Below are 124,746 nucleotides of genomic sequence, written 5' to 3' on the forward strand. Positions count from 1 at the left end.
CCACGGTTAACAAGTAACTGTCGCCGAAAATCCAATTTTTGGCCACGATTATAGAGAAACCGTCGCCGAATCCATTTTCCCAGTCACACCCAAAAAACCATCGCGGATTTTCCGCGACGTAGGTATAGCCGACGTCAGCGGCGACGGTAGGAAATCGTCACCCAATATTTTTGGCGACGGTAGGAAATCGTCGCCCAATATTTTTGGCGACGGTTTATGAGTTTTTGGCGACGGCAAAAATGCCTTTTTTTGTAGTGATGCTCACAGATGACAGATGTTTTCACCAACTTTCATAGGATTAGTTTAGAGCGGGTGAGCATATGTACAATTATAAAGTTGCACTCAAATAATGCATGCACGTCCTCCAGTGAATTTTGGTGCCCTTTCTATGAAGTTACCTTCTTCACCAATTCATTGAATCCCCAATACTTATTAAATGAAATTGAAAACCCAAATGGAAAAACAAAAATGAAATTCAAGGCAAAAATGAATCTATTGATATAGAGATTGACCTTGAAAACAGTTGAAGAGATGGACATCCTTGTACAATGGTTCAGTCGTATACAGTTGGAGAAGGAAAGGTATAAAGACATACATTTAAAGTTTTAAACATCATCATAAATTAAAGGGTTTTGCTTGATTGATAAAAAGGGTATTGAGGTCATCTACAGTCCCTTAAATGGTAGCTATGGAATTTTACAAAAATGAAGGCATAATATAAAACTCATATGAGTTAAACACTACTAAATGATCAAGTGTTTGATTATTTTACCAAGACTTTGATTCCATTTAATTTCACTTCCTTCACTTCTCTGCACACTCGCTGCAATGCCAATAACAAAACATGGACTCTAGATTTATAGCCAATGGCAAGTTGGCTATAAATGAAAAGAGATCCAAGAGGTTGACATTAGCCAGGTGCATGAATGAGACCCTAATTAAATTGAGTATTCGTCGGACCTCTTATCTTCAATTATAGGATCATGCAACATTGGACCCAGTACATCAAGTTGTTGGTGGTGGTGGTTTGTTTAATTTGGTACTCTCATAAAGTTTTGGTTTTGCCATGTTTTATATTATGTAGTTACAATTACATAAAATTATATATTACCCTTAACAGGAGAAAAAAAATTAATCCAAATTAAATAAGAAAAAAATTGTCATCTCAATAGCGCTCAACCCAATAATAAATGGTTGTTCAAAATGATTCAGGTTGAATCTACTCACAGAATCAGGGTAACCAAACAGTTTTTCAAACATATTCACTTTTAGAATCAGGGTAACTAAATAGTTTTTCAGACAGATTCACTTTCAGAATCAGGGTAACCAAATGGTTTTTCAGACAAATACACTTTCTAGAATCAGGGTAACCAAATAGGTTTTTTTACAAATATGATTTTACCAGAACCTAATTCCACATACTCATAATTCCCTACAGAAGTGGATTACAGGGAATTGTGAAACAAACGCCTCCTTATGTATTTATAAATAAACATAGCTGTTATACAAGATTCGTTTACAATATTCAAATTTAAATTCAAAATAAAAAAGTTGAATTAAAAAATTAAACTCAAAAACTTGAATTCAAAAATTAAATTCAAAAACTTGAATTCAAATTTTGAATTCAAAAATCAAATTCAAACCATAATAGCATTTGTGAACTATAGAACTTCCGCACCTTGGGGAGACTGATCTGGGGAATTATGTGATGAACCCATATTGAAGCAGTCGATAAGATTGAATTCTTGGAAATCCAGCTCCAGCGAATATGGAGAAATCATAAATTGATGGAGAAAAGAAAAGATTTGATGAGAAAATTAAATGCCGATACTTTAGAAGAGTTACTCTCTCACCGCCGGCAAAAATCAACCGTACCATTTAAATAGCAACCCGTGATGGAAGGTTAACATAATTAATTAATTAGAGGAAAATTAGAAACTTTTTTGACGATCACATAACAATTCGACGGTTACACACCTAAGACGCAAAAAAATATTGATGATTTCATTAATATGTAACAACTTACAAAATCAAGATTTAAGATTCAAACAAACCAACATGACAGTTATTGTTCTAGTCACAAGTAACTAAAACTTACAAGGTACTTACAACTCAAAAAAAAAAAAATACAGAGGTACGGCCATATAGAACAGATCCTGTTCAAGTAAGGTCGTTACAAGGTACTGCTTAGACCATAAGAAATCAAGATTCAGATTGTGTTGGCATTGTAAAACGACATAATGGGCATGAATTCTTGTACTCCAACCACTTGATGATGCATTGGCTGTGAAAAAAATGTGAACATTCCAACTTTATGATGTCAGGTCCTCCCACGTAATCATCCATGCAAATCATACACAAGTCTTCAGAAGAGGTATCCTGTAATTTCTTGATCTCCAAAGCCTCAATCGAAGATTTTGAAGCAGGAAGAAGCTAAAACCTTCATCTCCATTCAAATTGGCTTCAAATTCTCTAAGTTCTTGCCAAAAATCTATATATTCTACCAAACATACGTCAATAATTATGACGATATTCAACTCTCCATTATCTTTGTCGGTTTTGTGGAACTCTGCCTCTTCAGAAGCATATGTAGATATCTCATCCTTCAATCTCTCAACAGAAACAGTAGGGATCTCAAGTTCTGTAAGCATAGTGTGGATATGACACTTACTAACTTGAGGGATAAACAGGCTATCAAACTCAAAGTCCAAATGTTTCACCGGTGACAGATTAGTTGTCTGCTCAAGAATAATTGAATAGCCATCATCGTCTGGGAATGTTGCCCTAACATCCTTACGTTCAACCACGAAATAGAAGTTGACTCCTATTTTAGGTTCAGCACTGACTCCGACAGTGTTCTCTCTCTCTTGAAATTGAAATCGGGAACTGAGAGATGAAATTATTGCCCGAGGCCTTTGACGCAGAAAGTGAAGCATGATTGAGTGATCCGAGAATTTCAAAACTAAGAAAAAAGAAAAGGAAAAATGGCAAGATATGATAGTAAGAGAAGCAGCTCCCCGTTACATATAAGACTAGATAAGACTCCTAGTCCTAGTGGTATTTAGTAATCGTATTAATGATAGAAGTACACTCTGTCGGGTGAGTGATAGATACTTCAGTTTCCTTGTATAATAAGGAATATTCTATTATAGATTTTAAAGGAAAAAACAATAAAGAGTTATCTTCAAATTGGTTTTCTCACTTTAGGTTACGTTTATTTGCAAAGGTGGTGTGAACAAAAAAAGAAAAAAAAAAAAAAAAAAAAAAAAAAGAAAAAAAAGTGGGTCCCATGTATATTGGGGTGAGAAAGAAAGAAAGAAATAAAAGAAAAAGATTTTATAGAAAAATGATAATAGTTGGTACCACTTTTTACTTTTCCAAATTTTTTCACAAAGTCTCACTAAATATGTAGAGTTTTAAAATGGCATTGGTGAGAAAGTTAGGTTGCCACATCACCAAATACGTTTCCTTGATTCAAAGAAACTTGTATTTTATTTTCCACTCCAAGCAACCAAACAATTTACCATTTTAGAATTTAAGAGAAAAGTAAGAAATTTATACTTTTTTTTAAGAATTTTTCCACCCTACCTTCATTCCATTCCAGCAAACAAACGCAACCTTAGAGTATAACTAGGATTAGGGAGTCCAGGAGTCCCTGAATTTATAAAATAGAGGTGTTCTTCTCGTTGGTCTTCATAGTTTGCATCTTTTTATTTATTTATTTTTGGAATGAGGTTCATCCGGGCCAACTTGCGCGCACCATGACTACATCCTTAAAGCGTTTTTTTATATAATTAATATGGGCGGGGCTTCGCCCCTGGCCCCGAGGGGATTCAAAATCTGACCTCCTATGTGGAAGCGTTGCGCTTTGCCAACTGAGCCACCCCTCGGGGTTATCTCTTCCTTCAACTTGGTGTCTCGCTGCTGGTGGAGGAATATGTGTTTCTAATCATCTATCAGATCAATGTGATCCCTCTCTTGGTTGAGTTACCATGCTTTTAGGACCGGTTTAGTTACATGAGTCTGGAGATTTCAAATATCTAGAGATTTCAAATTTATAAATTTCAAATCTATAGAGTCATAATTTATAAAATTAAATGTTTGGTTGTAGAATGAAATCTGTGGATTCATCCTAAACAACTATTTGATCTACGTGATTTTTGTGAATATGCAAATGTATAACTTTTTTGAAATCTCTGGATTTCACCCTTTACCCATAAACCTACAGATTCGCGTTTTTAGCGTAAAAATGTGAATCTCTAGATTTCATGAATCTAGAGATTTTTACAACCAAACGGGTATAATTCTCAGATTCATGAATCCAAGATTTGAAATCTCTGGATTCATGTAACCAAACAGGTCCTTTAAGGGTCTATTTGGTTATATGAGTTTGGAGATTTCAAATCTATGGAGCCATAATTCATAAAATTAAGTGTTTGGTTAACTTGAATTTGTGAAAATTTTGCTATGAAAAATTGTTTGGTCGACTTGATTTTTGTGAATGCACAAATTTTTAGTACTTTAATAGAAGGGTGAATGTCCATAAATCTACATAGTCACGTTTTTAGTGTAAAAAGATGAATCTCTAGATTTCATAAATTTAGGAATTTTCACAATCAAACGGGTATAAGGCTCGCATTCATGAATCCAGAGATTGAAATCTCTGGATTTTATTTGGCCAAAAAAAGAAATCTTTGGATTCATGTAACCAAATAGGCCCTTAGGTATGTACACTACTAAAGTACTAATTAACAAAAATTTAGCAATAGAATTGCGTACAAATCAACAAATTTGAAAAATAAGAACTGAACAATATAGCATAGAAAATATATATATATTTTATAAAATAAAGAGAAAATATATTAGATACAAAGAAGAAAGACAATATGAGTTCAATTAGAACTAATTCATTCAGTTGAGTGCATTACATATTTATAGTAGAAGGAGCATCTACTCTGATATGGAAATACAATATATGATTCTTACACACAATAAGATATTCTTGATATGGAAAGATAGATTGCCGCCCAAGATAGAAGGTGCATAGAATGGAAATATTGACTGCCAATATTGTGTAATGAGATGGTTGTGATCTTCACCAATATTGCATCATGAGGTAATTGAGATCTTCAATTGGAAGTACAATCTCTTTGGAGTAATGGACATCCATAATAAATATTATTTATAACACTCCCCCTTGGATGTCCATCAATAGATAATGTACCTCGTTAAAACCTTACTAAGAAAAACCCTGTGGGAAAAAAATCTTAGTGAAGGAAAAAGAGTATACATATCTAAATAATACGTATTGGTAGCTGCCTCATTAAAAACCTTACCAGGAAAACCCAGTGGGACAAAACATTGGTTAAGGGAAAAAGAGTGCAGCACGTATTTTACTCCCCCTGATGATAACATCATTGAGTATCTTTGAATACGTACATTCCATTATCATATACCAACTTCTCAACATTTGAAGTAGGCAACGCGTCAATAAATAAACATGTCAAGTTATCACTTGAACGAATTCAATGAACATATATTTCACCATTTCATTGAAGATCAAGAGTGAAGAAGAATTTAGGTGAAATATGCTTCGTTCTATCTTCTTTGATGTATCATCCCTTCAATTGAGCTTTGCATGCAGCATAATCTTCATATAATATTGTCGAAATTCCTTCTTCTAGTAAAAGACTACATGCTTCATGAATGTATTGTATCATTGATCTTAACCAAATATAAAATAGCTAACATTCACTTGAAAATAAATAGCATATTTAAGATCTAGTTTTATGTAGATCAGATAAATATCCTGCATCTGCAAAACTAGTAAGTTGATATCCACATTCATAAAATTAATATCATGTCAATAATTTCTCGAATATCTTGAAATATATGTTTTATAACATTTCGGTGTCTTCGTATTGAAGAATAAATAAATCTTGTTAATACACTTATAGAAAATGCTACATCCGATTGTGTATTATCAGCAAGATACATTAATGCCCCAATAGCACTAAGATATGGTACTTCAGGACCAAGAAATTCTTCACTGTTTTCTTGGGGTCGAAATGAATCTTTCTTTATATTGAGCGATCTCACAACCATTGGGGTACTCAATGGATGTATTTTATCTAGATAAAATCTCTTCAAAATATTCTCTATATAAGTTGATTGATGAACGAATATTTCATTCGTCAAATGCTCAATTTATAAATCAAGACAAAACATTGTCTTTTCAAGATTTTCATTTCAACTTTCTTAAAATAATCTACTACTTTTGGAAACTCTTCGAGGAGTTTCGATGATATTTAAATCATCATCATATATACTTACTAAAATTAGATCCATATCCTTTAATAAAAGCACAATAATAAATTGGATCATTTTTATGCTTTTCATTTAGTAAATATCCACTAAGGAGATTACCATATATGCCTTGATAATCTTTAAAGCATTATTGAACAAACTTCCTAGGAATTTTTATATGCTTCAGTCATTTTGAATCCTTCGGGGATTTTCATATATATTTCACACTCGAGTGAGCCATATAAATAGGCTGTAATAATATCCATTAGACGCATGTCAAAATTTTCATATCTTGCCCGGTTATAAGATATCCGAAGGTGATTGCATCCACCACAAGAGAACATGTTTCCATATAATCAATGCCAGGCATCTACAAAAATTCTTGTGCCATAATTCATGCTTTATATATCACGATTTCATTCATTTTCTCATTTCATTTTTCGCAGAAAACTCAATTGTACCCCACTGGCTTTATACCTTCAGATGTTGGACTACGGTCCAAAAACTTTAATTTTCAAGCGAATTCAATTCAGCTTGAATTGTGTCTCTACATTTTGGCCAATCATTTCTTGATTTATATTCATCAACAAATTTATATTCAAGATCCTCGTCTTGATGTATTATTTCAACAATAACATAATATGCAAAAATGTTGTCGACAACTTTATCTTTTCGGTTCCATCTTTTTTCTGCAATGACATAACTAATCGAGATCTCTTCATTATTTTCAGTACACAGAACCTCTTACGGGGTTTTATAGAAAGTTATGTCTTCAGGATCTTCATAATCAATTGTCTCCATATTATGACCATCTTGATCATTTGCTCCTTTCCTTTTCTAGGATTTTATCCTTGGAACCGATTGATCTTCCACGTTTTAAACGTGGTTTAATTTCATTTGCCTTTGATAGATTGTCCTGTTTGGGACATCAATTCTAATTGGAGCATTTACAAGCTGGAATATGAGATTTAGTAACTCTTAGCGAGTCAACAAATGCGCGGTTGATTTATAATATTTATTGCATTATCCTTTGAACTTCAAGTTCACAGTGCTCAGCGAGGATCTAATGAGATAATGATAATGCATACAATCAATCTCTTTTTCCAACTGTTTATTCTCTCCCCCTCATGTTGGAAAAACTAATTCATCAAAATAATACTCAGCAAGTATTGCATTAAATAAATCTCCTATCCTTAGCAATATATTGAATTATATAAGGAGATTTATATCCAACATATATTCCCAACTTTATTTTGGGACTCATCTTTGTTCTTGTGGTGGAGCAATTGGAACGTAAGCCGTACATCCAAAAATTTTAAGATAAGAAATATTTGGCTTCTGACCATAAGCCAATTGTAATAGGGAGAATTTATGACAACATTTTGGCCTGATGCGTACAAATGATGCTTTGTTCTCATAAACAATGGTTTAGCAATTAATTGGAGACAATTAATAAATAATTTTACCAAACCATTTTGGATATAAACATGAGTAACGAGGGCTATTCAACTGTGATCTCGGTTGTTATACAATAATCATAAAGCCTGAGATGTAAATTCACCAAGACATTATCAAGATAAAGCTGTCTTTATCTTATAATTCATAAATTATGCTCTTAATCTCATTATTTGAGCAGGACAATCTATAAAACATCAAATTGCGAGTTCATAATGAACATACATGTGACCACTTTATAGATGCATCTATTAAAATCATATATTATTTGAATGATCCACATGATGGGTGAATGGGCCCATACATTTCACCCTCTATACGTTTAAAAAACGTAGAATGTTCAATCTCAACTTTAGCTGGTGAATATTTAATAATAAATATTTCTTGAGAACAAACAATACAAGAAAATTCATTTAATTGAAGAATCTTACGGGTTCTTCAATGGATGACAATTGAATTTTCAATAATTTTTTGCATCATACTTGATCCGGTATGGTCCAACCGGTCATACCAAATAATAAAATTATTGGAATCAATGTTCATTTGATTTACCCAAGCATGTGTTTCAACCATGCGATATTCGTGTAGTACAAATTGGGAGAAATATCTAATAACTTTTTATAGATATTTACTTATATCATTATTTGTAGTCTCAATCTGATAATAATTTTGGCAAATAGCTTTGAAACTTAATAAGTTTCTTTGAGACTTACTACAAAATAATGAATTATTTATAACCAATTTTATCTCCCAGATAATAATAGATTAGCTCTTCCGGAGCTTCCAATCAATGTTGTACTACCGATTTTATATGAACATTGGCTTCCGTATCATCAAATAAGAGAAATATGTATATTTTTCTCTCAGTATAATATGCGTCACAGCATATAAGAGAATATTCACATTCTTCATCAAAATGAAACAAAATATATTAAAAGATATATAGAAAGTCAATAAAAAAAAATTTATAGAAGAAAAAGATTAAATTTAAGATAAACTAACATATGAGATGAGATTTGAAGAGAAAATAATTACATAATCAAATCTTCAACTATTATCTTCAAAGAAGTTTGCAGCATCTAAATATGTAGTACATGTGAGGCCATCAAAATCATTCCTTTTGTAGGCAAAAATTGCTCAAGTATCATGATTTTGGAAAATCTAATTTATCTCCACATTATTTTTATTTCTTTAATTAAGGCTTGACAAATCTTAATTAAATATTGTGGAGTATGATAGATACATGTCTAATAGCTTTCATACCAAATCGGTAAAAAATATTATCTTCACTTCTTGAATTGTTATATTGAGAATCCTTATTATTCTCTTATTTACTTCCATAATAATGACGGTAATTATTCCGTCTTTTGCCTCATCCTCTTCTACAGTCATGATCATAATTTTAATTTTTCCTTCTTTCAGGCATATTATGAATTGCTGCATTCACTTCAGGGAATGGAGTAAAACTAATAAAATGAGCTTCATGACTTTTCATTAATAGTCCATTATTTTACTCAGCCACAAATAGGCATGATATCATTCAGAGTATTTCTTAAAACTCCTTTTACAATATTACTATTGTAACAACAAATCTGAAACTTGAAAATTTGTTTCGGATATTTTCATGAATAATATTTTCTCCTTATAATTTTAAAAGAGAATTAATTTCAAATACTACAGAACTGTATTTATTTACAGTTTCAAATCTTGCAGTTTCAAATCTTGCAACTTCATGTGCATCTGCAGAATTGTATTTATTCTGATTTCAAATCTTGCAACTTCATGTGCATCTCAGAACTCGTATTCATTTACGATTTCAAATCTTTTAACTTCATGTGCATCTGTAGAACTATATTCATTTACAATTTCAAATCTTGGAACTTCAGATGCATTTAACAATCTTTGTGGTGCAAAGCTAGCAGCCACTATATACAATAAATAAAACCACAATCATTAAAGCAACATAATATCTTATTATTTGATTGATTCTTATATTCAATAAAACACATACCTTTTATCATGATGCACTTACATTTCAAGATGGACAAGGTAAACTCCATTATTTACAAAAACGTGCGAGGAGGTCGATCATTCTTTTCACTTTGGAATAGAAAACATAATGATACATAGTCTGCTGTCTTTCTTCTCAAAACGCAATACTTCGAGCGGATTCGTTCTTTGAGCGGAATCGTGCTGATAACGTTTTATAAAATAAAGAGAAAATATATTAGATACAAAGAAGAAAGACAAGATGAGTTCAATTAGAACTAATTCATTCAGTTGAGTGCATTACATATTTATAGTAGAAGGAGCATCTACTCTGATATGGAAATACAATATATGATTCTTACACACAATAAGATATTCTTGATATGGAAAGATAGATTGCCGCCCAAGATAGAAGGTGCATAGAATGGAAATATTGACTGCCAATATTGTGTAATGAGATGGTTGTGATCTTCACCAATATTGCATCATGAGGTAATTGAGATCTTCAATTGGAAGTACAATCTCTTTGGAGTAATGGACATCCATAATAAATATTATTTATAACAATATATATATATATATATATATATATATTGTTGTGGGGAACTAAGGTCCCGAGTCCCCCCCCCCTCGGGAGAGATGCACCTCCCTCGGGCTGGTGCATCTCTTCCCTCGTAAAGGGTCCCGAGCGCCTCACTCGGGACAGATGCACCCCTCTTGGTTGTCTGATTTCTTCCTTGAAGAAGGTCCCGAGGGCCTCATTCGGGAGAGACACCTCCCATGTGGGATGGCTCACCTCATCCTTGAAGAAGGTCCCGAGGGCCTCATTCGGGAGAGACACCTCCCTCTTGGGCAGGTTCATTTATTCGTTGGAGAAGTGCCACACTTGGGAAAAATGTATATCTATATCCAACTCTAGCATTTCTCAGAAGACTTTCTTGACTATGTCAAGAAGAGTTAAACACTCAGCATATCTATTCCGAGAATTGGGGAGGTGAGTCAACATAACGGCATTATCAGGTGCGACAAAGAAGGAGCCGTTATTCCACTACTCCACTCACTCCTCAACTATCGATCTGAAACTTAAGGAATCGCCGCCTCCAGGTAACTTATATATAAACCTACCTCCTATATGGAGAAAGGTAACTTCTATATAAACCTACCTCCTATATGGAGAAAGGTAACGAGAACTTTCATCTGAGTACTTACTCATTACGTTCTTGAGAACTCTCTCAAGAACCATTATTGTTGCCTAGGCTGACTTGAGCGTCGGAGGCGGTTCCCCGGCCAAAACTAGGCCGGACCGTTCTTGCTTTCTTTGTGTGTGAAGGCATCCCAGTTATTCCAACTTGGTTGGAGAGCTCTTAAGGTGATCATCTCAATATCCGGCTTCTTAAAGAAGTTCTATATATATATATATAGCATAGAAAAGGCTCTGATGCCAAATAATGTTAAACCTAAAACACAGAATATGGAAACTGGATCATACACTTTCAGCCATAATTGTTTAAGTGATTGACAAAATGCTTCCGCAGATAGTAATTAATAAACTAAATTTATTAAAGGAGAAAAAAAATCTTAAACAAAGAAAGAGATTTTCTAGTCTAGATTAAACAACTTATGCCACATCTCAATGGAGAAGATTATATATTTATAGTTAGGATAGAGACCAATAGAAACGCCTAATTGAATAAATATTTATTTACTTCTTCCAATAAAAAGTAACAGTATGAAAGTAAAGTTTTTTTTTTTTTTTAAATTTAATCACCTGGAAGTTTTATATTTTAATTTAATCACCTTTTATTTTATTTATTTATTTTAATTGCGACATGTGAGCCGCTTTAATTACATTCTAATTTCTAACAATATATTAGAAACATCCTTTTTTAAATTGAATATTTAATATATTTTTCTACCAAAAAAAGAATATTTAATATAGTTTATTTTGAATTGGAACAGAAATTGGATTTTGAATTGGAACAGAAAGGATGTATGGAAATTAAAAGGAATTCAAATGCGTAAATAAATAAATTATGTTCTAATTTTTTCAAAAATGAAAAAAGAAAAAAGAAAATAACAGTAACCAAATCTACTGTGGGATTGTTCAACGAATATTTCGTAACAGATATGAAAAAAGAGAATATTTCGTAACAGATACGAAAAAAGCGAATATTTCCCACAGATACGGCATGAGAAATGGCGTGTAATAACTGACACGTGGTTCTACGCGGAGAAAACGGGAAAAAACAAACAAACTGATAAGTGGTTAAGTGATTAAGTCCTAAGCTGTGGCGGAGCATCGTTTCAAACATCATATAAAACACGATTCAGATCCAACGGTTCATATTATTGGAACCCACGTGAACAAATTTATAATTCAAAGTTGTCCGTTTGTCTTCACTCTCACTCTTCACACTTGTTAGTTATATACTGACACTCTCCTCCTTGGACTCTAATCACCAAATTCCGATCTCAAGTGTCTCTCCATCCCCGGGGATTGAGTGAATTTTCTCCTTTTAGCCGGAGGTTCTACTTTTCAGGTAACGTTTCATTGACAATTGGCTTCTGCTTCTAATTTAGCTTAAAAGACAATTTGAACAACGTAGAATAAGAGATGAATTCATTAGAAACTAGAAAGCACTTGGATTTCAGTTCAATGATAAGAATTCTGAGTTGGGTATTTCATTTTTCTCCTCTCTTCTATCAAATACAAACTTGAAAAGAATTGGGGAAAAAAGAGAAAGAAAAGCTTGATTGATTGATTGATCCAAGTGTTTATGATGGTTCTGGGGTTTTCCTCATAAGTTGCGGATCAGAAATGGAATACCTTGAAAGTCTAAGCGGTTGAAATAATAATGAGATTCTCCTTAAAAGAAAAAAAGAAAGAAAGAAAAGTCGTGTTACACTCTAAGGAGCCTTGTTTACTTGTTCTTGTTATTGCTTTTGTTTTCTTATTTCTAACCAGTCCTGATTTCTTGGGCTACCTTTAGTTACACAAAGTTAGTTGCTGAATTGTTTGTCTTCGATCTGTTCTGTCTTTGCAGATTATCTGGAAGCCAGTGAAGAATTGATTTTATCATGATTATCTTGGATGCATTTCCTAGCTTGGTTCAGAAAAATCCCTTTATGAAACTTAACAGATGCATATTGGGTCAACATGATTCAAGTAGTTGGCGTGTCTTATATAATCGTTGCAGGCACAATGGGCTTGCATTTGGGATTCAGGCAGTTCATAATAGTGACTTTCAGTCAACTGTCAATTGTCGTCTCTCTGAAGAGGTATTATTTTTTTTCTCGTATGGGCTTATTATGGTACATATGTATGTTGATCTATGATTACCACAGTGTGTTTATCATTAGGATTCACTTGCAAGGCTTTTCAGCTGAGAAGCAGCTGGAACCTTTGGATTGGATATTGATGTAACCCCCAAATTGGGGGATCAGCTTACAGATTCAATCAATTGAATTCAGTAGTAAGAGTTAGGGTTCCTGAAACCCTGCACTTATGGTGTAGGGGCTGATTAGGGTTGTTAGGGCTTGTAGAGAAGAGAAAATAGATTCAGGTAGGGTTTAGAGGCTAGGATTTATTGAAACACATACTCAAACTTTGCTGATTATGGTCCAAGGGTTTGGTTGGTCTGATAGGGCTGAAATAGGGAAGGAAGATCACTAGGGTTGGGGGATGAGGTTGTCAAAGTTTAGGACAGATCTTATGGTTAGGTTGGTGAAGATCTAACCTTGAATTTTGGGTCTGTAGGGAAATCTGAAAATTTCAGAAAATTAAAAGAAGGTGGTATGGGAATTAAGGTTATAATTTTTAGGCTTTTGTGAAAATGATGAAGTGCCATAGGGATGGGGGAGGAGTTTTAGATAAGATGCAACAGAGGGAGAAGAAATCTAGAAACTAGGGTTAAGGATTTGGGGTAGGGAGATATGGATGCCACAAGCAAGAGAGAGAGGGTGCAAGTTAGGGTTGCAATGGGGAAAGAAGGGGGAAGGGTAGGGGCAGGGGTGGGAAACATTACTTGTTGAAGATGAGAGAGTCGAAAATTGCAGAAAAATTAGAATGCTCAAGGCTGCTGCAGGTTTCCTCCCTTGGAAACCTACGACTCCACTTGATATCTCCTTCAATCAAGTTTATTAATCATCAAAACTGATTTGTTTACAAGTGTGGGGCTATATTTATAGCCTTACATTGAAGGACTCAGCAAGGACTCTTAATTATACAAATTGCAAATGTAAAAGGACTTCTTACTTGGGACTCCTACTCCACTAAGACTCTCTCGTCTCATCCTGGAATGATATGAATTACACAAGAACAGTAGGACTAGTCTCCCAGTAGAATTTGGATTACAACTACAAGAATCTTTCTCTAAGTAGGACTCCTAACTAGGCTAGGACTCTTTAATAACTTAGCAGGAACTAATTCAATAACAAAATGAAATTAAGAACAGAGCCTAATAAAATTCTGGTTTACATAGGTCAAATTGGGTTGGGCTAGGGGTACCAAAATGATCAAAATGCTGCTATGCTGGCTGAAAATTCCTGGGCTGCTGGCATGGCCACAGGGTGCTGGCCAACTTCCCTGGTCTGGTTCACTTCAGCTCTTTTTACAAACAATAACACAACTTTTACAACTACATTATTCCTTCTTTTTTTTTTCCTTTGAATAAGTGATTTTTGTATTAGACATGGATAAGGTACAGAAGGAAGTCTCTTGAGAAACCCAACTGAAGAAAGAGACTCTTGCAAAGAGAGAACCCCCTCCCCCTAAAATCTGAGAAAGAGCCTCTAATATACTTCACATACTTTTGGGTAAGCTTCTTTAATTCTCTAGTTATTTCTATAGGTTCCCACTTCAATTGGGCATGCCCAGCTGAATATTTGTCATGTAGTCTGCTAGTTGGTTGTGTTCCCTCCACATTTGCACAAATTACTTATCATGAAGGAAGGCTGCAAGCTTCTGAATTTCCCCTCTTAGAGATTTTACTTTCCAAGACCCCTCGGTTCTCCCATTGATTATGTCAATTGCTAACTTTGAGTCTAATCTTATAGAGATGTCTAAAGATCCTTCTGACAACAGATCTGTAGTCCTTTATGAATCGCTTGCGTCTCAATTACTAGCACTGATAGTTCTTCTTCCTTTCCTGCAAAAGCCACTACTGGTGCTGCTGTTTCCCTTCTTGTCAATCCTTCATAAGTTGCTGCTGAATTTACTAAAGCCCCATCAGAATGCTATGCAACCATATCTGCAGAGGTCTAAACCAGGAGCAAGCTTGTCATTTTGTCTTCCATTCAATTGTATGCTCCATTTCTCAGTTTTGTAAGAGGCCTTAGGGTTTCCTCACTAGTAATGGGATAGCTTAAAACTTTGTCTTGTCATCAGCTATCATTCTGCAATAATCTGCTTTTTTGACCTTGACTTGTTTCTAAAAATTCTGAAATTTCTCTTATTCCAAAGGTGCTGAATGGTTGAACAAATAACCAGTTTAGCTATAAGACCTATTGTCTCCTCTGCATATGTATACGTTCACCCATAATGCAGTGGCTATGTCACCAATCCTTTTCCTCCCTCATTGTAGAGCATCTTATGGATGCTACCCCGTACCAATGAAGTGAGAAAGAACAGGTGGTCTATACTCTCTCTTCCTGCCCAACAAAGGCAACATTGTCATTGCACTGAGATATTTCTTCTAGCCAAGCTTTTCCATTTTGGTTAGACATCTGTAGAATATTTCCAAGCTGTGAATGACTGCCTTGGAATGTTATTTGTGAACCAAACCACCTTCCACGTGCCAACCTCTTGAGTTCTTGTGATGGATTCCCAAACTGATTTGGTAGTGAACTGGCCTGTAGCATTTCTTTTCCAGACCATCTTTACTCTGGTGTCAACCTCTCTCCACTTGTGGTAGCTCTTTCCATACATCTAGCAAGCATGGTGTTCGGGCTGTGCAAGTCTTGCACCCTTCGCTTCTAAGAAATTTGTCTGCCATCTTCATATATTCTTCCAGTTTGATCACTTTAATTAGTCAGCAGAAGCAATTCTATTTCTGTGCTTAACACTTTTATTTTAGATAGTAAGATCATCCAGCCATACTCTTTAACAATGTAACTTGAGCTAGATGCATCCAGCTGATCAAGCATTCTACGTGATACATATTCACAAGTTGTCTCTGTGAGGCATTGAATGATACAATATATATGATGGTAAGCAAGCATATATTCAGAATTGATTCTGCTAGGTAATTTCCTGGGGATTAACTAGTTCAGAGAAATGCGGAGTATTGGGAAGATGAGGATAATACTTCCGTAAAGAACATGACTAAGAGAACAGAGCCAGTATAGAGTGTGAACCCGGTGCTGAAGGCTTCCACACAATCAGTGTCTGAGGGGGAGGGCAATTTCCTTATGCAGTCGTACGATTCGTACCCCAGCAGTTTTTGCTAAGAGAATAGAGCCAATGTAACTAGATAATATTCTTTGCACTTGCCTAACTTGTCCTTCATGATTCACTTTTTAGTTGGTAGTGTTTCTCTGACTCTAACTACGTTCTTCATGAGAAGGACAAGAATGTATTGCTGAAAACTTAGTATGGTGTTAAGTTCCTTGTCTTCTTATGTGCTTTTGCAGGTGAGGCTGGAGAAAAAAGCAGCTTCTTGTGGCCCCATACCTGAAGGATTTAGTTGGCCTTCTCCAAATGATGAGATTCCTTTCTGGAAGAAGGACTTCCCTTCATGGGATGTAAGCAAAGAAAATACAGTTGACATAGAAAAAGATTCTGATCTCATGCACATTATTCATGTGACTGCTGAAATGGCTCCAATAGCAAAAGTTGGTGGCCTTGGAGATGTTGTAACTGGGCTTGCGCGTGCCTGCTTATCACGTGGACATAGAGTGGATATAATGCTCCCTTTCTATGAGTGCATCGATAAACAGCAGATTAATGAATTGACACTAATCACTACATACAATTCATATCATGATGGGAATTGGGTCCCTACAAATGCATACCAGGGGATAGTATCAGACATCCCTGTATTATTAATTGAGCCAAGTAATCATTTTTTTAAGGGAAAATCTGTATATGGAGGTTCCTACAATGAGCTTGAGGCGTATCTCTTTTTCAGCCGTGCTTGCCTTGAATGGATGCAGGTCTGTTGGCAAAACCTTGATTTCTTGTTTTTCTTATTTCTTAGCAACTATATTCTTTGGAATGTCAAATACAACATTTGCCAAGTTTATCTAAATAATTTTCATTCAATTTTAATAATACTCCAAAAGGGAAAGGTTCCTTTAATTACTTGTAAAGGAAAAGGAAGGGCATACCCAATATAATATTTTTCCAAGATACAGATACAAAATTCCTTACATTATGTATATTCCTCTGATTTAACCAAGATACTTAACTGAAGTCTTTTATGAAGGTTCTAACTGATCTTTAAACTTTCGTTAAAAGATCCTAGTCAATCAAATGGTCACCAATACCTGCATAAATTCTATGATTCTGCGGTGGGCTTTAATTTAATTGCCCTCCTTCCACAAAACCAGTCCGGAGCCATCTGTCACAATGTACAGCCTTTTATATTAGGACTTCTTGATCAATGTATTAATAGATCTTTAGGGCTCTAAAGCACAGAAACACTGGCCCCGATAGCGCTAGGAAGTGTATCATCATCCTTAGGGAAGATACATGCTCACAGATGACAGATGTTTTCACCAGCTTTCATAGGATTGGTTTAGAGCGGGTGAGCATCTGTACAATTATAAAGTTGCACTATTACAACCTGTTGGTTGCAGATTCAGAACTTGGAAAATGGCTTTCCTGTGAAGCAGGGGAAAAGGCCATCTACATTTATCTCTCAAAACTACACCTACTTTCCTGTTTTTTAAGGGAAAGGTATATCAATGATATGGCAATGGAAACAATTGACGCATAGATGAAAAATGAGTTTCTTTAGTAGATTTTTTTTGGATGTACTATATTTATTGGCGATAACCTTTGGAGAATTGGTGAGAAACAATATGCATAGTATAGGCCTTGCATCTAGGCTGGCCTCAATCAGAGCTAATTGAAGCTTTGAAAGGCAAGGATCCATGTAGCCAACCCCATTTGGTTGGGAAAATTCTTGTTGTCGTTGTATAAGATTGATTGGTGACTGTTTGAGATTTTTTTTTTAACTTCTGATTTACCCTATTTATCCTTGAGGGAGAGGTTGTTTGTGTTCTAGTTAGCTTCCCTTAGAACTATAACCTGGCCTCTTTTTTTTTCCTTAAAAATAACTACAACAAGGATATAATGTTGCATCAGGTGACTGGGACTCAGCCAGATATTATTAATGTTCACGAGTGGCAGACTGGTGCCTTACCTCTACTATATTGGGATATGTATCATTCTCTCTCAATCAAGGTAGATACATTATTGGTTCCAATGTCAGATTTTGGCTGCTTTCAGTTGCTTAAATAATTGCTAGGCACCTAGGCCATTTATGCATAGAGGAATCTCATATTCTTTGTATCACTTAAATTTTCACCTATTTATGCAGAAACCAAGACTACTATTAACTATCCACAACATGGAGCATCATGGTGAGTGCAGGTAAAATTTATTCTCTGCCTTGGCTCATTGCAATCATGTTTCTTCAATGTTCTTGTCATCTGGTATGGCCATATTTACCTTAACTTGATGCCTCACTCTTGGCAGAAAGAAGAACCCTATTAATGAAGAGTGGGTTGGCTTCTTAGCCCTTAGCAAAAATATTTCAACCTTCAGGTTCTCATTCAGTCTACATTTTGGAGCATCCAATGTTGAGAAATTTCTTAGAATTCAATAAGTAGGAGTCTAAGAATCTTAGTTGTTAGAATTTCAGCACTTGCAATCAGCCAAGGGACTGAAAGGAAATTCAGATTGAAAAAGAAGAATAGAAGAAGGAGATCAAGAGAAGAGGGAGAGAGCTTGCATGTGTATACTATGGCTCTCCCTTGGTACTTTATTTATAATGTAAATTCCTTTTAGTTTAGGAAAGTTCCCTAAACCAAGTCACAACAAAAAAGGAAAAATTACATATTGCGTGGAATCTCCCAAATCTACTAAAAAGGACACTATCCTAGGGAGATTACTTGTCAACCAAGCAATTAGAAAGAAAAAAAAATGATATTCTAACATTAGTCGCATGCACTTAATGCCTAATTATGTGTTGAAAACTTACCTTTGTCCTAAGAACCATGGGTTATTTGTTTTTGAAGTAGAGAAATAAGCAATACTTTTGCCATGCCACAATATTGGAACATAGAAACAAAAGTATAATTGTACATAGAGTTTTATTTAAGTTGCCCTAGGGGTATTTTATTAACTTGTACTATATTTTATTATTAATAAAGGTCAGTAGTGTCATATGGATATAAGCTTAATTCTGAAAACATCTAACATGGCATTAGAGCAGTCAATTTTTTGATGCTAACTGAAACCATGCCGTTTATATGTACCCAACTGCACTGAATAAATATTGTACAGCAATGGTATGACATACTTTGTACTGTCTAGTATACTGTATGATATCATTATGGACAATGATTCAAATGAACCATATTATCGATGCCATTCCAAATACCGGTACCATTTTACATCAAATAAATATGGAACGGTAATACTAAGATATACCTGTACCATTTAGTATTCAGTATGGTAGTGGTATGAGGTAAATGTATTTGCTATCATACCAATACTATACCAAATACCAGTACTGTACCAAATTGACACCTTTACCTGTGCCGATGCTTTCAAGTCATAACATCACCACCAGGCCCGGCCACCACTGCCTTCTCCTCTCTTTTTTTCCTCTTACAACACTACCACCCACCACCACTGCCTCTCTCTCCCTCTTCTTTTCGTCATCTCTGGTTATTATTTTTTGATCAATAGCCATGTCTGTGGTTTCTATTTGTCGTTCAAGAAAGGAGGATGTGCCTTTGACACGTGAATATCACTTCCCTTCCTTTCCCACGAACTCTATCAAGCTTATTTAGACTAATTATTTGACGTGTTCTCATTCTCGTGCGCTGTTGGTTCCTGGGTCTCTTTGGCCATCTCATTGGAAAATGTGTGAAGCCTCTTACTGTTGGTCCACTGTAGAAAATGTGAAAGACTCATGAGTGTTTAATTATGGCTATATGCCAATTCTATTCGTCCTGCATTACAGAAGGGTATCTTCTCCATGATAGTGTAGCCATCATGTGGGAGGTTGTCAAAGAAACTTACATTGAAGTGGTTAATGGTGCACAATGTTCTGAACCGGATGCAAGATATATCAGCTGCACCAATAGGACCTGTCCTTGTCCTAATATTGCAAAACTTCGCATGGATTCTAGAAGACTCTAGATTTTTATGGGTAGTTTGTCCCACTTATGATGCAGATGCTCTTACTTATCACAAATGGGAGGACAAACTCCGTGTTTATAATTTTCTAGTAGTGCTAAACTGGAGTATGATCAGATAGCCTTATGTTCTCTCCTAGGAACCCTTTTTGTCTCTTAAGGTGGCTTACGCTTATCTCAACTCTGAGAGCAGTTGTTGTACTTCAATGGTTACAGTGCATTTATGAAATGGTCCGCTTTATACACCGAGTCTGATACCCCTTTATGTGGGGCTTCTTACCCCACTCATCCAGCATGTGCGATTCAGTCTTCTAGTTCTGCCCATCAACCTCTGTATTGTGATTATTGTGGATGGGAACATCATTTCAAGGAACACTGTTGGAAATCATATGGCCTCGCGGGGGGATTTGGTTCTGGTGGTTAGGTCCTTGGGCTGCTCTTCATAGCCCATGTCTCTGACTAATACTCCTGCCAGTGCACTCAGTCTTCTGATGAGTTCCAACATCTTCAAATAATGATATCCTGACTTGTAACTTCTTCAGCACCCTCTATCATTGCTAGTGTTGTGTTGCATCTGCTGTGGTACCTTCCTTTAGCAGTTCCTCTTCATCAAGTATTTTCCTTTTCACTTGCAATAAGGCCTCAATTGATTCTTTTCATGGGATAATTGACTCCAGCACAACTGATCATTTGATTGGCTCTACTTCACTTGTTAGTTTTTGATTCCTTTATCTAGTGGTTGTGGGTTTGTGGAGTCCCAATTTTTGGCAAGGGTTAACTATACTTCTTCCTTCCTTCTACTGTTTGTTGTATATGTTCTCATCTTTTCTACTAACCTTCTGGACACTAGTAGTTTTACTCAGGGTTCAGATTATAAAATTCTCTCTTTTTTTTTTGGTCTCATTATTAAATGGGCATATAATTGGCAACAGTAGACTTGGTGGGCTTTGCTTGCTTGATAACTTTTCCTTGGTTTTGTTTAATGTTGCACTTGGCCTCTTCGTCACTGGTAGTCTCTCTGCTTTACTTTAGTGGCATCATTGTTTGGGTCACCCTGCTTTAGGAATTTTACCTATAATTTTCCAAATTTATTTGAACACTACAATTCAAATGCTGTATGGGGCCTGTTTCCATCTCTGGATTTCAATGGCTTGTGAATTTCATTGATTGTTTTGGTTGTATTATATGGATATGTTGCTTCATTAGAAGAGTGATGTGTCCCACTGCTTAAATGTTTTATAAGATTGTCCATACCCAATCTGATGCTACGATGACGATTCTTTGGTTGGGAGTACAAAATCGGTGACTTGATGAAGATTCATTGGTCTAATATGGATGGAGTATAAAGTTGGTGATTTTTAGTCTTACCTCAGTGGTCATGGTATTATACTTCAGCTGAGGTTTGTTGACATTCCTGCCTAGAATGGTGGATTTGAGGCTCTAAGCATAAGAATTGGCATCTCCTAGAGGTTGTGCTCCTTGATGTGCACTGTGTATGTACCTGCCCATTTTTGCAGTGATGCCATTCTTCTGGCTGCCTAGTTGATCAATCTGATGCCTTCTCGTATGTTGGAGCAAAGTTGCCATCTTGATCCGCTTTTCGGTTTTGCCACCTTTAGAATTCTACCCAAGGTCTTTGGGCGTGTTATCTTTGCCCAAGTTCATCATGTCTGAGGCAAGCTTGATCTAGAGGGGCTTCGGTGCATTTCTTTTTGCTTCTTTGCTACCCAGATAGGATACAAGTGTTATCACCTGAATTCACTTAAGGTGTTTGTTATAATTGATTTGGTCTTTCAAGAGCGTGTTCACCTCCTTGCCTCCACTCATCTAATAAACTTCTTCGGGGAGAATAGGTCCAGTAAAGTGGTTCATTTGTTAGTTTCTTCCATGGAGGTTCCTTTGGATTTCTTGCTTGAAAAATGATGTAATTCTCAAAGATTTCCTGACTGGGTAGGAACAACAAACTCTGGTTCAAGGGGTGTAGAAGACAAGAGTTCAGGGGGAATAATCTCAAATACCATTACAGTCTCCACTCAATTTTTTCTTTCTTTCTTCCTTCCCCCTTTTTTTTTTGGGGTGGGGGGGGGTGGGGTGGGGTTCATACTTCAAAGAAGGGAAGAAACCACTTTATGAAGCCCACCATCATCCCTCTAGAGTCTAGACTGGTTGGACTTACCATATTTGAGTCCCATAACTGTTCCTTTGCCTAGTGAGTCCAATCCTATTACTGAAACTACTAATCATTCCTCAAATTCACCAATTGCTATTCGAATGTCTCATAAGACATTCCCTCAACATACTATTTCTAATGTACTTTCATATGATTTCATATCTATTATCTTTAATCCTTTGTTTCTTCATTGTCTTCTTTTTGCATTCCTAACACTTACTAGGAGCCTCTATCCCATTCTCATTAGAATGAGGCAATGGACACAAAAATGAGAGCCCTGGGAAAGAATGAGACATGGGAAATGGTTCATCTTTGAGTAGGAAAGAAAGCAGTTGGATGCAAGGGGGTGGTGTTTCCACCACAAATACCCTTGGTCAAACTAAGAGGATATTCAAAACCCAAGAAACAACTGTCAACTGGGAATCTGGAAGTACACTTGACCCAGAAAACCAGCAACTAAACAAACTTTTGTTCTTTTGAAGAAAAAATGATGCAGCCTCGACTGGGGAGTCCCGAGTCCCAATAAGGCATACTTTCAAGATCTTCAACGAAATCAGGCTAAAAACCAGAATTCCGTTGTAGATTATAGAATGGTGTTTTGGGTATTTCCAGTTGTTGAATTTAAATGGATTGGTATGCAGGCCTTCGTGATATAGATTGAAAATTGACAAAATCTGACAGCTGGTTCGAGAGTCCTAAATTTGGTAAGAGTTTGAATCCTATTAGGACTCCTATGGTTAATGGATGTAGAGGACTTGGATGGAGCTGTAACTTGAGGAGAATGTACACCTAATATGGGGGAAGAGTTCCTTCATGTTTGAGCCAATTCCAATGGTTAGATTGGCATAGATCTAACTTGGAAATATTGGTGTCTAAGAGAATCCAAAAATTAAAGGAAAAAAAAATACAAAATAAAGGAAATAATATGGATGGAATGCTGAAGGAGGTATAGAGAAGGGCTTGAAGGGATTGGGAACCAAACAGAAAATAAATGGGTGGAAGATGGAATGGAACAGCTGCTGGTTAAACAGTCTACTTGAGGGACAAGCCTTGTGGTGCATTGATATGGAAGGGGACAAAACTAGGCATACTCCCCCCCCCCCCCCGGCACCACTTCAAAAAAAAAAAAAAAAAATAATTTTTGGTAGGAGGTAAAAAAAACCAAAAAAAAAATTAATTAATTCTCAAAAAAAAAAAAAAAAAAAAAAAAAAATTTTGTAATTTTTTTTAAAAAAAAAAAAAAAAAAAAAAATTAAAAAAAAAAACAAAAAAAAAAAGCGGGATTTTTTTTTTATTTTCTGGGTTGACAATACTAAGTGACGAAATAGGAATTGAAGTGTTGTCTTCTTCTGTGTATTATTCAGAACTTTACAATCAATATATACACAGCTACTATCTATGAAATAGGAAAGAATATCCTACCTAGAAGATTAGAATAAATGAGAAATCTACCTAGAATAGAAGATTACAATAAATGAGAAATCTACCTAGAATAGAAAATTACAATAAATGAGAAATCTACCTAGAATAGAAGATTGCAATAAATGAGTAATCTACCTAGAATAGAAGATTGCAATAAATGAGTAATTTACCTAGAATAGAAAAATACCTGTAATAGAATATTACAATCTAATCTACTTAGATTAAAGATACTAATAAAATATTATGATATGATTCTAAGATTTTCCACACTCCCCCTCAAGCTGGTGAATAGGCATTCTCCATTCCCAACTTGGATATGCATTTTTGAAAGGCTGAGCTGCTCAATCCTTTAGTAAGTACATCAGCAAGTTGACTATGTGTAGACACATACGGCGTACAAATCAGTCTGCTATCCAGCTTCTCTTTGATGAAGTGTCTGTCAATCTCAATGTGCTTGGTTTGGTTACGTTGAACAGGGTTATGTGCTATACTGATTGCTGATTTGTTGTCACAGTAGAGTCTCATTGGTCCACCCCATTCAACCTTTAGGTCTTCTAAGATAATCTTCAACCAAAGTAATTCACATATTCCTTGAGCCATTGCACGAAATTCGGCTTTTGCACTTGACCGGGCCACAACATTCTGCTTCTTGCTCCTCCATGTCACAAGATTGCCACCAAGAAAGGTGCAATATCTTGTGGTTGACCTTCTATCTACTGTTGACCTTGCATAATCAGCATCAGTGTATGCTTCTAGTATCATTCCTTTATTCCTTCTAAATAAAAGGCCTCTCCCTGGCGTCCCTTTTAAATATTGTAGCACACGGTGAGCTGCATGCAAGTGAATTTCCTTTGGACTATGCATGAATTGGCTGATTACACTAACTGCATATGCTATGTCGGGCCTTGTGTGAGACAAGTAGATTAGTCTTCCTACTAGTCTTTGATACATCTCTCGGTCCACAACATCTTCTTCTGCATTCCCAAGTTTACTGTTGGGATCTATTGGAGTGCTTGCTGGTTTACACGCGGCCATTCTTGTTTCTTTAAGGAGATCAATGATATACTTTTGTTGAGAGATGAAAATGCCTTGTTGAGAGTGAGCAACTTCAATGCCAAGGAAGTATTTTAATCTTCCTAAAGCCTTGATCTCAAATTCCTTAGCCAAGCATTGAGTCAAATTTTGTTTCTCTTTTTCTTCATTTCCTGTCACTATTATGTCATCAACATACACAAGTAGTGCCGTGACTCCCCCAGATGATGAGTGCTTGATGAACAATGTATGGTCTCCTTGACTTTGCTTGTAACCCATACTAATCATGACTTTAGTAAATTTGCCAAACCATGCCCGCGGTGACTGTTTAAGTCCATATAAGGCCTTTTTTAACTTGCATACAGTATTAGCAGCTCAATCATTCTCATAACCCGGTGGAACCTCCATGTAAATTTCTTCCTTTAGTTCACCATGCAAGAATGCATTTTTAACATCAAACTGTTGCAAGTCCCAACCATAATTTGCTGCCAAGGATAGTAAGATTTTGACAGTATTCATTTTTGCAACTGGAGCAAATGTTTCAAGGTAGTCAATCCCGTAAGTTTTGGTGTAGCCTTTGGCTACCAACCTTGCTTTGTACTTTTCTAAAGATCCATCTGCTCGATACTTCAATGTATAGACCCATTTGCACCCCACAGGTTTCTTCCCTTCTGGGAACCTTACAAGTTCCTAGGTTCCATTGCTTTCTAATGCTTCCATCTCCACATTCATAGCTTGCTTCCACTCCTTATTGGATAAAGCCTCAGATAAGTTGTTAGGAATGGCAATGGTGTTTAAACTTACCAGAAAGGCTCTATGAGATGGGGAACAATGTTTAAAGGACAAGAATTGGGCAAGAGGGTACATGGGTTTCCTTGTGCATTCTCTAGTGCCTTTCGTAATGGCAATAGGAAGGTCTAGTTCATTACTATCTGTGGGCACATCAGATTCGGTTTGTAGTGAAGGATTAGTCATTTGTACCTCATTTCCAGAATTTGGATTGGAGTCTTGAACTTGCACTGATTCTGGAACAAGATTCTTCTTCCTTGAGAACATCTTTCCTTTGCCAAACCTCACATGCTTAATATCAGAAATAGGCTCTTTCATTTCAAAGTTTGACATATGTTCATGTTGTTCACAGTTTGACACAGGTGAGTCTGACACAAGTTTAGGTTGTTCACAGTTTGACTCAGGTGACATAGTGAAGTATTTGGGAGTGAACTCTAAGTCAAGTAAGGAATTCCCATTCTTATCTTCCATTATTGAATGCTCCCCCTAAAGATGAGATGTGGAAAAATAAGACTTATGTTCATGAAAAGTGACATCAATGGAAACATAGAACCTTTTTGAAGGAGGGTGATAGCACTTATAGCCCTTTTGAGTGGAGGAATATCCTATAAATAAACATTTGAGTGCTCTAGGATCTAATTTACCCCGATGTGGTCCATGGATATGAACAAATGAGACACACCCAAAAATTCGAGGAACAAGGTTATTTGTCGTTTGTAGGTTTGGGTAGAACTGGGAAAGGACATCCATTGGACTCTTGAATCCTAAGACTCTCGAAGGCAGCCGATTTATGAGATGAGTTGCTGTGAGGACTGCTTCCCCCCAAAATGACTTAGGCACATTGTATTGGAATAGGGAGGCTCTAGTGACATCAAGAAGGTGGCCATTTTTCCGTTCAGCTACTCCGTTTTGTTGTGGGGTATCAACGCACGATGACTCATGTATAATTCCCTCCCTTTGAAAGAATGGAGTTAGAATTTGATTGAAATAGTCTCTGGCATTATCAGATCTAAATCTTTTTATACTAACTCCAAATTGGTTTTTAACCATGGAATGGAAGTTGGGAAGAACACAACTAACGTCGGATTTGTTTTTGAGTAGAAAAATCCATGAGACACGAGTGCAATCATCAATGAATGACACGAACCACCTAGCCCCAGACACATTAGGAACTCTAGAAGGACCCCAAATATCACTATGAATGAGATAAAAGGGGATGGAACTTCTTTTCTTGCTTAAAGGAAGTGGTACACGCTTGTGTTTAGCAAGCTCACACACATCACAATGAAACTCATCAACATGTATGCCTTGAAACAAAGAAGGAAACAAAAGACTGATTACCCTAAAGGAAGGATGTCCAAGTCTGTGATGGTAAAGCCAGATTTTTTCTTTATTGGTTTGAGAAGGACTACCATTAGTAGCATGTGATTGGCTTGGTGCCTCAAGGTAGTAGAGTCCATCCCTTTCTCTAGCATGTCCAATCGTCCTCCCCGAATCCTTGTCCTGAAATACACAATGACTATGGTGAAAGACTACATTACAATGTAAATCTTGCGTGAGTTTCTTCACAGAAACGAGATTTGTAGATAGTCTAGGAACATGTAGGACATTTTTCAAGGTGAGGGATGAGTTGAGCTCAATATTTCCAATTCCAGCCACAGTAGTTAACTAGCCATCAGCAGTAGCTATCTTCCTACTACTTGGACAGGGAGAATATGTGGTGAAAAGATTTGGTGAGTGTGTCATGTGGTCAGTTGCACCTGAATCTATGATCCAGGGGCTTGAAAGAGAATTACTAAAGACATTTAATCCAATAGAAAGTGGAAACTCACCTGAATATGCCAAAGAACATGTACCTGGTTTTTTGTTAAGGTTGCTCAAAAGAGTTTTTATACGTTCTATGTCCTCCTGATTAAGGCTAGCAACCTCTTTATTAGTGGCTTCAGGTTGCTGTGCAGATGTAACATGCGCCTGACCATTATTTCCAGATTGCTCTCCTTTGTGCCCCCACTCTTGGCTAGGAGGTTTACCATGAAGTTTCCAGCATCTTTCCCGTGTGTGACGAGCTTTCTTGCAATAGGTACACCATAGATTGTCTCTGTTTTGCTGTTTGGATTGCCCAGTTTTTCCACTTTCAGCAGCAAATGCCTTGTCGGTTGTGGGAGTTGAATGCTCTCCTCCTTGAGATACCATTGCTGAACTATCAACACTTGTAGGCTCTAACATCAGTCCTCTTCTGCTCTCTTCCCCTCGAACCAATGCTACAACTTCATTGAAACACGACACATCTGGTTTTCCAAGAATCTGAACCCTTATTTGGTCAAACTCAGGATTTAACCCAACCAAAAAATCATAGACTCTATCTTGCTCAATATAATGCTTTACTATTGCAGCATCCTCAGAGCACTTCGTCTTGATGACTCGGTAATGATCCAACTCTTGCCACAAAGCTTTCAGCTGGTTGGCATATTCTGTAACTGTTTTATTTCCTTGTTTGGCTGCTACTGTTTTAACCTTGACCTCATAGACTTGGGCCGCATCTCTCGCCTTAGAATACGTCTATTGGATAGCCTCCCAGATGTCTTTGGCAGTTTCCAAGAACATGCATGTATCAGTGATTTCTGGAATCATAGAATTCCACATCCATGCCATAATCATAGAATCTTCTTCGTCCCATGCTTCATATTTTGGATCTCCTGGTTTCGGTCCATCTCCAATCAGGTGGCTCATCTTTCCTTTGCCCTTCAGAATGGTCCGAATGAGTTGAGACCATTTTAAATAATTTCTTCCATCGAGCCTGTAGGCATATTGAATATTCTGCAATTCTCCATTTTGCAGATTTTTGATTGTCTGATCAAATTCAGTCCCGGAAGTAACCTCTCTTGGTTCTGACATACTCTTTGTAGGTGTTGAAAAATAGTATGTGAAACAGTAACCAAAGATGCAATAGAACGACAGACAAGACGGAGAAAGAAAAAATCTGTTTTTCAGGTAAGGAAAAAAAAAACAGAACAGAGCTGAATAAAGAATGGCGATAAAGGCCAAAGGAAGAATAATCTCTATGTGGTGGAAACACCAGAGATTAAAGGCAATGAAGGCCTGAAAGCTGAACAGCAATCCCAAGATTGGTTGGCTCTGATGCCATGACGAAATAGGAATTGAAGTGTTGTATTCTTCTGTGTATTATTCAGAACTTTACAATCAATATATACACAGCTGCTATCTATGAAATAAGAAAGAATATCCTACCTAGAAGATTAGAATAAATGAGAAATCTACCTAGAATAGAAAATTACAATAAATGAGAAATCTACCTAGAATAGAAGATTACAATAAATGAGAAATCTACCTAGAATAGAAGATTGCAATAAATGAGTAATCTACCTAGAATAGAAGATTGCAATAAATGAGTAATCTACCTAGAATAGAAAAATACCTGTAATAGAATATTACAATCTGATCTACTTAGATTAAAGATACTAATAAAATATTATGATATGATTCTAAGATTTTCCCCCCCCCCCCCCCTCCCCCCCCCTCCCCCCCCCCAACCCCAAAAAAACAAAAACAACCCCCCCCTCCCCCCCCCCCCCCCCCCCCCCCCCCCCCCCCCCCCCCCCCCCCCCCCCCCCCCCCCCCCCCCCCCCCCTCCCCCCCCCCCCCCCCCCCCCCCCCCCCCCCCCCCCCCCCCCCCCCCCCCCCCTCCCCACCCTCCCCCCCCCCCCCCCCCCCCCCCCCCCCCCCCCCCCCCCCCCCCCCCCCCCCCCCCCCCCCCCGCCCCCATAAATTATTTTCCTATCAATTATTTCCCCCCCTCCCCCCCCCCCCTCCCTCCCCCCCCCCCCCCCCACGGTTATTTTTCCCTCCCCCTTATTTTTACGCTTGTACACCTTAGTTATGAGAGGTCTATCAACACTCCATCCCTTCAGTTTCACCTTGTCCTCAAGGTGAAAATCAGGAAATTGGTTATGCACTTCAAAAAAATCCTCCCAAGTATTCTCACAGCTGGGTAGTTGCTTCCATTGAATCAGCACTTCAAGTGTTCCTCGGGTTGAATAGCGGATGTCCAATAATTCCTCTGGGATGAGTTGAAGTTCCCCATCGTCCGCTAAGCATGATGGCAGCGGCTGAGTAGTAATGTTACTGCCCACCACTTTCTTGAGTTGAGATACATGAAAAACTGGATGTACTTTCGAATTTGGTGGAAGAATGAGTTTGTAAGCCACGGGACCAATTTGAGCTGCAATCGGATATGGACCATAATAACAGTGGCTGAGCTTCTCATTGGGGCGTTTGGCTAACTTCTTGAATCGGTACGGCTGAAGCTTGAGAAAGACTTCCTCCCCTACTTGGAAGGTGACTGTCCTTCGGTGTTGATTTGCATGATAATGCATACGATCTTGAGCCACACACAAATTCTTCTTCAACTCATCGAGAATGTGATCTCTTGCCTGTAAGTAATTGTCAACTTCTTCCACCTTGGACTGATGGCCCTCCCATTTAAGCAAAGGTGGTGGTTCTCGGCCATAAACAATTTGAAATGGTGTCATCTTAGTAGCTGAATGGTAAGTGGTATTGTACCAATATTCAGCCCACGACAGTTTGAAATGATCTCTTGCCCGTAAGTAATTGTCAACTTCTTCCACCTTGGAGTGATGGCCCTCCCATTTAAGCAAAGGTGGTGGTTCTCGGCCATAAACAATTTGAAATGGTGTCATCTTAGTAGCTGAATGGTAAGTGGTATTGTACCAATATTCAGCCCACGACAGCCAATTGGTCCACTCCTTCGGTTGCCTAGCACAGAAACAGCGGAGATAAATCTCCAATCCCCGATTGACGACTTCCGTTTGTCCATCTGTTTGAGGGTGATATGCATTGCTGAACTTGAGGTTGGTGCCCGCCAACTTCAAGAGTTCCTTCCAAAAGAGGCTCATGAAAACCCTATCCCTATCCGACACAATTGATTTTGGAAACCCATGGAGCCGTACTATTTCTTTGCTGAAAATCACAGCTATCTCCTTGGCTGTATAGGGATGTGTGATGGCAATGAAATGCCCATACTTCGATAGTCTGTCCACCACCACAAGTATGGTATCTCCCCCTCGGGTTTTGGGCAATCCACCAATGAAGTCCAAACTGATATCCTCCCAGATTCGATCTGGTATGGGTAGGGGCTGAAGCAGCCTTGCTGGTTTCATGGCCTGATGCTTGCTTCTTTGACATACATCGCAACTTGCCACAAAATCTTTCACCATTCTCTTCATGCCAATCCAATATGCTACTGCTACTAGCCTTTTATAGGTGCGGAAATACCCGAAATGACCCCTAAAAGGTGTGGAATGGAATTCAGCAAGTAATTTAGGAATCAATCTAGAATTTTCAGGAATTACCAATCGCCCTTTATAAAAAAGTGTACCATTCTGCAGTATATAATCTGAAAATTCGGGGGAGCCATTGAGGAGTGATTTTATCACCTTGCGATAGTGCTCGATTGCTGGATTTCACCTGTCTAAGCCTTCGTCCTCTTCCCACAGTGCTGCTGACAAGCTGGAGAGACGTATTGTGCCTTCCATCTGTCTTGATAATGCATCTGCCGCTTTGTTTTCACACCCGGGCCTATAAAGGACCTTGAAATCAAATCCCAAAAGCTTCATAATCCACCTTTGCTGGTCTTCAGCTATCAACTTCTGGTCCATTAAATATTTTAGGCTCCTTTGGTCTGTGCGGACTTTGAAATGCCTCCCCATTAAGTAATGGCGCCACTTTTGAATAGTTAGGACCATAGCCATCAGCTTCTTCTCATAGACCGATTTGGCATGGGCTCACTGGGATAGTGCCTTACTCCAAAAAGCTATGGGATGCCCTTCTTGCATAAGTACAGCTCCTAGTCCAACTCCCGAAGCATCAGTCTCCACTACAAATTCCTTTGTAAAATCAGGCATAGCAAGGTACAGTACAGTGGTCATTGCTGCCTTCAAAGCTTCAAATGCTTGTGTGGCTGAATCATCCCATTGGAAACCCTCTTTCTTCAATAAATTGGTGAGAGGGGTTGCAATTCTCCCATAATCCCAAACAAAACGTCGGTAATATCCGGTGAGTCCAAGGAACCCTCTAAGAGCTCGGATATTCTTGGTATTGGCCACTCCATCATGCAAAGTATCCTCTGTGGATCTGCCTCTACCCCTTCAGATGATATGATGTGCCCCAAGTAGTCTAATTTGGTAACCGCAAATGAGCACTTCTTTTTGTTTACCACCAAGCAATGCTGTGTTAGGAGATCTAAGACAACTTGTAAGTGACTCAAATGGTCTTCCAAAGTCCTGCTATACACCAATATATCATCAAAAAACACTAACACAAATTTCCTCAAATATTCTCGAAATACCTTGTTCATGAGAGCTTGAAAAGTGGCTGGGGCATTTGATAACCCAAAGAGCATCACAAGGAATTCGTAATGTCCGTCATGTGTTTGAAATGTTGTCTTCTCTTCGTCTCCCTCGGCAATCCTGATTTGATGGTACCCCGACTTGAGGTCGAGCTTACTAAACACTTTGGCGCCACCTAGCTCATCCAACAACTCATCTATTGCTGGTATGGGGAATTTATCGGGTACTATTAGCTTGTTAAGTGCTTGGTAGTCCACACAAAATCTTCAACCGCCATCTTTCTTTTGCACCAACAACACTGGACTCGAATAAGGACTAACACTTGTTCGTATTAACCCGGCAGCTAACATTTCCTTGACTAACCTCTCAACTTCATGCTTCTATGAATGAGGGTACCTGTATGGCCTGAGATTTGGTGGGTTGCTGTCGTTGGTCATATGTATTGAGTGGTCATATGGTCGGCGTGGTGGCAGCCCTCTTGGTTCTGCAAACAGTGGTTTAAAATCCTCCAACATCTCTTGTATCTGCTCGCTGACATTTGCAATATTTTGGTTATCTGCGGACATTGGTTTTAACCAAAAGCCATCACTCTCCTCCTGAACTGTCTTCCATAGCTGTTGCAGAGTTGTTTCCAGTCTAAGTAATGCAGGGTCCCCTTTCAACTGTACTGGCTTATTTTCCCACATGAACTTCATGGTTTGGAGCTTCCAATTACTCTGTACATCACCCAATGCCGATAGCCATTCCACTCCCAATATCACATCAATGCCACCCAATTCGAATGGTAACAACTCCTATACAAACGTTACTCCATTGATGACAATAGGCACGTCATGACAGATTCCTTGCCCTCGAACATTATTGTCGTCGCCTAATGTCACGTGAAATTGCTTCTCACCCTCAATCTTCAACCCTATTTTCTCTGCCATGGTACGTGATATAAAGTTATGGGTTGCTCCACAGTCGACGAGCAACACCACCGATGCATCGTTTATGTGCCCATGCAGTTTCTTAGTGCGAGGTGAGTCAAAACCAGCCAACGAACTGTGCGAGAGTTCAGCTTCAATCATTGGGTCACTATAAGTATCGTTGCTTGCGTCGATGGCTACTGCGACCTCTTCCATTTCGCTCCTTGCCTCACCCTCATGGAACAACATCACTCACAGCTGCTTCAACGGACATTGGGGCCTCTAGAGTATGGACCGTCGCATCTAAAGCAAAGCCCCTTGTCCATTTTAGCTTTCATTTCTCTGGAGTTAACCACTTGGGTTTGCTACTGCCGCCAAATGCAGAAGTTGCAGAGACACTCGTTGAAGACGATGGGTTCGAGTTTGGTTGCCCTACGGTTGGTCGAGTGGTTGTGTTTGAACCGGAGCCTGTTTGGTTCGTTGAACCCAATGGAATGGATCGTGCACTTGGTTGATTCGATCGATTTATTCCAATGGCTCGTTGGGCCGCAGGTTGTATCAAGTTATTAATGGGCTGTATCAAACTAGCAATGGGATGGGCCACCGATAACCCTTTAGGGCCACGAATGGCTTGGTTTTTGGCTTCAATTGACTGGGCCAAGTCCATAATCTGTGCCAGCCCATTAGGTTGGAATAACCTTAACTCAGCCCTAATCTCCTCCTTTAATCCCGATAGAAAAGCTCCTTGAAGCCATTCATCTTCCCTAGCGCCGGCAGCGGCGACAAGAGCTTCGAACTGGCCGCTATATTCGACAACGGTGTGATCCTGCCGGAGCTCCATAATCGCCTCCAGTGGTGTCTTAGCTTGAGTTGATCCGAAATGCTTCCTTAGCTCTTGCTTCAGCTCTGCCCATGAGTGAAGTGGATTCTGAAGTTCACGAAACTGTACACAGCCTAATGCCGATCCCTCAAAACAATTCAAGGCGGCCTGCAATTTCTCTGCTTCCGTCAATCCTTGTAGCATAAAATACCTCTCTGCTCTGGCTGTCCACCCATGTGGGTCATCGCCATTGAAGATGGGAAGTTCTAGATATCTGGGGAAAAATCGTGTCGTCCAACGGAGGTCGGAATTCGTCGCTCTTGCAACAGGGTACTCTGTGCATCATCCGCCCTGTTTATGGTGACTTCAGGCGATGTTTCTTCGACTTCCAACGATTTTCCTTTTGACAGGCATGCTCTTATCTCACTTATAAAAGCTGTATTACTTTGTTCGACCCTGTCTAATTTTGAATCAATCATTACGAGCTGGTTTTGCAAGTCCTTCACACTCGCCTCCACAATCTCAACTCTGGACTCCATTCGACTCTTTACCATTCCCTTGGATTAACGTGCTCTGATACCATGATGATAGAACCCCGGTGTAAACTTCATTAATCCTTATCCAGAGCTGAAGAAGAACAAGCTACTAGTTGCTGAATGTAATTCAAAGATAACAGTAACAGTACGATTAACTAGAACAACCAAGAAACAGTAGCTGCATTCATTTAGTAATATCTGGGTTGACAATACTAAGAAACAGTAGCTGCATTCATTTAGGAACCTCATTCCTAAAGATTGGGATAGATCTAACTGTTAGATTGCCGTAGAGCTAACCTTGAAATTTAGGTCTTTAGAAAAGTCTGAACTCTGAAGATTCCAGGAAAATGAAGAGAAAAATGGGGTGGTTAGGGGAGGAAGAAAGGATTCAGTTGTTCAAGGGTGTAAGGGGATGATTAGGCCTAAGGTAGGGATTGGAAACTGGGTAAGGGGAGGGGGTGAGGTTTCCTAAAGGGGGTGGGATTTGGGGTAGGGGGTAGAGCGATTTTAGAACTAGTGTTTACGAGGTGAAAGAGGTGTTGCTGCAGGGCTGCAGAGAGGGTTTTAGGCTGGGTGTGATTGGAGGAAAGAGAGGGGGAAGGGTAGGGATGCTTTACTTGTAAAACTTGAAGAAGCCAACACACATGAACAATAGGCCACAACTAGCCATAGGCTTCCTCCCTTGGCAGCACACACTTCAAAAAGAAGTTAGCTCTGGAGAAGACCATTAAGTCATCAACAAAGGCTTGGAAAGCTTTAAGGCGATGCATTTCAGTAGGGAAATTATAAGCTGTTGGTCTGTACAATTTGAATACTTTTGTAAAGAAGTTCAAGGGCAAGAGTGAAAATGTAGTGAGAGAGGGGGCTAGCCCTGATAGATGTCAATGGAGAAGGGGCAAAGTAACAGGCAGGGCTGCCATTGACAAGCATGGAGAAATGGTAGAGGAAATGCAATGGGAATGACAACTGGGGAAAAGACAATTTGTGCCTGACATTTACGCTGAAATAGGTGCAAAGGCTTTATGGATATTAATCTTAATAATGGGAGCTGGGGAATGAGCTTTTCTATCAGAGTTGCTACCAATCCTTAATTCTTCCTAGTCTCTGGAACCATTTAAATGCTGCTGCAAAGTTACTGCATATATGTTGATTGAGTTGTGGAGGTGCATTCATCTGCTAAATTTGGTTTGTCTTAACTTTATCTGCACTGGTTTCTCTTCTTCCTGGTTCATTCAGTCATCATCTGGCTTCGAATTTTAGCATATTTATTCTCTTTGGTGGATTCATCTATCTTTGCATGTGCTTTGAACCATCTTAGTTAACTTTGCTTCATCGTGTTAGTCATAAATGTCATATGTTGACAAAGGACATTACTGGTTATTGGTTAACAGGAGACTTAGCCTTAAATAGGGTGGATGGTGCAGATTCATGTAGTCAATGGTAAGTAGTTGAATTCATGACCTAGGTCTGATGAGGGAGTTTGAGGAGTTCTCATAGTTTCCCCCCCCCTCTCCTCATAACAGCTTGGCGCGAATTTATTTCTAATCCGTCCCAAGTAAGTGATGATTGAGTAAAAAAGGGCTTGACAAGTCTTATGTGCTAAAAGGAACCACGGGGTGATTTATATTGAAAAAACTACGAGGATTGGTTCTTTGAGCTGTTGTATATTGCAGCATTGTCTTGAATCACTAACCTTTTTCTTGTTCTCCTTTGATGTTTTCCTGTTTCTTTGTCTCAGTTCATTATTTGATATTCTTGAAATTTGCAATTCCATGGAGATCTTTGATGATTGTCTTACCTAGTTCTCTTATTGATTTGGCCTTGTTCATGATGGCAGACAGGACGAACTAAGCAAGTGTGGACTCGATGGATCAATATATGCAACTGTTGACAAGGTCAGCATTTTTCTTCTTCTTGACATTTGGGCTTTATTCTGTTTAATTTCTTGTCATGATTTGAGTTATCAGGTCATGGTTAGAAAATTGACCACATCAATTAAGTCAGTTCCAATATGTTTTCATTTTTAGTTTTGACAATCTAAGATGTATCCATCCCTTCTTGCATGTGAATAAAGGTCTATCATTAGGGGGGAAAAAACAAAGAAGTCTATCATTGAACAGAAATTGTTGGAGTCTGTTGCAACCTCATTTATTCATGAATCATGATACTAAACGTACTGGATTCATTTAGTATCATTTAGATCAGAAACTTACCAAACCAGACTCATTTAGATCAAATTGGTGAATCAGAAACTTACCAAACCAGTATTTAAGTTTTTATTTTTATTTTTTATTTTTTTATGGCTATTTGTATTAAAAGGTTGCTTAAGAAGTCCTAGGTATTTAGGATCAATAACTAGTAGTCATGTCTCTAGTCATGTTGGGTACTTAAGGATTAATTATTAGTTTCAAAGGTGATGTAGAAGATGACATCTTACAATTAAAATAGGGTGGATGAAGTGGACAAGCGCAACAGGAATGTTATGTGGTTAACGGTTCCTTCAAAAACTCAAAGGAAAGTTTTACGAGACAATTATATGATTGGCTAGGATGTAAGATGGGTGTTATGGGAATTAAGAAGTTTCATGTAAATAAGCTAGGTGTTGAATGATCTGAAAACTTCTGATTTGTGTCAGGAAGACACAATCAATTTTTATTTATGATATTGAGAGAGAGAAAAAAAATCTCAATGTGGATATTACATAATAATATTCTAGAGACAATTCTACTCTTTATACTTAGAATTAAGACACTCCTGTCAAGTTAGAGCTTAGATGTCTATCATGCCCAACTTGCTAATAATATGACTAAAAATTTTAGTGTTCAGACCCTTCGTAAATACATCAGCTTATTGATTTTCTGACAAGACAAAAGAGATGCAGATAAGACCAGATTCAGTTTTCTCCTTGATGAAGTGTTGGTGCATAGTTCTATTGTATTGAATGAGGTTGTGAGTTATACTAATCACTAACTTGCTATCTAAAAACAGCTGTATAGGGACTTTACCTCAACACATAGATCCTTTCAACCATAACAACTCACAAATGCCCTGGGCCATTGCCTTGAACTCAGCTTCAGCACTAGGCGTAGCTACAACAGCCTGTTTCTCACCTATCCAAGTCAATAATTTTCTTGCTACATAAGTGCAGTACCTAGAAGTAGACCTCCTATCATCAGGACACCATGTCCTGGCTGCATTAGTGTAGGCTTCAATACTTAGATGTCCATGAGAAGAAATCAGGATTCCCTTTCCAGGAGCAGCCTTTAAGTACCTCAAATTTCTATAGACAACAACATCTAGGTGAGAGGAATATGAATCATCCATTTATGGCTTATTAGATTCACTGCAAAGGCTATGTCCAGTGTGGTGTGGCATAAATAAATGAATCTCCCTACCACCCATTGGTAGCTAGTCTTGTCCACGGGTTCTCCTTCTTTGGCCTTCAGATGTGAGTTGGGCTCAATAGGTGTGTCAGCTGGCTTGCATCCTAACATCATTGTTTCTGCTATTAAATTATAATATACTTTCTCTAAGAGATGGAGAGATGCCATTAGAAGAATATGCCAACTTAATACCTAAGAACTCAACTTCCCCATGGCTTTGATTTCAAATGCTGCTCCCAATAAAGCTTCAAGGGCTGAAACCTTTGTTGCACTGCCCCTAGTGATTACTATGTGTTGTAATGTGAGGAATTGCTCCTCTCAAGTATATTATAAACAAGACCCCAGTAGGGTATTTAGTTACAACCTAGTTAAGTCCTACACTAAGTAGGAAAAGGAAATATAAAACAAATAGAAATAAAACTCTAAACTTATTAGGAAACATAATCGTATTCTAATTAGAAAACCTTAGTCTATGTTTTCAACACTCCCCTCAAGTTTGAGCATAGATATTTATCATGCCTAACTTACTCATAATGTAATTGAATATCTTCGTGCTCAATCTCTTTGTGAGCACATCAGCCCGTTGCTCGTTTGAAGTAACAAAGGTGATATGGATTAGCCCAGCCTCAACCTTTTCTTTAATGAAATGTCTATCAATCTCTCATGCTTAGTCCTATCATGCTGTACTGGGTTATGAGCTATACTGATTGTTGACTTATATCTGAGTATAACTGTATAGGAACCTCCAAATCTGTCCCAACCTCTTGAAGCAGCCCTTTAAGCCATAGTACCTCACAAATGCCTTGAGCAATTGCCCTGAACTCAGCCTCGGCACTGGACTGCGCAACCACAGCCTGTTTCTTGCTTCTCCAAGTCACAAGGTTACCTCCCACATATACACAATACCCAGAGGTAGACCTCCTATCATCTGGACATCATGCCCAGTCTGCATCTATATATGCCTCAATCTTCAAATGTCCATAAGCTGAAATTAAAATTCCTTTTCTTGGAGTAGTCTTCAAGTATCTCAAGAGCCAATATACTGCATCCAAATGTGAGGAATAGGGATCATGCATATACTGGCTAACAAGACTAACTGCAAATGTGATGTCAAGTCTAGTGTGAGATAGATAGATCAACTTTCTCACTAATTTTTTATACCTTATCTCATCAATTGGTTCTCCTTCCTTTGCCTTCAAGTGTAGGTTAGGTTCAATAGGAGTCTCAGCAGGTTTACATCTTAGCATTCCAGTTTCCTCAAGAAGATCCAATGTATACTTCCTCTGGGATAGGGATGCATTGCTAGTAGAATATGCCAACTCTAAACCTAGGAAATATCTTAGTTTTCCCATATCTTTGATCTCTCAAATTCAGTTCCCAAAAAGTCTTTAAGGCTGAAATCTCATCCTCACTACTGCTTGTGATCACAATATCATCCACATATACTAAAAGTATAGTAGTGTGGCAACCATTTCTTTTAATAAACAAAGTGTGGTCTGCATTGCTTTACTTATAGCCATTAGATATCATTGCCTTATGGAACCTTCCAAACCACGCTCTTGGAGATTGCTTCAACCCATATAAAGCCCTTTTTAACTTGCACACTTTCCTATAAGTCTCTGTAGTAGAATACCCAGGTGGTATATCCATATATACCTCTTCTTGGAGTTCTCCATGCAAAATGACATTCTTCACATCTAATTGTTGTAAACTCCACCCTTTATTAATTGCACATGAAATAATAGTACGAACTGTGTTCATCTTGGCAACAGGGGCAAATGTCTCCTGGTAGTCAATGCCATAAATTTGAGTGAAACCTTTGGCCACCAATCTTGTCTTGTACCTTTCAACAGTCCCATCTACCTTGTACTTGATCACAAACACCCATTTGCACCCAACAGTTTGCTTTCCTATGGGCAAAGTCACCAAGTCCCACGTTTTGTTTTTTTTCTAGAGCTTGCATTTCCTCATCCATAGCTTCTTTCCAGTTTGAGTGAGATAATGCCTCCTGCCAAGTGTTAGGAATAGAAGTAGAGGACAAAGAGGAAATAAAACTTTGAAATTATGGAGGTAGAGATTGATATGAAACATAATTGGAAATAGGATGTTTGGTGCAAGTTCGAGGTTGCTTTCTTAATGCAATTGGTAAATCCAAAGTAGGATTAGAAGAAGGGTCAAAGATAGACTCACTTGGAGGAACAGATTGTTCAGGGCCAGGAACCAAAGCTTTTGACTGGCTTGGTTCAGAAGGGGTCACTTGTTGCTTTTTTTTATAGGTCTTCAAATGTCTAGTCTCCCCCTGTATATCATCCACCAATTGTTCCTGTCCGGTTTTCCATCTTCCAAAGGAGGATCATCTGCAGGAATCTCAGGAGAAATCAACACTAGAACTTCTTCACTAAAACTCTCCCCCTGAAGAGGTGTAGGGGAAAAATAAGGAATTTTTTTCTGGAACACAACATCCATAGAGACAAAAAAACGACGAGAACTAGGATAATAACACTTATACCCCTTCTGTGTAGGAGGATAACCCAAGAAAATGCACTTTAACCCACAAGGATCTAACTTTTCATGAACACGGTGGTTCCGGACAAAGGCAACACATCCAAAAACCTCAGGTGAGTCGGTAAAGACTGCTGTACCTAAAATAACATCAAGGGAACAACGTTGGTATAAGACTCGGCAAGGCATTCGGTTAATTAGATATGCCGCAGTAAGAACGGCTTCACCCCAAAACCGAAGAGGCACATGCATAGAAAACATAAGGGAACGTGCTACCTCAAGTAGATGTCTATTCTTGCGTTCGACAACCCCATTTTGAGGTAGAGTGTCGACGCAATTAGTTTGGTGTATAATGCCATGGTTTGCTAAGTAGGAAGGGAATGTGCCACTCAAGTACTCAGTTCCGTTATCCGTACGAAGGATTTTGATTGTCGCCCCAAACTGAGTCCTAATCATATTATGAAAATTTTGAAAGCACGAGAAAACGTCACTTTTTGGGTGAAGTAAGTAAACCCATATGGTCCTAGTACAACAATCAATAAAGGTAACAAACCATCTATGACAAGATACAGACACGGTCTGAGAAGGACCCCACACATCAGAGTGAATGACTAAAAAAGAAATTTTACTACGATTATCTGAAATAGGGTAAACATGCCTGGTCTGTTTGGCCAAAATACATGCCTCACAATAAAAATCATTCAAATTACATATTTTAATCAGATCAGAAAATAATTTTGACAAAATAGGTAAAGGAACGTGGCCAAGACGACTATGCTACTGTAATAAGGTAAAAAGTGCAGGAGAGGTGTAACTATAGACCGTAGAAAGAGCTGATGGGGACCCATCCATTAAGTAGAGCCCCCCTTTTTGTCTACCATTGCCAATTGTATGCCCTGTTTCCGGGTCTTAAAACACATAATGAGAAGGAAAGAAAGTTATTTTGCAGTTCATATCATGAGTAAGGCTACTAATAGATAAAAGATTAGCCGAAAACTTAGGAACATACATGACATTAGATAAGGTAATAGAAGGTGAACAGATAATAGATCCTTTCCCAGAGATAGGGGGGAGAGACCCATCAGCCGTTCGAACATTCTGAACAATAGGGACAAATGAATAAGTATAAAACAAAGTAGATGAGCCTGTCATATGGTCGGTTGCCCCCAGAGTCGATTACCCAGGAGGGATAAGTCAAATTGACATTGTGACAACCAAATATACTTGTGGGGAATTGTGGATCAACAGAGGGAACAATGACAGAGGCTATACTCACACTAGAAGTTGATACTGGAGAAGATGAGTCAAGTCTAGACATCAACTGGAGAAGGTGCTGGAGCTCATTTGAGGAAAGAAGTGTTGGAGTACTCAAGGTGTCAGAACGAGCTTAATTTGCAGATGTTTGATTGCTGCCCTTGATTCCATTTCTACCTCTTCTATGGGAATTTGTTGGACTTTCATACAACTTCCAACACTTGTCCTTTGTATGATGCTCTTTTCCACAATACTTGCACTTTACTAGAGGGTGAAAATTACCAAAACTAGATTTATTATTGCCATAACCAGCCACCAATCCAAATCTATCAGATGTTTGAGTGTGTACCATAGCTGTCCTTCGACTGTCCTCGGTATCTACCATGGCATAGGCTTAAGCCAGAGAAGGGAAAGGTTCTTTAGAAAGGATCTGTGTGCAAATTTGATCAAATTCTATATTCAATCTTGCCAAAAAATCATAAAATCTATGTTAACTTCCCATTGTTGATAGGCAATAGCATCTTCAGCATTCTTCGGTGTAAACTTCCCATAGAAATCTAAAGTCTGGTAATATCCCCGAAGAGTGTTATAGTACTGAGAAAGAGGAAGGTCCTTTTACTGTAATTGATGGATTTTCCGTCTAATTTCAAAGCATTGTGCATCATTGCCAACTTTGGAGCATGTATCTTTAGTAAATTTCCAAATAGTTGCCGCATCAGGAAGGAGGAGATAACTCTCTGTTATGCTAGATTCAATGGAGTTGATAAGAAAACCCATGACCAAGCATTCATCTGTATACCACTTGGAAAGTTGCAGACCAGGTGTGGAAGGTTTTGTAGAAGTCCCATCAAGATGGTCAGTAAGACCACGAGCACCAACAGCGAGGGAAACTGAACAAGACCATCTAAGATAATTTGTCCCATTAAGTTTCACAGTGGTTATCTGAAGCGGAGAAAACTCACAATCCTTATGAATGGATGACATGGGAGACTCTTCAGATGTACCAGATAAAGGAAATATGGGATCAGCCATCATCGTAAGGAGAAATTATTCAAATTTACAAATAGCCCCCTTAACTTTTTCGAAATTACAAAAGTCCCTGAAATTGTTAAAAAATGCAAAAAAGTCCCTGAAATTGTTGAAAATTGCAAAAAAGTCCCTGAACTTTTTTAGAATTACGAAAAAGTCCTTGAAATATTTTAAAAAATTACTAAACAGTACCTGGAACTATTCAAATATGTGGTGTTTGTTTTGCTAAAATTCACACATCCCAATGCAAATCATTCAAATTACATCGTTTAACTAAATTAGGAAACGATTTAGATTAGGTAGCTAATGGAGGATTACCAAGACGAGGATGCCACTAAAGCAAAATAAACAAAATAGGGGCAGGCGAATTAAAAGAAGTGACTATAGTCAACGCCAAAGGGGAGTAGTCTAGTAAGTAGAGCCCACTAGCACGTTTACCACTGCCAGTTGTATGCCCTATTTCCAAGTCCTGAAACACGCAATAAATGGGAATGGAAGTTATTTTTCAATTAAAGTCTTGAATATGACTACTAATTGTTAAATGGTTAGTAGAAAAATTGGGAACATGTGATTTAAAAGATAGTTGTAATGAAGGAGAACAATCAATGGTACTGTTAATGCAACCTATAGGGGGGGGGTTGAATAGGTTGCAACTAGTGGATTTTTCCGAGTTTTCGGTTTGATTGCAAGATTAAGTACGCAAATTTCCATATAATTGAGCAAAATAAATTGAACTTAAACAAATTTGCAAACACACAATCCACACACAAGGATTTTATAGTGGTTCGACCCTACAAGTCTACGTCCACTCCTTTCTCGGCCTCTAAAGAGATTTCACAAGTGATTCTCTTTTAATACGGTGGGTAGAGAATCAAACCCTTATAATCTTTGTTACGGGGCAAGAACACATTTTTACAATCTTTGTTTACAGGTAGGAGCACCCTTTTTACACTCTTTGTTCACGAGCAAGAGCTCCCTAAACCAATTCTAGTCTACCTAGACTTAGAATTGAAAATAACCAAATACAATAGTATGGCTAGAGATTACCTAACTAGGGGTGTGACACTTTACCCCTTTTGTAAGTGTGATGCAATGAGAGTTATATGCCCAAATAGAAATGATATGCACCACCAATAACCTTTCAAAATCCTTTTATCACCTCAAGCTTAGCTTCCACAAGCTCGCTTAAATGCCTTGGTATGTTCTTCAAGGGTGGAGTAAGAGTGAGAGGCTTGCAATTTGAGAGCTTGAGAGTATTTGGGGAGTAGATGATCAATTGACAAGATTCTAGCTCTCAAATGGGGTGAGTTAGGCTTATATAAATAGCCTTTAAGTACCTTAGCCCAATCCCCAACAGATAGAAATAAGAGCAAAATTTTAGTCCAAACGAATTGCAGTCTGATTAAAATATAGCCGTTGGAGCTCAGACGGTGCGTCTTCTATTCAGACGGAAAATTCATCTGAGCTCCTGTGACCAGACAGATGTTCGTCTGGGGCTAAATAGAATGCCTTCTGGTTAGACAGAAAATCCATTTGAGCTTTTGTGACCAGACAGATGTTTGTTTGGGGCAAGAGACGAAGCTCCGTCTACAGCCTAATGGCACAAGATGGGATATTACGGGGATTTAGGTCCTTCTAATTAACCCTTTGTCCTTGTATACTCTCCTAACATGTCCTAGGTCAATTTAATCACATAATGCACATGGTTTTGATGCAAATGAGTGTACTTACATTTATATATGCACAGAGGTGTCCTAGGTCTTAATTTGCTAAGTCTTCTTGCTTAAGCTCGAGTTGATGTTGTTGAATCTTCTTGTACTCCATTCGTCATGCTCATCTTGACTAAGACTTCGTGTCAATCTTGGCTTGGTTTCGGCCTTGACTTGGGCTTGGACATCTGACGATGAATTGGATTTGGTCCACTTGTTTCCATATTGAATTAGACATACATAATTCAATATAGCCATTAATAACTTGTTTTGTTATCATCAAAATTAATTGAGGCTAATGTGGCGATGCTGACATGGCATTTCCCAATAGGTACCTTTTCCAGAAATTGGAGAAAGGGAACCATCAACTATATGAACAATATAATTAGGAGAAACAATAGGATAAGAATAAAATAGAGAGTGTGAACCAGTCATGGGATCAGTAGCGCCAGAGTCAATAATCTAAAAGGATGGGCTCAAGCATACATTATGGCAATTGAAAAAAATACTTGAAGTGGAAGAGGGCTAAGAAGGGTTGACCGTGGTAGATATGACATTAGCAATGGACATCAGCATATCAACTGATGGAGATGCTAGAGTTCATTTGAAGAGAGAGGTGTTAGTGCACTAGAGTCATCCATAGTGGCTTTGTGGGTGCCTTTGTGAAGTCCCTCATCTGGTAGTATGACCTCCTCTGTAGGAAGTAGGTGGATTAGTATGGAGTTTCCAACATTTCTTCCATATGTGACATTCATTGCCACAGCAATCACACTTGATGGATTTATGAGTAGAGCAACTGAAGTCAGCACCAGAGTTTGACAGGTAGGAGTGGATGAACCATTGGAAGAACTGCTAGAGCCAACAACTAGAGCTAGCCTTACAACTGCAATAGTATGAATCATGGCATTCCATTGACTTTGTTTTGCTTAACCATAAAAAAAATGAAAAAAAGTAAAGAAAGGGGGGGAAGGGAGGGGGAGGGTTTGGGGGAGATTTTATTTTTCTTCCCACCCAAAAATTAGGTAAAAAACACACTTCTTTTCTTTTTCTTTGGTTGGGCGCCCCCTCCTCCCCCACAAGGGGGTTTTTTTTTATAAAACCCGGTTTTTTTAACCCTTTTGGTTGTTAGGCTCTTTTTGGTATCAATTCTCATTGTCTATTATGAGATTTTTTCATTGTTTTAAATGATTTGGCATCTATTATCATTTTGATTTTTATTTAAAATAATAGAAAAATCTCAAAAATTCATAATGAACTAAAAGTCTATTGTAGATTATGGGGACAATTCATTCTATTCATTTATGCGGTGGCAAACTTGAAATTTTAAAATCAAGATGGGGTTATAACGGTAAAAACACATTATTTTATAAAAGCCCCTCCCAAATCCTCTGAAACCCTAAAGCGAGCTCTCACTTCTTCTCAACTCTGGAGTTTAAACGGAGGCTGCTCGAACTCGCTCTCACAAACTGCGGCTGCTCAAACTCGCTCTCCTTCAAGGCTTCTCGTTACTGCTACTTCTCTTTTTCTTCTTAAGGTGTGTGTTCATTTCTTCTCGCATTTGCTTGAGGACCAATAATGATCATTAGAGATTCCTTTAATGCTACCCATGGCTGACTAACTTGGCTGAAGTTCTTTATCTGCTCAACCAGCTGACCATCTTCCTGAACGATAAATTTGGTAGGCACCCATCGTTATTGACCATCACATGGATTTCAGTGGGATTGTATCCCGCAGTGCTAAGTTTCTTGTGGGAAATGATAGAGTTGCAGAAAACCTTTTTATCTAACTGGGGCCTTGAGTTGGATTGGAAAAGGAAGAGAGTTGGTTAATCTCACCCCTGAGAGTGAAACCCTAGCCATTGGAAATCTCAATCCTTTTTCTCTTTCTATTTCTTGTTTTCTTCTACCCCTTTTTCTTTCCCCAGAGTCCATGACAGACAATTCTGGGTGGGTCGTCTATCTATTACTTGTTTCAACTTCCAAGACTAGCTAGCTTGCTGCCTCCCTTGAGCCTGTGAAACATATTTGGCTCTTAGGGATAGTTAAAGCTGTTCTAGATGTGGTAATTATTCTGGGTTTTCTATATTCTTGAATGCTGGAGTGTTTGGAAACGGGTTAGAGTCAAGCCACACATTGCCACACTCGGCCACAAGAGCAGCCATGCTGGTTCGGATCAACACCCTCCTTCAATGCTACTCGGGTATACGGTTCGAAATAATGGAAGCCATAACCAAGTTCCTAAACCATAACATCACTCCATGCTTGCCACTCCGTGGAACCATCACTGCTTCAGGAGATCTGGTCCCTCTATCTTACATCGCAGGGCTGCTAACAAGCCGTCCCAACTCCGAAGCAAAGGGCCCAGATGATAAATGGCTCGATGCTGCTGAAGCCTTCCGTGCTGCTGGACTGGAACGGTCAGGATTCTTCGAGCTGGGACCCAAGGAAGGTCTAGCCCTTGTCAACGGTACAGCTGTGGGTTTCGGTTTGGCATCTATGGTCCTTTTCGAAACTAACATCCTAGCCGTCCTTGCGGAAGTGCTGTCAGCCATATATGCGGAGGTGATGCAAGGAAAACCAGAATTCACAGATTGTTAAACTAATATTTTATTTGATGTATTTTTTTGGTAATTAATTAATTATTAATATTAAAATTAATAGGATTTTTTTTATTAATTTTCATTATTAATTTCTAGAAAATTTTCATTTTGACATACCAAACTTATTTTTCATTCCATAACTTATTGTTGACAAATGTCACCAAACCATTTGTCATTCTTGACCAATAATGGATTCTTATATTTATTTCTTTTAAATAGTCATAATAGACAATGAGAATTGATACCAAAAAGAGCCTGCAAGGAAAAGAAAAAAAATCCTTTCTTTTATTTTTTTTTTTTCCCCCCCACCCCAAACCCTATCCTCTTTCCCCCCCCTTGGAGTTTTTTCCCTTAGCAAACTTCCACAAAGCAATAGCATTTGCAAGAAGAGGGTTGGTAAAACTGCTAGCACCCATTGCAAGAGCAATAGACCAAGAGCATCTTAGATAATTTTTCATCTTGAGCTTAACAGAGTTCATCTGGAAAGAGGGAAAATCACGCCCACAGATAAATGGAGCCTCCTCCAGTTTAGATGAACCAGTAGATGCGATAGACATATTGTTGATCCATAAAACTCTTTTCAATAATTCAAACTTATAAATCCTTCTATTGATGGATTTACAACATCGTTGGTAAAAAGGACCCTTTGTGGGAGAAAAAAATGTTCAACACCACACGATCTAGGTCAGAGAGAGCAGCCAGTGACCTAAAAGGGTTGGCGGAGAAGAGGCGGAAGAGAGGAGGGCTTGTGAGAGGTAGGTTAAGCCATAAGAGGACTCGCAATAGGGTGGCGATGGTTTATGATGGAGGCGGAGGTGGTGGCGGTGGCCTAGGATGGTGGCAGTGGTCTAAAGATCTGGCAGAGGGCTGCTGGTGATGGAAAGGTAAGGTGATGGTGGTGTGTGGTGTCAAAAAAGAAAGGGAAACATTAGGTTTTGGGCTGAATTTTTTTTTCAAGACATGCGCGATATCAAATCCTGGAAACCATGCGCGATATCAAATCCTGGAAACCATAGGTTCTGATACCATGTTGAATGATTTGAGAACTTCTGACTTGAGTCAAGAAGACACAATTAGTCTTTATTTATAATAAGAGAGTACAAAAAGAATAGGAACTCCTGATGTGGGATATTACATAATAGTATCCTAGAGAAATTCTACCCCTTATACTCAGAGTTACAACACTAGGTGTGGAAGTGATGATGATGTTGAGATGGACGAGTGGCAAACTTGGAAAGGGAAGGTAAAGGACGACCTTATCCAAGCTAGTTATTAGAGTATTCCTGATTTTAGATAAGCTTCTAGAAACCTTTTTGAGGTGGTATGGCCATGGCCCCCAAGCGCTCCAGTTTGGATGAGTGACTTGGTTCAAATGGAATGTGCTGAAAGATCTAGGGACAGTCCTACATTGAAAGTAGGAAAAGTGGTGAGGAAGGACATGTAGAGTTGAGTCTTGTCACTAAACTTGACGTCTATTAGTTCTAAATGAAGGGAAAGGACCCGTGTAGATGACTTGGATTAGGTCATTTTTCTTTGTTTGGGGGGGGGGGGGACTTGTTGAGCTGCTGTTTTTCTTTTCAAGTTTGTTTTACTTTGTGTTGAGGGATTCATATAGCCAAACCCATTCAGGTTGGATAAGGCTAAGTTGTTGTTGTTGCTAATGCTGTCCAAGGCGAACAGAAAAGAAAATGCCATTATTTGTAGAGTCTTGGTAGTGGGATGATGAGGTTCAAACAGACACTGAGACTAAAAATGCTAGTTTTGGAACATGGCAAAGGACCAAGAATGAAAATGATATTCAAAGGTGTATAAATTTAAAATAAATGAAGCTTTGAAGGTTGTGGGAAAAGTAAGGGTGATGAATCTGAAAATCTTCATAACCATCTAAGCACAAGGAATAGGGAAGAACTATCTATAAAAATCTAAAATGAAGGAAAGGAAGACGAGACCTTGACCACGTGAGAGGTATTAAAAGTGAAGATGGTAAAGTACTAGTAAGGAATGAGGGCATCAAGGAGAGATGGGAAGGTTATTTTTTGCAGCCTACTAAATGAACGCACTTTGAGTAAATAGCGTCTTTGAAGACTGCACTCTTCATCCCAAGACCATATGGTGTTAAGAGTAAAAGAAGCTTTAATGAGGATAAAAGTAAAAAAGGACAAGGCCTATGTGAGATCCCAATATAAGTGTGGAAGGGCTTGGATCTGTGGTTATCTTTGCTTATCCAGCTGTTTCATAAGATTATGAGCAAACAAAAATTGCCAGGTCAATGGAGGTGACGTGTCGTGGATCCAATTTATAAAAATAAAGTTGATATCCATAGTTGCATTAGACAGGCATTTAACTAATGAAACTATGTGGAGAATAAAAGGAACGATTATAGAGTAATATAAGAGAAGAACAAATCTTGCTGCCCTGTGCTCTTGCTTAAATGAGTAGGCCCTCTTCCTCCACACTTGGTCCTCAACATTCTATTCCACCGCCCCTATGCTGACTTGAACCTCTCTTGTCATTATTTCCAGGCCTCTTCTAATGGCTCCTCCTAACACTACCCTCAAGATGGAGCATATATCAATCTTTCCCAGCTTGTTATGAATAAAATCAATCTTCCCCTTACCCAAAAATGTCATAAACTGTTGGTTGAGTTCTACAAGGAGTCCAACTCTATTAGAGTTTTTATTCATGTAAAGTTCTTATTACCCAAGTAAGGGTATTCATGTAATAGTGTGCTTTCTACTTAATTATAAATAGAGGGCCTGTGATCACATTGATCAATAAACCATTCTAGAATGATCAATAAGCCATTCTACCAACATAGTGTTTCAGAATTACAACCGGCTAAAGCAGGTGGAGAAAGGTGACACGTTACCACTTCAGTCTCCTGCCTCCAGAATTAGATTCTACTGTTCCCCTTGAGGTATCTTCTTCTGATCTTCCTATTGCTGTGAGAAAAGGAGTCAGATCTTGTACTCATCATCCCATAGCTAAATATGTCTATTATGACTCTTTGTCTGACTCTTACCGTGCTTTTATATCCTCTCTATCATCTATATCTGTTCTTAAAAGTTGGCAGGAAGCCTATGCTAATAAGAGAAGGAAGGCAACTATGGTAGAGTAAATGCAAGCAATGAAGAAAAATGATACTTGGGAGCTGGTTACACTTCCTCCGAGAAAAAAACTAGTGGGCTGCAAATGGGTGTTTATGAACAAACAAAACATGGATGGATCAGTCAGCAGGTTTAAGGCAAGACTAGTTGCAAACGGGTTTACGCAGACCTATGGGATTGATTATTAGGAGACTTTTGCCCTTGTTGCGAAACTGAACACTGTCAGAGTCCTATTGTCTGTAGCTGTGAACAAAAACTGAAATCTGCACCAACTAGACGTAAAAAATGCCTTCTTATATGGGGAGTTAGAGGAAGAAGTTTATATGGAAATCCCACATGGTTTCTCCGATGACAATATTGCAGGGAAAGTTTTTCGGTTGAAGAGGTCAATTTATGGATTAAAACAGTCTCCTAGATGCTAGTTTGGACGCCTCCTGAAGGCAATGACTTCTATTGGGTACAAGCAAAGCAATGTTGATCATACACTATTTTTCAAGAAGTCAGGTACTAACATCACACTTCTCATTGTTTATGTAGACGATATTGTCATCACAGGGAATGATGGTGAAGAAATTCAAAGGTTGAAGGACTTTCTTGGCAGAGAGTTTGAGATTAAAGATCTAGGGAAGTTACAGTACTTCTTAGGGATTGAGGTGGCTCGATCAAAAAAGGGTATATTCCTATCCCAAAGAAAGTATGTCCTAGACTTATTATCAGAAGTGGGAATGTTGGGGTGTAAAGCAGTTGATACCCCTTTTGAAGCTGGAGCTAAACTTAAAGAAAAAGAGGGAGAACCAGTGGACCAAGGAAGATACCAAAAGCTAGTAGGGAAGCTTATTTACTTGTCCCACACCAGGCCAGACATCGCTTATGCCATGGGGATAGTGAGCCAATTCATGCATGATCCATATTCATCTCATATGAAGGCTATTACTAGAATACTACAATATTTGAAGGGAACTCCTGGAAAAGGAATACTTTTGTCACCCACTGATAATCTAAGAGTAGAAGCATATACTGATGCTTGACTGGGCGGGATCTCCAGGCAGAAAGCAATTTTAGGTTACTGTATCTTTGTTGGAGGTAATCTAGTTACTTGGAGAAGTAAGAAACAAAATGTGGTAGCTTTATCCAGCACCGAAGCTGAATATAGAGCTATGGTTCGTGGAGTTTGTGAGCTACTATGGTTGAAAGGCTTGCTACAAGATATTGGAGTCCAAGTTCCAAACCCTATGATGTTTTATTGTGACAACAAGGCTACTATTAGTATTGCTAATAATCCATTACAACATAATAGAACTAAGCACATTGAAATTGATAGGTTTTTTGTCAAAGGAAAGTTGGAACAAGGGCTTATTTGCATGCCTTTTGTGAGGTCCGGAGACCAAGTGGCAGATGTTTTCACTAAGGGTTTGAAAGAAGGAGATTTCCTTCCTATTGTAGGCAAGTTGGGCGTGACTAATATCTATGCCTCCACTTGAGGGGGAGTGTTGGTTGAGTTCTACAAGGAGTCCAACTCTATTAGAGTTTTTATTCATGTAAAGTTCTTATTACCCAAATAAGGGTATTCATGTAATAATGTATTTTCTACTTAATTATAAATAGAGGGCTTGTGATCACATTGATCAATAAGCCATTCTACCAACATAGTGTTTCTCAACATAAATACATCCACAAGTTGTTCTGTAATCCTGACATGATTTGGGCTGATCAGTCCAATTTGCATCTTTTCTATGAGAAAATGACAGTCAATCTTAATATAATGCTTCGTCATCTCATAGAATACATGATTAGAAGCACTATGATGTGCTGCTTGTTATCATACCAAAATTTTATGGGAAAAGGGACTTCAAATCCCAATTTCAAAAACAGCTGTCATATTCACATTAATTCATAGATTAACTATGCCATGGCTCTGTATCTTGACTCAGAGCTTGAATGGGCAACCACGCTTTGCTTCTTGAGCTTCCAAGAAGCAAGATTCCCTGATGTAAACCAGGTCTAGGGCTAAATGGTAATCTGGTAACTTCCCTAGACTTAAGGTTTGCCCAGGAAATTCCAGAAAATTAGAAGAAAAATCAAAGGAACTAAGGATGATTTAAGACTATGGGTTGAAAAGGATCAACCTAAAATTATATGGGAAGGGTTTGGATGAAAGGGAAAATTAGGGAATGGGATGGGATCCTTTACTAGGTTGTAGGCTAACATACATATTACTAGGAAAGGTTTGGGGATGTCAAGAAAATGTTGCGGTAAAGGGAGGGATGGGTTGGAACTAGCAGCAAGTGGAGGGGATCTTCTTATTAGATTCTTTCAAGAATCCTAAGAATCTTGATTTTCATTCTTTCTTGCTTTCGTTTCTTCTTTCTTTTTCTTTCTTTCTTCTCTTGCTTTTTCTTCTTTCCTTTTCTGTTTTTTCTTTTCTGTTTTCTGCCACAAGATGAGAGACTCTGAGAGAGAGAGAGAGAGAGTTGAGAGGGAAATGGAAGTGGTCGTAGGGCAGGGCAGGGCAGGGGTGGGAGATGATCCTAGAAGGCTTGTAGGTCAGTGGAGAAGGTGTTAGGGGTCTGCTTAGGGTAGGGAAAGTTTGGGTGTACCTGGGATGGGTTTGGGCTGAATTCTGCAGATCGTATGCTTGCCGTGCTTGCTGTAGATGATTCTGGAAGGCTGAAACAGAATGCTAAAAGCGCAGGAACTATTGAAGAGATTTAAAATCGGTAGCTTTGACAACCGCAGGGTCCCCCCTTAAAGGAATCCTACCACCTTTTAGCAAAACACTCAATTCATTAATCAATACAAGCTTAAAATAACTTACATGAAGAGGCTATTTATAGCCAAAAATTAAAGACTCTGACTCAAAACCAGGATCTCCTTAACTAATGAGATCCAATTACAACTCATTACTCAATTTGGACTCTTATCCAAACTTAAAAGGGAATCAAATTACTACGAGATTACAACCCTTAGATTGGAATCTCATACTTTAATTTATCCTTTTAAGCACATACTAATTAGATAACTTAAAAGCAACCAACTTAGGACTCTTTCAAAGCAATTCAATTTGAAATAGAATGCTCCAAGCAAATCCTAAACAGACTCAAATTACCAAATTGGACTCAACTAAAATTCTGGAAAACTCTAATAATAATTTCAGAAATAAAATAAGACCAAATAAGGGCCAAAATACCCCTCATAGAGGATTCGGTCAGCCTATGGAGGCTTCTTGGATCCATCTTGTGGGCCCCATTTAGGATTTCAGACAGGGGGTCCCTATGTTCACATCATTCCCACCGTTGAATGTGCAATACCCAGTAGCCAATGGTTGATCTCCTACCAGTTAGAGGCCCCGCCTAGTTAGCCACAGAGACCCTTCAACTTTGCTATAAGCCTATAACCATGATTCCAGTACACAGTTCCTTTCCTGGAGCATTCTTGAGATATCAAAATACGACCGAACTGCATCCCATGTGATGTCCTATGTGAGGAAAGAAGCTAGCTTACCAAACTAATGAAAAGCAAAGTCTTTTATACTCCTCAAGATCTCCAAGTAAGCATCCCGCCATCAGGGACAAGCTTTGTCTTTTTGCCCATATGAGAAGCAATGAGCTTTGATCTAAGCATGCCTGTCACAGTTAGCAAGTCTAAAACATAGTTCTTTTGAGACAAAAGATACTATGTTTTGTGATTCAGCCACTTCAACACCTAGACCTTCATCTGAAACTGCGGCTGAAGGTAATTCTTCAGTTCATCTATCCCAAAAGCATTATCTCCCGCAATGATGATATCATCAACATATAAGCTGGAGAATCCTCCTACTACCAAATTATAACATGGAGTAGTTACTGTCAGATCTGGACAAATCAAAAGCAAGAACTACCTCAATGAAGCTCCTAAAGCATGCAGGCGGGGATTGCTTAAGACCATATATGGGCTTCTTAAGCTCACACACCAAGCAAAACTCCTCGGGAGCAAAATCCCAAGAGGTCGCTCCTGTGTACACTTCCCTTTGTGATATTGCATGCTGAAAAACATTCTTGATGTCAAGCTGAAATGGAACCAGTCATGTGTGGCAGCAAGAGAAATCAATAATTGGACTGAAGTTAGACTAGCCTTGGGGGAAAATGCCAAGATACCAATGCCATACACTTACATAGCTCCTGGCAACTAATTTTTCCTTCAGGCGAGCAAGAAGCTCATGAAGGTTCACTTTCGCAGCAAATACCCATTCACACCCAGTGGCAGTTTTTCCCTGAGGTAGGGGTAACAATCTCCAAGCATCAGTCGCCCTCCTCCATAGCTGTCCTCCATCCTGGATCTAATTATGCTTCTGCCATAGACTGCGACTCAACAGTGGCAATGAGGAGTTGCATGTGGATGAAACAAAACAATATAACCCTGAGTCAGAAATGGAGTGCTGTGTAAAACTTCAAATACCTTTCCAAAGAGCTATGGCAAATCAAGATCTGGAATTGAAGGGGTATATGCAAAGTGGGCATGGCAGTTTTAGGGAGGACAGGAGGAGCCGCATCCACATGAAATCGCTTGGTCTAAACCCAAACTGTATAGGCAGACTTTCGTTCACAAGTGTCTGTTGATGTCCCAGCTGAATTCTGTCTCCTCTATCTCCATTGTATAAGAATATGGTTATAGTTTTGAACAGACAGTAAAGTATGATTAGCTACCCTCCACTGTATTCACTCCAAAACCTTTGGTCTCCATAAAAATTTGCTCTGGTAAGGGGCTCCTTCTTCATTTGGAGTATTTTGGGACCTCCACCTCTGGTGAACACTCCCTATCCATGCACTGTTCCTCCACCTCCACTTCTTATCTTCACCATTCTTCTGCACCACCCCACTGTTTCACACTCATATACCTGGCTTCTACTTTCAATGCTTGGAGCAGCTCTTTGCCCTTCTCCTCCACACCCCAACACCAGCTGTGACCCCAGTTGTGGCCAGAGAAACCTATGTGAAGGGGCTGGATTCTGTCTTTTCTTTACTTCTCCGAAAAATGTAAAACATAGAGCCCCCACTACAATCTTTCCTCTCACTCCCCAAAAAATATCACACCCACCAGAGCTTGAAAGTTTTCACATCTCATCTCTCCCCTGCTATGATTACATTATTAGTTCTCTCTGGTTCAAAATTTTTCATCCTTGTGGTTAAGAAATAAAAATTAGATCCAACCTCAGATAATTGGTCCTGCATCAGCAACTGTCTCTGTGTGTGTTTTCTTCTGTGGGTGGTAAGCAGTGGTGAAAAGACTAGAATTTTACATGGCAGAGGATGATCTGACAGGAAGAAGTTCATTGCTATTACCATCTGTTGTCAACACAACATCACTTCATGATCATCGTTCGAGCTTTAGTTGACATTTTGGAGTTCCAAACATACCTATTCTTACTATCTAATCTGTACTATGACCATTTACATCTTTTAGTTGATTGTTATTTTACTTGATAACTCTGAGCAAGAATTCTACTTATATTATTCTGTTGACATATTGATTATTCTTTCTTTTTTTTTTACCGCAGGCAATTGATGATCGAACCATCGGCCATAATCCTGAGAGGTTGAGTTTATTGAAGGGTGGAATTGTATACAGTAATGCAGTTGTGTAAGTTGCATCATAAAGTTTTTTCTCTCTTTGGATCATAACAAGTCTAGCCATATTTGCTTTAGTTCATTGTTTGTCCCATTCACAAGGGCAAACAATTAATATTAGGTTAAAATTGGTATTTACAAGTTAAATTTGTTTCAGAAATCAGAAAATCATTTAAAATGTGTTAGTGAAGAAACCATATATTATTGCCATTGTCTTTGTGCAAATTGTTTTGTTGAAGAATGGGTGGGTGGAAGTTTTTGATATGATGAAATTTCTACTAAAAGCTAAAGACTAGTAAACTGCCCTGGCATACTTCCAGGCATGGTACTAAATCTCATGAGATCTTGGTGATCTCGAGGCTGGCGAGAAGAGTTAAAGGGGAAAAATTCATGTAGTCAAAATCTCGCCGAGATTTCATCGATATCTTGCCGAAATCTCAAGACGAGATGTGTTTCATCGAAATATTGTATTTCGAGGTGGGGGGATGATTTTTTAAATAATACACCATTTTGGGCGAGATTCCGCTATTTCGAACAATATTTTGCCATACACACTCTATCTCTTGCTTTGCCCCAGATCCTTCTTTTTTCATATTTTCTTCAAATCTCAACCATTTTGAGTTATATCTTCTTCAAGTCTTGTTGCTCTTGCCTTAATTTTGCCGGCAAATGCGTTGTTTTGGTGGATAAAGCCTTAGCCCTCAGTTCACCTACTTTTAGGAGGATTGAGGTATAACCGTACAACATTCCTCCCTTAACTAATTTTTTTTTGAAAGCAGGTTAGATAAGATAGTAGCTCAATGAAAATAATATATGTTGAATACCGTGTGCCGATCTGTGAACTCACATTGTTGAAATTCTTTTTAGCAAAGTGGATTATTTTTTAATTTTTTTTGCGTTCAAAGATCTATTTTTATACTTCAAAAATCTAAGAAATATATAATATACAGCTTGTATGGTGATGGAATAAATATATATTGAAGTTATGGGACGATCTACGGCCTCACAAAGTCAAAATATATTTTTACACCCAATAATTATTTATTTTATCTTTAAAAATTTAGTATAACAATTATATAAACTATAAATTGTTCTAAGACAGAATCAATAGTAGCAGATAAATTTCTAGATTTACTTTCTGTTTTTGTATTTTCCTTATTAAGGGTACATTTCTTGGGATTGCTTACTTTCCTGTAAGATTCCCACACTAGGAAGATTTAGTTGTTTTGTATTATAAATAAAGCTCCTATTGTGTCCTTCAGACACAAGTTAGGATTCATTCAATTCTTCCGACATGGTATCAGAGTAACTCTGATCCATCATTGAGCACCACCTACTCTTTCGCATCCTCCACCATGTTCTAAATACAAGAAGAAAGAAAAAAGAAGAAGAAGAAGGAAGGAGGAGGAGGAACATTGCCTCCACTTGCAACCACCAGCAACTATTGAGCCCTTTTTTCCTTCTTCTGCCAAATCCTGTACACACCACATCTATCACTGCAACCACACTAAAAAACAAACCAGAAACGGTCGCCTCCACCATCAGCCAGAACCATTGAACCTTCTTCTTCTTTTTTTTCTTTACCTGCTACCACTCTTCTTCCTCTTCATCCACCATCACAACCTGAAACCAGAAAATCTATCACCTCTTTAAACCTAAAACCTCTTCACCCCTTAGACAAGAGACAATTCAATCTGTTTTTTCTTTCTTTCTTTTTTTTAATCAACATTAATCCTACTTCTTCTTCCGCTTTCTTCTGCTTCTGCCTTCTTCTCTGCAACTCATTGATTGAAAATACAAAGATTGAAACCAAAGCCATTGACCCATTGAACCCCATTGAACCGAACAGAAAAACAAGACCAATGAACCCATTGACCCAACCAAACATGCTTCAATCCATCAAACTCATTTAGTGTTGCAGGTTTAGAAGGCTGCTTTAATTACAAAAGAAGGGCAGATATGAAGTTGCCTCTCCATGTTCTAAGATTTTTTTCTTTCTTGAACCATCCTTTTTTAGTTATTTGTGGTGGTGAGCATTTTTTTTGCTCCCACTAAGCCTATTTTTTCTCAGTAAGTGATTTTTTATAGTTCCTACAATGGTCGATCCAATTACCCCTGCCTCTTTTGGTACATCTGGTGTTGGATCCTCCCACTTCATCTATTTCTCGGAATTGTGATTTCTCTCCCTTCTAGATGACCACTGTTAAGCTTAATGGGACAAATTACTTTTGTTGGTCCCATTCTGTCTCCCTTACGGTTGGTGCTTGTGATTTGACTAGCCACCTTAGAGGAACCTCTATCAAGCCATCTTCATCTGGTACAAATCAAGATAAGTGGGTAACTGACAAGTGATTGGTTATGGGATTTCTCCTTAAATCCATTTAACCAAGTATAGTAAAGAGTTACCTTCTTCTTCCAGATGCTGCCCCAATTTGGAAAGTTGCCAAGGAAATATATTCTATAGTGGGCAATGATGTACAGTGCTTTGAGATACGAAGGAAGATTCATCAATTACAACAAAAGTAGCTTACCCTATCTTAATACTACAACACTCTTCAAGGTTGTTATCAAACCCTTGACTTACGCCTATTTTACTCCATTATGTTCTGCCGATGTGGTTGTTTCTCAGAAGTGGAATGTCAAGTTGAGAGTGTATGATTTTCTGGCAGGGTTGAATGTTGAATATGATCATATTCAAGATTTCGAGCACACCATCCACCAAGGCACCAATTTTCAAACATATATACGGAGAATTTTGATGTCCAAAGTAAAATAAGCACTATAGAGGATGAAATTAGGCTAGACATAAGGCCTGATGACATCCCAATAGAAGTATGGAAGAGCTTAGGAACCCACAGGCTAGTTTGGTTGACTAAATTATTTCATAAGATTATGAGCACAGGAAAAATGCCTGATGAATGGAGGAGAGATGTCGTGGTCCCAATTAACAAAAATAAAGGAGATATTCAAAGCTGTAATAACTATAGAGGTATTAAACTAATGAGCCATACAATGAAATTATGGGAGAGACTAATTGAAACCTGTTTGAGACATTTAGCCTCAATTATGGAGAGCTTGTTTGGGTTTATGCTGGGAAGTTCTATGAAAAAAGCTATTCACCTAATTAAGAGACTTATGGAAAGGTAAAGAGAGTGTAGGAAAGACTTTTATATGGTATTTATCGACCTAGAGTTCTTAGAGCGTTAATTTGGCAAGTACTAAAGAAAAGCAAGGTCACAAGTAAATACGTGGACATAGTTAAAGATATGTATGATGGTTCAATGACAAGTGTAAAAAAAATGGGGGGGACAAAGTACTGAATTCCCAATTACAGTTGGGCTACATCAAGCATCAACTTTAAGCCCATATCTATTTACACTTATAATTGAATAATTAACCAAAGACATTCAATAAGAGATTCCTTGGTGTATGCTTTTTGCTATTGATATTGTGTTGATAGATGAGACTCAAGTAAGGATTAATACCAAGTTAGAATCATGGAGAGCAGCTTTGGAATTTAAACTAAGTAAAACAAAACAAGAATATCCAGTTTGTAATTTAAGTCATGATCGGGTAGAGAATGAGGTGGTGAAACTTGATAAGGAGATTGCTTAGAGTGGTCGTTTTAGGTACCTTGGTTCAATCATAAATAAAAGAGGTGATATAAAGGATGATGTTTCTCAAAGAATCAAAATAGGGTGGATGAAGTGGAGAGGTGCGTCTGGGATATTGTGTGATTGACGTATTCCATTAAAGCTTAAGGAAAATTCTATAGGACCATCGTTCGACCAGCTATGATGTACGGTGTAGAGTGTTGGGTTGTTAAAAAGAATCATGTAGATAAACTTAGTCTAGTAGAAATGAGGATTCTAAGATGGATGAGTGGCAAAACTAGGAAGGATATGATAAGGAATGATCATATTAGAGTTGGTCTAGAAGTTGCTCCCATAAGTGATAAACTAAGAGAAACTCATTTGAGGTGGCACGGCCACGTTCAACAGAGGCCTATAAATGCCCTTGTATAGGGAAGTGATACAATCCAAATTAAAGGAACTAGGAGAGCTAGGGGCTGACCTAAAATAACCTTAAAAGAAGTGATGAGAAAGGAAATGCATAGGTTAGGTCTTGTATCTAGCATAGCCTGAAATATAATTGATTGGAGGGCAAGAATCCATATAGCCGACCCCATTTAGTTGTGAAAAGGCTTGTTGTTGTTGTATCAGATTCGAGCACAACCTTTTCCTTCTCTAAAGCAAGCATATGCTATGGTTGATACTGAGGACAGTCAAAGGACAGCTATAGTACACACTTCGACATCTAATAGATTGGCATTTGTGGCTGGTTCTAGCAATAATAAGTCTTGTACTAGTGATTCTCACCCTCCACTGAAATGTGAATATTGTGCAAAAAAGCTTTAATATAAAGGACAACTGTTGGAAGTTGTGTAGACATCCAACAAATTCCTGTGGTGGAGGTATGAATGCAAATAGGGGCAGCAATCAAGCATTTGCAAACCAAGCTAATTCTGACACCCTGAGTACTCCAACGCCTCTTTCCTCAAACAAACTCTAGCATATTCACCAGATGATTTCGAGACTCGAAACTTGACATATCTTCTCTAGTGCCCACTTCCGGTGTGAGTGTAGCCTTTGCCATCATTCCCTCTGTTGATCCACAATTCCCCACAAGTAGTATGATTGTCACGGTGTCAATTCAACTTATCCCTAAATATATAATCAACTATGGGGTAACCAACCATATAATAGGCACATCTTCCTTGTTTCATACTTACTAATTTGTTCCTTTTGCTCAAGATGTTCGAATGGCTGATGGGTCTCTCTCCACTATCTTTGGGAAGAGATTTATTATCTATTCAGCCTCTCTTACTCTATCTAATGTCTTGCATGTTCCTAAGTTTTTGGCTAATCTTCTTGTATTTATTAGTAGCCTTACTCATGATATGAAGTGCAAAATAATATTTCTTTCTTTCTTATTGTGTGTTTCAAGACCTGAAAACAGGGCGTACGGTTAGCAGTGGTAGACAGAAAGGGGGGCTCTACTTGTTGGATGGGTCTCCATCACTCTTTTTATGGCCTCTAGTTCCACCTCTCTTGCACTTTTTGCTTTATTGCGGTGGCATCGTTGTCTTGGCCACATCCCTTTACCATTTTTGTCTAAGTTATTTCCTGATCTAATTAAAAGATGTAATTTGAATGATTTTTATTGTGAGGCCTTCATTTTAAGCAAATAAACTAGAAATGTTTACCCTATTTCAAACCATCGCAGTAAAGGTATCTTTTTAGCTATTCACTCTGATGTGTGGGGTCCTTCTTAGATCATGTCTCTATCTGGCTATAAATGGTTTGTTATTTTTATGGACTCTTGCACTAGGACCATGTGGGTCTACTTTACCAAAAGAGTGATGTTTTCTCGTATTTTTTAAATTTTTATAATACGGGTAGGACACAATTTGGGGCCATAGTCAAATTCTTTTGTATAGTTAATGGGACTGATTACTTAGGAGGTGCATTCCCCTCTTACTTAGCTGACCATGACATTATACACTAAACCAGTTGCGTTGATACTCCACCTCAAATTGGGGTTGCCAAATGCAAGAATAACCATCTACTTGAAGTAGCACGTTCCCTAATGTTTATTATGCATCTGCCTTCTCAGCTTTGGGCTGATGCGGTTCTTACTGCAACTTATTTGATTAATAGAATGCCTTCCCTTTCTAGAGTCTTAGACAAGTGTTGTCCCCGTTGAGGTTCTTTTGGGAACAACAGGTTTTGTAGTACCTCCTAAGGTTTTTGGCTGTGTTGCTTTTGTCCAAAACCACCATATTCATGGTAAGTTAGATCCTCGTGGGTTATAGTGTCTTAGGTTGTTTTCGTACACAAAAAAGGGATAAGTGTTACCATCCTGGTTCTCGTCGTTTCTTTGTGTTTATGGATGTTTGTTTTCTTGGCACAAGTTCCTCCCCCCCCCCCCCTTAAACGTCTTAAAGGGAAGAGTTTTAGTGAAGAGGTTCTAGTGTTAATTCCTCCTTTCTGTATTCTCCTTAGATTCTTGCTAATGATCTTACTCTAGAAGATGGAGTGACCGGATAGGAACAACTGGTGGATGGCGTGTAGAGGGAGCCTAGACCTCTAAAGACCTATCAAAGAAAGCAGTGAGTCATCCCTTCTGAACTAAGCCCTTGGAAGCTTCAGTTCCTAGTCTTAACAAATCCGTTCCTTTAGGTGAGTCTGTCTCTAATTCTTCTTTTGTTGCTACTTTGGACTTACCAATTGCATTGAGGAAGCAACTGTGGACTTGGACCGAACATCCTATTTCCAATTATATTACATATTAGGCCCTGTAGGCCCTGTCCCCAGAATTTCAAAGTTGCATTTCCCTTTTGTCCTCAACTTTTGTTCCTAACACTTGGCAAGAAGCATTATCTCACTCAAACTAGATGGAAGTTATGGATGTTGAAATGCGAGCTCTAGAGAAGAAAAATGTGGGAATTGGTGACTTTGCCTATAGGAAAGCAGACTGTTGGGTGCAAATAGGTGATCAAGCACAAGGCAGATGAGACTATTGAGAGATATAAGGCAAGATTGGTGGCCAAAGGCTTCACTCAGACTTATGGCATTGACTACTAGGAGACATTTGCCCCTGTTGCCAAGATGAACTTAGTCTGGACTATTCTTTCTTATGCAATGAATAAAGGGGGAGTCTACAATAGTTAGATGTGAAGGAGGCTTTCTACATGGAGAACTCTGAGAGGTGTATATGGATGTGCCACCTAGGTATTCTACCGCTGATACTCATAGGAAAGTGTGCAAGTTGAAGAAGGCATTATATGGGCTGGAGCAATCTCCGAGAGCATGGTTCGAAGGTTCCATATGCCATGATCTTTAATGGCTATAAGCAGAGTAATGCAAACCACACTCATTAAAAGAGATGGTTCCCAAACTACTTTACTTCTAGTATATGTAGATGGTATTGTGATTGTAGGCAGTACGGGGATGAGATTTCAGCATTGAAGACTTTTTTGGGAATTGAATTTGAGATAAAAGACTTGGGGAAGCTTAGATATTTCCTAAGGTTGGAGTTTGCATATCCAGCCAGTGGTGTGTCTCTTTTGCAGAGGAATTATATGTTGGATCTCCTCGAGGAAACTGGGATGCTAGGGTGTAAACCTATTGAGACTCCTATTGAACCTAACCTACACTTAAAGGCAAAAGAGGGAGAACCAGTTGACAAGACAAGATATCAAAAGTTGGTGGGAAAGTTGATTTATCTTTCTTATACTAGGCAAGCCAACACATTTGCAATCACTCTTGTTAGCCAGTATAGGTATGATCCCTACTCCCCTCACTTGTACGTGGTGTATTGTATCTTGAGGTACTTGAAGGCCACTCCAGGAAAAGGGATTTTGATTTGAGCTTATGGACACTTAAAGATCAAAGCATATACAGATGCAAATTGGGCAAGATGTCCGGATGACAGGAGGTCTACCTTTGGATGTTATGTGTATGTAGGAGGTAACTTGGTGACTTGGAGAAGCAAGAAACATGTTGTGGTTGCAGAGTCCAATGCCAAGGCCAAGGCCAAGGCCAGGTTTAGAGCAATTTCCCCAGGGAATTTGTGAGGTACTATGGTTGAGAGGGTTGCTTTAGGAGATTGGGTCAAATTCAAAGGTTCCGATACAGTTGTACACTTGTACTCAGTTAGTAAGTCAGCAATCAACATAGCTCACAACCTAGTACAGCATAACATAACCAAGCATGTGGAGATTGACAGACATTTCATTAAAGAGAAGATTAAGGCTAGGTTGATTAGTATAACATTGGTCACCTCAGACAATTAGCAGGCTGATGTGCTTACAAAAAGCTTGAGCATCAAGGCCCTCAGTGGTATTATTGGCAAGTTGTGCATGATAAATATCTGTGCTCCAACTTGAGGGAGAGTGTTGTAAAACAGAATCAGTGGCAGTAGATGTATTTTCTAGATTTACATTCTATTCTTGGGTTTCCTTATTGAGGGTAGATTTCCTAGAATCTCTTACTTTTCTTGTAAGATTCCTATATTGGGAAGATTTAGTTGTTTTGTATTTGGTAAGTTTTGAATATAAATTGAGCTCCTATTGTGTCCTTCAAACACAAGTGGATATTCATTCAATTCTTCCAACATAAATAAATAGGAAAAATAGGGGAAAAGGTTTTGAAAATTGTAGAAAAATATGAATGCTTTTTTATATGTTTTTGGAAGTGTTGTTCATATGGTTTCATAGCCAGTTTTTCTTTGGACAACCAATTTTATTGGTGAGAAAATTCAAAAAAATGATATACTTAAAAAATACATGGGCAAGGTGAAAAATACAGATAGGTACAAAATTCTTTTCATTGTCCAAAATAAATTATTTTCATGTTGTTTAGTGAGTAATGCAATTGTATGCAACAGTAATAATGTCGGGGAGTATGAGGCAATCATCATCATAAAGGCTAGGGGAGGGTAGTTCCTGTTCCTAGAGGCAAGGGATGGTAATTCCCAGAGGCAGGGGTAGGGGAGTTCACATGGTGGGAGTTTAGAGGGATAGGCTAGTATTCCTAGAGGTGAGCATGCATAGCAGTATCGCACATTGATTGATAGGGATAAGAGAGACTCGGTGTAACTCCTGTCACGAAAAGTTTATGGGGAGGTGGCATCACTAGGACAAAGCAACATCTGACTAGAAGTTCTAAACATGTTATCTAGAGCCACATGGCATCAGCTGAGGTAGCACAGGAAGTCAAAGACATGATGAAGGGAGGAACAAAGAAGAAAGCAGATAAAAGAGACAGTCAAGGCTGCATTGGATGAGGCAGTGAGGGGGCATTAATTTGATATTGAGTCTGGCTTTGATGATGATCTCGTTGATGTATATGAAATCAATGTAGTGGGCCGCCCATGGTGTTAGAATCAAAATCAACATCAAATGAAGGCCCCCTTATTGCCTCATCTAGTACAACCGTGGCTCTCTCTTTATTTGCCTTCCTCTTTGCTCCTCCCTTTATCATGTCTTTGATTGCCCGTGCTACCTTTTGCAATACCATGTGGCAATGGATAACATCTTTAGAACTTCCATCCAGAAGTTGCTTCCTCCTAGTAATGCCATCTCCACGTAAATTTCTGGTGACTGAAGTTACACTACGTCTTTCTCTTATCCCCCTCAATCAGTGTGCAATACTGCCATCCAAGGTCACTTGTAGGAGTACCAGCCTGTCCCTCTAAACCATGTGAACTGCCCTTCCCCTGCGTCTAGAAATTAAAACTACCCTCCTCTAGCCTCTATAATGCCGATTGCCTCATATTGCTTGACATTATTACTGTTGTCAAACAATTGGTTGCATAAATCACTAAACAACGTCAAAGTAATTTCTTTCAGTTAAAGAAAACAATGTTGTACATACTTGCCCATGTATGTTTTTTGTATTTAAAATCATTTTTTAATAACTTCTCTGGCAATAAAATTAGTTGCCCATAGCAAAACTGGCTATGGAACCATATGAACAATACTTACAAAACATATAGAAAGCCCTTTCATATTTTTTTATAATTGTCAAAACCTATTTCCCCTTTCATTTATATTTTTATAATATTATACTATTTTTTTAAAATAAAATAAATAATTATTGGGTGGAAAAATATCTCTAATCCGTGACACTATTGGTGGCCCATAGGTTCTTGATATGATTTGGAATGCCATCTATTTTGATGTTTTTTCGAGACTTCACTCTCTTCCCCACCCCCTGTTGTTGAATCTCCAAGAAATAGGCTGATTGTTAGTTCTTGGAGTCTCACCTCTTCTATCCAGTCCCATCCTTGACTGGTCTTCTCCCCCCCCCCCCTCTTTGTATTTGTGCCCTTGTTGTTTCAGTAATTTAATTATTTATTCATCTAAAAAAAAAAGATGTAAACTTTATAATCATTTGTTTGGACACTTATTTAGTTGTGACAAGATTTTGGTTCACCACCAGTAGGAGTTGTTTAGGATTTAATGTTATGTTTGAATTTTTATATTCGAAATTTGAAGTTATGATTTGATTGTTTTGGCTTGTGTTTTAAATGGTGTGATTCTTATCATAATTAATTTTGATGACTTAACTGGTTATGTGGTCAATGCCCGTGTGGGTTCAGTTAAAGCAAGAGCTTTCAAGCAATGCCCGTGTGGTTTAAATCGGGTGATTCTTTATCCGGGTTCAGATCCTGACATTGGGCCTGCTTGCTTAATGCTGCCTGCTGGACTTGTAATGATATAATTTGTAGCTCATGGATCATCTGCTTGAAAGCTCTTGCTTTAAGTGTTCTTATGAGTATTTCCGACTTCAACCAGATATCACTTAGAACTTGAAAGCATAGCTTTGTTCTTGCACAATTTACCAAAATGCGAACATTTTGATACTATGAGCTTTGGCTTCAAAATACTTGGTTCTTACAAATCTTATAATGATAATGCTTGTCACTTTGGCAAATAAGTTACTTCAAAGTCATGGATCACAGTCTCTCTGTCTACATATGGTTACCCTATCGTTATCTTCAAATCTTTGATTTGTTTTATTTGCAGTACAGTTTCTCCAACATATCTTGAGGAGACACTCCGTTCTGGGTGGCTCACAAGCACACTATTAACAAACCGTAATAAGTGAGTTCAGTTGTCACTTTTGTGAAAAGTTTAATTTCTTTACACCGTCTATTTTGTATGTCATTGTTAATTATTGCAATTTATCTTCTTAATAACTGTATGTGATTTGAGGACTTTGGTGTATATGTTCATTCAATCTTAAGCTACTCATAGTAAAATAGGAAGTGAGTTCTGTCCATGGACTTATTTACCTACTCTTCAAAGACTTGACTTTGCCTTCTTTTTGGCTGTTCAAATTTCAATAGCCTCTATCTTTCAGTTTGTAGAACCAAACCTTATGAGAACTGTGTATTTGTTTTGGGAAAGAACCAACTTTCTATTTATTATGCAACACATGCATGGGTATATACTTTGCTGCACTGTCTTCCTGGGTTTTGTAGCTTCTGGATACAAGTGTTACAGATATGAGATACGAATATAGGATATTATGATGTAACATGATAGGAAGTCTATTTCTATCGTGGTTTCGTTGTTGCTTTAGGTCTTTACGTGTTAGTGTCCTAGTCTAAGTGAGTCTCCTATTAAGCTTTAGGCTTTATTAGGTAAGGTTTAGGAATTAGGAGTAATATTACTTTTGTAATTCTATTTTGGTTTATTTTAGATAGATGTGTTGTCTGGTATGGTAGAACAGACATTCTAGTGCCCAGTCCTATTCTCTCATCTTCTCCTTCAATAACTCTTTCTTCTTCTCTCTACCCCCGTATTGATTACAGATTCTGGGATTCTTTACATGGCTTCAGATTGCCACCCCCTTCTTCCCTGGTTCAGGGTAATGTATGTCAAAGATCACCGCCTTCTCCCCACTGCTGGTTACATGACTTTGTGACTGTCAAGAAGAAGAAATATCACCCTTGCCAAACTATTTTCCTTCCCTATTTTATTTCGTTTATGCTGCCTTGTTCTCATTTCCGAGATTCTAACCGTGGAAGAAACCTGCAAGTCTGCAACTGTGAAATTTTTCAGATCTCTCATCTACTGCTAGGTTTTTTTTCGAGCCACTTGTTTATTTGAGGACTTGGAGTGTGATTGTAAACCTCTAAATTTTATTGAAGGATACCTTCAGAAGCAAGAGATCCAAGCACAAGGCAGCCCTGCTTTCCACTTGATTCTGGTAACCAGAGATTGAAGACAACTCACGGTTGTCCTCATATGTCACTCACCTTCTATTGTCAATCCCTTCTATCCCTATTTTACCTCCTCTTCCTAGTTTACCTCTCACTCTGATATGCTATATCCCATTAATTTATAATACCTACTGCATACGAAGTTCTATTATTTGCAATTCTGCCACTTAATTTATCTACTCCCAAATATTTGCTTTGCTTTTGATGCTTACAATTTTAGTTACCTAATATTTGGGTTGGATGATGCGCAATCTGTTGTAAGCTGAGTGATTTGAATCTCAGCAATTTTGCTTTCTGACATTCCCTAGTGGGGTATTTATACTTGTAATCAGTGGGTAAACAACTTTGAGAAGGAAAAGGGAAACATAACAAATCAAAAAATAAGACTTTTAGTACTCTAGTCTTAATCAAACTAGGAATCTAAAAGAAAACAAAGAGAAGGAAGCCTCCCTCTTGAGGACTAGTGCTAGCACTAATGCTAGTCTTGAGAGGAGTAATTCTCTCCTGAATTTCCCTTTAACAACACTCCCCCTCAAGTTTTGGCATAAATATCACAAATGCCCAACTTGGTCAGAATAGGATGAAACATACATCCAGGTAACCTTTGGTGAAGACACCTGCTACTTGATCTTCAGACTTCACAAATGGCATAGAAAAACGTGGTTTTCCAACATCTTTGATAAACGCTTGTCAGTCTCCATATGTTTTGTCTTGTCATGTTGTACTAGATTATGGGCAATGCTTATAGCTAGTTTGTTGTCACAAAGGAGCATCAGAGGAAGGGATACTAGCACACCAAGATCCTCAAGTAGTCAATGTAGCCATAGTAGTTCACAAACCCCTAGAGCTGTAGCTCAAAATTCTGTTGCAGCACTAGATCTTGCAACAACATTTTGTTTTGCTACCTCAAGTGCTTAGATTTCCATCTCAAAAGTACAGTGTCCTGAGGTGGAGTTCCATCCCCGTGCTGCTTCTTTCGACGGCAAGCCAAGCTATGGATCGGCCGGCTAAACAACAAAGACCGGGAGTTCCAATCACGTGATCCTCCCTAATCTACATCTACTTGGGCTTCAATACGGAGATGATAATGTGGGGACAGAAGAACACCCTTACTTGGAGCTGATTCCCCAAGTAATAAAGCATTCGTAAGACCGTAGGCATGTAATTAGAATGCGGATTATGCATTAACAAACTCACGATACTAACTACAGTAGCAATGTCAGGGCGTGTATGAGATTGATAGTTTAGTTTTCCCACCAGTAGTTGATAGCAATCTTTATCAACAGGTTCCCTCTCTTTATCCTGAGTGGAGTAGCAACTTCTAGAGGAGTATCACTTGGATGACAGTCTAAGAAGCCTGTTTCAGAAAACAAGTATAAGACATACTTTCTTTGGGATAAAAATATACCTTTAGCGAAACAAGCAACTTCAATCCCTAGAAAGGACCTTAGCTTCCTAATCCTTTGTTTCATACTCATGACTCATGACTCATGATTTTTTCCAGTTTCACTATTTCTTCACTATCATTTCCTATCACGAGCTCACCACTATATCGTCAATATAGACAATTAAAATGGTTACCTTGGGACCTGTTCTTTTAATGAATAGGGTGTGGTCAACATTACTTTTCTTGAATCCTACTGACATCATAGCCTTGTGGAGCACCAAATCATGCTAGAAGTGAATGCTTCAGGCCATATAGTGCATGTCGGAGCTTACATACTTCCGCTTGAATGTTGTCATTAACATGTAATCGGATGTTTTGATACGTATCCCAACATTACCTCTCTCACCACCCCCTAGTGACCCTTCCACTCTGCCTGATACCTCGACCCTTGGTAATGCACCCTAGCAACCCGACTCCATCTACTTCTACATAGCCGCCATTTATTTTTTTCCTCCCAACTAGTATTCTTAAAGCAATATGCCAAGAAGTGCAAACATTATTGGCCTTAAACAACTAATCCGTCTTATACTGCTACGCCATCAGTCCCTTCTATGTTGTCGGATCTCGATGTTCCCATTGCAGTCTGCAAAGGTAAGCGCATTTGTACTTGCCCACCCTGATATCAAACTAATATTGTTTACCTTATACAAGATTATGTTATTATAGGCTTATAGCCCATTTACCCACTCATTACTGAGCTTTACCTGCATCTTGATTGGATACTTTTCTTCCTACTACTATTGATGATGCTCTCGCTCACCTTGGTTGGCGTGCTGCTATTAATGAAGAGATGTTTACTTTATATGATCACCATACTTGGTTGCTGGTCGACTTACCACCTGGGAAAGAGTTGATTTTGTGTCAATGGGTTTATGTTGTGAAGCACAGGTCCAATGGGAGTATTGAGCGCTTAAAAGCTCGCCTTGTGGCCAAAGGTTTTTCTCAAACCTATGGCATTGATTTTTATAAGACCTTCTTTCCTGTTGCTTGTATCCAATTTATGAGGGCATTGTTATCTTTGGTGGCTAATCTTGAATGGCCTTTGTACCAGATGGACGTTAAGAATGTGCTTCTCTGTGGTGATTTACATGGAGAGGCATATATGGAGCAACCTCTGAGCTATGTTGCTCAGGGGATGTCTGGTAAGGTAGATAGGTTACATAAATCTATATATGGCCTTAAGCAATCACCGCATGCTTGGTTTGATAAATTGACTACTACCCTCAACTCTACCAGTTTAAGCTGGGTTATTCTAATCATTCAGTTTTTTTGTGCAACCAGGATGTGCTATAACAATTCTAGCCATTTATGTTGATGATATAATCGTTTTTGAAAATGATATCATAGGGATTGATGAAGTGAAACAATTTCTTAATCAGAAATTTCAAATGAAGGACTTGAGAAATCTACAATTTTTTTCTTGGAGTTGAGATTTTGAGAAGTAAGAAAGGAATAGGACTGTCTCAGCGAAATATGCATTGGATCTTTTAAAAGAGACTAGAATGCTTGGTTGTAAACCTATAAGAACTCTTATGGATCCCCATCATAAGCTGACGGTTGATGAAGGTATAGACTTTGATGATCCACAACGGTACAGGAGACTTGTTGGTACGTTGATTTATTTGACTATTACCATGCCAAATATTTCATATGCAATAAAGATGGTGAATCAGTATATGCAAAATCCCAAATGGTGTCATTGGAATGTTGCATGCAGAATACTACAATATACAAAGAAAACACCTAGCGAAGGACTTGTGGATAAAAGAAATTTGAGCATTACTTTGACAGCATATTTATACGCGGATTGGATAGGTGCACTTGATGATCCACACTTTACTTCTGGTTGTTGTCTATTTCTGGGTGATAATCTCATCACTTGGAGAAGCAAAAAGCAGTCTACTATGGTCAGGTCTAGTGCTGAAGCGGAGTATCGTGCTATGATTCATACAGTTGCTGAAATTCTATGGGTTTTCTCTCTGCTTTAAGAACTTGGTTTGGGTATACAAAATTCTATAAAAATGTTCAGTGATAATCAAGCTTCGTTATATATTACAAGTAATCCAGTGTTTCATGAAAGAACAAAACATGTAGAAGTGGATCTTCATTTTGTTTGTGATGCTGTTATGATAGGAGTCGTGTCTACTCCATTTGTTACCTCTACTAGACAGTTGCTGATGTTTTTACAAAGGCATTGTTTGATCCTTCATTTAATAATTGTAGCTTGAGGGGGCGTGTTAGCCTGCAGCCTGTGCAAGCCATGCCTAACTTGTCCACCAAGTAACTTGTTCCCTAAGTTATGGACTCTTGGTTATGCATTGTAATTAAGGTTACTGCCCTTTATAAGTACGAGACTAGAATAAATAAAGGTATCAAGTCTGCTCATATTGAGTGAAGGCTCTTCTCCTCCTCTCTCACGATTTCTCTCTTTCTTATTCTCTCGATCTCTTTGCTTCTTGTTTTGTTTCAATGGTGTCAGAGCCAATTGTGATCAATCATTGAGCGCCACCTCCTCTTTCCCATCTTCCACCTTATTCTGACCACAAGAGAAAAATAAAATAAATAAATAAATAAATAGAGAGGAGGAACATCGCAGTAACCAAACCCATTGCCACCACTTGCAACTCCTATTGTAGGAACTAGACCCATTGCCAACACCTATAACTCCAGTCACCACCTGCAACCCCAAGAAATCCATTGCCTAACCCATCGCCTCTTCAACCTGTAACCTAACCTGAAAACTAGGAATTTGAAAACCATTGCCTCTTCCTCCTTACCTAACTCAGGCCTCTTCAACCTGCGACCTAACCCAAAACTATTGAACCTGTGACCTCCTACAATGGTTGATGTAGTTACTCCCTCCTCTTTTAGTACATTTGGTATTGAGATTCCTCTCGTTTCATCTGTTTCTTGGGACTGTGTGATTTTTTTCTTTTCTAGTTGGCCGTTGTTAATCTTAATGAGACCAATTACCTTCACTGGTCTCATTCTATTTCTCTTGAGGTTGGTCTCGTAGTCTTAGTAGCCATCTTCATGGAATTTGTATCAACCCTTCTTCACCTAGTATGGATCAAGACAGGTGGGAGACAAATGAATGCTTGGTTATGCGATTTCTTCTCAATTCCATTAAACCAAGTATTGTAGAGTTACCTTATTCTTCCTGATGCTGCCACGATTTGGAGAGTTGCCAAGGAAATGGTTTCCAAGGTTGGGAATGATGCTTAGTGCTTTGAAATCGGAAGGAAAATTCATCAATTACAACGAAAAGAGCTTACCTTGTCTCAATACTACAACACTCTTCGAGGCTATTATCAAACCCTTGACTCCTATGGCTGTTTTACTTCATCATGTGCTGTAGATGTTTCCGCCTATCATAAGTGGGAAGACAAGTTGAGAGTGTATGACAATTTGGCAGGGTTGAATATTAAGTATGATCAGATTCGTGTACATATTCTATTACAAGAACCCTTTCCTTCTTTGAAGCAAGCCTATGCTCTGGTTGACACTGAGGACAATCGAAGGAGGTTGACGCAGACATATGACAGGTTTGCATTAATGGCTGGTTTTGGCAGCAATGAGTCTAGTTCTAGTGATTCTCAAGCTCCAGTGAACTACGAGTATTGTGGCAAAGAATGTCATACAAGAGACAAGTGTTGGAAGTTGCATGGACGACCATCGAATTCCCATGGAGGTAGGAATAGAAATATGCTTAGCAATCAAGCATATGCAAACCAAGCTAGTTCTAACACCCTGAGTACTCCAGCACCTCTTTCCTCAAACAAGTTACAGCACCTTTGCCAGTTAATGTCAGACTTGATGTGTCTTCTCCAATGCAAACTTCCAGTGTGAGTGTAGCTTCTGCCATTGTTCCATCTACTTATTAACCGTCCTCCATAGGTATTTTCTGTTGTCACAATGTCAATTCTACTTATCCCTCTTGGATAATCGACTATGGGGCAATTAACCATATGACAAGCCCATCTTCCTTATTTCATACTTATTCATCTTTCCTTTTGCTCAAGATGTTCAAACAATTATGGGTCTCTTTCTCCTATCTCTGAGAAGGGATCTATTATTTGTTCACGTTCTCTTACTCTTAACTTCCATTTTGCATGTTACTAAGTTTTCAGCTAATTTTTTATCTATTAGTAGCCTTACTCGTGATATAAATTGCAAAATAACTTTTTTCCCTTCTCACCGTGTATTTCAGGACTAAAAAACAGGGCATACAATTGGCAGTGGCAAACAGAAGGGGGGCTCTACTTGTTGGACGGGTCTCCCTCAATTCTTTCTACAGCCTCTAATTCCACTTCTCCTGCACCTTTTACTTTGTTGCAGTGGCATCGTCGTCTTGGCCACGTTCTTTTACCTATTTTGTCCAACTTATTTCCAAATTTGATTAAAATTAGTAATTTGAATGGTTTTTATTGCAAAGCTTGCATTTTAGCCAAGCAGACTAGGCATGTTTTCCCTATTTCAGACGATCGAGGTGATATTCATTTTTTAGTTATTCACTCAGATGTGTGGGTCCTTCCCAGACTGTGTCTTTGTGTGGCCATAAGTGGTTTGTCACGTTTATTGACTGTTGCACTAGGACCACATGGGTATACTTCACCAAAAGAGTGATGTCTTCTTATGTTTCCATAATTTATGATATGGTCAGGACATAGTTTGGGGTGCCAGTCAAAATCCTTCGTATAGATAAAGGGACTGAGTACTTAGGAGGCGCAATTCCTTCTTACCTAGTTGACCATGGCATCATACACCAAACTAGTTGTATCAACACTCTACCTCAAAATAGGGTTGCCGAATGCAAGATTGGGATCTACTTGAGATAGCACATTCCCTAATGTATATTATGCATGTTTCTCCTCAATTTTGGGGTAGTGTTGTTCTTACAGTAGCTTATCTAATCGACCAAATGCCTTCCTGAGTCTAGGACCAATGCTGCCCCCTTGAGGTTCTTCTAGGTATAGCAACCTTACAATACCACCTAAGGTTTTTGGTTGTCTTGCCTTTATCCAAAACGATTATGGTAAGTTGGACCCTCATAAGTTATAGTGCATTTTCTTGGGTTATCCTCCTACACAAGATGGGTATAATTGTTATCATCATGGTTCCCGTTAGTTCTTTGTCTCTATGGGTGTTGTGTTCTAGGAACAAGTTCCTTTCTTTTCCCCTACACTTCTTTAGGGGGAGAATCTTAGTGAAGAGGCTCCAGTCTTGATTCCTCCTTTAGATATTTCTCCTAAGATCCTGTAGATGATCCTCTTTTGGAAAATGGAGTGACCGGACTAGAACAGCTAGTGTATGATATGTAGGGGGGAGCAAAGACCTTTGAAGACCCTAATTTGCCCATCTTAGGAATTATCCCTTCAATCTACCCTAGACCTTACTTAAACCTCCAAATTATTTCATTCTTCTTTCCATCAACCTTAAGGATAATTTTGGATATCTCAAATTTCATCCCATAGAGGCTTTTTTTTTAACCCTTAAAAAAGCTTAGGATCCCAATCATGTTTCTTAATCTTCCTTCCAATTCCCATCTACCCATAGGTTCCCTTAAAATTATTAGATTATTTGCTTGAAGATTTTGGGTGAATCCTAAACTCTAGGGAGTCTTTCCGAGAAACCCAACCCTAGAATTGGATTTACATCAACAAGCAACACACTTTGAACAAGGAATATTAAGTCCCTTTTTTGTGTAATAACTCATTAAATCATGGAAGCCAATTCAGAACTCCTCAAATAAGCAAAGAAATATTTGGCAAACAATGAACAAGTCGAAACGTCCACAAGTCGATTCATGAAAAGAAACCGTCTAGATTCCAATTCAAACAACCACAAGTCTGTTCTCTGATGAAGAAGAAGATCAATGAGATGTTAAGTGTTGGTAACCGAAGCAGAGGATGACCAAGGAAGGGATAATGGTGAGATTCGTGAGCAGTTTACCAGTATTCAGTAGACCTAAACCCGCCAAACTCTCAAAGTATAATGGCTTTGTGTGGTAATTTTCACTATTTTCAATCATTAGGTTTTCTAATGTTAAAATTACATTTCTACCTAATGCAGTATTCGGTATGGTTTTGGTACATAATGTCAGTATGGTACCCAAAACCGGTACAATACTGTACCGAATCAAAAACTATTTTTAAAAAGCCATACCTTACCATTCTTTAAACAGTTTAATGTAGCATGGTTTTATACTGTCGGTTTCTTTACCAAATTGACACCCTTAAAGGGCATCAGACTAAAAGGTCTTATGGACATGCATACCAGCTAGAAGTTTCCTACTGACCTCCAACAAATGACGGTTTTGTCTCTCATCCACCCGATTCTATTGAGGGGTGTCAACCATGGTAGAAGATCTCGCTCTCGAGCGAGATTTCGCCTTTTAAAAAAACCAAGATCTCGACCATCTCGGCGAGATCTTGGTCAAGATATACAATTTTTTGACATCAACTCGATGGCCCATCTCGGTGGATTTTAGGGTCCCAGTTGGGTTGAAACTTGGTATTTAGACTATTTAAGGCATTTTGAACACATTGGTGGCCTTGGATTTGTCAAAAAACAACCCTATGTATGGTTTCTAAGTCTACCCATAGTGTGAAACCGAAATGTTGTAGGATTAGGGAATGCAAGGTTATACAACATGTAATATAGAACTTTTAAAGCATATAAATGAAAAGCAAGCATATCAAATGCATCAAGCAACCTTAATGTTATCAAAATTCCATCCATATGAGTATCACAATCTCAATTTTCAAGAACAGAATAATAAAATTATACAACCATTAGAAGTTCTATATAAGTCATTAAATTATAAGTTTATAAGACAAGTCGAGAATAATTGATCTTCCTTAAATGTAGTAGATGTGTTAAGAGTAGTTGCAAGTAAAATTCAGCCGAAATCCACAAAAAAGGCAAAAATTGAGAGTTCCAGTGAGATCCAGGGCAAGATATGGAGAGATATAGCGAGATATGGCGAGATCTCGAGCGAGATATCCCAACTCTCTGCTCTCGACCTCCATCTCGTCTCGCCTATCTCAAAAAACGAGATATCTCGCGAGATCTCCCACCATGGTGTCAACACCATAAACCTAATGAATGATCCTTTTGTCGATAAAAACTGTTGAAGCCCCTCGCGGCCCCCCAAAAAAAAATTACTGTCCCCCTTATCAATCTTAAACAATTTGAATGTGAGTACTAAAATGAGTACAAATCTACTGATAAGATTTTTTTGATTGTGGTGGATGCAAATTTTGAGATTGAAATGCTTAGACCAAAAAATTTGACACTGCAGGAGAGGTGAAAGAGTTACCTAGTCAAGACATCACCTGGGGGAGGCAGCAATATGCTCTCTAGAAAGTGAATCCTGATCGGTCGATGGTCCTGATGACCTAGTCTCAGTAGTCACAGAATGAAATCATAAGAGGTCAAAGCAGAAGTAGCAGTAGTAGGAGACTGGGATCCAAAGAGGAAGCTGACACATCAGATTGAGACATCATGCAGTGGAGCATAAACATCTCATCTTGGGAGAACTGGAATTGCAGCTGACTGTTACAGTCCCCTTAAGTACTCTCAAAACAGAGATACTGGTAGGCTATCACTGATTAATCTGCTCCAAGACTATGTGACAATTTCAGAACAAGAAAATTCGACCTTGCACAAACAAGGAGGGAGCAGAGATCAAGGAGAGAGAATGAGAGAGAAAAAACCAGATTGACTACGATGCGTTGATACCATAAACTTATAAAATAAGAATTACATGATCTTGGAAGAAGCTCACCATGTTTATTGTTACTCACCCATAAGCCCCTGAAATAAAAGTTCCCATGTGATAAAGTGAAATATCCCCCCTGTGGTGCGAATCTACAGCTGTAGCTTCAGCAAAGTTTTTGCATTGGAGTGTTTTTAGTGGTTTCGTTTTTGTAGATGTTACAAGAGGGCAGCTGTTGCAACATCAAAGATATAAAACTTGACCAGATTATGTTTGGTGGAATTGTTAATTAATCATTATATTACAGTTGGCAGTTTAGCACATCCTTTTATGTATCTAACTAAAAGTAATGTTCTAGTGATGACTGAACGTTGAGTTAAAGCTCTTTCTATGTTGAATTTCTTCCTTTACTTGTTATTGGCAAACTTGAGCATATTTCAGAGAGAGTTGTCTTTTCTAGCTTTACAACAACTTGAGGCTTGTAATCTGTTTTCTGTTTGTTCATTCATCAATAACATATGTTTATATATTGATGTAGGTACCATGGTATTTTGAATGGTATAGATGCAGTAATGTGGAACCCAGCTACAGATGTTTTCTTGCCCTGTAATTTCAATGGTAATAGCTGAAACTTAATATATGGGCCAAAAAATCATTTCCATAGAAGAGTTCTTTTTTCCTTGATCTACTGATTTTTCTGCCTTTATTCCTTGTATTATAACCCTGGAATACACGCCAGTTATAGAATATTTTCTGAGAACTAACAGGCACTTTAGGGTTCAAGACGTCGTGGACAGCAACTAATAGTGTACTAAATACCCTGCGGTTAAGGCTTGTATGAGTTCCAAACCTCGGAGCTAAGTATAGAGGAATCTAGGGTTTAAGAGGGGAGGGTATTAGGTTTCGCCCAGGCTAGTTTTAGGTCTGGATATTCAAGAAAAGTATTCTGCTTCAACAGTATTTTAATCTGCAGAATTATTTAAGGGAATTTCTACTGTTTTTTTGGTAGGGTTAGGATTAGGATTAAGGACAAATGTAGGGTAGGGGGTGGGGATGATGCTCCTAGGTTAGAATGAGATTGGGATGAAGGTATATGGATAGAAACCTGACTAGGGTACTAGGGTTTTGTGTGGAATTCCTGGGTTTCTAGGCTGCTGCAACTAAAAGGGAGAATGCGAGATGGGGGCTGGGGAATGAAGGGGATGGAAGGGATACAAACGTAGGCTCCTAGAGGGGATGAGAGAGACTTGCGATGGGGGACGGTGCCGCAAGCTATAGGGAGAAAGGGGGAAGGTTGCAAGGGGTAGGAGGCCAGAATGGGTAGGGGAGGGGCTGGGGATACACTTACTTGATTAAGGAAGGGGCTGCTGAAAAATTGCAAGATTTGATTGTGCTTCTAATTTCTAAGGCTTGAGAAAGGAGGAAACAAGTTGGAATTGCAGAATAGGACTCAATAAACAAATTAAAGACTACTTAGAAATTCTACTTCAAATAGGATTCCTTCTCAAACTAAAACTCTACTTAAGCAACTAGAAGTGGTATTCTAACTAGAACTACTATCAAGAGACACAAGTACACTTCCTATTCTAACAAGTAATCCAATTGGGAATGTATTCCGACTAGGACTCCTAAGCACATCTCGACTCCAACCAGTAACTCAATTGAAAAACAAAAAGTAGATTCCAACTGCTAAAATTATGGGGTATCTAACTAGGCCACTCTGTCCTCAAGGAGGTGGTAAAATGACCAAAATACCCCTCACGTGATTTGGCCAGCCCTTGGTGCTGCATGCTTGTGGGCTGATTTTGGGCCTAAAATTTGCACTGCCCTATGGTTGCCATTCCTGGTTACATCAATAAGAATATAAGAAGCCCACCTCAAGCTCAGCCTACCGTAACCCAGTCTTACAGCTTAGAATCAGGTCATGCTTGAAGCAGGTCCAGCCCCAAATTAGGTTCTTTTTCTAGGGATAGGCCGAAGGTTGGGTCATCTAGGTATGGGGCCTTTATTGGATGTGTTTCCTTTGTAATTGGCCAACTCAATGGACCTAAAATATGGGTATATGAGTTGAGTATGAGAATTCCTTTACCTAATCCTTTTTTCTCTAGGCTAATGCATGTTGTTTAAGTAGTCCTTATTATAGTTGATGAGGAGCCCTTGTTAGTTGAACTATAAAATCCAAGCCAGCTTTTGTCAATATAAGTTAGTTGCAGTCAGTCTCTAATTCAGTCAAGTTAGATAGAGTCCAATTAGGGCTTCTAATTTGAATAGGATTTCATTACTTGGAAGGCTATAAAAGCCAGCTATCACATGTAATTAATTAACCAGATTAAGATTAATAAAATTCAGATTTTAGGCTCAGGCTTGTCTTTGCTTAGCCATTCCATCAAGAGTAGTGTTCTCAGCATTGGTAAGGAACCTGCAACTGCATGGGATTAGGGTCTCTTCTGAAGACAAGCATGGCTTCCTGTATGGCTGTGGATTTCAGCCTTCATTCTAGTCGTTCTTCTCCACAGCATCATTCAAGGCTCCAACATCCATGTAAGTGGCGGGCAGCATATCTCATCCCCCTTCTACCTCACTTTTTCTTTATCCTGAACTTTTGACTTCTTAAAAATTAGCACCCCATATCTTCCAATCTTGCCATCCAAACTTGGAGGAGGATCATAATTCATATCAGTATATCCTCATCTACTTTCCCTTCAAGTTTCAGCCCATTCTAACTAGCCAAACCCTAGAACTTCAAATTCAAATATATTTTTATAAGCCAAAAACAATTCAGATATTTTAGGAGTCAGCAATTGGATTTCTACCAAACATTGTGAGAATCTCTTATGCATTAGAACCTAGGTTTGATCCCAGTTCCAGCCCAAACTAAGAGCCATAAATCCCAAAAACCTGACTTAGCAAGTTTACTTTGAAAGCTTACTAAGAAGAACTTTTTCCCATTTTATTGAAACAGAACCAAATTTTCATCATTGCATTTTGAACATTATTGAAACCTACTAGCCCAATCCCCTCCTAAACGCAACCCTAAACCCTATCTAAAGCATTCTCATATAAATCCAAATTTGAAGTTTGTTAAAGGGGTAAAAGAATCCAGATAATGTCCACTAAGAATTAGCACGAGGCATGAATTCTTGATGGGATTGGGGTTGTGGTTCAATTTCCCTGAGATTCCAGAGAAATTTTGCCGAAATCTCAATTTCTGTGAAAACAGAGAAGAAATGCCTGGTGAGAAAAAAATACTAGATCTCAATCCATTTCGGTAGAAATTGGTTTCGACGAAATGGTCCAACCATAGATTTAACTTTACCATGTTTCAAGCGAGATCTGTACACTTTGTAGATCTCTTCTTGATACTACCAATTAGGTTTTCCATCTCCACTCTCAAGCACAATTTTTGCTTCAAATCCCTTGTCTCCCTCAAATCCCTCCACTCTTTTGTCAAAAACCTCTACTTCGCTGGATTGTTGGGGATTAAACCTCATTTGGAATTACTATGTGAATTCTTTCCTAAATCTAGACTTCTTGATAGTTGATGTATCAAAACATGTTTGTTTCTCTTCAAATCAAAATATGTTTCATTTAGGAGCATAATCTATAAATGTATCATCATTAAGCCTTGTCCCAACTAAATGAGGCTAGGTACATGGATTCTTGCCTTCCAATCAGCTCTATTTGAGGCCATGCTAGGTACGAGACCTAAGCTATACATATCCTTTCTTACCACTTCTCTTAAGGTTATCTTAGGTCTGCCTCTAGCTCTTCTAATTCCTTCAATCTGGATTATATCACTTCTCCATACAAGGGCATTTACAAGCCTCCATTGAACATGGTCGTGCCACCTCAGACGACTTTCTCATAGCTTATCACTTATCGAAGCAACTCCCAGTCCAACTCTAATATGATCACTCCTTATCTTTCCAACTCTAATATGATCAATCCTTATCTTATCCATCCTAATTTTTCTTCTCATCCATCTTAGCATCCTCATTTATGCAACACTGAGTTTGTCTATATGATTCCTTTCAACAGCCTAACATTTTGCACGTTACATCATAGCTGGTCGAACGACAGTCATAAAGAATTTTCCTTTGAGCTTCAAAGAAATACGTCGATCACACAAAACCCCGAATGCACCACTTCATTCACCTTTGTAAGCTCGCCATGGATGCAGCCCCATACCAAAGAGCTAAGGTTGCACTAGAAAAATAGGTGGTCTATACTTTCTATACCAGCCCAACACAAGCTACATTGTATGCACACCAAGATATTCATGTGTATTAAATTCTCCCTGGTGGGAAGTACATTTTTGAGACATCTCCAAGTTGTGAAGGACTGCATAGGGATATTATTTGAGCACCAAACCAATTTCCACCATGCAACTTTTGGAGCACTTTGTTTGCCACATTCCCAAGCTAACTTTGTTGTGAACTATTCTATAACATTTCCTTTTCCAGACCTCTAAATCATTTTTTGTTGGGCTCAATACACCTATGTGAGGTCTCTCCAGACAGTTAGCATGTTAGGAGAGTGTCCTCTGCAATTTTTCCTCCCTCCATTAGTGAGAAATCTATCCACCTTCTCCATATGTCATCCTGCAGCCAAAACAAATCCCATTTGCAAATATTTTAATCAAAATGCCACTTGGGTGCCAATTGTCTGGACACGTGTGAATTGCCTTCCCTTCTTTGATAATGTGCTAAATAAGGTTATGCTTTATCCCTATACTTCAACACCTTCCTCCAAACCTAGGAGCAGTTGTGGGAGGTATAAACCATCCATATGGTACCTTGTTTTAGATATTTGTAGTAGAGCTAATAGATCGGTATTCTATCCTTCTAGAAATTATCTACCAAATGTGTTTCAAGATTCTTGGTGTTACGTTCGCACGTAGGATTGGGTGAAGTGTTCATGTGAACTCAAGTTCCCTCAAATGGATCCTAAGAAAAATAAGAGAGCTCACGCAATCGACCTTTGTTCTTGCGTCTACCTATTTTTAGGAAATGGAAAGCACAAGTGGTTACTGCTAGGGAAAACCAATCCTCCAGTCCAATTCATTATTCTGCAAAACATACACAACTGAACAAGGATAACAGAATTTAAGGACTTCTTCTCACTCCGAGTCAGACTCAACGTTACCAATTGACTCACTAAAAAATAGGAAGATTGTACCCCACTTACTAATCCACCAAGTTACTCAACCTAATAATTGACTCACTAAAAAATAGGAACACTAACTTACCCACTTACTAACCCACAACAATAAAATAGGATACATTACACTCAGTCTAACTAATTAAGCCCCACAAATTCAAAAGAAGAACAATAGGAAGAGAAATCCGCATGCATAAGACACCTTCCTCCTCAAACGATACCCTTGTCCTCAAAGGTGTGATCAGGAAATCTAATTTTCATCAGATGCAGATCCTCCTAAGTAGCATCTGAAGGCGAAAGCCCCTTCCAATGCATCAGTATTTCTTGGCAGCCCTTCCAAATGTGATGATCCAACACAGCCTATGGTTGAGCAATAATAGTGTCTTCAGCATCTTGAAATTCAGGGAGTTCTTGTTGTACTTGCATGTTGGTTCCCGCTCGCTCCTTTAAACAAAATACATGGAAGACTGGAGGGACCCTTAAGTCACTGGGTAACTCAAGCTTATAAGCCACGGGTCCCACCTTTTGAATGATTTTGTGTGGTCCATAATATCTTGGGAATAACTTCAGATTTCTCCAAAGAGATATAGAGACTTGTCGATGGGGCTGCAGGTTAAGGTAGACCCAATCACCTACCTCAAAGCGCTTATCCACTCGGTGCACATCATTGAATCTTTTCCATATGGTCCTATGCTAGTTTTTATTGCAGCTTTAACTCCTTAAGGATTTGGTCTCAATCAGCTAGCTCCTTATCAACTGACTCCACTTGTGTAGCACCAGGTACATATGATAGTAAGTTTGGAGGAGATCAACCATAAACTACCTCGAATGGAGTTTTCTTTGTGGAGGCGTAGCACCCGTATTGTAACAATACCCAACCCATGTAATCCAACGAACCCATTCCATAGGCTTATCACCAATAAATCTCCGCAAATACATCTCGACGGTTTGTTTCATCACCTATAGTTTGGCCATTAGTTTATGGGTTATAAGCTAAAGAAAATTTAAAATCCGTGCCCTATAAAGAAATAATTCTTTCCAAAAGGCACTACTGAACACTGGATCCCAACCACAAACTATGGATTTTGGCATACCGAATAATTTGAAAATATTATTAAAAAAAAACTGGCCACCAATGTAGAAGAGTATAAATCAGATAAACAAAGAAAGTGGGCAAATTTAGAAAGCCGTTCAACTAAAACGAATATTGTAGATTCTCCTTTAGATTTTGGAAGCCCATCTACAAATCCAGATGATATACCAAAAACGGCTTTTTATACATGTCATAGCCACTTTGAGTTTTTAGTAATGCCATTTGGCTAACAAATGCTCCCTCCACTTTCCAATCATTAACGAATTCGGTATTCAAAGACTTCATCCGTAAGTTTATTCTAGTATTTTTTTTTTCTTCCTTTTATGACATCTTAATTTATAGCAAAAATTGGGAAGATCATCTTTAGCATGTGGAAATTGCTCTCTCTAGTTTGAGATCTCATTGTTTATTTGTGAAACGGGAAAAGTGCAGCTTTTCTCACAAGGAGGTCAACTACTTGGGACACGTCAGTTTGTCATTAATGAAGGAGTATCCATGGATCCTGAGAAGCTCTTTGCTATGATGGACTGATGGAGTGGCCAAAACCAAAAATTGTCAAGGCATTACGAGGATTTTTGGGGTTGATTGGGTATTACCGCAAGTTCATTCAGAACTATGGTAAGATCGGTGAAGCATTGACAAACATGCTTAAGAAGGACAATTTTTCATGGTCTCCTCATGCAGATGCATTCTAACAGCTCAAGATGGTGATGACTAAAGCTCCTGTGCTTGCATTACCAGATTTTTCCCAATTTATTGTAGAATACGATGCTTCAGGAGTGGGCATTGGTGGTGTATTAATGCAGGCCAGGAGACCCATCGCACTTTTCAGTCAAGCACTTCAAGGGAAGAATCTACTCTTATCAACTTATGAAAAAGAAATGTTGGCGTTGGTGCTCACAATACAAAAATGGAGGCATTATCTTTTGGGTTGACAGTTCATTGTAATGTCTGATCAGAGAAGTCTTAAATATTTGTGGAAGCAAAGGATCATCACACGAGCCCAGGAGAGGTGGCTAATGGAACTCATGGGATATGATTTTCTCACTGAGTATAAATCTGAAGGTTAAAATTTAGTGGCTGATGCATTCTCACAAAAAAATGTAGGTGAGATTTCGGCTATTTCTAGTCCTATTCCTTGGTGGCTGGAACCAAATCCAAGAAGAAGTCAAGCATAATCCCAACTTACAAATGTTGGTTGAACATGTTGAACAAGGAGAGGTAGTGGGTCCTTGGAGCTAAAGTAAAGGAATTTTGTTTTTCAAGAATAGAATTTACTCAATGGCAGATTCCCCTAGTGGCCACCATTGTCAATGAGAACCATTCAAGCACACATGAGGGATATCACAATACTCTACACTGAATCAGATCAGTTTTTTATTGGGCAGGGATGAGAAGGACCATCAAGGATAACATTAAACAATGTGATATATGTCAATGTCACAAATGGCAAAACACCTTGCCAGCTAGGCTTCTTCAACCACTTCCAATCCCCTTCCAGTTATGGACAGATTAATCAATGGTTTTATAAATGGGCTTCCAAAATAAAGGAGAATCTACAATCTTTGTTGTAGTTGATTGGCTTTCTAAATTTGCCCACTTTATTCGTTCATCTCATCTGTACTCTTCTACGTCAATGGCACTGTTTTTTTATAATATTTTCAACTATATGGTAGGCCAAGATCCATAGTTTGTGATCAAGATCCAATGTTCACTAGTGCCTTTTGGAAAGAATTATTTTGCTTACAAGGCATGGATTTCAATTTTTCTTCGGCTTATCACCTATAAACTAATGGCCAAACAGAGGTGGTGAATTGAACTGTCGAGATGTATTTGCAATGTTTTATTGGTGATAAGCCTGCAGAATGGGTTCATTGGATTACATGGGCTGAGTATTGTTACAATATGAGTGTCCACACCTCCACAAAGAGAACTCCATTCAAGGTAGCTTATGGGTGACCTCCTCTAACCTTACTATCATATGTACCCAACGCTACACAAGTGGAGTCAATTGATAAGGAGCTAGCTGATTGAGACCAAATGCTTAAGGAGTTGAAGCAGCAATAACAACTAGCACAATAACGTATGAAAAAATTTCTTTGATGTGCACCGAGTGGATAAGAGCTTTGAGGTAGGTGATCGGGTCTACCTTCACCTGCAGCCCTATCGACAAGTCTCTATATCTCTTCAAAGAAGTTTGAAGTTATCCCCAAGATATTATGGACCATAAAAGATCATTCAAAAGGTGGGACCCATGGCTTATAAGCTTGAGCTACCCAGCGACTTTAAGGATCCATCCAGTCTTCCATGTGTCTTGTTTAAAGGAGCGAGTGGGAACCAACATGCAAGTACAACAAGAACTCCCTGAATTTCAAGATGCTAAAGACACTATTATTGCTCAACCATAGGCTGTGCTGGATCCCGCATTCGAAAGAGGTGCCAAGAAATACTCGTGCATTGGAAGGCGCTTTCGCCAGCAAATGCTACTTGGGAAGATCTATATCCATTGAAAATTAGATTTCCTAATCTCACCCTTGAAGACAAGGGTGTCATTTGAGGAGAAAGGGGTGTTATACATGCGAGTTTCTCTTATTTTTCTCATTTTGAATTTGTTGGGCCCAATTAATTAGATTGAGCGTAATGTATCCTATTTAATTGTTGTGGATTAGTAAGTGGGTAAGTTAGTCTTCCTATGTTTTAATGAGTCAATCAGTATGTTGAGTCTAACTCGGTGGATTAGTAAGTGGGTCAGTACAATCTTCCTATTTTTTAGCAAGTCAATTGGTAACGTTGAGTCTAATTTGGAGTGCGAAGTCATCCTTAAATACCGTTATCCTTGTTTAGTCATGAGTGTTTTGAATATTCATGAATTAGTACAATCTTTCTATTTTTAGTGAGTCAATTGGTAATGTCGAGTCTAATTTGGAGTGCGAAGTCGTCCTTAAATATTGTTATCCTTGTTCAGTCGTGTATGTTTTGAAGATTCATAAATTGAATTGAAGGAACTGGTTTTCCCTTAATAGAAATCACTTGTGTTCAAAGGCCAATTGCGTGAGCTCTTTTATTTGTCTCAGGGTCTATCCGAGAAAACTTGAGTTCACTCGAATGCATTATCCAATCCCACGTGTGTGAACATAACACCAGGAATATTGAAACATATTTGGTGGATAGCTTCTAGAAGGATAGCATCCGGGTCTATTAGCTCTACTATAGATATCTAAAACAAGGTACTATATGGATAGTTAAGACCTCCCACAACTGCTCCTAGGTTTGGATAAAGGTGTTAAAGTATAGAGAAAAAGCATAACCTTATTCAGCACATTGTCAAGAGAAGGGAAGGGAACTCACACATGTCTGGACAATGGGCACCCGAGTGGCATTCTGATTAAAATATTTGGAAATACGATTCATTTTGCCTGCAGGATCACAGCATATGGGGAAGATGGGTAGATTTCTCACTAATGGAGGGTGGAAGAATTGTGAAGGACGCTCCCCTAACTTGCTAACTGTCTGGAGAGACCTAACATAGGTGTATTGTGTCACATCCCCCCAGCCGGTATCCTATCTGGATTACCCGGGGAAGTGATCCACAGCCCAAAAGATCAAGTTTAGGAACGATCATATCCATTTAGCACAATAACATAATCAAAAGCAAGAACAAATCATTGTATTCTAATAAGTTAATAATAAAATTCAAGAAAAGATCTCAGAAGGATCACTAAGAATATCGAGTGCCAGAATAAAAAGATACCAAACAAAGACAAGTGTAGAGTATAGCGGAAATATACTCCACAACATATGCGGAAGGTAGATCGAAATCTAAGTAAAGCTCTAAGCTAATACAAGTAAAGTAAAAGATAAGTCTAGAAGAAACAAGAGAAATCTAATCCACATCTTCAGTCGGCTCTTCTTCATCATCTTCACCTTGCACTTCCTCATACGTACCGTCATAGTATTCCAAACCTATAGAGAAGTCTAACAAAAGATATGGTACAAAAGGAGTTTCAAAAGAAACCCAGTAAGGCAGTTAAATCTATAATAACATAAATAGCAGGATTTCAAAGCAAAACATGAATGCAATATGGTATGAGACAAACAATGAATGTATGAATCTAACTCTAGGTATGCTGGTCTCTATTGGCAGACATGCTTTAAGTCATAGCACAATACTTCTTTGGGAAGGTCTCATCACACAACGCCGTTTGGTAGTGGGTCCGGCATCCCTCGGGACATTCCATGGATGGGGGTTAAGTCACCTCTCTCTCACATCACCGTTTGGTCTAAGTACTGGCGCATGTCAGGGTAAAAGCCTAACCAAATGCAAGGTCTCCTAGTCAGTTACATCAAGTCAGATCCAGATCCGTCCATTCCTCGTCCCTGACGATCCTTTCCAGTATCCTTCAAACTAGAGTCCTCATAGTCCCTGACTACGGACTCATCAACCCTATTGGTCATCCACATATGGTAAACGGGAAGCTCTCACGTCCTCTCACAGGTTGGTTACCAGTCTTGAGCGCCCGTGAGCCCAAGTCTAACCATATGCAACCCTACCGATAAATGGCCTCTTTTGAGTATCCACAATGTGATCCATGTCCTCTTATGGATTGATTACCGGTCTTGAGCACCCACGAATCCCCATTGCTACCACGGGTCGTTCGGTCTCAATACCCCTCCGATTAGGGTCTGACATAACGGGGTACTCCTAGCCAAACACTACTAGACAATCCTAAATATGTCATCCAACAGTTTAGGAAGGTGTCCAAAGGGCATCTCCGGAAATATCCCATATTATTCCCGTAGTTGTCCAAGAACAGAAATGTCAAAAGGACACTTCCCCTTTCCAAACCATACTTAATCATACACAAACATAAATCCATAACATCACATATATGGTAACTTCATATATGGAAAGAAATCAATAACAACATACATCTTGTATAAAACTGGTAAGTAAATCATACATGAATCAATTAACATAAACAAGTAATGCTACTGTAATCAAGATTATGCAACAGTAGTATATCATTGTAAGAATCTAATTAAGGAAACAAATCAATGATATTCAAATATAGAAACTAGATTCATGCAATCTATGTAATTAAGGAAATAACCATCCTTACCTTATATAACTCGTGATGGATCTTAGGGAATCAAGTAAGACCTTGACTAAACTTGGGAAGAAAGTCCTAAACAAGTATATATAACATATTAGGAAAGATACCTAGAAGGAAAGATATCAAAACATCCAAAACAGACCAAATATGAGGTTGCTATACTCATTGGTCGATTGACTTGGTCTACTGCCTCAGTTGACCAATGAGTCGACCAACAGAGACAGTGGCCTTCAAAATCAGAGTTTTTAGAATATAGAACCGAATTTGGTGGTTCAAAAGGGTACCAAACAAGGGGGAAACTACTATGATAGTATCCTAGTATATAGAGGACTTCAAAACACTAATCAAATCAAGTCTTCAAGTTACAAATTAGGAAACAAAAGTTATCATAATTAGATCAATCATGGTTCTTGAAGAATTCATAATAAAAATCATTGACAAGAACGATAGGATGATGGATCATTGATTGTGATAAAGAAATCATGAAAAGCATGCATAGATCTTCAAGAAAAATAGATCTAAGACTGAAGAACATGAATCTAAATAAGGAAACAAAACTTACCATAAATGTATCAGTCATGGTTTTCGAAGAAAGAACTAGAGATTGATAGGTTACAACTCTTGTAATGAAAACGCAGCGATTGACTACTAATATGATCAATAAAACAGATCTAAGAAGATCAGAATTTGAATCTAAAGATGAACGAAGACAAGATCATGATTTAGATCATGATTCCTTCAAAAGCTTGCAATGATCATGATTAAGATCATTGCATTAGCCATTAATCCTTAGGAATTCATGAGAGACGAATAGAGGGATGTTTGCAACAGAGAATGCAGCATCTTCTCTACTGTCTCGACCCAAAAAGGAAAGAAAATCAGAGATGGAGAAGAAGAAGAGAGTGTAGACATACCTTTGAGGCAAGAGGAAGAAGATTACATGAGTTCTTGCGAGAAATCAACCAAGGATGCAAGGAAATTGATTAGAATGGAGTTCTAACTCGTTCCAGAGGCTTAGGAAGCAGAGGAGACGAAGTAATCCCGAGATTTGACTTAAATAAAGCAAGAAATACCTAAATCTTCAAAACAGATCTCATTGGTCGATTGGATTGGTCTACTAGCTCCAATCAACCAATGGAGACAACAAGGTACAGATTGCATTGTTTTGGTCATAACTTCTTCGTTTGAAGTCCGATTGATCCGAAATTCGAAAGGGAACTCACACAAACATACTAAGACTATCTAGCATGAATTTGACATCATCCATGGTCCAAAAATCAGTACTTTTATAAATTGGGAACATGAGTTTCTAAAATGGAAACAACATGGTTCTCATAGCAAACTCACCATGGATTCAAGGGAAGAATTAGAGAGATCAAGGCTTCGCTCTAATGGAATATCAAGAACATATTAGAGGCAAGAATAACTAAATAGAAAATCAAAAGAATACTAATCCTAGAATGAGAGGAATCAAAAATAGAAACTTACTAGAATGCTTATATCAATGGTCAACATAGAAGGCTAAAATGGCTAGAAAGAAAGGGGAATTGATTCGAATAGATGAAATACATTAGTAACAGTAGTAAAGGCTAAGATCAAACATGGTAAACATTAATTAGAAAAGAAGCTACTGTAGAATGGTCATGCTGTCCAAAATTCAATCAAAATCAGTGAAGAATTGAGGAGATTCACCATGTGGTTTCAAGGAATGCATAGAGTGATTGGGGGTTCACTCTAAGACATAAGGAGATTAGAGAATAGGTAGTTATAGTAGTGTAACACCTTCTCCACAATCAAAACATCAAGATAGACAATAAGAAGAAGAAAAGAGAGAATAAGGAGATAGAACACTAAAATCAAGGTCCAACTTCAAAGTGTAACATTAAACTAACCTTTCTTCACCCAAAACAGATAGGGTGTCCTGGCTAGGTTTGGGCTGGATTTCACATATTGAGCCAAGCAGAAAATGATTTAGAGGTCTGGAGAAGTAAATGCTATAGGACAATTCACAACAAAGTCAGTCTGGGAATGTGTCAAACAAGTTGCTTAAGAAGTTGCATGGTGGAAGGTGGTTTGGTGCACAAATCATATCCTTATGCCGTCCTTCACAACTTGGAGATGTCTCAAAAATGTACTTCCCACCAGGGAGAATTTAGTACAAACAAATATCCCAGTGCACACACAGTGTAGCCTGTGTTGTGCTTGTGTAGAAAGCAGGGACCACCTATTCTTCCAGTGCAACCGTAGCTCTCTGGTATGGGGCTGCATCCATGGCAAGCTTACAAAGGACAGAAGGAAAAGGATTTGGTTGCAATATGTGACCCTGTGGATGATGAACACATTTTGCAGCTTGTGAGATTGGAGACTTAGCAAAACTAGCCTTTTCTTTTTACGAATGATAGTTATTAGCTTTTTTTTACCATTCAGCACATTTGGACATGAGGAACTTTAGAATTTTTAGAAACAAGTCAACGTCAGAAGAACAAATTCACATTGTAGCAGCAATAGTAGATGATGTTCACAAAAAGTGGGCAGCTAACCCTATTGCATGTGAAAGAAATGATTAGTTATCCAACAGAGCTGAGATGTGGAATACACAAGTTGAGTGGAATCCTTAGTTGTCTAGACCTTGTTCTTGGTCCAAGCTTCCTCAACATATGGTTGCATTGCACTGTGATGGGGACCATGGGGCTCTAATTGACTCAGCAGCAACTTATGGAGGCATGGTAAGAAATGAGGAGGGAAATCATCTGGCTTTTGGTATTAATAATGGAGATGAAAGCAATTTATGAAGGCTTAAAGATCTGCATGTTGAAAGGTTTGATGGCTGTTTCTATCCAATCTGATTCTAAGTTGGCAAATTTACATTATAAGTGAGAGGATCCAGGGGCCTTGGAAAGTCCAATCTATGAATGAGATAGAAGGCATTTGTCCTTCATGAAAAGGAATTTGTGCTTGTGTGACAGGAAAAAAACTAGCCAGCTGACTTCATGACTGGCATTCAGCTAAGACAGGGCCAGGTGGAGCAGAAACCAATGGGTTTTCCAGGGAGCTAGAGAAGAAGCTTATTCAGAAAGATGCAGAAGCTCATGTGTAATTCAGACTGTAATCGTAATTGGATTTGTTTGGGACACTGGTTAGAAGGGACCCCCTTTTGATGGAATCCCCTTCCCCCAATTGGGGTTCTAGGAGATTGCCTATCTGCATCTTCCCTCTTTCCAATACAAAACAATTTTAAGAAAATATTGAATGCACTAGTAAGTTCTCTGTTTTGTATGTGATGTACGTTTTACATTATTTATTTATAGTATTTTATGCCTATGTATTGTATTCTGCATATATCCGAAGCATTTCCAAACATTTCTTGACCATCTCCACATGTAATTTTGGCGTATCTTGAGTCTTTTTATGCAATATTGGGGGTGCATTGGTCTCTCTTCCCGACTTCCTTGGTTAGGATTATTGTAGTTGGGGAATCAAGTACAGAAGAATCCCCTACAACCAGTTCCTTATTGATGAATTGAATATTAGAATTAAAGCCTTGGATCTTTTTATGAACAGATACCCTAAACAAATATTTTGGTTTTGACATTCCTAGATCATTTTGGAATCATTGGATTCACAATAGTTTGACTCATAAAAATTAGACTGACTAAACTTTAAAATGAAACAAAAATCAAAAGTGATAGACAATTACTGATGACCTGATTTCCTTAGATCCAGCAGTTGAATAGAAGTGTAAACTGGCTTTTCTGTTGGTAATGGTAGTATGCAGGGCTATTTTGTTGTTAGAGATGAGCATAACCCTTGAATATGTTTCTGCATGTGATACTGCTGTTTATTTCAGCCAGTGCAGGTGCTTCACTTGTGAATCAATAATAGGATTGTCAAATACTACATGGTGCTATGCTGAGTATCTTACTATGTTTTCCTGACATATTGTCCCTTGCAGCTCAAGAACTGGGGGGAAAAATGGTATGCAAACAATACGTTCAGAGGGGCTTGGGTTTGGCTCCTGAATGCAGTCAAATTGGGGACAATTCAAACAGGGTACCATTGGTTGTGTGCATTAGCCGACTGGTTGCTCAAAAGGGTCTCCATCTGATCATGCACGCAATTAAAAAAGTGGAAGAACTGGTAAGCCTTCCATGATAGATGAGTTATAAAGTCACACTTCACACCAGCCTGCACCCACCTGCACACCTGCATGCACGCTCTTATTCAATTCAAATTAGCTGGAAAGAATAGGATGTCTGGAAAGGATCTACACATTTTCCGAAGTGATGAGGATTACATATGTATGGAGACATGTCTGGTTTACAAATCAATTGCCAAAAAGTTTGTAAATTTGTACATCATGTAGGATCTTAAGGGAAGTTTAGGTTTTGAGAAAAGGTCTTCTGGGTTGCTGACAGAGGCTATCTTCCAGCCACTGTGTTTGTCATGGTTGTCAAAGCGTCCGCCTAGGCAGCAAAGCGGTTTTTCAACCGCTTAATTGACACCCATTCTGCAAAGGAACTCCAAGGCCCAAAGTGACATAAAACCTATTTTTTGATGAGATGGACCCCGTGCCCGTTGACAACAGAATGTGAAGCATAAGTCATATCAACATCAAAAATCAATGAATCAGTAAATGCCCATGGTTTGATGAGATGAACTTATGTTTGTGTTCTTTTTTAAATAATTTTTCATATTTGTGATTCTTGAATGTTTGTTTTTTTTATTTGGGATGAATCTGACTATTGAATATTTGTTTAGCTTATTGTAGAAAGTAATTGTATTGAAAGATTTTGACTTAACTGCTTTGGTCGCCTTTTTGCCTCCTAGGCGCCGCTTTGTCACTTAATCGCCTAGGTAGAACCCCCAAACGCTTTGGTTGCCTTGCCACCTTAACAACCATGGTGTGTGTTTGTTCTTCGAGTTTCCTTTAGTCAACTGCCATGCTCACTCCTAATTGATGCATTCACCAAACTCTCAGCTGGGAAATCCCTCTCTACCTTTGTTTTAGCAGAACTAGGGTGTGGAAGTCTTTTTGTCTTGGACAATTATTAACTCCATATGCATATTTTTCAAATGAAACTAAAAATCCAAATCTCTGTTGTAACCAAAATTCCATCAACCTCAAAAGACTGAAATATTGAGCCAAGAAGTGCTCCACAGTACCAGAACTCATGAGCCATGAGTAAACCAATGAATTGAACCACAGATTGACACCAACTGCAAATACATAAGTGGATGTGTTGCTCAACACATTGCTAACAAACCTAGTCTAAATTAGTGAAGTAATTCAGTTTGTGGTTCAGTAAAATTATTCAAGGTTACAGTCTTTCTTTCTTATTCTTTTAGTAAAAAATATCTATCATGTCATGATTGATGGTTTTAATCCACTGCCCTGACTACATCCTCCCAGGCTCAGGTGAGCATCATTAAAGTGTCTCAGTTGATTTGGGAAGATATAAATTTTGATTCTGTACTGACAGCTGGATCATTTTCCAGGGAGGGCAGCTAGTTGTACTCGGGAAAGCTCCAGATGGTCGAGTTGAAAGAGAATTTGAGGGTCTCGCAAATTTGGTAACTGATACAGATTGCCAAATTACAGTTTAAATGAAGTGTTTGGCTTCTATTTTAGTTAGTTATGGTGACAAATTATGCTGTTTTAACTTACTTCTGAACAATTTTTTTTGTCGTTGCTGTTATGTTGTTGCTAGATAAGAATGACAAATTAGTGCTTAGACTCAGTCTATATTGTTATTGCTGTAATGTTGTAAAAATAATTATATTAATGTTATACTAGGTGTAATGGATGCATAAAAGAAATAAACTACAGTACCTTGTAGAAAAAGTGCTTAGGTGGCATCCAACACCTTGGGTTACCTAGGCACCTTGACAACTTGCTTTAAGGCACTATAGCTGCTTTTGGGGGAACAAAATGTGACCAGTGGGGGTGAGTATTGGTCCTTTACTATTAGAAACCACCTGAATCTGCCAAGTGATGTTAAAACAGGAGATAAATTTGGCAAATGGTTTGATTTATGTTAGAATAAGGTGTGTAGGACAAAAGAGGAAATGAATCCAGTCTCGGGGACTTGATCTGGGCTTTTGAGTTCTTTTGCAGTTGTACTTCTGCCTTAATATATCTTTTGTAGATATTGAAGTTGGAATAGGCCTCACTAATTAAGTGAACCCTCCCTTGGTTCATATCTATTCTCATTTCTTCCTCTTCCTCTTCTCTGTTTTCTGCTGTGTTATCAACATGGTATCAGAGATAGAATGCTAGGATTGCTTTACTCTTGTGGAAGACTTCAAATTTTCATTCAATTTATACCTGCTGAAGCTGCTTTGAGGTTCTCTTCAGGTTTCGGTTGAGGGGTTGCAGCCATGGTATAAAGTCTTATTTTGTCTCGCTACCTGGACCCTATTGAGACAGCGGAGATTTCAGCGAAACATGGTACAAGCTTGTACCATGTCTCGATGCCCTGTTTCGGTGGGTTTTAGTTGTTCTTTTGGCCCTGTTTTAGGTGTACAGCCTAATTTGAGCCAATAAACACATTGTAAGTATCATTTTTTTACTAGAACCTAACACAAAGTGGTGCTCCTGAACTGCACATGCCTGGCTGCATGTGGATGAAACTAGAAGTCTGGAACATGCATTTTAGCAAATGTAAATATGGGTATTATACAAGAGAACACTAAGATTTTCATTAAAATGCAACAATAAGTACAAGAATAAGTAGAGCTCAATATACAAGTAGAAGTGGAGAACTCAATACTTGGTTAAAAATTGCATAAATAAGACAAATCATACAAGATATCAGAAGTCCACAATAACAATACACCATCATGGGAAGAATGAGTACTAATCTAGTAGAAGATGTTGTGTCAGGCTAGATCCATCCCCTGAGTCTTGGAGTACTCTAAATATTGTGCATGTAGCCATGAAAAATGGTACATATGAAGTTGCCATTGTAGTCCAGCACTACCCTTTTGTAGGTCGCGTCATCAACATAAAGGTGATATCCTACCCTAATGAATGTGTTGTAAGGCCCTAGATGGTAACTCAGTTGCCGAACTGGCATAATTAGCTATGATGGTCCTCATGAATATCAAAGATGGAGTCCAAAAATGATGCATATGATCCATCCCCATACTCATATCCAAATAGACTACTAGAATTAGCAAATCAACCATTATATACTCCACCATATCCATATCCATATCCATAGTCGTACCCCATGTAGTGCAGATCATACACTCTCCATACCATCCAAGCCTATAGATCCCATGGAGTCTACCATGTTGGCCTTGTTCAGTCTGTCTTTCCCAATGGGTGGAAATGGCCACGAGGTCCTCTAGAGTTACCCTAGTCCTAGTGGATGAGGAGAGCATGCAACCATAATGAGGTATGCCTCCATGGTGTGAATCCTGGACAGCATGTGTGAACCATCTCCCCAATGAATTTGATGGGGCTCAATGACAGTAGTAATAGAACCAGATAATCTTTTAGAAGTCCTCCACCACCTAGTGCCTCTGACATTGCTAGCCCTGTAGTAGGAGACTCTCCACCATCATCTCTAGTACAAGTCCCATGCTGATTAGGTGGTTAGGTCTCCTCCAGATCTTGATCATATGTAGAAAACACAACCTCCTCATCATCGCCTAAGCCCATGGACCAATCCTCATCTGCAATAGTACCTCCATCAGCTAATCCCTTGAAAAGAGCATCATCTCCCTCCCTTGCATGTACCTGACCCTCGTCAACCATAAACTCATTGATATCAATGGCAGCCTACTAAGCAATAAGTGGGTTAGGCCTCCCTCCAGGCTGATCCAACAATGGCTCACCCTTTCCCTCACCTAATCAAAAATTGGGTCCTTATCATCTAACTCCACCTGAAAGACATAGGCAAGATCAATGACATCCCACTGCTTGGTACCCTCATGCCCATGCATTATATGGTGGAGCCTCAACCTCATGTTATAGTGAACGAAGACAAGGTCATTGAGGTGTTGGGAAGTCAATTTGTTCCGCCTCTTCAAGTTGATCAGGGAAAAGGTGCTCTAGTTCCTTTCATATCCATGGGCGGAGCAAGTCTCCAAAAGTACCTTGATCGCCACCCTCCTGAGGTTCTCTTCACTCTCGCCAAATAGAAACCACCACTCAACTGCATTACAATAAACACATTAAGTTATTACTTAATAGATAATTTGATCATTTGTAAAATGTAATAATGGTTTAGGAATTATTGATCTGACCAAGATCACTGCATGCAGATCCCTGCATAACAACATATGTACTAAAGGACCGAACATGGACTGCAGCATCATGTCCAATTCCAACTCTACCACCACAGTCTTCATTGCTTCAATAAGCTTTCTATATCTTACTCCAAGCGTTTCTTGTATTAGTATCTGGGGTTAAGATAGTAAGTTGCACAATTTAAAAGCTCACAATTAGATTTAGCTCATCAATTTATGATCAAAATATTATTACTAATAGATTGCGTAAATAACAACTACTTACTAGCTTTATGAGGTGGATGTCTAAGATGTGTTGTCTATCTGTCATCAATGATCTTCAGGAAAGTTCGGCTGCCGTTTAGATTTGTCACGTGTATACAGCTTCCTTCATTGCTTCAACAGCAGCATACAGATAGGCATAGTGGACCCTTTATAGAGGAGTTCACTAAATGTATGACCTTTAAAAAGGGGTAGATCAACCTCTCACATACCCCAATTGTCTCCAGAAGTCATATGATGATATGGTAGCCTGTGTTGTTTGACCGCAATGAGTGTTGGACCCTCTCCATTGAAACCAATCCTCAGCTGAAAACATAAACCTCAACCCAGATTTTCTTGCCCTCAATACTCCACAAAGCAATATAGTTCGTGGAAAATCTGGTGATACCGTGTGGCACTAGGTCACCACCATATCTCTCGCTCAACATGCTCAAAATGTAGCTGTGATTATATATGAAGTTAGTCACCTGTCTTGCTCTCTCCACTGCACTCTGAACAATATTGATTTTAACAATGTCCTTCAGCATGAGATGGATGCAATGGGTCATACATGGTGTCCAAAACAAGTTGTAAGTGCTGGAATACATCATCATCACCAATCCATTTTGAAGTTGCTAAAATTATCTGACATAATCTGCACAACCTTCGTCACTCCCACCTTTTCTTCCCCCTTCTAGAGGAGCCCATAAATGTACCTATGATCTTTTACTAGCCTTAATGCATCAATTGATCTTAGGAAGAATATCCTCCACCACTGTATATCATAAAGTTGATGATGGACTTTCTCGTCGGACTAGTCCATCCATCACACATTCCAATGACCCCATAACTCTCACAGAAGGGCCTCATCCCTATAATGTAGTCCTCAAGCTCCTTCTTTTCCTGTGGGAGATAAACATTTATGATTGTATAGGGGGTGGGGCCATGGTAACCTAAACCACCATCTTCATTGATGTTATTCATCGATCAATAGTGTGGGCCCTATGCTATGTTGGATGGAATGGTGTTAAAGAGCATCCGCTTGGAAACTACTTTTACTTTGCCCTTCGTTTTCTTCCAAGCTCCTCTAATCTTCCTAAACATATCTAGATCCTACTCTAGTATGGGATCCTGTCATAGAGGCACTACTAATGGAGGAGCAGATCTCTAACTGAATAAACTCCTGAACATGCCAAAAGACCACCTGAACTAGATGATCCACATATCCTCCTGTAGTGCTCTCCTACTCTTGTACCTACAATGCCCTGCTCTGTGCCATCGCCCACCTAAAATCCCTAGCCTTTGTAGCTACATGTACATCTACAGATCGTTGAAAGGGTCAGAGAAATCCTAGCTTGTGTCTGAAGGACACAGCAGGAGCTTTATTTATACTAATTACCTTCCAAAAATAGAACAAATCAAATCTTCTCAATGTTGGAATATTATAAAAGAAAATAAGGATCTTAAACGATCCTAACAAATCTACCCTCAATATGAAAACTCTAAATATGGAAAGTAAATCTAAATCTTCCTTACAACACTCCTCAAGTTGGAGCATAAATATTTATCATGCCCAACTTGCTAATGATATTACTGAACATTTTGTTACTCAACTCGTGGTAAGCATATCAGCCCATTGATTATCTGAGGTAAGAAAGGTGAAATGAATCAATGCAGCCTCAATCAACAACAATAAGCCTTTACCCAACTACTACATGGATTCTTGCCCTCCAATCAGTTATGTTTGAGGCCATTCTAGATACAAGGCCTAAGCTATGCATATCCTTACTCACCACTTCTCTTAAGGTTATCTTAGGTATGCCCCTAGCTCTCCTAGTTCCTTCAATTTGGGTAATATCACTTCTCCGTACAAGGGCATTTATAGGCCTCCATTGAATGTCGATGTGCCACTTCAAATGACTTTCTCTTAGCTTATCACTTATGGGAGCAACGCCCAAACCAACTCTAATATGATCATTCCTTACCTTATCCTTCTTAGTTTTGCCACTAATCTATCTTTGCATCCTCATTTCTGCTACACTGAGTTTATCTGCATGATTTTTTTAACAGCCCAACACTCTACACCTTACATCATAGTTGGTCGAATAATGGTCCTATAGAATTTTCCTTTAAGCTTTAATGGAGTACGTCAATCACACATGACCCCGAACGCACCTCTCCACTTCATCCACCCCATTTTGATTCTTTGGGAAACATCATCCTTTATATCAACTCTTTTATTTATGATTGAATCAAGGTCCCTAAAACAATCACTCCATCATTGTCAACTTTCACCACCTCATTGTCTTTCTAATTATGACTAAAGTTACAAATTAGATATTATGTTTTTGTTCTACTTAGTTTAAAGCCTTTTGATTCCAAAGCTGCTCTCGATGATTCTAACTTGTTATTAATCCCTACTTGAGTCTCATCTATCAAAACAATATCATCAGCAAAAAGTATACACCAAGGAACCTCGTCTTGAATGTCTTTGGTTAATTCATCCATTATGAGTGCAAATAGATATGGACTTAAAGTTGATCCCTTATGTAGCCCAATTGTAATTGAGAATTCATTAATTTGTCCCCCCAGTGTTCTTACACTTGTCATTGAACCATCATACATATCCTTAACTATGTCCACATATTTACTTGCAACCCATCTTTTCTCTAGTACTTGCCAAATTAACGCTCTAGAAACTCTATCATAAGCTTTTTCTGGGTCAATAAATATCGTATGAAGGTATTTCCTACACTCTCTATACCTTTCCATAAGTCTCCTAATTAGGTAAATAGACTCTTTCTTAGATCTTCCCGGTATAAACCCAAATTGGTTCTTCGTAATTGAGATTGACTGTCTCAAATAAGTTCAATTACTGTCTTCCACAATTTTATAGTATGGCTCATTAGTTTAGTGCCTCTATAATTATTATAGCTTTGAATATCTCCTTTATTTTTGTAAATTGGAACCATGGTACTTCTCCTCCATTCATCTAGCTTTTTTATTGTGCTCACAGTGTTATTAAATAACTTAGTCAACCAAGCTAGCCTGTGGGTTCCTAAGCTCTCCATACTTCTATTGAGATTTCATCAGGGCCTTGATCTTGCCTAGTTTTATCCTCTTTAGTGCTTCTTTTACTTCGGACATCAAAATTCTCCGTATATATGTTCAAAAACTTGTGCCTTGGTGGATGGTGTAATTGTCAAACTCACAAATACTTGAAGTGTGCTCCTTTAGTAGTCTTGCCTCAATCTTCTCTTTGATAAAATGCTTGTCAATTTTCACATGCTTGATCCTGTCATGTTGTACTAGGTTGTGAGCTATGTTGATTGTTGGCTTACTATTTGAGTACAATTGTATAAGAAAATCCAAATCTGACCCAATCTCCTTAAGCAGCCCCTTTAGCCATAGTACCTCACAAATGCCCTAAGCAATTGCCGTAATTCTCCTTCTGCACTAGACCTCACACCCACAACCTGTTTCTTGCTTCTCCAAGCCACCAAGTTACCTCCTACGTACATACAATACCCAGAGATAGACCTATATAAAGTCTAATAAACCAAGCATGATGATGGACAACTAGTTTTTCAATTTATTCCATGTACTAGTTTCTCAAAAGTTCCACAAAGAGCATCGGCTGTTGCAGCCCCTTAAACGAAGTTGAATGGAAACATCACAACTGTTTATTTATTCACCCAACGAGGAGATGAAAAATATATAATGGAAAGAGAAGATCACTCCGTTGAAGTCTTCAACCATCACACGTTGATACCATTTAAATAATAGAGCACAAAGAAGAGAAGAAGAAGAAGATGTAAGTTGCAACTCTAGAGTTCAACCATATGAATTGATCTCCCAATGTTATTCACGTTATATATCAACCAAAACTATACAGTAAATGAAAGGAAACAGAATAAAATAAATAAAGAGCAACACCAAAAATACCCTCAAGCGATCCCATAGAGGATCTCAATTTTGCGCCTGCTGGTAATTAGCACCAGGCTAGTTATCGAGATCTGATACATCTTTAACACTTTTATTCTTCTTTCTCTTCTTTCTGTTTCTTTCTCTGTTATTAACATTTTATAATGACTCTTTAATATATATATATATATAGATTGTCCAGTAAGAAATTTAATTAATCTAAACCAGTCGAAACATTAATAGTTTACTAACGGTTGTATTCTACTATCCACTAATATGGTTTTTATTGATCGAAAGGTGTTTGATCTGTAGAATAATTATTTTCTATCAGACTATTAAAAGAATTTGGTTCACTTTTGTCTTTAATAAATCAACATCCTTTGGCAGAAGTTGACATTTCAAAATTTTGGGATGAGAGAGATTAAACGCCTTGTCTTTTTATTCATCTGAAAAAAGAATTGTATGTTTTCTAAAATTGTCATCTCGTTAGAGTATGCAATATATGTGTCAAAGAATATGCAAGAACATGATTATCTGATTAAATAGTAATGCTTTTGTGATGTAGCACAACCAAGGAGCCAGCGTGCGAATTCTTTTAATTTACAGGTAAACTCTTGGTGGAACTCAAGGTCAATTTGTTGCTTGGTTATGTAATTCACATAAATAAGTAGTCTGGAATAGTGGATACGCTATTGCTTTTCGGTAAATGGAAGTACACTGTGCACACATGCCACTCTTTTGGTTAAATGTGATGACACCACAGATATTTTATTGGTAAATTAATAACTTAAATCTTATAAATAGTAGATATAAGTTGCTCTTAACATTTAGATGCTCAGCTAACTTTCCCATGCATCCCTAGTAATTAGACAAAAACAAAAGGGACGTGGGGAATTTAGAAGCTTACTCTTTAATTATGATCTCATCTTGGAAGTGGCACCTAAGAGAGAGGATTTCGAATGAACTCTTTAATTATGATCTCATCTTGGAAGTGGCAGAAGAGAGAGGATTTCATAATGTTTTATCTATTGTGTTACAATGAAATAAGATTTATTTAGGCTTCAATGACATCCTGAATTGGGTCATACTGACAATGGATTCACTACTTTTTCCATTTGGTAGAGCATCCTAAGATTACAATTATGAATCCTACCATGTACCTCTTGCTACCAATACCTGGTCTCCACTGTCATGGTTTTGCATCTCACTCAATTCTAACTGTGATAGAACATAGAAGTTTCATTAATATCTTTTAACATTGAAAGTAGTATCCTCTAAGTTATTGTTCTAACTAATTAAATGGATGGTTTATTCAAGAAGAGCTTAATACTGTTTAACCCTGAAATGAGATAGATATTATTTACCAGATGCTAATTCCCTTCTTTCATTTTTGTCTGTTCTTGGCTGCCTTTAATCTGCAGTGAGGAGCTCTCTCACTTGCTTTATGCAGCAGCAGATATGGTGTTGGTCCCTTCCATATTTGAACCATGTGGACTTTCCCAAATGATTGGGATGCGCTATGGAGCGGTATTTTCAACTACTTGTTTAGTCCAAGTTTAACATTCTGATTGTTAGCATGGCTGCAACTACTAGGAGGTTCTTTAGGAACTCTCAAGTGATTAATGTTCAAACTGTATGCTTCTATTTTGTTTTGAATTTCTAGAATAGCTAGACTCGCATTTGTCGAAATGGGTAGACTTCCCTTACCGTATGCTCTTGAAATCTTTATTTTTGTTGGGCAAAAGGATGTAGGTAGGGCAGAGTTGATGAGGAATGCAGTTCCTGCACCCCAATTCTGCCACATGTCATGCCTACGAGACAACTCTGAAGACTCTGAACAATTGACAGAAAGATCCACTCATATTGCTCATTTGTATTCTCTGCCTTGAATTGTAGAGTCTCCTCCATATTTAAAATGATAGATATAAATACAAAGATTCATGTTTTTCTCACCATTGTTCCTTTAATTTGAAATTGAACCAGAGAACTAAAACTTGGCACATGTCTAGGGGAGGTGGGTCGTACTTGTAAATAAACCATTTGCCCCTCCTGGCCAACCTTGTGGCAGAATTAGTGGAGTGGCACTAATGTGTGATTCTTTCATATATTCACCTATTCCTTCTTATATTGTTTATGGAAATTTTAACTTTAGTTTCCAAGAGCTGAAAGCTAATAAAACTATTCTCCCAAGAAAAAAAAATGATTGAATGAACACTTACCTATGTACTCATTTTTAAAATGATTGAATGAACACTTACCTATGTACTCATTTTTAAAATGATTGAATGAACACTTATCTATGTATTCATTTTCTTTCTTAGTGCTCAGTAAAAACAGCCCTAAAATTGATGCTTGATAGATCAAATGGGGCCCAAATTTTGTGGACAGCTAGACTTGAAGTCAATGCTCTCATGTCAAGTTCCAACCATAACAGATTTTACCACATGGCAAAGTAGAACTTTGAAAATACATAACTATTAAGAGTGTGATGGATGCATTTGTCCATCTAATCCAATTTTATTGTAATTAAACATGTATATTCTTTTGTTTAACAATTTTCTTAATCATCATTTAATTCTTGTGAGAAATGTGTATCCATGTGTTAATTACTAAGTTGGTAGTTGCAACTAGGATTTGGGTTTGGGAGCTCTCATCAAATGGCTGTCACATTTGATATGCCTAGTCATAGTGGGGATTCTGGGGACTGGGTGCAAGTGAGTAGAGGCGGTGTGCATTGGCAAAGAACCTAATTATATTTAGTCCTACACGTAGTACTGCCAGTTGTGTTGGAAGGAATAAATACATGTCACCTTGACCTTATACTCAATGGGACCATGCAAGTCCTGCAGTAGTAGGAAGAAGTCCTTCTCTTGCCAGATCTAGCAGCAACGGGGGGGGGGGGGGAAGGGTGTTTGTATTTTAGTTTTCATTAGTAATAGAGCTATTTTATTTTGTTTATTCCTTGTAATTCTGCTGCCATTAAACCTGGGACAGAAAGAGGAGGGACTAATATGTTGTCCATTTCTGACAAGGAAATGGACCATCCATTTCCTTGTAGATTTGTGACATGTGTCACAAGACTCACAACATCACATCAAAAGGTTGAGGTCCATTTACAAGTCACATAATTTTTATTTTTTTTTTTAAATTTAATCACAACTCTTTAATGTGACTTATAAATGGATTTCAACCATTTGATGTGATGTTAGGACACATGTCATACATCTACAAGGAAATGGATGGTCCATTTCTGACAAGTAAATGGACTGGATAAAATTTCGAAAGAGGGGATGAGGGGCAGAATCGGGGGAGGGAGAAGAGCTCAGTGGGATAGAGGGAAGGCAAGTGAATTGGGAGAGGACCCTGCATGGACAGAGCACCGGGGGGTGCCATATGAAATGGGTGGGAGATGAGGGAGAAATATGGGCATTGGTCAAAGCTGGAGAATGAGAAAGTGTTCCCATAGCCAAAAGACGGTAGAAAGAAGGCTTGAGGGATGGGCCAAGCTAGTGAGAGGTGGAGGTTTGATGCACAATGGACAGGACAAAATATACCAGTTCAGATAAGGAAAAGTGACTCAGGAGATGATAGCCCAAGAGAAAAGGGCTAAAAGATTGGACAAGAGATGAAAGAAGATTGGGTTGGCTACTGGCCCAATAACTGGAGGGATGTCTAGGAGAGCTGGAAAGACAAAGATATAAGGAGGAAGCATTAAGATGTGCCACACATCAAAGCAAGGGATAGAAGGGTAAAAGGAGAGAAGGCAATAAAGGATGATTCATAATGTTGATAGTTAGTCCCGCAAGACATGACAAAAAGGGGTGACCAAGAGAAAAGGAGAGGTTTAGGGTGCTATTGGGCTCTCAAAGAAAATGAGAGACAAACCAAAAGTACAATAATCGAAGAAGTTAAGGGTATACGAGGCAAGGCAGGCTGATTGGCTATTAAAGGGAAGAGCTTAGGAATGATGCAGACTATTCAGCACGATGGCAAGGCAAATAGCACCTTGGATATGGAAACATCAGATTTGTTGATGGAAGACAGATTTGCATACCATTCAATCTAGTGGATGGATAGGCTCTATGGTCCACTAGTAGGACGGGAGACCAGGTCTTGGCCCTAGGAGTACTCAATGTTTGTTCCTGCAACGGTCAAATATGTGCTAGTGGTCTCTTCTCCTACCTCAACTGGGAAAATGAAGGCTTTTAAAGTAGTTGGATGATGATAGGTGCAATAAAGGAAGGTAAATGGAAGAAACATGATTTTTCACAAGATGGAGATGTGGGTTTTATAGTTGGACAGATAAGGGTGCTGGATCACAGTAGATGGAAGGGTGATGTTGGAGAGTTCTAGAGGCCATTGGTGTGTTCCATGTGGAGTCATACAGATGACATGGACTGGTAAAGATGAAAGTGCAAGAGGCATTTTGAGAATTCCCAAAGACATTACGGGTCAGGCAATATGTAGTAAGCCAACCGATGTAAACCTCTTGTCTGAAGGTGTGACCTTCATCATCAACTACCATGATGAAGATGGAGGTTGTAGAGTCTGTAGCAACTTCACTGCATATACAGGAAAATGCAACCCTATCTATGGTTTTTGTCGTCCTATTTAAGATCAAGGATATCAAAAAATAGACCAATAATACTTGGGCCATCTTTACGTTAATGGTGCAATGGAAGGACAACGAGGGTAACCCAAAGTGGGATGGTGTAGAGGTTGATGCAATTAAGCTGCAAGGATGTCCACCAAAGCACAACAATTTTCCATCCAACATTCCAAGTTCCACCTTGGAGAGCTTGAATGTATCAGCTTCGTCAGAGAACTTGAATACAAAGAACCTGTTAGAAAATAAACTTTAATCAACGAAAACAGTGCAATAACAAGAAGAACTAAGAAGAAGAAAAAAGAAGAAATTAGAAGAATTGATAGGAATCACATAAGACTACAATTTCTAGCTTAGTACTCCTAGAATCGCAGCCTCTTATTTATAGGTATCAATAGTCTAGATTACAACGTGAGAAGCAAGCCATCTTGCCCTCTAAAAAAGGAAATAAATAGTACAACTAATGGACAGAATTTTCTAGTAAAACTAACTCCTAAAATCTATCCAAAATAGAAAGTACTGAAAAAGGAAAGATCTGAAATTAGTAACTAATAGAAAATAGGAAGTATGCTTTCTAGAAACTACCAAAACTTATGTAGCAAGAGTCCTACATTAGAAAGAGTAGCATATTTAAAAAGGAAACAAGGAATAATGGCATAACACTGTTCACGTTGCTGTTTACGTGAACATAACCGCCCAAACTTGAACACTCCCCCTCAAGCTTTAATATACACAAAGAAAACTTCAGCTTGCACAATAAGAATAAACTTGAAGGGAACGCCAATCTTGAATCGTGTAGCAATAGCAAATGTCAATAAACACTGAGATAACTTCACCGAGGAGATAATCAACACCAGCTTAAAAAAAATAAAAAAAAAAAAGAAAAAACTTTAATTCATCATGTCGAAAGAATCATCAAATAATGAAAGCAATCAACGATATTGAAAACGAACAAAGTCCATAAATATAGCAAAATGAAAGGCACTATCCACATAATGCCAATAGTAGGGAGGAATATCCACACTAAGTCTTCAAAATTGTAGCTCCAATGTTCATATAAGTGCTTTGTAAGAAGGCAAGTAGTTGGTAAAATATGGGTTGGTCAAAGCAAGTAGTAGGTAAAGTATGGGTAGGTAAAAGGCAGTATTGGTTACTGTGGACCAAGTGGATAGGTAAAAGACTAGGTTACTACAGCTCAAATATGTAAGGTAGTATGGGTTACTACAGACCAAGTAAGTAGGTAAAAGACAGTATAGTTTACTGCAGACCAAATAGGTAAGGTAGTATGGGTTACTACGGACCAAGGAGGTAAGGTCTTATGGATTACTACGGACCAAAGGAGGTAAGGTAGTATGGGTTACTACTAACCAAATAGGTAAAAGGTCATATAGGTTACTATGGACCACAATTAGGTAGGTAATGGTCGGTAGGTAAAGGTATTGTTGTAGAATACCATCTTGGGAGGACAAAGATCTTCACAAATAATATCCTTCGGCACACCTTGAGTAGATATAGAATGAAGTATGATTTTCCCCCTCACGTGTAGCATTACACGTGGACAATTAATGACAACTAATATCCAATATAAAAATATCCCAAGCAACAATTTCCAATGAGACCTTTATAGTAGATATAATCTTCATTCGTCTAGCAATTCTGAATCCAAGAAACATGTTCCAAACTCTCTCCATGGTGGATTAAGATAATGGCAACATTGTAATAAACTAGAATTTTTCAAGGGGTCATTGATAAATATATAAGCCCATTGGCAATGTTGCAATAAATCAGATTTTTCAAGAGGCTATTTGTAAATAAGGAAGTGATGGACATTAAAGGAACTATATTTATAAATGGAAAACTTGAAAGGGAAAACACTTAGCAAGATTATAATATAGTATAAAAGAGATGGGTAATTAACAAAAACAAGGATATAGAATTTGGAATTAAAGATAGGACGGGGAATAATGTCAATCAATAATAGAACAAGAATCAAACCCAAAATTGAATAAAACTTTAATAGGAGGTAAGAAAAAGAAATAAACTGACAAAGACTGAACCAGCTATGAATCACACCAAACCAAATCATGATATGGCAAAATAAAATTCTGTAGTATGCAGAAACAAGCAGAAGAAGAAAAAAAAAATCTGCATAATGCAAAAGTGAAAAGTGAAAAGATGTAACTATTTATAAATCTAATTCAAGTTCTAGAATCTAAATACAGAAAATATATAGAAGAGATCCGTTTACATAATCAAACTTGATCTAAGTAGCACATTATTTGTAGCAGCAGGTGGTTGCACACCAAAACTTGAAGAAGAATTAGCAGAAAAATTCTGCAACACAAAATCGAATAGGTGTTTGTAGAAAAAAACAGATCTGCATAAGGATGTAAAACTGCATAAAATAATAGATCAAAGTAATCAATTAAGTTATGGGATAAGTAAGAGGTAAGTAATAGAATAAATCAGTTTATATATTCATCTGATCTAACTATAAAATAAGTACAACAATAACTGATGTGGGTAGTAGGTCTTTTTCTTCAATTGCTTCACTAAGATCCTGGCAGTTGTCCAAGTCCTCCTTGTTAAAGAAGTCTTATAGGCTGCTTCTTGTGGTGGGAAAAGTACTTCTTTGAGGAATCTGTTGGTGGATTTGGAAGGCTGTAACTCCCCTTCTTTGAGGGCACTCTCTGGCAAAGTGACCTTCTCATATAATTACGGGGTTTGGAGTCAATGTGAATGGACTGGTGGGTGATGGATCCTTCCTAAGGACAGTACCCTAATTGTTGTACATCTTCTAACCATCATCACTAGAGTAGTAAGACTTGATGAGCTTTTCCAGGGTGAATAGCAAGCGATGATGGAGTCTTTTTCTATAAGGCCTTTCTTCACCTTCAAACCTATCATACAAAAGGTTCTCATACCTAAAATTTCTGGTATGACCATCTCTTTGGCTATCTCCTATCATTCCATTTTTTTTCCCTCAAATTGAGCAAACTTCTGGTGGTGTTTTTTTTAAAGATGGTGAGTGTTGTTGGCATCATCTAGCTTGGTATTCTTGTGGAAAAATACGTGGCTCAAAGCTTCTACCATCTCCTCCCAAGTATTAGGTTCAACCTTCATATCTCATTCATCTCCTTGTGTTGCCCCATTGTACACAAGCATGTCCCACCAACTGGTCATATGCTCTTCTCAACTTAAGATACTCGAATAAGTCACACCCATCAAAATAGTTGTCCAAATCATATGGCCATTCATATAAAACTTGAAGGTTATAGACACCATCATATCTTCCTAACTCATAAATTTCTGGAGATCTTTGTGGTTGTCTTATCCCCATGTGCATACAATGATGAGAATCGAAGTAGTCTCTTGTCGGTTTCTCCATGATTCATTTATCTCTGGCTACTGTTGGTTCATCTAGCTCTGATACCAATTGATGTAACCCAAGTTTTGGGCTAGTTTTCAAGACTCTCAAAGTGAACTAGCAAGCTATTAATTAATCCTTGGAAGTTTCCTTGGATATGGGTTCTCTTAAGGAAAGGAAATTGAGTAAACTAGGGCATGGGATAAATTTGGAACAAGGTAGATATGGGATGGATGGGGAAGTAAGGGTTTTACTTTATACCCAAATGATTTTGGTGAAGAAGAGGGGAAAATTTAGGATAACAAAGATCCCTAGGTGGTTTGGGTATATTTGGGAAATTGTGTCATGTGTATGGAAAAAATTAAGGGTGATTAGGGTTTTAACAAAAAATCCAAAATTTGCGGGATGGCGGAAAAAGTCCCAAGTTTCACGGTTTCCAGATATCGGTTTTGGAATATCCCAAGGGTCCACACTCCCAGGTAAGTTGGGATGGGAGTGGGAATTTTGTTCTATGGTTTACCCGCGGTTGGTGGTCTTGGGCCAATCATGTGCCCCCGGGTGGACGGGAGTGGGTTTGGGGTGGCCCGGATTCTTGAAAGAATTCTTGAATCTTCTTTCTTCTTTTTTTATCTTTCTTTTTCTTTTTCTTGATCTTTCTTTTCCTTTTTCTTGATCTTTTTCTTTCTTTTCTTTACTTTCTTTCTTTCTTTTCCCTCTTTTATTCTTTCTTTAGTTCTTTCTATGTTGTCGCAAGATCAAGATTGAAGAAAGAGGAGGGAAAAGTGAGGAACTGAGAAAGGGGGGGGGAATGGGAAGGGGGGCAAAGGTGGGAGGGAAGATGGGAAGGGGTGAGGGGGGGGGTGGGCGGGTGCAGGGGAGGGAATAAGGTAGGGAGGGGGCTGGGGTTGATGGGAGTGGACTGGTACACTCTTAGACTGTTGTAGAAAAAGTTTTATGCTGTTGCAGGCTCTTGAGATTGAAGACAAGTCATGGAAAAGTAACACTCAGCTGTGGGGATCCTCTTGGAACCCCTGACTCCAATTCCTTCAATGCTAAATTTATTAGTCCAGTCTAGATTGTAATGCTAGGTATGGGGCCTTTAAGTAGTTAATTACAAAGAACAAAAGACACTTGGACTCAAACTAATTAACTAACAGACTTGTACTCTAATTGGGAGCCCAATTTGGATTGGGAATCCCTTAGCCACTAACAACTCAGCAACTTAAAAGGGGGTCTCTCAAGGACCACAAAAATTACCAAATAGAATAACATTTATCTAGAAGGAAAACAGATTCCAACTAGGACAATATGGACTAAGACTCTTCAATAACTTGACCATGACATAGTCAACTAAAAAAAGAAAGTAGATCTTCACTCCTGACAGGACATAGAATCTAGCTCGACTAATGAGATCATGAGTCCCTAGGGGTTGTGAAAATGACCAAAATACCCCTCATGGACTTTGGCCAGTCCTGGTGGCCAAGGGGCTGTTTTGGGCCCAAATTCGGGCTAGCCTGGGCCTGCTGACCATGCTTACATCAGAGTGGGAGAACATAGGATTTGATTGGTGCTTGTAAGATATCTGATAGGATGCTGAAAGTGTCACTTTTTGTATAACTATTTCAGGTGCCTGTAGTGAGAAAGACAGGAGGCCTTGCAGATACAGTCTTTGACATGGATGATCAATCACATCATGAGGTGGCCAATGGGTATGTCATTCTTGAAACTTTTTTACATTTATTAGATAAAGAAGGCATTGAAAGGGCTGTGAGGGATAAATGTCAGTGAAACCCTGATCATCTCCCAATTTGCTCTGTGGCAGTTTAGTGTTAAAGAATTCTATACTCTCTTGGAATATTATGATTACTATTGCCATAACTTTTGTGTTAAAGAATTCTATACTCTCTTGGAATGTTATGATTACTATTGCCATAACATGTGCCTACAAGTGATTATCTTGGTAGTAATAGTGTGGATTCTAATGCACATTAGAGCATAGTTTAACTTGGTTTTTATCAAATTCCACAATTGATTTCGTTATAGAAATGTTTTTGAATGGTTGCTGGTCCTTAAACTGAAGGAAAATGTTAATGTTCTACAATTAGGAGTTAGGACCAAAGATTTCAGTTAATTTTTTGGCTTTTTTGCTCCTTTTTTCCTTTTTCCCCTTTTTTTCATATTCCTGTCTTGTCCACACTCCATACCAACATCTCCACATTTTCTAGCACCACCGTCTCCTTTTCCTCAAAGAATGGGTGTGCTGTTCAGGTCAGAGAGAGTCAATCAGGTTACCATGGTATAAGATTTTTCCATTTCAATCAAAATTTCAGCAATTTATTGAAATCTCAGCATTTTGTTTCACTCTGTCCATGCATGTATCAACCCTCTTCGAGACTTTTTAGTATAAAATAACAGACTTCAAGAAAAATGGTTTCAAATTTCTGCAATGAAGGCTGAAACCCCCAATTTATGTGTTGCTTGGCCAAATCGCTATTGTACAAAGTCAGAACAAGTACTTTAGCAACAGAGGAACAGTGAAAGCAATGACTGTTTGGGCTGTTAGAGATTTATGCAAGACTCAAAGTTGGAGGCTTATCCCTTTTCCCATAAAAATTTGTGTGAAAAGGAATTGGCAAATACATGATGGTTAGCATTCAATCTTTTATAAGCTACCACTCTAGTCCTTTCTATGAATTTTCAGATCCAAATCCATTTTTCTGTTTTTAAATATTTTTCTAAATCTTTTAAGGAAATGGTTTTCTTGCAACAAATTTATTAAAAAAATTAAGTTCATACATAATATTTGGAAGTCAATTCTACACATGTTAAGACCGTGCTGGCCTATATACAGCACAGCATGAAAGTAAAGTTGTTCCATTATGACCAAATGGGCATGGGTTCAATTGGGAAACAGCCTCTTTACAAAGCGGAAGTAAGGCTGCTTACACTCTGACCCTCCACAGATCCCCACAGTACCAGTATTAGTATTCTGGGTATGTCCTTTTTATTGATGGTCGATTTTGAGTTGATTCTTTTCTGTCCAAAAATTGATTACATTGATTTCTGAGTTTTAAAATCCTTTTGGAAAATTACAGAAAACGAATCTTATAATATTAAAAACTATTCTCACTTGGCAGCTGCTGTGCCATTATAGTGGTTTTGATCATGCCTTCATCTCTTTTTGGTACTGGTATTCTAGGATGGGCATAGGGAAAACTCATTGCTAGCATTGTCAATTATGATATGTATGACTCCTTGTATGTTAATTTGATGTATATGCATAACATATTTGAGTTGTTTTACTTGAATTATGGGGATTCTTATACTAAACATTGTGTGAGATAGGCCATTTTATATATATATAGAGCATACTCTACCAATCTAAGGTCTAAAATCAACCTACCATTTTGGGTGTAATATATCTAATCAGGGCCTCAGGGATTCCATTGTGTTCAGAGGACCTAAAATTTGGTGTCTTGGAAGTTTTGAGGACTTAATTTGAACCATTTTGCTCTTGAAATCAACCATTGAAGCTTGACAAAATGTACAGGTTTCAGCTGAAATTTCAGTTTTATGCCTAATATCAAACTTGAAACCTAAACCTACTACCTTGGAAGCTATTGCCACCACCATCTCCAAGGATCAAAGCTCCCTCGGACCTTCCACCCTATGCCCTTCCTGCAACCCCTCAGACCTTGGCTCATTCCTGCAGCCCCTTTTCTATCTAACCCCTTCACTTAGCATTAGGAAAAATGACCAAATAGAGCTATATTTCAATTGCAAGGTCCCAGTCCTTTCCATGTCTGATATTTCTGTTCCTTCTCTTGGTGAAGCCACATTGATCAATCAGCTCAATTTTTTTTCTATTCCTCTATAACCCACAAAACCTCAACTAAACATCTAGCAATATATCCAATCAATTCAAAAGCTGTGTAACTTGAACACAGAAACTTTGCTTTTGGTTATTATGTTATTCTATTTGTTATTGGTTTGCAGTTTATTTGCTAAATTCTGCCATACCTTGTTTTTTCCCTTTCAAGGTTTATCTTTGAAGGCATTGATGAAGGGTCCATGAATACAGCTCTAGAGCGTGCTTTTCATTACTACAAAGACAGTGAGTCCTAGCTTGCCTTCTTTTCTTAAATTTCTTGCTGTGCCATCACTTAGTTGACGCATTTGCTGCAAACTTTTTCATGCTTGATCAAGATGATGAACGCCACCACCTTTTCAGATACAATACCACTCAATGAACTACATATTTAAAGTTATGCTTTTACAAATTTACAGTACTTCAGGGGATCCGTGGTAAACGAGTTAGTGTTGGTCCCAGCTCTTACTTTTCACTCAGTTGTGCAAAAGCTCCCTAACTTAACATCCAGTAGTTGTTTCCAATAACAGCTTAACTAATAATTAACAAAAAGCCAGATGAAAGGAAAGGTTACCACAACAGCTATTAATTAAATGTTTATCCTGCAGATTTGCAAATTCCTAATTATCTTTGCCAATAATTCAAAATGTATCTTTGATATTTATTTTTTGATTCATATACTTGATGGGTTTTGATGCAGAACCAGATCAATGGAATGAAGTTGTTCAGAAGGTTATGGAAATTGACTACAGCTGGAATAATACCGCAGGGAAATACATTGATGTCTACAACTCAATAAGATTTAGATCATAATCTATCATAATTAATAAGGATCTCTGTTAGGGTTTAGGGTTTATCTCATCTGTCAATTTACTTTGTCTGGTTTTTATTTTCTTCTTTTTGGGGTGGGTTAGATAAAGAACACAAGAAACGTTATCCAAAGGTTTTGGGGATTATTAAAAGTAGATCCAAAATTATAGTTGTGAAATATAGACTGATGCTCCTTTTGTAGTCCCAAGATGTTAAATGATTTGTAATCTTATTTTCCTGCTCTTTTAATATAAAATGTAATTTATTTATTTCTTTATTGGATGAGGGTAATAGTGTATTTCTAAAATTGTGCATGACAGTTGCACTTTTGATAATGAACGAATTATATGCAACTTTTAATTTATTTTTGAAAATATTCCTATCTTAAAGATTTTGTGGAAATAAAACGTGGATCAGTCAAATGAAATTGTCAAATTTTAAGTACACTTACAGGAGTCATTCAAGCCCTTCTTTAATAAATGCTACATTTCTCCTACAACAACAACAATAAGCCTTGTCCCACCTATATAGGGTCAGCTATAATTATTGCCTCCCAATCAGTTCTGTTTGAGGTCATACTAGATACAAGGACAAAGCTATGCCTATATTTTCTCACCACTTCTCTTAAGGTTATCTTAGGTCTACCCCTAGCTCTTTTAGTCCCTTCAATATGGATTATATCACTTCTCCATATATAGGGCATTTATAGGTCTCCGTTGAACACGGTCGTGCCACCTCAAACGACTTTCTTGAAGCTTCATTATTTAGGGGAGTAACTCCCAAACCAACTCAAATCTGATCATTCTTTATCTTATCCTTTCTAGTTTTGCCACCCATCCATCTTAGCATTTTCATTTCTACTATACTAAATTTATTTATATGATTCTTTTTAACTACTCAACACTCTGCACTGTACATCATAGCTAGTTGAACAATGGTCCTATAAAATTTTCCTTTAAGCTTTAATGGAATACGCCAATCGCACAAAACCCCGAACGCATCTTTCTACTTCATCCACCTTATTTTAATTATTTGGGAAACATCATCCTCTATATCACCTCTTCTATTTATGATTAAACCTAGGAATCTCTTTATCGTCAAGTATCACCACCTCAATGTCTACCCAATCATAACTAAAGTTACAAACTAGATATTATGTCTTCTTTCTACTAAATTTAAAGCTTCTTGATTCCAAAGTTGCTCTCCATTATTCTAATTTGGTATTAATCCCCACTTGAGTTTCATCAATCAATACAATATCATCAGCAAAAAGCATATACCAGGGGATCCCATCTTGAATGTCATTGGTTATTCATTCATTACAAGTGCAAATAAATATGGATTTAAAGTTGATCATTGATGTAGCCCAACTGTAATTAGGAATTAATTACTTTGTCCCCCCCCCCCCACTTTTCTTACACTTATCACCAAACCATCATACATATCATTAACTATGTCTACATATTTACTTAGCCGACCCCATTTAATTGGGACAAGGTTTTATTGTTGTTGTTGTTATATGTCTACATATTTACTTGCAACACTCCTTTTCTTTAGTACTTGCCAAAGTAATGCTCTAGGAACTCTATCATAATAAGCTTTTTTTAGGTCGATAAATAGCATATGAAGGTCTTTCCTACATTCTCTATACATTTTCATAAGTATGCTAATTAGGTAAATAGCGACCATTGTAGATATTTCCCGGCATAAACCCAAACTGGTTCTTCGTAATTGTAATTGTCTCAAACGGATTTCAATTACTCTCTCCCATAATTCCATAGTATGGCTCATCAATTTAATGTTCCTATAGTTATTACAGCTTTAAATATCTCATTTATTTTTGTAAATTTGTACCACGATGCTTCTCCTCCATTCATCTAGCATTTTTCCTATGCTTATAATCTTATTAAACAACTCAGTCAACCAAACGAGTCAATGGGTTCCTAAGCACTTCCATACTTCTATTGGGATTTCATAAAGACCTGTGTCTTGCCAAGTTTCATCCTCCTTAGTGCTTCTTTGACTTTAGACATCAAAATTTTTCATATATAAGTTCAAAAACTAATGCCTTAGTGAATGGTGTAATCATCCGAATCATAGGTGCTTGAAGTTTGCTCGTTTAGTAGACTAGAGATATAGATTTCCTATATTTTCTTAATGTCCTCATAACATACAAGTACTTTACCATCTCCATTTTTAATACATCTAACATGGTCAAGATCTCTCCTCTTCCTATCCCTCATCTTAGCTATCTTATAAATAGATTTTTCCCCTTCCTTCATGCCAAAATTATTGTGTAACTCTTCATACTTCTTTTTGATAAGCCCCTTGTTATTCAATTATACAAACTCAGGGGTAAACAAGGGAAAGCAGCGATTACTTACAGAAGGACAAAAGAGAACATAGCACCCCTAGCATCTGAAGCAGGGGATGGGACAGGTGGCAATTCTCTATTAGACAAAGCACCCATGAGTCTGCTGTAGCCAAGAGCTGCTTAGCAAACATTCCAGCTGGTTGGCAGAAGAAGATTGGATAAGAGAGTGGGAATCGGTTAGAGGTTGTTAGGGGATAAAGGGAGTATAAAAAGGAAATAGGGGAGAGGGGGAAGAGGGGGGAGAAAATAGGAGAAACAAGCTATGCTTGTGGGAGAAGGAAGACTTCTTGGGAAGCTCTGGTTATGGAGTTGTTTTTGTTATCTAGCCTTTGCTTTAATTCTTTGGTTATTATTCAATTTGTAGTTGCAATAGGTATTAGTAGTATTTTGTATTTACCAAGCGATAACTCCATTGTTAATCTGTTGTTCTACTGGTTCTGAAACAATGAATGATCATCTATCAGAGTTATATACTATTGTTGTTTGTATTGTTTCTGTATTCTTCCATCGTCAACAGTAAGCTAACGATAGGACTCAGGTTTAGGTTTGAGAGGGTCCTGTCAACTTGGTATCAGAGCCGTTCGTTTTAAGGGAACCGATGGAACTACCACTGTTAGAATACAAGGGGGGAAAGAACGAACGGCTCTGATACCAAGTTCGTATTTAACAAAATCTCAACAAAAAACGTATCAATTTATGAAAATACGTTTGATATTCACATTTATTTGATAATAGTGGTAGTTCCATCGGTTCCCTCAGAACGAACGGCTCTGATACCAAATTGATAGGACCCTCTCAAACCTGAATCTGAGTCCTATCATTAGCTTACTGTTGACGATGGAAGAATACAGAAACAATACAAAAGTATATAACTCTGATAGATGATCATTCATTGTTTCATAACCAGTAGAACAGCAGATTAACAATGGAGTTATCGCTTGGTGTTAAGCAAACCTAAACTAACGCAACGGATACACAACAAAATGGAAAAGATAGAAGCAATCAAACACACACAACACAGGGTTTACTTGGTTCGGTAGAGACCTACATCCAAGGATGAGATATGCTCTCACCAAGCATATGCAATCTTCAAATAACAGAGAAGGTATTATAGCCCTAAACCAGTGATAAACTCTATACAAGACTAGAGATCAAGCAACCAATATAATGGATTAACCACACCTGATACAATATGCAAACCCTAGCTTGAGATCTCTCCTGCGTGAATCCAAGAACACCAACCACCGGAGTCTTTCCACGCACCAACAGAAGATTCTGTTCCAGCCTTGTACAAGAACAAAACACCATCACCAAGCATACACCAGAGCACAATCCAAACCTTCAACAGCAGATGAAGAAGAGGCAGAAAACCGAGAGCAAACCAGAGAGTGATCGAGAGAGGAGAGAGAGAGAGAGATTTGTGTAAATGAATCGAATACTTCAAACCCCCAAATTACATACCCTCTAATAAGAAGTACAATTACCCCCTTGCCCTTAAAACAAATTAATAAGACACAGTCAATCCTAATACAACAAAAGGATCATACTGCCCCTGTTACCCCTGCTACATATTACATTCTCCACCTTGACTCTGTTATTTTGCCGATGCATAAACCTGAGAGAACACAACCAATCAAATAAAATATAAAACAATGTAAAACAAATTATAGAGATAACAATTTCAATGAGTTTAAAGTAGACTTAAACTTATTAACAGGTACAACCTTAGTCATAATATCTGCAGGGTTAATGGAAGTATCTATCTTACATACATCAATTAAACCCTTAGCAATTATATCTCTAATAAAATGCAACTTCACATTAACATGTTTTGTTCTTTCATAAAACACACTGTTCCTAGCAAGACACAAAGCACTCTGGGAATCACAATAAACAAGAGAATGCAAGTCATGAAAACCAAGCTCCCTTAGAAGCCCCTTAAGCCACATGCATTCCTTCACAGCCTCAGACAAAGCAATGTACTCAGCCTCAGTGGTTGAAAGAGCCACCACATGTTGGAGTGTGGACTTCCAACTCACTAGATTCCCACCAAGAGTAAACAAGTATCTAGTAATGGATCTTCTCTTATCCAAATAAGAGGCAAAATCTGAGTCACAATATCCAACAATGTCTAACTTATCAACACAAGAGTTATCATGAACAATTTTATAAGATGCAGAATTTTTCAGATATCTCAACAACCACATAACTGCATCCCAATGTGAATCACATGGCCTACTCATGTATCTACAAACAAGACCAACTGCATAAGCAACACCAGGCCTACAACAAACCATAGAATACATGAGACTACCAACACATTCTTGATATGGTCTATCAGTTACAGCAACATTAGAATCCATTCTAAGCTTGAAATGAGCACCAAGAGGAGTATTAACAATCATAATATTATCATGTCCAAACTTGTTAACAAGTTTATGAATATATCCAACCTGAGACAAGGTCAAAACACCACTAGGCCTATCTCTATGAATATCAATGCCAAGAATCCTTTTAGCAGCCCCTAAATCTTTCATTTCAAACTCAGATTTCAACATAGACTTAAGCTTACAAATCTAAGATTTATTGAAGCAATAAGCATGTCATCAACATAAAGTAAAAGATAAATGAAAGAATTAGTGCTAAACTCACAATAATAAATACAACTATCATAGGAACTTCTCTTGTAACCATTCTTAAGCATGAATTCATCAAACCTTTTATATCATTGCCTAGGAGATTGTTTCAAGCCATACAATGACCTTAACAACAAAGCCACTCCATTCTGCCGAGGAGTATAGGTGCACGTTCTATGTCTAGTAGTACCATGTTCCTTACAAAAAATCAAAAACTTCTCATTCACAAATTCAAGACCATTATCAGTTCTAAGTTTCTTGATTTTCCTTTCAGTTTGATTTTCAACCAATACTTTCCACTCTAGGAACTTATCAAAGACAGCTGATTTATCCCTAAGAAAATAAAGCCATGTCTTTCTAGAGTAATCATCAATAATAGACAAGAAATATTGGGCACCAGAAAAAGATAAAGGTACATTTGGACTTCCCCACAAATCAGAATGTATATATTCAAGCACATGAGAGATTTTATATGAAGAATGAGGGAATTTAGTCTTATGGAGCTTACCCATGACACATACATCACAAAAAGTCAAAGGGCTAAATTTCTTAAGACTTATCTGGCCACTTTTATACAAGTGTCCAAGCCCCTTACTACTTATATGACCCAATCTCCTATGCCAAAGCTCCACCTCACTAAGAACCCCACTAAAAACTGATGCAGCCCCTAAAACCACACTTCCATTCAAGAAGTATAAACCATTCTTCAAATCAGCAGTTAGAATTATACTACTACTCCTCATAACCCTAAGAGAACCATCCCTAAAAGTATAATGAAAACCCCTAGTATCAAGCTGACTCAGGGACAGCAGGTTTCTCCTAAGTCCAGGTACATGTCTTACCTCCTTTAAGTCTCTCTCTAATAGTCTCATCATTCAATTTAAGTCTTATTGATCCAATCCCCATAACATCACATGCATGATCATTACCCATTAATACTTTACCACCTCTAATAGACTCAAAAGTGATAAACCACTCCCTTCTAGGAGTCATATGAAAGGTACAGCCTGAATCTAAGATCCAGGCATCATGATCACTACAAGATGAAACCACTAGTGCATCACTAGTAACATCAGCCACATGTGTGGCTTCCATTCTCTCATTCCATTCTCACTTTGCAACTTTTGAAGTATCTCTCTACAATACTTTCTTATGTGTCCTTCCTTTTTACAATAATAACAAACCCTCTTGTTATTATAAGACTTTCCATTAAAATTCTGATTTGTATTAACATTAGTGTTCTTTGCAACAAACTTCTTCTTTTTCTTATTATTATTATTGAACTTCTTCTTAGTTTCATGCATGGTTTTATTATCAGAGTTAACAAACAAGCCATCACTAACATGCTTTACCTTCCTCTCAGTTTTCAATTATATATCCCTAATTTTCAATGCTTCCATTACATCATCAAGGGTTATAGTTTGTCTACCATACTTAATAGCATTTTTGACACCAACATGAGAATCAAGCAAAGATTTCAACAATAGGACAGCAAGGGTATTATCATATAACTCTTAATCCAAGTCAGCCAAATCACATGACAATTTATAAAAGTCTTCTACATTATCAGTTAAAGACTTAGAAACATTCATCTTGAAACTAAACAATTGTTCTTTCAATAATGTAACACTAGGAATAGAAGCAGCCATATATAGTTGTTCAAGTTTAAGCCAAACCTGGGCAGCCGTCTTACACTCTCTTACCCTTCTCATTACGGTGTTACTCAAATGCAAAATGATAGTGCTATAGCACATATCTTGCATATCTTCCTTTTCTTCATCAGTCATAGACAAGGGAAGTTCTTTATCAGTCTTCAATGCCTTATGACATTTGTTTTGTACAAGAATAGCATGCATCCTATTCTTCCACACCATATAGTCTCCCTTACCATCAAATTTCTCCAACTCATACCGGGTAGGAGCCATGACAAACAAATGAAGAATATACAATCAGATTGTATCTTAATAAGCAAACCAGTAACACAAGATATTATCAACTCTATCAAATTTCAGAATTTAAATAACCCAAAAAACTGAAATAATGATATATAATAATATCAATTTTAAACCAAGAGAACAAGGGATAGATTTCTAATGTTTCATAAAATACAAGACTTCAATAATAATCACTAAGATATGTTAACAGTAAGTAGTTAACAGAAAATCATATTATAAAATCTATATGCAACTATAATCAAAATATCAAATCATATTGTATTTCAGATTATAAACACAACTTATTCATTAATTTATATATGCAATCTATTTAGCATAAAATCCCAAACTATTTTTAAAGAACCCAAGCAGCCGAACCACTTTTCAAGTCAATCAGCAAAATTAGATTCTAATTTCAAACAATAATTATGAGATTTAATATGCAAACAAGTCCAAATAGATAGATAATGCAAAGCCCTAACCCAATTTCAAGAAACCCCCAAGGCCGAACCAATATACAGGTTAAATTGCCAAATTAAAAATCGATTTCAGTGAATTGAGAAGGGAGATTATATGCAAACAACTTCAATTGATCAATTACAACAAAGCCCTAACCTAATTTAGATAAAACCCTAGATTAGGGTTTTGGTTAAGAACTAGGGTTTAACAGAAAAAAGTAATTGAAGCAAGAGAGGTTCAAGAATCATTCAAAGAATTAGTATATAGTAATCAATGTTAACAGAAACAAAAATTAATACATAATCTAGGTTAACCAAGAGTTAACAGATTCAGGCAAGGAACGAAACAGGCTCTGATACCAAAACTATTAAGCAAACCTAAACTAACGCAATGGATACACAACAAAATGGAAGAGATAGAAGCAATCAAACACACACAACACAGGGTTTACTTGGTTCGGTCAGAGACCTACATCCAAGGATGAGATATGCTATCACCAAGCATATGCAATCTTCAAATAACAGAGAAGGTATTACAGCCCTAAACCAGTGATAAACTCTATACAAGACTAGAGATCAAGCAACCAATATAATGGATTAACCACACCTGATACAAGATGCAAACCCTAGCTTGAGATCTCTCCTGCGTGAATCCAAGAACACCAACCACCGGAGTCTTTCCACGCACCAACAGAAGATTCTGTTCCAGCCTTGTACAAGAGCAAAACACCATCACCAAGCATACTCCAGAGCACAATCCAAACCTTCAACAGTAGATGAAGAAGAAGCAGAAAACCGAGAGCAAACCAGAGAGTGATCGAGAGAGGAGAGAGAGAGAGATTTGTGTGAATGAATCGAATACTTCAAACCCCCAAATTATATACCCTCTAATTAGAAGTACAATTACCCCCTTGCCCTTAAAACAAATTAATAAGACACTGACAGTCCTAATACAACAGAAAGACCATACTACCCTTGTTACCCCTGCTACATATTACACTTGGTGAATACAAAATACTACTAATACCTATTGCAACTACAAACTGAATAATAACCTAAGAATTAAAGCAAAGGCTAGATAACAAAAACAACTCCCGAGAATTCTTCCTTCTCCCACAAGCACAGCTTGTTTCTCTTATTTTCCCCCCCCCCCCCTCTTCCTCCTCTCCCCTATCTCCTTTTTATACTCCCTTTATCCCCTAACAACCTCTAACCGATTCCCACTCTCTTATCCAATCTTCTTCTGCCACTTGGATGGGCTGCTAAGCAGCTCTTGGCTACAACAGACTCATGGGTGCTGTCTAATAGAGAATTGCCACCTGTCCCATCCCCTGCTTCAGATGCTAGGGGTGATATGTTCTCTTTTGTCCCTGCTTTAAGTAATGTTGCTTTCCCTTGTTTACCCCTGAGTTTGTATAATTGAACAACAAGGGGCTTATCAACAGTTGGTAAACCCCTAATCATTAAGGTGTACAAAAGAAAGAAGGGTAGGGACTACAAGATGCAACCTACTGCTACTACGGGGAATACAGCTAAAGAGAAGCCAGCTGGCAACACCTAAGTGGACAGCAGCAGTTAAGGGTACAGCTGGCAACAAATGATTAGTTGAGAGTGGGCAACACCCAAGTGGACAACAGCAACTAAGGGCGTCATCTAGCTGGCAACAAATGATTGGTTGAGAGTGGGGAAATTTAGTTATACGTGGGAAGTTTGTTGAGTTGGTTAGGGAAAAAAAGAAGAAGAGGGATATGTAAGGAGTTGGGGGGGGAGGGAGAGAAGGGGAGGAGGAAGAAAGGTATCAGCCGAAGGCATTGCTAGGGAGAGGAGTGCCTCTCAGTATAGGGGAATCGTAATGTAATGAAACCATTGAATCTGAATAGGAGGAGAGGTCATGGTTACTTGCTGTATTTCAATTCCAAGAGTCTTATTCATCTATTGTTAGTTGCATACATCTCTGATGAATGATTAACAGTGACATTAAATAAACAGAGTTAATTTAGGTTGTTGTTATTACTTCTTTTGTGTTAATGGATGAAACTCTGTTTTGCTGTTAGAAGGATTATTGGTAGGGTTCAAGGCAGTGTAGATTGAGTCCTATCAACTTGGTATTAGAGCGCATCATCCAGGGAATGGTCAGGAGCCGGATGGAGACTACAGTGGAAGTTCTAGAATCGGGAATGATGGAATTACAAGACCATCTATCAGAAATCGATTCAAAACTTGAACGTGTTGAACAGAGTCAAGTAGTGTTTATGAGTGAGCTAAGGGCTTACCTTGCGAAAGGGAAGGCAATGGAAGTTGAAGCCGATTCTGGCGAGATCTTGACTGGACGAAGAGGAGAAAGTGGTCGTATAATCTTCGGCGACAACACTCACGGTGAACAAAGGAGAATGCCAACCCCAAATCGATGTGATTTCCTCCCAAGGTACCTCGACCTCCCTGTGTTCAAAGGTGAAGATCCTCATGGATGGGCAAGTTGAGCGGAGCGATATTTCACAATAAAAGGATTGGGTGAGGACGATAAACTCCAAGCGGTGCTTATATGTTTCGATGGACCTGCGTTAGGTTGGGCTCAGTTCCAAGAGTTGCAAAGACCTTTTCGATCATGGCTAGACTTGAAAGAGTTGCTTTATAGACGATTTGCTTCACCTCAAGCTAAATCCCCACAAGAAGCATTAGTAGATGGTAAGCATGAAAAGAGTTGTAATGAATATCGCAGCACCTTCGAGTTGCTAGCGGCGGCCGCCGGCGTTAGGGAAGAGGAATGGTTAAAAGGGGCTTTCATGTGTGGGCTTAGGGAGGAAATTAAAGCTGAGGTTCGAATGTTTGAGCCCATGTCATGGACCTGGCCCAATCCATCGAGGCAAAAAATGGCATTTTGTATGGGCTGAAAAAGTTCACGTTGGGGCAGCCCATTACATCATGGGGTTATGGCGGAGCCCAAAGAGGGGTGAACAATGGAGGAGTTAATATGGGTGGACCACGAGTCGGTTCTCCAATTGGTTCAACGAACCAAACCGGTACTACTCCAAATAACACGGGTCGAAATTCTAAAACCACTCCAGGGGTCATTCTCACACCCGCGACTTCATCTTCTCTCGAAGACGGCTACTGCAACTTCCTCCGATAGCAATACAAGGTCAAAATGGTTAACTCCTAAAGAAATGAAAGTTAAAATGGATAAAGGACTCTATTTCCGTTGCGACGCACCTTATTCGAGGGGACATCAATGCCCTTTTAAACAATTGAAAGTAATGTTATTCCATGAAGGAGAATCACAGCAGATGATGCAACCGAGGATTTGGAAGTTGTCGAGCATAACGATGAGGTCGGAATCGAACTAACAAGGGTTGAACTCTCTCACAATTCATTAGTTGGGTTTGATTCACCTCACACCATGAAATTTCAAGCAAAAATTGGAGGGAGTACCGTGACGGTGTTAGTCGACTGTGGGGCGACACACAGCTTCATCGCCCAGAGATTGGTAGAACCTCTGGGGCTGAAGGTTGAAGACATTCGGTCCTTTTATGTGGTTTTAGGAGATGGAAAGAATGTGAAAGGGCAGGGGCTATGCCGAGACACTCAGATCGTCATCGACAAAACCACCTTCGTACAAGATTTGCTTTCGTTTGAATTGGGTAGTGTGGATGTCATATTGGGAGTTGAGTGGTTATCGTCCTTAGGTGAAGTCCGCAGTAACTAGAAGACCCAAACTCTACAATTCGAATGGAATCAACATAGGTGAAATTGGTTGGGGACCCTTCTCTGCTCAGGTTAGAGGTCACTTGGGGTCAGGCTTGGTAGACAATACATAATGGTGGTGAAGGGATATGGCTGAAGTTGATGACGGGAGATGCTACCACAGAGACCAACCGGTGTGAAGATTTACTAGGTACTACTGAAAGAATATGAGGTATTATTCTCAGAGCCTACTAGTTTGCCTCCACAGAGATTGTATGATCATGCCATATGACTAATTGAGGGGAGTAATCCACCGAACATCCGTCCCTACCATTACCCACACTCTTAGAAGAATGAGGTTGAGAGGCTGGTTGGGGAGATGTTAGGAGTAGGGCTAATAAGACCTAGCATAAGCCCTTACTCCAATCCCGTTTTGTTGGTGCTAAAGAAAGATGGCAGTTGGCGATTTTGTGTGGATTACCGAGCCCTCAATAAGATGACCATACCGACAAGTTCCCCATCCCAATAATCGATGAATTACTTGATGAGTTGGGTGGAGCAAAGGCATTCAGCAAACTTGACCTCAAATATGGGTACCACCAAATACGTGTGACCGAAGGGGACGTTGAAAAAACAGCATTTCGAACTCATGATGGACACTATGAGTTCCTAGTAATGCCATTTGGGCTAACCAACGCCCAAGCCACCTTTCAAGCACTCATGAACGAGGTATTCCATGAACACTTAAGGAAATTTGTGTTGGTATTTTTTGATGATATATTGGTGTTTAGTAGGACAATGGAGACTCATTTTCAACTAGACCGGTAAATGGATAGCCGAAATCCGCCTCCGAATTCGCATTCGTATTCTTTTAAGGGTATCCGATCCGAAA

General features: G+C 38.3%; 1 protein-coding gene across 1 annotated transcript; it reads left to right on the top strand.

Moving 5' to 3' along the window:
- The first annotated feature begins 12,171 nt into the window (after nucleotides 1-12,171).
- On the top strand, nucleotides 12,172-114,054 carry LOC149015633 (uncharacterized). Its single transcript, XM_089157458.1, has 16 exons — nucleotides 12,172-12,290; nucleotides 12,795-13,029; nucleotides 16,381-16,902; nucleotides 18,059-18,157; nucleotides 18,294-18,346; nucleotides 36,022-36,079; nucleotides 55,301-55,383; nucleotides 65,965-66,042; nucleotides 76,872-76,951; nucleotides 91,653-91,837; nucleotides 93,197-93,271; nucleotides 100,686-100,726; nucleotides 101,542-101,647; nucleotides 109,720-109,802; nucleotides 112,134-112,207; nucleotides 112,662-114,054. The coding sequence occupies exons 2-16, from the start codon at nucleotides 12,829-12,831 to the stop codon at nucleotides 112,772-112,774; spliced, it is 1,851 nt and encodes a 616-aa protein (XP_089013584.1). The 5' UTR covers nucleotides 12,172-12,290; nucleotides 12,795-12,828; the 3' UTR covers nucleotides 112,775-114,054.
- Nucleotides 114,055-124,746: the final 10,692 nt, after the last annotated feature.

The sequence above is a fragment of the Hakea prostrata genome, chromosome 5 (genome assembly GCF_041222555.1).
Source record: "Hakea prostrata isolate BN-2017 chromosome 5, UWA_Hpros_2, whole genome shotgun sequence".
In the NCBI taxonomy this organism is placed as follows: domain Eukaryota; kingdom Viridiplantae; phylum Streptophyta; class Magnoliopsida; order Proteales; family Proteaceae; genus Hakea; species Hakea prostrata.

Excerpts from the sequence above, each read along its gene's own strand:
- LOC149015633 (XM_089157458.1), top strand. The coding sequence starts at position 12,829 with ATGATTATCTTGGATGCATTTCCTAGCTTGGTTCAGAAAAATCCCTTT. Across the intron at positions 18,347-36,021 it reads GAGCATCATGGTGAGTGCAG|ACAGGACGAACTAAGCAAGT; the intron begins GTAAAATTTATT and ends TCATGATGGCAG. Across the intron at positions 100,727-101,541 it reads CGAATTCTTTTAATTTACAG|TGAGGAGCTCTCTCACTTGC; the intron begins GTAAACTCTTGG and ends TTTAATCTGCAG.